Below are 144,179 nucleotides of genomic sequence, written 5' to 3' on the forward strand. Positions count from 1 at the left end.
CTCTGTCCCTGGGATTCTCCAGGTGAGAACTGATGAGCGCGTTGCCACTTCCTCCTCCAGGGGATCTTCCTGACCCAGAGTTCAAATGCAGATCTCCCGCACTGGAGGAAGATTCTTTACTGTTCCAACTACCTGGGGAGCCTGTTGGATTAGGGCCCACCCTAATGACCTCATTTTAACTGAATTATCTCTTTGAAGACTCTGTCTTTAAATATAGTCATATTATGAGATGCTGAGAGTCAGGTCTTCATGATATGATGCATTTTAGGGGAACACGTTTCAGTCCATTCCCCGTATAGCAGATTAACAAGTTGTCTGAAGGAATATTCTTGTAATACTTGAATATGATATATTTTACACATTGCTTGCTGAGTTAAAATTGACAACATTTTGTATAACAGTTAAAAAACTCTGTGGCCATACTGAAATTTGTCTTATACTTTATGACACCATCCCTGTCAGGTTTCAGTATCAGGGTTATAGTAGCTTTATAAAGTGAGATAGGTGATTTTTGCTTTTCATTCTGTTCTATAAAACAACTGCTGTAACCTCATTTTATGTGCGCCTTGAAGATTTGTGGAAACTGAACTGTAAAATTCCACTGCCTCAACAAAAAGCAAATCAAAGGTGGAAACAGAAGAGGGAAACTTGTCAGAGTGGATGATGAATACCATGAGCATATTTTCTGCATCCAAGGTGCAATTCCAGTTCCTCAGAAAATACAAAGAGAGAACAAATGGAAGTCAGATTGTCACTCTCCTGCTTAGATCCCTCGCTGACTCGCCATTGCCCTCAGGAAGGAGTGCACTCTTCAGCACAGCCTTCTAGGTTCTTGTGTTCTGGCTCTGTTGGCCTGTCCTTTCTCCTTCCTGAACGTGCAGCAGGTTCAGAGGCATCTTCCTTGGTCTTACTCCTGGGCTTTTTCCTTAGAATGTCGCCCTCCCTCTGCCCCTGTGTCACCTGTGGAACTCCTCCAGTTCCCAGCTCAGAAATCACCTCCTCCAGGAGGCCTCCCAGACCTCTCCCCTGCCAACATCCAGGATCAAGTGTATAACCCTCTTCTGTGCTCCTCCTGCCCTTTATGCTTCTCCCAACTTCAGCTCTTCCTACCCTGTCTCTCCTATTGCAGGGAGCCCTTCCATGACCTGAGTCTATAGTTGTGGGCACCAAGGCAGACTCTGCTGGATGGATGACAATAGGAGACCCACGGAGTCACATCATGAAACAGTCAATCCCTTAGCTAAACATGCATATAAATAGGAGTCAGCTTTTTAAAAATGATGGCTCTCAAATTTAATCTGAAGTTAAAACAGTACTCAGCTTCTTGTTTCAGAGTGAGATGGAGTTGGGTGGGTGGGAGAAACGCAGCCCCCTCTTTCTTTTCTCCAAGCACAAAGTCTGCTGGAGGCACTGTTTCCCCTTCCTAGTGTTGCTTCTAGGTAGGCTGAGTCAAGAGTCCCTTGCTTAGGGGAGGGTCTCAAGCCGCTGACCTTTGTATTATCCCCCAACCCTTATTTTTACCTTGAATGGGCCTATTTAAAGAATATCTGACTCTTCTTTGAGCCCTAGGGGCATTCACCCCTTGCATTGAGAGCCTGCTGGGAGACTAGCATCCCCTCCAGTACTGTAGACACAGGGAAACTGAGACCAGACAGGGAAAGGGGCTTGTCCAGTCCACCTCCAGTGTGGCCCAGTCAGGTCTGCACACAGGGTTTTGCTACCAGCTAAAGACTCTTAGTAGTGTGGTTTCTAGGCCCAGTGTGATGCCAGGACCCCCCCGCCGGCTGGGCTGCTGTCTTCCCTTTTCCATGTCCCCTCTGCCCTCTTAGAATAGACTGAATGGTACATGCTAAGTTGCTTCAGTCATCCCTGACTCTTTGTGACCCTATGGATTGTAGCCCACCAGGCTCCTCTGTCCCTGGGATTCTCCAGGCAAGAATACTGGCTCAGGTTGTCATTTCCCGCTCCAGGGAATCTTCCCAACCCAGGGATCAAAACTGCATCTCTTACATCTCCTGCATTGGCAGGTGGTTCTTTACTAGTGCCACCTGGGAAGCCCAGACTGAATGGTGTTCCCTCCTCAATTCATATGTTGAAGCCCCAGCTCCAGTATGAGTGCATCTGGAGATGGAACCTTTAAGGATGCACTTAAAGTTAAATGAAGGCATAGGGTGGGGCCCTGTTCCAATATGTTTAGTGCCCTTATAAGAAGAGATACTAGAGAACTAGTTCTCTTTCTCTACTCTGTGGGGACACAACCAGAAGATGTCTCTTCAAGCCTGGGAGAAAGTCCTTAGCAGAACCCAACCATGCTGGCACCCTGATCTCAGACTTCCAAGTTCTAGAATTGTGAGAAGATAAACTTCTATCATTTAAGCCTCCCAGGCTATGGTCTTTTGTTCTGGCAACCTGTGCTGACTAAGACAGCTCCCAACCCTGGCATGGATCTCTTTATCTCTGACAGCTTTATCTGTCTAATCCTTTAGCTCCTATTTTCCCTAAGATCCTAAATATTGGCATTCTCTGAGGCTTTGCCCTTTACTCCCTCTCCATCCCCTCCTTTCCTCCTGTTTCCTTTCTTCTTCTCCCCCCCCTCCCCCCCCACCCCCGCTCTTCTATCTGCAATTCTAGCCTTACTGTAGGTAGCATCTTCCTTTATTATTTATCTCCTGACCCCAACCTAGCATCTCCTGCCATCTCCTAGATTTTTCGGCTTGGATTTCCTGCTGTCAAGGATGGACATCCTTTCCTCTTTTCAGTTCAGTTCAGTCATTCAGTCGTGTCTGACTCTCTCTGACCCCATGGACTGTAGTACTCCAGGCTTCCCTGTCCATTACTAACTCCTGGAGCTTGCTCAAACTTACGTCCATTGAGTCGGTGATGCCATCCAACTGTCTTATCCTCTATCATCCCCTTCTCCTCCTGCCTTCAGTCTTTCCCAGCATCAGGGTCTTTTCCAGTGAGTCAGTTCTTTGCATCAGGTGGCCAAAGTATTGGAGTTTCAGCTTCAGCATCAGTCTCCTCCTTTACTGACCAGAAAATTCATGCCCTCTCCTGACTTCCTTATTTACATCCTAGCACCTGCCTCCCCAAAGAATCTCACAGCCTTGGGATAAATTTCCAAGTCACACTGGCCTTGCACTCCCTCCCTCTGGACAAGAGAGGAGTGGGTGTAGGTGAATAGTCAAAAAGCACAGCTCCTCTAGCCACAGAATTTGAATACCCAGCAGGAGTGGCCTCTGTGAGTCATGAAGGATGAAACCACACAGCCCCCACCTCTTGTATTTTTCTTGGAATCGGGTGTGTGGGTGTGAGCACCCTCTCACAAAGACCTTTGAAGACTTGTGTCTCAAAAGGGGGCTGACATCTCACCTGTACAGGATGCTCTGCAGGTAGCAAAGCACTTTCATATACCTTGATTCATTCCTACCTTATGACAACCCTTGGGATTGGGATGGTCATTCCCAGGCAAGAGCTGAAGCATCTGAGCACCCGGGTGTGGCTTTCCCAGAGTCATCACTGGTAGACAGCTCAAATGCCACTCAAAACTGGTCTTTCTGCTCACAGATGGAGGAAAGAGCATGCATTGGGGATCTCTCACTGCCAGGCCCTTGGCAGTTGTTACCTTGTTGCGTGAGAGAAGTTGAGGCTCAACTAAGTGGGTTTGCTCAGAGTCTCCAGCTAGTGAATGTTATCATGAGGGTGTGAAGCCACATGGCTCTGAATACAAAGTCAGTGGATGTGCAAATTCATTCGGTGCATGGCTTCCCAAATCCAGGTCTTCCCAGATCCTGATCCCAAAGGATCAGTCCCAGGCAAACCCAGAGGGGCTTTCTAATGGGCACTGATGGCTTGTCATCCTGTTGCAGTAGTTCCCAGTCAGGAGAGTGTCACCATTTCCATCATCACCCTCACCTTTGGCACCGCGTACTGAGTGCTTGTGTATACTAAGCACTGTGCCAGATGCGTGTATGTAACTCATGTGTTCATGTTCTAAGCCCTGGTACATCAGCTTATGACTGTATTTAAAGATAGTGTCTTTAAGAGATAATTAATTTAAATGAGGTTATCAGTGTGGGCTGTAATTCAGCATGACTGCTATCTTTATAAGAAGAGGACATTATGACATATCTACATAATATTTGCACATATTTACAGAAGAATGCATGCAGAGGGAAGATGATATGAAGACACAGGAAGAAGAAGACCCTCTGCAAGTCAAGCAGAGAGACCTCAGAAAAACCAGCTTACCACTTCTTGACCTTGGACTTATGGCTACTGGAACTGTAAGGAAATACATTTCTGCTGTTTTACCCAGTACCAGTCTCTGGTACTTTGTTATGGCAGTCCTGGTGAGCACCTGACCTTACTATGTTCTAACAGGCATTATTCGAAATAAGAAGCCTGAATAAGGCAGGAATGAAACGGGGACAGGTCTCATGGGATTGTCTGTGAGACCAGTTGACAGTTAGACTGGTGCCCACAAAGTGGTGGTTATCCTGGTGACGTCTCCATAGTGGGGACTGGTGGCCTTCAGCTCGGTGAGTTCAGACACCCCTGGGTCAGTCCACCCCTGAGGATGAAAGCCTCCCGCTTGTCCTTGCCTGGGCTCTGCTTCTGTGCTGGGCACATGCTTGGTGGACATAAGCCTGCTTGCTCCCTCCCAGCAGTAGTCCCCTGGGGCGAGTGTGGTATCTCTTTGTAGGTGGGACTTGAAGAAGAGAGAATGCAGCTTGTAGGGACTGGAAGTAGAATGTGAACCTAGTTTTGTCCCATACCAGAACTCAGAGTGACACCAGCTACCTCAGGAGGAATGATGCACTTATGTATACCTGATGCCAGACGCAGCCCCATGTGGTCTGGATGTCTCTGGGGGCCTGGGGCGGTGTTCCGTTCCCTGTGGCCTTGCTTGTCAGAGCATTCTCGGGGATGGTGGAATTGAAGTGAGGAGAAGGAGAAAACGTGCCTGTGCCTTTTCTTCTCTTGAGCCAGTAAGGCAGAGGCTGAGTGAAAACAACTTGGGCCAGCCTGTGTAGATTCAAACCTCAGCTCCTCACTTGCCTGGGTGTGACCCAGGACAAGTTGTGTGACCTTCTGGAGCCTTGGTCTCCTCCTCCAGGAAGCATAGAAAGTTGTGCTCACAAAGGCCCTCCTGGGGCTGCAGGGAGGACCAGTATATCTGTATGTGTAAAGCCTCCACAGGCTTCCCTTCCTGGTGGGGTGAGGAGCGGGCACACATTCATTGACAGTGGTCCATATCCATCGATACCGTTTTGTGTATTGTTATTTAGTTGCGAAGTCGTGTCAACTCTGCAACTGCCAGGCTCCCCTCTCCAAGGGATTTCCCAGACAAGAATACTGGAGTGGTTTACCTTCTCCAGGGGATCTTCCCAACCCAGGGATTGAACTAGAATCTCCTGCATTAGCAGGCAGATTCTTTACCACTGAGACACCAGGGAAGCTTGTTTTGTGTATTCAGTTCAGTTCAGGTCAGTCGCTCAGTCGTGTCCGACTCTGCGTTATTACTGTCCTCCAAACAGAACTCAGTTGACAGATGACAGCACAAGGCAGGTCATCTTTCCTTGTGCTTTGGAGAGCAAGTTCTTTACACACATATTCTTCTTATCCACACAGGCAGCTCATCTCTTCCTTCATGGGTGGATTTGGTTACATGAATATTCTGTCTCTTTTCTCTTGCTTCTGGGCCTTTGTATGTGCATCTCTCTTTGCTTGGAAACTTCTCCTCCTGCCTCTTTGTCTGATCACCTCCTACTTATTCTTCGGGTGTCAGCTTAAGTGCTACCTCCCCAGAGAAGCCCACCCTGATTTGATTCTGGCTTCTGGGCTCCCACAGATCCTACTATAGAAATGGCCACTGCAGTCGCTCCTTCCTCGTAGTGGTCTGTCCCTGCGCCTTCCCCAGCCCCACTGTGCTGTGAGTTCATCAAGGACAGAAGTAGGCCCTCCTGTCCACTGTTGGATCCACAGTGAGTGGCTGACACACAATATGTGCATCACGCATGGTAACTGACTTAGCGGTGATCATATCTGTGAGGACAAAAGTGATAAAAACCACACGGCTGGCCCTGGTTGCCCCTTGTCTGTTTTACAAGGAGCGCCCTTGGGTGGTGCCGCTCGTGGGGTGTGGAGAGGAGCAAGGCGGAAGTCCCCTGGGCCAGGCTGCTCTACTTGAGGGGCTGGCGAAGGGACAGGAGTGTGACTCTCCAGTTCTAGGCTTTGAGCAAAATGAGAATGAGTAGGAAAGAGGGCAGAGATCTAAGCAGGTTCACAAAGGACAGAGCTCTGCAGAGAGAGAAATGCTGAAGGAGGAGTTGGAGGAAGTTTTGTGTGTGAGAGGTGCTGTCTGACTCCCTCCTCGACACCCTCAAAAGGCCTTCGGAACAGAACCAGCAGTCCCATCACCCAGCAGTTGTCAAAAATGCAGATTCTCTGGCTCCGCCCTGGACCTGTTGAATCAGAAACCCTGTGGGTGGACTCAGCAATCTACGCTTTAATAAGCCCTCTGGGGGATTCTGACTCACAGTAAAGTTTGGGAACCGACTGCAGGACAACCCAGTACCACTGTCCACCTCTTTCTGTTGCTCTGTAGAGCTGCTCTGGGGCTCCGTCGGGGGGAGAGCCCCCGTGTGAAGAGCTAGGCTTCGGGTCGAGCAGCAGGGCCAAGTGCTGGTCCCACTTACTTGCAGGCTCTTGGTGGCATTTGCTTCCTTCTAACCTCGAGGTACTGCCAACAGCCTCTGTTTGACAGAGAAACTGAGGCTCGTGGAGGTAAGGAGCTTGCTCAGCGGACATCAGTGGACTGAACAAGTCAGGCTCTGGGGTTGAGGCCTGATTTTCAGCAACGCTTGTGCTTTTCTAAAGCGTTTGTCGCTCTGAGTCCAGGTATTTTGGTCTGGAAAATGGAAACATGGGTGCCTTGAGCCAGCAATGGGGTAACAGTTGTGGAAGGCAAGTGTAAAGAGCCTCATATAGAAGATGTAACAGTAGAAGAGCGCTGTCTTGTTGCATACTAGGAACATGGTGTCACTAATTTCTTACTTTAATAATTTGGGAATTGCTGAGTCTGAGAGGTACTGTGTAAGACTTGGGGGGGGGGGGAGGGAGGGAGAGAGAGAGAGAGAGAGAGAGAGAGAATGCCACAAAGCCTTTTTGCTCATTAATGTATTTTGGAGGAAGCCCTTGTTTGTGTCTGATTTCTGAGAATTCAGGATTGGAATGAAAGTCAGCTGTCTGTGTCTTGGATGATACTGCTGCAGACCTAGGGTTTGCAAACTTGGCTGCCAGTTAGAATCCCTGAGCAGTTTTTAAATGTTAATGTCGTGGTTGCACCCTAGACCAATGACTTTAGAATCTCTGTACATGGGCCTGGGCTGCTCAAGAAAGGCTTCCAAGTGAGGCTTCCAAGAAATGATTGCCAATGGAGATGACAAAGCATTAAAAAGAAAACTATAAAGATTATTATAAAGGGGGAGGGGAGATTCCATTTATTGAGCACCTTTTCTTCCATGGTCACATCTCTTTCTGACCTCATCTGGGAAAGATTCTTGGCCTTCAAGAGCCCGTGTGGTTAGACCAATTAACAGTTTAGACCCAGATTGTCCAGGATAATCTTCCCATATCAAGGTCCTTAACTTAAGCACATCTGCAAAGTCCCTTTTGCCAGGTAAGATGATATATATGCATAGGTTCTAGGGATTAAGGCAGGATGTCTCTGAGGGGTTATTAATCTGCATATCACAAGTGCTGAGCTCAGTAGGGGCTCGGTAGAGGTTGATAAAGTGAAGTGAAGTCTGACTCTTTGCAACCCCATGGACTGTAGCCTGCCAGGCTCCTCCAACCATGGGATTTTCCAGGCAAGAATACTGGAGTGGGTTGCCATTTCCTTCTCCAGGGGATCTTAACAACCCGGAACTGAACCCAGGTCTCCCACATTGCAGGTGGACTCTTTACTGTCTGAACCACCAGGTTAAGCTGGTTGGTAAAGGTTAGCTTTGTTAATCTCATTAATGACTTGGAGAGATGGACACTGGTATCCTGCCTACTTTCTGTCACATCCATGATGTGTGACCTTGGGCTGGTCACTTAACATCTCTGAACCTCAATCCCCTACTCTGTATAATGGGGGATAGTAGCATCTATCTTATAGTATTGTTTTTGATGATTAAGTGAATTATTTCTAATCAAGTGCTTAAATTAAGGGCTTCCCTGATAGCTCAGTTGGTAAAGAATCTGACTGCAATGCAGGAGACCACAGTTTGATCCCTGGGTGGGGAAGATCTGCTGGAGAAGGGATAGGCTACCCACTCCAGTATTCCTGGGTTTCCCTTGTGGCTCAGCTGGTAAAGAATCCTGCAATGTGAGAGACCTGGGTTCGATCCCTGGGTTAGGAAGATCCCCTGGAGAAGGGAAAGGCTACTCACTCCATTATTCTGGCCTGGAGAATTCCATGGACTATATAGCCCATGGGGTCACAAAGAGTTGGACACAACTGAGCAAGTTTCACTTTACTTTCAAGTGCTTAAAATGTTGTCTGGTATACAGTAAACTTCCAATAGTCGTGATCTGAAATAATAATGACAACAACATCATCTTCGTGTTACATGGCACAGAGAATTAGATCATTGAGGGTTTCGAGGTCTGTTGCAGATACAAGTTTGTGACCCCAGGTTCTATGCTTTCTTCCAGAGAAGTGAAGGGTTCTCTGGGGAAGAATAAAGGTCAAGGGTGGGTTTTCCAAGAAGCAGATTTCAACTCAGTGAAAGACCTTTCTGTCAGGCAAGGGGACTGGCGAAAGCATGCCTCCTTCTGTGGAGGCTTCAGGGAACCCCTGCTACAGTCTCCTCAGAAGTCTGTGAGTCTGGCAGAGGAGCAGGGGTGGGGGCCCAGGGAAGGACAGAGAGTCCTCAGAATGCACCGTGCTGGCTTCCTGGACTATAACAGAAACGGGACTGATGGGGTTCAGGAAGCTCCCTGCATAGCAGGTGGTGAGGGCTTCTGTTTCTCCTCTCTGCTCCTGTTCTCCCTTTTTCAGGAAACAATTGCCTGTGGAAACATTGGCAGGGGCCATGTGAGTGCGTCAACAGAGAAGCAGAATCATAGAGGTGGCTGCCTCTGCTAGATCGTGGGGCCCTTACCCCCATTTTGCAGATGAAGAAACTGAGTTTCCTCATCTATGATATGCCGTTGTTGTGGTAGGGGGAAGAGGCAGGGGATGGCCCCCAAAGCTCCTGCTCCTATGTCACTTACATCATTACTGCTCACACCCCAAGGTCACACCGATCACATGGCCAAGCCTGATTTCTGGGGTGGGGAGGGGACAGGAACTGTACCAGCCTCCTCCAAGGATGCACTACAGGCCACAGGGCAATGAGTGGGAAGGGTAATCTGCCTCCAGGGAAGGCGGCCAGTAACTGGGACTGATAATTCTCTGACCACCCTCTGATCTGAGAGCTTTAGTCATTTGGGGGGCATGTTCTGATGCATCCCTTCAGTTTGCTCACCCTGATTCTCTGCTCACAACACAGAAACATTGCTCTGGAAGACTTGGGGGGCTGTCAACTAAGAATAGATACAATGAGTCGTCTGAGAGTCTTTTGCTCTGCAGGTGGGTCCATAGACTGAAACCTTTTAAACTTCCTTACGGCAGTGTTATGTATGGTAACTGGGATCAGCCTAAGTGTCCAGCAAGAGGGTACTGGCAAAGGAACCGTAGCTAAATATTATATTGGAAGGCTCTCCAAAACGTAACAGTGAGTGAGACAAGTGAATGCAGGATGACACCAACATAAAAACATGTAGAGTTTTGGAAGCGGGCGATTCCTCAAAATGTTAAACATAGGCTTGTCATATGCAGTTTCACTCCTAGGTGTCTGCCAACAGAACTGAAAACAATTGTTCACACGATAACTAGCGTATGAATATTCAGAGCAGCATTATTCATAATAGCCAAAAAGCAGAAACAATCTAAATGCCCATCAGTAGATGAGTGGATAAACAATTACAACATATCCACAAATGGAATATTATTTGGCCATGAAAAGAATGAAGTACCAATACATCACGGACGGATGATCATTGAAAACATCATGCTAAGTGGGAGAAGCCAGACTCAAAAGAGCAAAGATCACACATTGTATGATTCCATTTGTAGGAAATGTCCAAAAGAGGCAAATCTGTAGAGGTAGGAGGGAGGTTCGTGTTTGCTAGGGGCTGGCAGAGGAGGGAGTGATTGCTTAAAAGCCGCAATGTGCCTTATGGGGTGATGAAAATGTTCTGAAATTAGATAATGTGATGGTTGTATAACATCGTGTCATACTGAATGGCACTGGGGGTTACTCTTTAAAAATGATTAAAATGGTAAATTTTACTATGAGTGTTTTATCACAATAAGACAAAACATACAGAACAGCGTACATGTAGTGTATACAAAAAATATGCATGGAACTGTCTATACCAGTATCAGGACAGTGATTAACTTGGGGATGGTTGAAGGGGGATGGGAGAGAAGGGGTCTCAATTGTGTCTAACATTTTATTGCCTTAAAATGGCCTGGAAGTGTATATGGCAAAATGTCAAATTTTATGAAAGTTGGGTTAGTATTTGAATATTATTTTGTAGTTCTCTGCATTTTTCTGAATGTTTGAAATATATCTTAGTCAAAAGAGGAAAAAGCCCAGAGGCTTGAAAACAGTTTCTGGGCAGCTGTAAATGCGAGTGCGTCTTTTGCCTCACTGCACTCTGAGAGCAGGTGACTTAGGGAACAGGGAATGTTAGATTTCACTGTATTTCTGCCTGGCTGCATTCCATTATTTTAGATTCTATTGAAATTAATGATGCAGGAACATTATTTTTTTCCATCTGGACCTGGAACTTTGACTCTGATCTATGAATTCCATCTTCCAGACGCATACTGATGGGCTGAGGGTTTCCATCTCAGATAATTGCTTTTTTCCCCTTTGTTTGGTGGAAGACACAATTTTCCTTTCACACCAAAACCATTCAAAGATAAGGCAGTAAACTTGTTTTTTCAGTTTGTGATGTTTTAAATGAGTTATTCCATCATCATTACAAGCAATTCTCCAATCTGTGGGACCTCTCAGAGATGATGAAGAGGGAGAGGGATGAAGCGAAGGTGCTAATTTCAGATGTTACCGATTATGTCGCTGAACAGACAAATTCAGAGTATCACTGGGGATAAGGCAAGAGATGGTTGGAGTTTGTTTTTCCTCCAAAAGATTTATACCTCTCTGGATCCTATTCTTTTTCTCTGTAAAATAAAGTGATCATCCTTGTTGTTTCAGAAGCACCTATGCAATAAAGTTAACTATAATTTCAACAAAACCTAGCTAAACTCATATATCCAGCAGCAAACATAATACCACTGGGGTTTCCATTACTCAAACTTTTCCTGAAGTTCCCTTCAAGGTCATGTTATCCAACAAGCTCACTTTATAGATGAGGAAACTGAGGCCTAGTTGGGCAACAAGTCTTGTCCAAGATCCCGAAATCTGTTTAGCTATTCCAAGGTCAGATTTCTACCTCACTTGTCAGTCTTGACCTCATATCTTATTATCTGTATCTAAAATAACTTTTCCTACCAATGGCAGTTGCTTTGTCTATTCAGAGTCTCTTTTTTTTTGGTACCATATGAATTTTAGGGTTGTTTTTTCTTTTTCTGTGAAATGTGCCATTGGGATTTTCTTGGCAAGAATACTGAATTTAAATACATTGCTTTGGGTAGAATGGACACTAACAGTGTTGTCTTCTGATCCATGAGCACAGTATGTCAGTGATTTGTGTAAAGACAGACAAATAGATCAACGGGACTAACTGACAAGAGTGCCAAGAATACATAATGGAGAAAGGATAGGCTCTTCAACAAATGTTGTTGGGAAGACTGGATATCTGCATACAAAAGGAGGAAATTAGACCTTTATTTTACAGCATGCACAAAAATCAGCTCAAAGTGAATTAAAGTCTTAGATCTGAAACTGTGAAACTCCTAAAAGCAGAAAATAAGGGAAAAGTTTCTTGATTTCTTGGCAATTTCTGGTCTTGGCAATGATTTCCTTAATGTGACAATAAAAGCACAGGCCACAAAAGCAAAAATAAACAGTGGGATTATATCAAACAAAACAGCCTCTGCAAAGGAAACAATAGACAGGCAGCCTATGGAATGAGAAACAATCAATGTTTTTGTTGTTGACAGTAAAAAGGCAGCCTATGTAATGAGAGAGTGTGTTTGCAAACCCTGTATCTGACAGTGGTTAATATCAAGAATATATAAGGAACTCCTCTGCATGCATGTTAAGTCACTTTAATTGTGTCTGACTCTTTGTGATTCCACAGACTGTAGCCCTCCAGGCTCCTCTGTCCATGGGATTCTCCAGGCAAGAATGCTGGATTGGTTTGCCATTTCCTCCTCCAGGGGATCTTCCTACCCAGGGATTGAACACACGTCTCTGACATCTCCTGCACTGGCAGGTGGATTCTTTCCCAGCCGCGCCACCTGGGAAGCCCAAGAACTCCTCTGACTCAATAGCAAGAAGACCAGAAATACACATAATTTAAAAATGGACAAAGGACTTGAATAGACGTTTATCCAAAGAAGACATACGAATGAAGAAATGGTGCATGAAAACATGTTCAAAATCACTAGTCATCAGGGAGGTGCAAGTCAATACCACGATGAGGCATCATTTCACACCGGCGAGGAAGGCGCTTATCAAAAGAAACCCCAAAACAAAGGATAAGTGTCGGCAAGAATATGGAAATGTTGGAATTCTTGTCCACTGTTGGTGGGAATGTATACTGGTGCAGTCATTATGGAAAACAGTATGAAAGTTCCTTAAAATTTTAAAAATAGAACTAGCATACGATTTACCAATACACTTCTTGGTATATGTCCAAAGGAATTGAAATCAGGACCTCAAAGAAATATCTGTACTCTGATGTTCACTGCAGCTTTGTGCACTATGACCAAGCTATGGGAAAAAACTCTGTGTTTATCTATGAATGAATAAATAAAGAAATGAGGAATATATACACACGGTGGACTATAACTCAACCTTGAAAAAGAAATCCTGACATACGTAATAATGAAGGTGGAGGATTCTTTACTAAATGAAATTAGTCAGTCAAAGAAGATTACATTTTGCATGATTCCACTTATATGAAGTGTCTAAAATAGTCAGTCACTAAAGCAGAGAGCAGAAAGGAGATTGCCAGGGGCAGGGGAAAGGAGTAAACATGGCGTTCAGTGGTATGCAGTTCAGTTATACAAGACGAATAAATTCTGGAGATCTGCTGTACAGACCTATTGTACACTTAAAATTTTGTTAAACAGGAAAACTACAGCAACAGGGAAAATAAGCTTGTGGAATTTCACTTTCTTGAGAAAAGGAGAGGCTGAGAGAAGTACATAGGAGAGCATGCATTTTGAAGGGATGGTTTGAAAAATCTGACCAAGATGAATGTTCCTGTTTTCCAAATTCCAGATCAGAACAACTTTCTCAGCACCATTTGCTTCTGGCCACTCCATCTGCACCAGAAAAAAAAAAATCACAGGTCAGTGATTTGTCCAACAGGGCTTCTGACCTCATGAATGGAGGCCCTGGAGTTCTTACTTCAGGAGGGATAAAGCCTCTGAGAAAGAATATGGGCCCTGTCGAGAACATTTTTTTGATGTTCAGCAGGGGTCCCCCTAACAGTCTTCGCACATGGTTTGTAGTGCATGTCCTCTGGATGCACTCTGGACTTCTTTATCTACTACTGTACAGCTTAGTTCAGTTGCTCAATCGTGTCGGACTCTGCAACCCCATGGACTGCAGCACACCAGGCTTCCCTGTCCATCGTTAACTCCTGGAATTTCCTCAAACTTATTTCCATTGAGTCAGTGATGCCGTCCAGCCATCTCATCCTCTGTTGTCCCCTTCTCCTCCTGCCTTCTATCTTTCCCAGCATCAGGGTCTTTTCCAGTGAGTCAGTTATTCCCATCAAGTGGCCAAAGTATTGGAGTTTCAGCTTCAACATCAGTCCTTCCAATGAATATTCAGGACTGATTTCCTTTAGGATGGACTGGTTGGATCTCCTTGCAGTCCAAGAAAGGGACTCTCAAGAGTCTTCTCCAATACCACAGTTCAAAAGCATCAATTCTTTGGCGTTCAGCTTTCTTTATAGTCCAATTCTAACTTCCATACGTGACTACTGGAAAACCATAGCTTTGACTAGATGGACCTTTGTTGGCAAAGTAATGTCTCTGCTTTTTAATATGCTGTCTAGGTTGATCAGGGCTTTTCTTCAGGAGCAAGCATCTTTTAATTTCATGGCTGTAGTCACCATCTGCAGTGATTTTGTATCCCCCCAAAATAAAGTCTGATGCTGTTTCCACTGTTTCCCCATCTATTTGCCATGAAGTGATGGGACCAGATGCCATGATCTTAGTTTCCTGAATATTGAGTTTTAGGCTAATTTTTCACTCTCCTCTTTCACTTTCATCAAGAGGCTCTTTAGTTCTTCTTCACTTTCTGCCATAAGGGTGGTGTCATCTGCATATCTGAGGTTATTGATATTTCTCCTTGAATCTTGATTCCAGCTGTGCTTCATCCAGTCCAGCATTTCGTATGATGTACTCTGCATATAAGTTAAATAAGCGGGGTGATAATATACAGCCTTGACATACTCCTTTTCCGATTTGGAACCAGTATGTTGTTCCATGTCCAGTTCTAACTGTTGCTTCTTGACCTGCGTACAGAGTTCTCAGGAGGCGGGTCAGGTGGTCTGTTATTCCCATCTCTTTCAGAATTTTCCACAGTTTGTTGTGATCCACACAGTCAAAGGCATTGGCATAATCAATAAAGCAGAAGTAGATTTTTTTCTGGAATTCTCTTGCTTTTTCGATGATCCAGTGGATGTTGGCAATTTGATCTCTGGTTCCTATGCCTTTTCTAAATCCAGCTTGAACATCTGGAAGTCCACGGTTCACATACTGTAGAAGCCTGGCTTGGAGAATTTTGAGCATTACTTTGCTAGCGTGTGAGATGAGTCTAATTGTGCGGTAGTTTGAGCATTCTTTGGCATTGCCTTTCTTTGGGATTGGAATGAAAACTGACCTTTTCCAGTCCTTTGGCCACTGCTGAGTTTTCCAAATTTGCTGGCATATTGAGTGCAGCACAATATGCTTTCACAGCATCATCTTTTAGAATATGAAATAGCTCAACTGGAATTTCATCACCTCCACTAGCTTTGTTTGTAGTGATGCTTCCTAAGGCCCACTTGACTTCGCATTCCTGGATGTCTGGCTGTAGGTGAGTGATCACACCATCGTGATTATTTGGGTCATGAAGATCGTTTTTGTATAGTTGTTCTATGTATTCTCAGAAATCTACGATGCTCCATAAACCAGAAATTCTTCTGCTGGGAAAATTCTTTTTCTTAACTGCATCTTAATTGGTCTGAGGCTCTCTGTATTCGTCATTTATTCCACTCAGGGTGACTATGCATCTGTTTTGCTACAGTGTTAGTGTGTTTGAGTGTGGGCTGCCCCATACTTGGCTGGGTGGGATATGCAATAGAGTAGAAGCAATGTATAGCTTTTCTAAAATTGGAACCATTTTATTTCCAAAATATATCAAGCTGTAAGGGCTTTGGGTAAGGGATTGTGCACCTGTACGATGTACCACAGGGACTGCATGGCTGTTTCCTTGTTGCTGAGTGTTTGAGATGTTTTTAACTCTATATACTGCCATGTATAGTGTCTCTCTTCACCAAGCCCTGCTCACTTTGGGATTATTTCCTTGGGAACACTCTTAGAGTGGAAATATTTTATCAGGAGGAAAGAGCAGTTTTACAGTTCTTGGGCCTGGCACCAAGCTGTGCCCCTTTCACTGTTAGGTTCTGAACCATTCATGGTCACCCCCTTGGTACTCCAGAGAGGAGGAACTTTCATGAAGATGCTGTCAGTTGGAAGGAGTCTGTGAGGGTGAGCAAAGAGCAGGGCTCTGTACAAATAATCAGTTACCCTGTGAATGGCTTCTGGGATGTCCTGGGTGCAACATGGTCTCCTCAATCCTGTTGGCTGGATTTCCAGGGGGCAGAGGATGACAGCATAGTTATGGAGATCTTTATTACTTCATAGGACTTAAAGCCTTCTCTTAGGAGGACAAAGCTCCATCTGTTCATTCATTGTCCATCCTTCATGGGATATTTATTGAGGATCTATCCCTTGTCTAAGAACTGGGGGTAAAAGCAGCGAGCAAGACAAACAGAATTCTTAATGTTATGAAGCCAAGACTACGGTGGGAATAGGGAGCAAGAAACGGCAATAAAAAAATCAAAAAACAAGATAGTGAAGTATCATGATAGAAAGAAAACTTCGCAATAGGATTGAGGGGGCTGCTAATCTGGATAGGGTGTTCAAGGAAGGTGACATTTGGTTTGAGGCCTGGTTGGCAAGAATGAGGTCATTGCACAAAGATTTTGGGGGGTTAAGCCTCAAGTAGAAGCCGTAGCAAGTGTAAAGATCTTCAGATGAGAAGGAGCTGGTGTTTTGCAGGATGCCCTGAGGGCTGCTAGATATTGGTAAGGGGACATACAACAAGCGTCTGGAACTAATGCTCTGCGGATGTCAAAGAAGAATTTGAATGAAGAGAAGAGAGAACACCAGATATGTCTGCCACAAGGATTCTCATGCTTCTCTCGGACCCTGGGCCAAATGTTGTTTCTCTCTGGGGTATAGGTCTCTGGGCAGTGGGTGGGTTGCCTAAATGGTCTCTTAAAAGCCTTTCTGATCTGATATTTTGATCTTTTCTAGCCTTTCAGATGTATGCCTCCCCTGCACTCATGCTTGGTCTAATTCTGAAAAGGTACAAAATGGTAGCTCTAGCCACACATGACAAGTAAAACTAAAATTAATGTTGATTAAAGTTAACACTGCAGATGGTGATTGCAGCCATGAAATTAAGACGCTTACTCCTTGGAAGGAAAGTTATGACCAACCTAGATAGCATATTAAAAAGCAGAGACTAAATTACTTTGCCAACAAAGGTCCGTCTAGTCAAGGCTGTGGTTTTTCCAGTGGTCATGGATGTGAGAGTTGGACTGTGAAGAAAGCTGAGTGCCGAAGAATTGATGCTTTTGAACTGTGGTGTTGGAGAAGACTCTTGAGAGTCCCTTGGAATGCAAGGAGATCCAACCAGTCCATTCTAAAGAAGATCACTCCTGGGTGTTCATTGGAAGGACTGATGCTGAAGCTGAAACTCCAATACTTTGGCCACTTCATGTGAAGAGTTGACTCATTGGAAAAAACTGATGCTGGGAGGGATTGGGGGCAGGAGGAGAAGGGGATGACAGAGGATGAGATGGCTGGATGGCATCACCAACTTGATGGACATGAGTTTGGGTGAACTCCGATAGTTGCTGATGGACAGGGAGGCCTGGCGTGCTGCGATTCATGGGGTTGCAAAGAGTCGGACATGACTGAGCGACTGAACTGAACTGAAAAGAATGTTTAGTTCCTCCGTAACACTTACCACACTTCAAGTGTTCAGGAGCAAACTACACAAATCTACCTTTCTGGACAGCACAGGGAAAAAGCATTTTCATCACTATGCAAAGTACTCCTGGACAACACTGGGCTAATTTGAAATATAATGAAGCCCATCATCAGGAGGAGAAGTGGGCGACAGAGGTTGAAATGGTTGGATGGCATCATCAACATGAGTTTGAGCAAACTCCAGGAGATGGTGAAAGACAGGGAAGCCTGGCGGGCTGCAGTGTAGGGGTCGTAAGGAGTCAAACACGACTTAGCGACTGAACAACAACAACAGTTTTCCAAAGAGCCCCTGGTGACTGTTATGGGCTGAATTGCATCCTCCCCAACTTTGTATATTGAAGTCCTAATTCTCACTACTTCAGAATGTGACCATATTTGCGTATAGGATATTTAAAGAGGTAATTAAAGTTAATTTAGGTCATTGAAGTGGGCCCTAATCCCATTAGGACTGGTTCCCTTATAAAAAGAGGAGATTAGAACACGTACATACAGAGGAAGGCTATGGAAATAGGGTAAAGATACCAATCTTCAAGCCATGCAGTGAGGCCTCAGAAGAAACCCCTCTGTCAACGGCTTCCTCTTGGACGCCTAGTCTCCAGGATTGTGAGAGAATAAACTTAGGTTGTTTAAGCTATCCAGTCTATGATGCATTTGTGGTAGTTTCTTTTTTTCAATGATAGCCTTGGCAAATGAATTCAGTGACTTTTCTTTGATCTGCATATAGCACAGGAGAGTGCATTAAACTCTTTGGGAATGCAGTTCTGTCCACTCGTGGCCAGTGGAAATAAACTAGTTTTGATAGCCCTGCATAGGCGTTAACTCAGATTCTCGTTCTGGGCGCTGATCTGTCATCCCTGGTCTCCAGTGCCATTTGGTTCTCCACCCTCTGTCACTTGACCTTTGAGGGATGGCTAGAGTCACCTTTGTGGATTGCTTTCTTCCTGTAATTTAGTTTATGGCCTTCCTCTTAGATCTCCAGTGGACATTTTTTTAAAGATGTAACTGAGTTGTACAATCTACTCATGGAATAGACATAAGAAAAAAAAATTCCTAAGGTGTCAACAATACAGGATCAGGGGCACAGGAATCAAATTCCTAGTCCAACATTGAATAGCATGGGTTTAAAAGTGTTATTATATAACATTATTACATCTAATATTATATATACAGGCATATATCTATAAATATAAACGTAGTTATATATGAAGTGAAGTGAAGTGAAGTTGCTCAGTTGTGTCTGACTCTTTGCGACCCCATGGACTATAGCCTACAGGCTCCTCCATCCATGGGATTTTCCAGGCAGGAGTACTGGAGTGGGGTGCCATTTCCTTCGCCAGGGTTTTCTTCCGACCCAGGGATTGAACCTGGGTCTCCCGCATTGTAGGCAGACTCTTTACTGTCTGAGCCACCAGGAAGTCCTAGTTATATATAATTATGAATTATAATTTATAATTATAAATTTATAAATGTCATATTCAAATGGGTGACCCCCACCCAGCAGGGAACTTTAAAACTATTGAATTGACCCACACATTTCTTCCTAATTCTATTCCTTCAACCTTCTCTCAGCAGTAATCAATACTATAAAATTAAAAAAAATTTTTTTAAAAATATGTTTTCACTACTTCTGTATATGTCCCTAAACATTAGGGTTGCTTGCTTTGAGTTTTATAAAGGTGGTCTTATGCTTACATGTATTGTTCCATATATTTTTCCATGAGTTGGCTCTTTTTCATTCCATATTATGCTTTGAGGATTCATCCATGTTGCTAACAGCTATAATTTCATTTTTTCTTCTATGTAGTATTTTTATTGTATAAAAACTCTTAAGTGTAATCCTTCTTGTTTGGTAGACACCTGAATTCTTTCAGTTTCTGTTACAGTGTTATTTTGAACATTCTTGTGCCTGTCTCTTGTTTATTGCAGGAGTCTCTCAGAGGTATGTATGCATAATGCTTTTATGGTATAAAAAACTTAAAGACTGTGTAGTGATGCTACACATTAAAATATGCTTGAAAATAACTCTACATTAGTTGATTAAAATTACAGTGCATTTTTTGGTTTGAAATAATCTAGATGTCTTAACTAACCCCCGAGTTTTAGGACATCCAGAGAGCTGATATTTTATTGTATTATTAGTATTTCTGAAAAATATCTCATTTCTTAAATAAAAGCAATTTAGAATATTTAGCTCAGTAACTTATGTCATCGAAGCACCTTTGAAAATTTTTATTCAAGATGCTCCAATCTTCCTTTTGTTTTTATGTCTGTTTCCTGGTTTCCTGACTGGATGGTAAGTATCCCGGGGACACATAATATATATAATGAGGATTTATTGCCTCTGTTTATAGTGAAGGAAGTGAGACTGAGCAAAATCAAGGCTAAAATGGCAGAACTGGGAATCAGTCTAAAGCCCATGCACATCTCATTGTGTAATGCCTCTTGGCCCTGGGGTGTGTCCCCTCCTATCCTGAGGTCCATCACCACCTCTATGGCTACTGGGGTTGGCAAAGGAAGAAAATAAGTATCTGCATTGGGCAGGCCAAGAAATTAAAAGACGCTTGCTCCTTGGAAGAAAAGCTATGACCAACCTAGACAGCATATTAAAAAGCAGAGACATCACTTTGCCTACAAAGGTCCAGCCTTTGTACTATATGCCTACTATATACCTGCCAGCCACTGGTAGGTACCACAGATAGGTTTGAACTAATTCTCATATCAGTAGTATAATGTTGATATTATTATTCATGTTTTCCAAGATGAGAAGAATGATACCCAGAGGGAATACAGTAGTCCCCACTTTATCTGTAGTTTTTCTTTCAGAAGTTTCAATTACCCATGGGTCAGCCATGATCCAAGAATGTTAAATGGAAAATTCCAGAAGTAAACAATCCATAAGTTTTAAACTGTAATGTGATAAAAACTCAGCTGTCAGCCCTGACCTACCCAGGAGGTAAATCCACCCAGAAGGTGATTCATCTTTTTGTCCAACCTTTTCCATTCCCACCCATTAGTCACTTAGTAGCCCTCTTGGTTATCAGATTGACTGTCACGATGTCACAATGCTTATTTCAAGGAACCCTTATTTTACTTAATAATGGCCCCAAAGTGTAAGAGGAGTGATGCCAGCCATTTGGATCTGCCAAAGAGAAGTGATTAAGTACTTGCTATAGGTGAAAGGAGAAAGTTCCTTGCTTAGTAAGGAAAAAAGAAATCATATGCTGACATTGCTGAGATCTATGGTAGGAAAGAACCTCCCATCTCTGAAACTGTGAAGAAGGAAAAAGAAATTTGTGCTAGTTTTGTTGTCCCACCTCAAACTGCAAAGGTTACAGCCAGAGTGTGTGGTGAGTGCTTAGTTAAGATTGAAAAGGCATTGAATTTGTGGGTAGAAGACCTGAGCAGAAAACAGGTTTCTGTCTGTGGTGTCAGGCATCCCCCCCATGGATACCGGGGGATTCCTGTAAATATCCAAGGACAAGCTGGTAGTAGAGATGGCAGAGTTGGGTCTCAAATCCTGGTCTGTCTGACTGCAAAACCTTCATTTTTCCTAAAAATACCATACTGCCTTCAGAAAGAGGAAACACTAAGTGTGCTCGCAGTGTGGTACCACTCTCTATCCGACGGTAATCACAGACACACACCTGTGCTGCTGGAAGGAAGCAGAGTGAGGACGAAAATGCTGGAAATGAGCCGGAAAATTCAGTCCAGAGGCACCTTTGGAGGACTGGGCTCAAACGCAAACAGAACTTTTGTGATTCTCACCTTCAATTTTGGATTGAGGTCCACTCCCTGCTATGAGTTAGCTAAGAGATGGTAAAGATTATCTTCCAAGTGGGGTTGGATTTAAAAGAATGGGCTATGAAATCAAGTGAATTTGAATTTGGCTTCAAATTCTGACCCTCATTTATTAGCTGTTTGATCTCAGATGAGTTAACTTCTGTGAGCCGCAGTTTTTCTATCTCTAAAATGGGGATAATTAATAGCACCTTCTGTATAGAGTTTTGGTGGGAGCTGGGTTGAGCCATGTAAACCTCTTAGAACATCATTACTGTAAACATTCAATACCAGATATTGCTATTGCTGAGTAAAAATAGAGGATTGAATCAGGTTAAACTTCAGGACCCTGACTAGGCATGGTAGGAGTACTCAGGCTGTTGCATTGTGGGGGATTAAGATGTGTGATCTGGGATGAAGTCCATCAATTCTCTCCCTAACCCTGAAAGACTGGCAGGACTTGCTGGCCAAGCTCCCTTGCTACCCATGAGACTGCTGTGGGGGTGGGTGAGTCATTCAAGGACCCACCTGCTCTCTCTGGAAACAGAACGCTGGGGGCTTATTTGAGCCCTGTCTTTAACAAAGTCTTCAGATCCCAAAGGGATTTAGAGGTTAAAAAACAGAGAGACTTCTAAGAATTGCCTTCAGTGGAATGCTTCTCCATGGCAAAGATCCAACACGACCCACATTTTTTTAGCATTTATTAAGATGGCTAACTGGGCACCATTAGAATGCCAGGAGAAATATCAATAACGTCAAATATGTAGATGACACCACCATTAAGGCAGAAAGTGAAGAGGTACTAAAGGGCATCTTGATGAAAGTGAAAGAGGAGAGTGAAAAAGTTGCCTTAGAACTCAACATTCAGAAAACTAAGATCATGGCATCCGGTCCCATCATTACATGGCAGATGGATGGGGAAACAGTGGAAACAATGGCTGACTTTATTTTTCTGGGCTCCAAAATCACTGCAGATGGTGATTGCAGCCATGAAATTAAAAGATGCTTACTTCTTGGAAGGAAAGTTATGACCAACCTAGACAGCATGTTAAAAAGCAGAGACATTACTTTGTCAACAAAGGTCCGTCTAGTCAAGGCTTGACTATGGTTTTTCCAGTGGTCATATATGGATGTGAGCGTTGGACTATAAAGAAAGCTGAGTGCTGAAGAATTGATGCTTTTGAACTGTGGTGTTGGAGTAGACTCTTGAGAGTCCCTTGGACTACAAGGAGATCCAACCAGTCCATCCTAAAGGAGATCAGTCCTGGGTGTTCATTGGAAGGACTGATGCTGAAGCTGAAAGTCCAGTACTTTGGCCACCTGATGCAAAGAGCTGACTGATTGGAAAAGACCCTGATGCTGGGAAAGATTGAGGGCAGGAGGAGAAGGGACGACAGAGAATGAGATAGTTGGATGGTATCATCGACTCAATGGGCATGGGTTTGGGTGGACTCTGGGAGTTGATGATGCACAGGGAGGCCTGGTGTGCTGCAGTTCATGGGGTCAGAAAGAGTCGGAAACGACTGAGCGACTGAACTGAACTGAAGAATGTGGGGTCTTATATGAGTCAGCGGAGAAGGCAATGGCACTCCACTCCAGTACTCTTGCTTGGAAAATCCCATGGACGGAGGAGCCTGTTAGGCTGCAATCCATGGGGTCGCTAAGAGTCGGACACGACTGAGTGACTTCACTTTCACTTTTCACTTTCATGCATTGGAGAAGGAAATGGCAGCCCACTCCAGTGTTCTTGCCTGGAGAATCCCAGGTACGGGGGAGGCTGGTGGGCTGCCGTCTATGGGGTCGCACAGAGTCGGACACGACTGAAGTGACTTAGCATATGAGTCAGACTTAGGGTGGCAGTTGTGTTAAGGTGAAGGTGATTGTGTTTGATTTCTTTGGACTGTTGTATTTTCATAGATAACCACCTGTGGGAGAGATTGGTCTAGAAAAAAAAAAAAGGTTTCTGTAGTTCCTGGAGAAGTTAGACATTCTGTTGTTCTTTTCTCTTAGAATTACGCAGTCATGCTTGAGAATATTTTCTAAGTTTCTAAGAAGTTGCCATAGCTATAGCTTGGTCTGTTTGTATTGAAATCAAAACATTGACATGGTAGGTTTTAAAAAGAAGTGACAACTTTTTGACAATAAAACTGGGTGGGGAAATTACCCAATCTTGGGCAGAGTTCAGCTAAAGTGCTACTTGCTGACAACATCGTTGAGCTGTGCTGAGAGTTCAAGGTCATGTGGACCCTGACCACTGAGGGTTTCGGTGTTTCTCGGTCAGAGAGAATGTTCTCGCTCTGAATGTGCATTAGGGGCTGGGGTCTGGCCCTGGCTCTGAGCTTTGTTCTTGGTAAGACCTCAGGAAAGTCATTTTTCTTCTCGGAATTTTATTATTGTCCCATATTTAAATGGGGATGTTAGATTAAACGGTCTCAAAGATCCCTTTCACTTCTGAAATTTTAGGATTCGGTGAGTTCTGTTTTTGTAGCTTTGTCGCCCATTTGAAAACCATACCCTTTCCATTTAAATCCACCAGAGGGCGATATGACCCGTGTTTTGGCCATGCAGCCCCTCCTCCCACCCCCGCCTCCCCCTCCCCCAGTCTGAGAGACCTGATCACGAAGATCCAGTGCCTGCCTTTCATGGGAGATTGATGGAAAAAGACACTATTTAAGTTGTTCCTTAGAGCTACAGTTGACAAGGGATCTTCATATCTACTGCTCTTTTGATCTCACATCAGTTCCCTGTGCCAGATGCTCTCCTCCCATTTCACAGGCTGGGGAACCCAGGCTCACAGTATTGAAAGGATGTGTCTCAGACTACATGGATTTCCAGTGGTGGAGTCGGGACCTTATCTCCTCATCCCCATTCATTCCTTTGGTCATCTTCCACTGGGCTTCAACAGACTGCCTCTGTCTCTAAGGGGTTTCTGAGAAGACAATTTGCACAGGTATTGACTAGGGCAGAGTTTGAATCTGTATTTGGTAGAATTGGGATAGGAGCTGAATGTAGACCATGTAGACCAGAGCTTCTTTTCAGTAAAGCTCTCCTTTGGAGATTTTGGGCTTCCCTGGTGACTCAGCTGGTAAAGAATCCACCTGCAATGAGGGAGACCTGGGTTCGATCCCTGGGTTGGGAAGATCCCCTGGAGAAGGGAAAGGCTACCCACTCCAGTGTTCTGGCCTAGAAAATTTCATGGACTGTATAGTCCATGGGGTTGCACAGAGTTGGACACAACTGAAGCGACTTAGCAGCACAGCAGCAGCAGCGGCCAACAGGAGCTCTAGTGGTCCTGGTTCTAAGTTGTAGAGGGCAGAATCTACTCAGGCTCGTTTAAGTAGCAAAGGAATTTTTGAAAGGGTTTTAGGAAACTCTCAGACTCTCCTGGAGGGCCAGAGAACACGAATCTGAAATGTATGAAGCCAGAATTGTGACCAATCCCACTGTGGGGGCTTTTCTAGGAAAAAACCAACTGCCACCACTGCTTGGCGTTATGGTGTTTGGTACTGGGTCCCACCACGGGGATTACCATTGACTGAGCTGCTTCTATGTGCAGGGCATATACCTTATCTCAACTGGTCCTGTGGGACTTGTATCGTTACCTCTCATGTACTCGTACTTGCCCAATTAAACCCAGGCTTCTCAAAGCCTGGACTCCAGCAGAATGAGATTAGGCTGGAGTTCGGGTCTACTCCCAGTCCTGAGAGGATTTCAGGAGAAGAGGGCTATTCCCGATGTTTCTTACTGCCTTTGTAATGCTTTTGTTTTCTACTACCATGGAAGAGTTAGACAAGGCTGTGGTCCGTGTGATCAGGGTGGCTAGTTTTCTGTGATTATGCTTTCAGTGTGTCTGCCCTCTGATGCCTTCTCACAACACCTACCGTCTTACTTGGGCTTCTCTTACCTTGGACGTGGGGTATCTCTTCACGGCTGCTCCAGCAAAGTGCAGCCGCTGCTTCTTACCTTGGGTGAGGCGTATCTCCTCACTGCCGCCCCTCCTGACCTTGATTGCGGAGTAGCTCCTCTCGGCCCTCCTGCGCCTGCGCAGCCACCTCTTCTTGGACGTGGGGTTGCTCCTAATAAATATTTCTTTGACCCCCTTTTTTTTGGTGGTGGGGAGGCAAGGATACTGGAGAGGGTTACCATTCCCTTCTCCAGGAGATCTTCCTGACCCAGGGATTGAACCCATGTATCCTTCATTGTAGGCAGACGTTTTACCGTCTGGGCCACCAGGAATTTATTTTTTTGGGCTCCAAAATCACTGCAGATGGTGATTGCAGCCATGAAATTAAAAGACGCTTACTCCTTGGAAGGAAAGTTATGACCAACCTAGATAGCATATTGAAAAGCAGAGACATTACTTTGCCAACAAAGGTCCATCTAGTCAAGGCTATGGTTTTTCCAGTAGTCATGTATGGATGTGAGAGTTGGACTGTGAAGAAAGCTGAGCACCAAAGAATTGATGCTTTTGAACTGTGGTGTTGGAGAAGACTCTTGAGAGTCCCTTGGACTGCAAGGAGATCCAACCTTGCAGTCATTCTAAAGTCATTGCAGATCTCATTCTAAAGGAGATCAGTCCTGAGTGTTCCTTGGAAGGAATGATGTTAAAGCTGAAACTCCAGTACTTTGGCCACCTCATGCGAAGAGTTGACTCATTGGAAAAGACTCTGATGCTGGGAGGGAGTGGGGGCAGGAGGAGAAGGGGACGACAGAGGATGAGATGGCTGGATGGCATCACTGACTTGATGGACATGAGTTTGAGTGGACTCCGGGAGTTGGTGATAGACAGGGAGGCCTAATGTGCTGCGATTCATGGGGTCTCAAAGAGTCGGACACGACTGAGTGACTGAACTGAACTGAACCATAGAAGAGGAACAAAAAAGAATGCGAATTCTTAGTTTCTATTTATTTTATCCCCTTGTGCCTCTGGGTCTTTCCAACAAATATAAATAGCCCTGAAGGAAGGGAGTATTTTCCACTTGACACGCTGTAGGCATTACTTGGATCTGACTTTCTTCGAATAAAAAATTGTTGGAAAAGACCATGACATAGACTCATCTAATCCCATTAGTTTATTAAACAGAAAACTGAGGCCCAGAGCAGAAAATTAACTGCTCAGAGTCATGGAGTAACAGGGCAGCTTTCATATATCCAGCGATTATTTAGTGAGTGCCTACTACATGCCAGGCACAGAGCACAGTACAAGACAGACAACTACTCTGTTGCCATGGAGCTTTATATAAACGGATACCTCAAAGGTAGCTTTACCTCTAGTTATCCAACTTTAACTTAATTTGGAGTAAAATAGTTTTAACTCTTTTTCTAAATTAAAAAGATAAAAGAGAATGTCATTAAGAAATGCCACTGGAAAAGAGCATAACTTTATTAGTTAACAAGTGGTACAAATAGACTTTTTCTTCTCTATCACTTTGCAATATTTAAGAGAAAAACTATCCAATGATAATGAAGTTGTGTGGAGTTCTTGTCATTTCATACACCATTGGTGTGGGTGTAAATTAACCTTTATGAAGAAAAAAATGCAGTATGTATCAAGACATTTTTGACCCAGAATTTACTTTTTGAGACTGTCTTCTAGAAAAATTACTATGTATGTGTCTGAAGATTTATCTAAGAAGGATCACAGTATGGTTTATAATAAATAGAAAAATCTGAAAAACCTGAATGTTTAATAATTGATTGATTATATGAAACATGCTGTAGCCCTTCTACCAGGCAGGACTGTATTTGGCTGTGTATAGCAGGAATCCCCAAATAATAGTGACTTAGACATGTATGGAATTTTCCTCCCTAAAAGAAACTTGGATGTAGGGAGTTTAGTGTTGGTAAAGAGGAGTGACGGTCATCTGGAACCCAGGTTCCTTCTGTCTTTCAGTACCGCAGTTCTTAGTGCATGGTCCAAAGTGGCTGCTGGAGCTCCAGCCATTGTATCCACACCTCATGTGGAAAGCAGGAATGGCAAAATTTAGTGTGTCGTTAGCTGGCATCTAGTCACTTGTCCATACATATTTGCCAGGAGAGTTGGAAGGGTGGATTTTCAGCCGGGCATATTGCCAGCAATTCTGGTATAAGGAATAAAAGGAAGAATGAGTGAATATGTGTTGGGCAGATGTAAGGTCTTCAGACATTTTTGCTCACATATCCTTTAAAAGAATTTTGAAAAATTATAGACTACTTTGTACAGTTTTAGATTGTCCCTGAAATTTTTAGCTTTTATTTTTTATCACAGTCATATAGGAATGTTAAGAATAAAATTTCTGGCTTATTGTAAATATTGGTGTAAAAAATAAAACTCTTGTGTTACCTATTAAGATAGGCCCAATGGAATGTAAATACCATTGCAAAATGATAGCTGCCATCCTCCATCTAAAATATAAACAAGTTTTTAAACAGCTGGAAATTTTCTGTCATTCCTTTTCTCATTCTGCTTCCTCTAAAGATTTTTTTCTAATATGTATTTTCCTGCTTCAGCATTTTTATTGATCACTTTATTGTGTCTCTATAAATAACATTTATAGAAATGGAAATTTTAATTTAAGTATTAAAATGTTTCTTTGAATTATCATTGTAGCTATTGGTGCTATACAATTAATTAAAATAGTAAAAGCATAGCATATATTTTGGCAAATATGAAACAAAAATGTGTCTTTTAACAAGAGGGATGAGGCTTTTAAAAAATTAATTTCTGTATCTGTGTATGACTATTAGTGATAGGAAGTGTAAGCATAACATCAATTATATTTCTGATTTTATTTTCATAGATTCAGGCAGTGAAAAGCCTTGTTCCATAAATCACTGGAAATGGAGGGAACTATTTTAGAGCTATGTTACTCAATTCCCTGGACTCTTTTGAGGGAATGTGAAAAATTACAGTCTACCATCACAACTTATGTTTAATCATCTCTCAGTTGACAACTCACTCTCAGTTTTGTTGAAAAGAATTGAAAACCACCTGACTTGTAAAGGAGTTTGTTATGCACTTATTAGCTCCATTGATCGCAAAGTTGACTCCAACATTTAGAATTTTCCCTTTTGACGACCTGCATCATCATCACCACCACCACCATTATCACCACCATACTCAGGATGGATGAAAAGTGTGTCTTTCTATTGACAGAGAGAGAAGAGTGATTTTGAAAGGGAAAGTGGGGACCCAAAAGATAAGCCCAAAGCCTTGCCTTGACTGAAGATGCATTCTCAAGCGAGTCCGTTTTAGGAAAGTATCCAAGTGGACATGGATTATCTAGTCACTGATTTCTTTAAAACTATTCCTGCTCAAGGGCCCCTTGAGATATCACTAACGAGGGAGCCAGCAGGTTTTGCCACGTATCTCTACAAGGTTATATGATAAAATTGTATTGTACAATGTTTGTATTCCAGGAGGTGCTGTGGTATTGAAGGAAAATTGTAAGCTATATGGTTAATTTAGAAAATGACTACAAACTAATATGAGCAATATGATCCCATTTTTGTTATGTTTGTGTCTGGAAGGTTAAAAACAAGTGCTTTTGTCTAAATGAATGAATTAAACACAATTTTTACACAATTTTAATTTTTCTTATAATGCAAATGTCCTAGGCTTCAAAAACATCTTTTCCCTCTCTCCGTTTTTTCCCCCCTCTCCCTCTCTCACTTTCTTTTTTCCTTCCTTCCACAATAGTTAAAATTGATTTTATATACTTAAAAATTTTAATTATGTTTATATATTTTAAATTATAATGTATTTTAAAATTGATTGAGTATACTTTAAATTTTAAAATGTTTTATATATTTTAAATTTATATTTTTATAAATTAAAATATTATATATCTATATTATATAGATATATAGTATATACTTACATAATTTATCTATATTATAGAATATATTATATAAATAATATATTTATTTATAACATATATTTTAAACTTATTTATAATGTATATTTAATATAGATTTTAAATTCAGATCTTAAGTGTCCCATTCAAGAAATTTTGATAAGTATACATCAAGACACCAAACATTTCCATCAACCCAGAAAATTTCCTCATGTCTCTGCCTAGTCAGTTCTTGCCTACATGGTATTCCCCAAACACCCACTGATTTCACACCTACTGCCATAGGCTGTTTTGCCTACACTAGAAGGCCTTGTAAATGGAATCATGCAGTTTGTAATTTTGGTGCGTTTTGCTTGTTTTACTTAGTACAATATCCTTAAGATACAGCTATGTTATAACAGCTATTATTAATTTGTTTCTTTTAATTGTTGAATAGTATTTAATTGCATGAATTTATCACAGTTTCTCTCTTTTCCTGTTCAATTTGAAAAATATCTTCTTTTGTTAAGATTAACAGAGAAGTTGCAAAGATAGTACAGTTTCCCTGATTTAGTATGGTACATTTATTGCAACTGTGAAATAATACTGAAACAATATTAAGTAAAGTCCTTTAAAATTTGAATTCCTCTGTTTTCCCCTAAGAACTTTTTGTTGTTATTCAAGGACCCCCATTCAGGATACCACATTACATTTAGTGGTTTTTTGTTTTTTGTGGGTTTTTTTTTGTCTGTTTGTTTGGTTTTGTTTTTTTAAGGCTCCTTTCTACTGTGACATTTTCTGACTTTCCTCGGTTTTGATGATCTAGATAGTTCTGAGGTCAGGTTTTTTTCATAGATATTCCTTCAGTTGGGATTTATCTGATGTTTTTCTGTAATTAGACTGGGGTTATAGGTTTTGAGAGAAAGACTGTAGAGGTGATACGCTGTTTTCATTATATCAAGGGTGCCTTTTATCATTGTGACTTATCACTGATGATCCTTGGCTGAGATAATGCTTGTCAGATTGCTTCCTATAAAGTTAACCATTTCCCCCCATTTCGATACTCTGCTGTCAGGAAGGAAGCTGCTTTGCTCAGCCCACACTCAAAGTGTTATGGAATTATGCTCCACTTCCTTGAGGGTACAGTATCCATGTGGGTCATCTGGAATTTCTTACTATGGGAGATTTGTCTATCTTCCTGCATTTGTTTATTTACTCATTCATATCAGTATAGACTCATATCTGTTAGCTTATACTTTGAGGTGACTCCAATACTAACTTTCCTATTTTGCTGCTGAATGTTCCAGCTTTGGCCTTGGGAGCTCTTTTAGTCAGCTGAGTGCCGAATAATTGATGCTTTTGAACTGTGGTGTTGGAGAAGACTATTGAGAGTCCCTTGGACTGCAGGTAGATCCAACTAGTCCATCCTAAAGGAGATCAGTCCTGGGTGTTCATTGGTAGGACTAATGCTGAAGCTGAAACTCCAGTACTTTGGCCACCTGATGGGACTCATTTGAAAAGACCCTGATGCTGGGAAAGACTGAGGGCAGGAGGAGAAGGGGACAACAGAGGATGAGATGGTTGGATGGCATCAGTGACTCAATGGACATGGGTTTGGGTGCACTCGGGGAGTTGGTGATGGACAGGGAGGCCTGGAGTGCTGCAGTTCATGGGGTCACAAAGAGTCTGACACAATTGAGCAACTGAACTGACTGACTATATTCCTTGGACATGCCTCCATTCTTTTGTTTCTTGAGCATTTTCTTACTTTTTGGCACTACATCATGCTGCAGGTTCATCCTCCCTATTTTCTGCCATTGGAAAATTGGTCATTCCTCCAAGAAGTCCTGTCTTTTTTTTTTATTGTTGTTGTTGTTTTCTTTAAGAATAGTATTACATACCAATATCTGGGTGCTGGGGTGTGATTAGTTTTTTATTTATAATTTTTTAATCATTCACAGCTCAGATCAGAGAAACCCTTTCTGATCACTTAGTTTAAAATAGCATCCCATTCCCAACCAATTGCTCTCTATGACATAATCTTTAATATATTTTATAGGACTTATTATGACTTGAGATACTTATTGCAATTTGTATATATATACACACTCTTGAAACCAAGCTATGCATTGTGTTTTGCAGCTTGCTTTTGTACTTACACAATTCCACAGTATATTTTGGATACCTTTCCAGATCAATATATATGATTTTTGTCCTATTTTAAAAAAATAAACGTTTGGTATTCTTTCTTCTGCTCTGGCTCTCTACACACACATGTGATAATTTTTACATTGATGGAGCAGTAAGGAATTTCAAAATTTCTGTTACAAACAGCACTATGAAGAATGTATATATGTTTGTGAATGCTTGAGTATTTAACAGTGACTGATAGTTTTTTAAAATAATTTACTAAGGGCTTTTACATGTATTAAATCATTTGTTGGTGTTCAGCTCTTTGCGACCCCATGGACTGCAGCACACCAGACTTCCCTGTCCATCACCAACTCCCAGGCATGCTCAAACCCATGTCCATAGAGTCAGTGATGCGATCCAACCATCTCATCCTCTGTCGTCCCCTTCTCCTCCTGCCTTCAATCTTTCCCAGCATCATGGTCTTTAACAATGAGTCAGCTCTTCATATTAGCTGGCCAAACTATTGGAGTTTGAGCTTCAGCATCTGTCCTTCCAATGGACATTCAGGACTGATTTCCTTTAGGATTGACTGGTTGGATCTCCTTGCAGTCCAAGGGACTCTCAAGAGTCTTCTCCAACACCACAGTTCAAAAGCATCAATTCTTCAGTGTTCAGCCTTCTTTATAGTCCAACTCTCACATCCATACATAACTCCTGGAAAACCATAGTTTTGACTAGATGGGCCTTTGTCAGCAAAGTAATGTCTCTGCTTTTTAATACGCTGTCTAGGTTGGTCATAGCTTTTCTTTCCAGGAGCAAGGGTCTTTGAATTTCATAACTGCAGTCACCGTCTGCAGTGATTTTGGAGCCCAAGAAAATAAAGTCCGTCACTGTTTCCATTGTTACCCTGTCTATTTGCCATGAAGTGCTGGGACTGGATGCCACTATCTTAGCTTTCTGAATGTTGAGTTTTAAGCCTTTTTTTTTCACTCTTCTCTTTCACTTTCATCCAGAGGGTCTTTAGTTCCTCTTCACTTTCTGCCATAAGAGTGGTATCATCTACATATCTGAGGTTATTGATATTTTTCCCAACAATCTTGATTCCAGCTTGTGCTTCATCCAGCCCAGCATTTGGCATGATGTTCTCTGCATAGAAGTTAAATAATCAGGGTGACAATATTCAGCCTTGACTTACTCCTTTCCCAACTTGAAACCAGTCCATTGTTCCATGTCCAGTTCTAACTGTTGCTTCCTGACCTGCATACAGATTTCTCAGGAGGCAAGTAAGTTGATCTGGTATTCCCATCTCTTGAAGAATTTTTCACAGCTTGTTGTGTTCTACACAGTCAGAGGCTTCAGTGTAATCAATAAAGCAGAGGTAGATTTTTTTTTTTCAGTTCTCTTGCTTTTTTGATGATCCAGTGTTTTTTGGCAATTTGATCTCTGGTTCCTCTGCCTCTTCTAAATCTAGCTTGAACATCTGGAAGTTCTCAGTTCACTACTGTTGAAGCTTGGCTTGGAGAATTTTGAGCATTATTTTGCTAGTGTGTAAGATGAGTGTAATTGTGTGGTAGTTTGAACATTCTTTGCCATTGCCCTTCTTTGGGATTGGAATGAAAACTGACCTTTTCCAGTCCTGTGACCACTGCTGAGTTTTCCAAATTTTCTGGCATATTGAGTGCAGCACTTTCACAGCATCATCTTTTAGGATTTGAAATAGATCAACTGGAATTCCATCACCTCCACTAGCTTTATTTGTAGTGATGCTTTCTAAGGCCCACTTGACTTCACATTCCAGGATGTCTGGCTTTAGGTGAGTGATCACACCATCGTGATTATCTGGGTCATGAAGCTCTTTTTGGTACAGTTCTTCTGTGTATTCTTGCCACCTCTTCTTAATACCTTCTGCTTCTGTTAGGTTCATACCATTTCTGTCCTTTACTGTGCCCATCTTTGGATGAAGTGTTCCCTTGGTATCTCTAATTTTCTTAAGGAGATCTCTAGTGTTTCCCATTCTATTGTTTTCCTCTGTTTCTTTGCATTGATCATTGAAGAAGGCTTTCTTATCTCTCCTTGCTATTCTTTGGAAGTCTGCAGCTTGTGCTAGAATGATATTTAACCTCAACAATTTATAAGATACCTGTTGCTATCGTTTTCCTCTTACAGATGAGAAAGGCTAACATAGGGCCAGACGACTTCTTCAATATGACATACTTCATGGGGACAGATTCTGAATTTGTTGGGAGCCAGAACCAAAGACTTAAATGTTATATAATTCTTGTAAAAAAAATGAAAAGGGTATATGTGCTGTGCTTCATCTCTCAGTCATGTCCAACTCTGCGACCCTATGGACTGTAGCCCACCAGGCTCCTCTGTCCATGGGATTCTCCAGGCAAGAGTACTGGGGTGGGTTGCCATGCCCTCCTCCAGGGGATCTTCCCAACCCAGGGATCAAACCCAGGTCTGTTGCACTGCAGGCATATTCTTTACCATCTGGGCACCACATTCCTAAAATTCCCAAAACACCCATATACAAACTACCTTTTCAAAAGTTCTCATCAGGGTTTCGGTCTATGTTTCTGCCCCATATCTGGTAAAAATAAAAACTCCTGCTTCTTAAAAGACTCAGATGTTTAATCCTCTAATAAAAATATTTCCCAAATGTGCATATATTTCTCTGCTTTGATATCCAGGACCTTCATATTTTCAAGGAGCTGTGAGCACTGTTTATCAGATATTTCCAGATCTTTGCTTTCTGGATATATGGTAGAATTATATTTCCTCTAACTTTGAGTTTAAATGTAGTGATATTACTTTCTTTGACTAAAGAAATATGACCAGAAGTGATGTATGTCAAACTACTGGGGATCCACACTGAACATGTAGTATGAACCAGAAATAAACTCTGGTGGTGTTAAGCCATCAACAAATTTTAGCTGCAGTAACGGGTAAACCTTAAACTTTTGTGTCTTCTGATAGTAGAATTTTACTTCTCAAAGTGCAATGAGACAGTACTCTATCTATAAGGTGATTCTAGAAATCATTTATTAACATGTCATCTTCAACCTGTGACTTCCAGGATTCCTCTGGCCAAGACATAGAGATGAGGTAAAATGAAGACTCACACAGGTTTTTTGTGGGCCAGGGCTTTTGCTAGCTAGGACTCATACTTCCAACCATACCTGCAAGCGAGTCCAGGAAAAGGAGTCTACATGTATGAACAGGAAGCAGAGAAATGAATTTCTTCAAGGTCTTTGGCGCTCTGAGTCTCTTCTCCCACTGTATGTACAACATGGAAAATAAGTTCTATTTTATGGCTTATTGTGAGGATTGATGAGATGCCATGTGAGAATCCTCATATAGTATCTGGCATATAGTGGGTGCTCAAAAATGTTTGGATTCCCCTTCTTTTGAATTTATGACTTTAATTTGGGTTCTGTACACAAAACTGCCCTGGATGTTAATGAGTCTTTATCTTTGAGCTTTCCATTGCTCCAGGCATGATGGCCAGCATATGGTAGGTGTTTGATATAGATCTGGCAGTTAATTGCATTTGCTGAGAAAGGAAGAATGTTGAGGCCTGCATACTGCAAAAATTCTGGAAGTTACAGATGTCAGAGAGCATGAGTTGACCTAAGCCCAGCTCTGAGCCGAGAGCAGTGGTTTAACAGTTGTGATGGCATGTTACTTCTTTTTGGCATGATTGCTAGAAGAAGCAAGGGGAGTGGATATTTCTATGACACTAAGACTTCAGCAGTGACCAAGAAGCCATGGGTGTGCAAGGTGAGTCTAGGGAGTAGGTGGGGATAATTCTCCCATAAGAGGAAGTGCTACCTTTTGCCTGATTTTCCTCCCTATGTACAGGGACTGTTTTAACTGTGGGTGAAAGGTTGGCAAATGGTGTGGTGGAGCTAAAGAAAGTCCAGGCCCCAACCCAGTCTGGTGGGGAATTTGAGATAGACAGAAATGACGCTGGGTGATCTCTCTTGGATTTTCTTCCTTTGTTCCCCTAAACAAGAAGTGTGAGCTTCCAGGGTGATATGAATGATAATCAACCTCCAGCTGGTCTTGGCAATTTGGCCTGTTGAGGATTCATTGTTCCTGGGGGCTCTTGCAGCCAAGAGGAGTTCTTCTTCCTGACTTTATGGCTTTTTGTTAATGTCTCCGTTTATGAGATGGGAAGAGTGTTATCTTACAGGGTGGTTATGAATGGTATATAAATAATGTACAGTATTAAATATACCACCTTGCTATTCCCTGAGCCATACTTGTTTTACCCCTGGGGTCATCTAGCTTTGAGAGTAACAGTTCAGTTCAGTTCAGTTTAGTCTCTCAGTCGTGTCCGACTGTTTGCGACCTCATGAATCACAGCACACCAGGCCTCCCTGTCCATTACCAACTCCCAGAGTTCACTCAAACTCATGTCCATTGAGTTTGTGATGCCATCCAGCCATCTCATCCTCTGTCGTCCCCTTATCCTCCTGCCCCCAATCCCTCCCAGCATCAGTCTTTTCTAATGAGTCAACTCTTCGTGTGAGGTGGCCAACGTATTGGAGTTTCAGCTTCAGCATCAGTCCTTCCAAAGAAATCCCAGGACTGATCCCCTTTAGAATGGACTAATTGGATCTCCTTGCAGTCCAAGGGACTCTCAAGAGTCTTCTCCAACACCACAGTTTAAAAGCATTAATTCTTCGGTGCTCAGCTTTTTTCACAGTCCAACTCTCACATCCATACATGACCACTGGAAAAACCATAGCCTTGACTAGACGAACCTTTGTTGGCAAAGTAATATGTCTGCTTTTCAATATGCTATCTAGGTTGGTCATAACTTTCCTTCCAAAGAGTAAGCGTCTTTTAATTTCATGGCTGCAGTCACCATCTGCAGTGATTTTGGAGCCCCCCAAAAATAAAGTCTGACACTGTTTCCACTGTTTCCGCATCTATTTCCCATGAAGTAATGGGAGCAGATGCCATGATCTTTGTTTTCTGAATGTTGAGCTTTAAGCCAACTTTTTCACTCTCCTCTTTCACTTTCATCAAGAGGCTCTTTAGTTCCTCTTCACTTTCTGCCATAAGGGTGGTGTCATCTGCATATCTGAGGTTATTGATATTTCTCCCAGCAGTCTTGATTCCAGCTTGTGCTTCTTCCAGCCCACCATTTCTCATGATGTACTCTGCATCTAAGTTAAATAAGCAGGGTGAGAATATATAGCCTTGACATACTCCTTTTCCTATTTGGAACCAGTCTGTTGTTCCATGTCCAGTTTTAACTGTTGCTTCCTGACCTGCATATAGGTTTCTCAAGAGGCGGGTCAGGTGGTCTGGTATTCCCATGTCCTTCAGAATTTTTCACAGTTTATTGTGATCCACACAGTCAAATGCTTTGGCGTAGTCAAAAGCAGCACTACTATGCATCAGTTGCTTCAACCAGAACCTGGACATCATACTTGCATGTTCTCCTCCAATCACTGTATTCTCTCAGTTGTCAAAGCCTGCTTCATATCTCTGGTCTTCATGCTCCTCTCTGTCACTCTGATAAAACTTTAACCCAGGCCACTAGCCTCCCAATAGATCTTCCTGACTCCACTTTTGGCTCCTAACCAATTCTTTCTCCTGAGTGTAGCCAGCATAATCTTGCCAAGCTTGAAATCATATTAAGTTCTTCCACTGTTTCAAGCCCATTCATGGCACCTCAGGACTCCTAGAGAAAGTCCACAGTCACCGACATGACCTGAAATACTTCTCGTCCCTGGCTCCGTCTACTTCTTCAGGCTCAGCTGTCTTTGCACCCCTTGGTCTCTGCCTCTCACCCACAGTGCTCTTCTCTTATTCAAACTGAACCCCCATCGGTTTCCCCAATGCATTAGTCTGCTTGGTAGCTCAGGCCTTTGGCTGTGCTCCCTCCTCTACTTGAAACTCTCTTTGCTAGGCTGACTCTTATTCAGCCTGGGAGGACCAGTTCAGTGGTCCCTTCTTCTGGGAGACTCACATGTGATGCTCCCTTCATCCTTTCCTGAATCATCTGGTTCCTTGTTCTCTTCTACACTAGGGCATGAGCTCCTTGAGGTCATGGCTAGCTGTGTATTTAGGGCACATTAAGTTTTTAGCTGATAATTGTTAGAGTGAATTGAAATGAATTTAACAACATGTAGTCTCTTTTCTCAAAGAGTCCCCAGTCAAGACAAGGACAATAAGTACAGTGTTAACCACCATATACTGACATTGCCGGGTACCTGTTTTCTTTTTCTGAATGAGGCAGGTTGGTCTGAAACAGCATATTTTCATGTCACTGGAAGTTAGAAGGCACACCTTGTTTGAGACAGTTTAGTCCTCAGTGAAGGAGTTCCTGTGTGTCTCCGGATGCTGATGGAGTCTGACGGCCTTCATCAGTGAGAAGTGAAGGGATGGGGCATGAGACTCAGGAGAGATAATGGGAGGGAAGTACTGCTTCTGTGTACTCTCAGCTTTTGCTCCTCTAACCCCTCCTCGTGGGAGGTCATTTGAGTTGTTCCTCTCCTTCCTAAAACACGGGGAAAGCCCAACATCTGTTCCCCTTGCCCTCATCTCCAAGTTGGGAGGGTAGTTCATTTCACTTCTGTAATCTCAGAACATCTGGACCTGTGTGGAACTTAGTGCTCTAAGGCCCATGGGGCTGGTTGTGGAGAAAGGGGTAGGTGAGAGTTGGTGGATCTGAGAGAGGAAGTGTGGGTGAGCTGCATTCCCACTGAGATATAGGGGATTCTCCTTTGGGCGCAGTGAACCTCCTGAAGGTGCCTGTGGCTTAAACCTTCCTGCTCATTCCTCTAAGGGGACCACTGAAGGGAGAGGGGCCTCTGAGGGAAGAGGAAGATGTCCAGCCTCAATGGGGCCTCCCAGCCAGGGGACTGGGGAGAGGGCAGTCCGCAGAGCACCAGCCCGCCCCGACCAAGAGCTAAAAACAGCCTGTACAGGAGAGCCTGCATTTGAAAACTGACCCTGAGAGAGAAAAGTCCAACACTTCCAGAGGCAGACGGCAAAAGAGGCAACCAAACAGAAGGGGCGCCTGCGCCTTTCAAGATCCTTGTGGATTCGCTCACGAGAGGGAAAGAGGCATGAGCAATGAAGACAAGAACAGCCACTTTCTCCACCAGTAGCTGGCTGAGAACAGTATCAACTCGTTTCTCCCTCCTTCCCACCCCGACAGAGGAAGACAACCAGGAAAGGAAGAAGGATGGAGTGTACCATATCCAGTTCCTTCTGTCCCACACTGCTGAAACCACAGACACAACCTGAGCTGGAGCACGAGGAAGAGAACTTTAATGAGATGGATTCAAAAATATTGGCTTGGCCAAAATGTTTGTTCGGTTTTTCCATATGATAGCTCTAGTAGTACTCAGTTGTCTGTAACTTCATTGGGAATAATTTCGTTAGATTGTATTGTGACAGCTGTCATATCAGTGTAAATTAAAAAAGAAAAACATCGAAATTGATGAATTTTTGTGTAGCCATTTTAGTATTGAATATGGAAGAAAAAGAGCAACATTTTCATCTTATTATGCTTTATCGTTTCCAGAAAGGTAAAAACACAACCGAAATGTGGGAAAAAAAAGAAAAGATTTGTATAGTGTATGGAAAAGGTTCTGTGACTGACTGAACGTGTCAAAAGTGGTTTGCAAAGTTTCATGCTGGAGATTTCTTCCTGAATGATGCTCCACAGTTGGGTAGACCAGTTGAAGTTGATAAAACCAAGACATTAATTGAGAATAATCAACAGTATACCACATGGGAGATAGCCAGCATACTCAGGGTATCCAGATCAAGCACTGAAAATCATTGGCACCAATTTGGTTATGGTAGTTGTTTTGATGTTTGGGCTCCACTTAAGTGAAAAAAAAAAAGGACAAAAACTTCTTGGCTGTATTTCTGCATATTATTCTCTACTTAAACACAATGAAAACATTCTGTTTTTAAAACAAATTGTCAGGAGTGGTGAAAAGTGGAAACTGTGCAATAACGTGGAATGGAAGAGATCGTGGGGCAAGTGAAATGAGCTGCCAACAACCACACCGAAGCCTGCAGGATTTTCCTGCAGTGAGAGCGCTGGAGTAAGGAAAGCAAGAGAGATCGAAGAAGTCCAGCAGAGTTCTGACGATAAGGAAGAGCAGTCTCTGTGTGTAGAGCAATGGTACATCTCATACAGCTGGATTTGAGGTAAGTATTGCTAAGTTTTCCTCCGTGCTTTCTCTGGCAATGTATAGAAGTGGATGCTCCCCCTGAACTGTGCCTATTTTGGGCATTCATATAAAAGCAGACCACCTGACCTGTCTCCTGAGAAATCTGTATGCAGGTCAGGAAGCAACAGTTAGAACTGGAACAACAGACTGGTTCCAGATCAGCAAAGGAGTACATCAAAGCTGTATATTGTCATCCTGATTATTTAACTTATATGCAGAGTACATCATGCCAAATGCCAGGCTGGATGAAGCACAAGCTGGAATCAAGATTTCCAGGAGAAATATCAATAACCTCATATACACACTTGACACCACCCTTATGGCAGAAAGTGAAGAACTAAAGAGCCTCTTGATGAAAGTGAAAGAGGAGAGTGAAAAAGTTGGCTTAAAACTCAACATTCAGAAAACTGAGATCATGGCATCCTGTCCCATCACTTCACAGCAAATAGATGGGGAAACCATGGAAACAGTGACAGACTTATTTTTTTGGATTCTAAAATCACTGCAGATAGTGACTACAGCCATGAAATTAAAAGATGCTTGCTCCTTGGAAGAAAAGCTATGACCAACCTAGCATATAACAACCAGCATGTTAAAAAGCAGAGACATTACTTTACTGACAAAGGTCCATCTAGTTCAAAGCTATGGTTTTTCTAGTAGTCCTGTATGGATGTGAGAGTTAGACTATAAAGAAAGCTGAGCACTGAAGAATTGATGCTTTTAAACTGTGAGGTTGAGAAAATTCTTGGACTCTTGGAGAGTCCCTTGGACTCCAAGGAGATCCAACCAGTCAATCCTAAAGGAAATCAGTCTTGAATGTTCATTGAAAGGACTGATGCTGAAGCTGAAACTCCAATACTTTGACTACCTGATGGGAAAAAGTGACTCATTAAAAAGACCCTGATGCTGGGAAAGATTGAAAGTGGAAGGAGAATGGGATGACAGAGGATGAGATGGTTGGATGGCATCACCAATGCAATGGACATGAGTTTGAGTAGGCTCCGAGAGTTGATGATGGACAGGGAAGCTTGGTGTGCTGCAGTCTATGGGGTTGCAAAGAGTTGGACACGACTGAGTGACTGAGCTGAACTGATTGATATTTTCAGAAAATACCGTCTCAACATTTTATTTTGCATTATTTGATTGCCAGTGAAATGTTTTATTATTCTGTTTATTGACTTTTATTTTCTTCTTTTGTGTATGTGTGTGTGTGTGTGTATATATATATATATATATATATGTACATACATGCACATATATATACACACATATGACCAATCTAGATAGCATATTCAAAAGCAGACACATTAATTTGCCAACAAAGGTTCGTCTAGTCAAGGCTATGGTTTTTCCTGTGGTCATGTATGGATGTGAGAGTTGGACTGTGAAGAAGGCTGAGCACCGAAGAATTGATGCTTTGAACTGTGGTGTTGGAGAAGACTCTTGAGAGTCCCTTGGACTGCAAGGAGATCCAACCAGTCCATTCTGAAGGAGATCAGCCCTGGGATTTCTTTGGAAGGAATGATGCTAAAGCTGAAACTCCAGTACTTTGGCCACCTCATGCGAAGAGTTGACTCATTGGAAAAGAGTCTGATGCTGGGAGGGATTGGGGGCAGGAGGAGAAGGGGACGACAGAGGATGAGATGGCTGGATGGCATCACTGACTCGATGAACGTGAGTCTGAGTGAACTCCGGGAGTTGGTGATGGACAGGGAGGCCTGGCGTGCTGCGATTCATGGGGTCGCAAAGAGTCGGACACGACTGAGAGACTGATCTGATCTGATCTGATATATACACACATTATATATATCCTATGTAAATCCTTTGCCTATATCTATTGGGCATTTGGTTTCTTCTTGATTTGTGAGAATTAAATAGTGATTTTACTAATTAGTTTTTAGTTTTTGGCCAATGTCTTAAATCCTAATAGAAATTTAAAATATTCATCTAATCAAAATGTCTTTCACTTTGTGACTTCTGTTATCAGAGTTTCTAGGAAGGTCCCCATCTTTATATTCATGATGACTTTATCATTGTTTTCTTCTAGTCCTTTTGCTCTTTTATCCCTTCATGCATGTGTGTTATGTTGCTTCAGTTGTTTCCAACTCTTTGTGACCCTGTGGACTGTAGCCTTATAGGGTCCTCTGTCCATGGGATTCTCCAGGCAAGAATACTGGAGTGGGTAGCCATGCCCTCCTCCAGGGGATCTTCCCAACCCAGAGATCAAACCTATGTCTCTTACGTCTCCTGCACTGGCAAGTAGGTTCTTTATCACTAGCACCATCTGGCAAGCCCCTGTTTTATCCCTAGGTTTATATTCCTTAGTTTTATAGGTTTGTAAAATTGGAAGTTAAACTTAGCAGAATTACTAGTAGCATCATAATGAAGGCCTTACTTTTTTTTTTTTCTTTTCTCTTTTTTTTTGGCCAATTTTGTCAACTTGAGTGCATGCGATTTTGAGTTGTTCGTGGGTTTCTCTCACCCCTTCCTTACCTCAAATTCTCCTCTCAACTCACTTCATCAGGTCACGGTCCTGTGGAAGATTAACGGTGGCCACAAATTCCTTGCTAACCTCTCACTGAAAGCTGAAGTCTGCTTTCCCTCCCCTTGATTTTAGGCTTACTTTGATCAGTAGGACATGGTAGAAGCAATGCTTCATGACTTCTGAAGCTAGCTCATCAGAATCCCTTCAGTTTCTGCCTGGGTGGGTCTCACGGTCTGATGCCTCTTGCGACACTCCTTCCCAGAACTGAGATGCCGTGAGAAGCCTAGGACATGGAAAGGCCACACGTAGTCACACTGGTCCATAGCCCAAGTGGGGCTTCCGGCTGACTGTCAGCATTAAATTCCATTCATGCTGGATGTTCCAGCTTGACTGATTCTGGATGACTGTAATCACCCCAGTTCATCACCAGGTACTCTGTGGAACAGAGGAACTGCCTGTCAAACCACAGAATCATGAGGAATAATAGTCAAATTCTAAGTACTTGATGATTTGTTATGTAGTGACATGTAACTGAAACAGAGTCCCGTCACCACAAGGAGTCATTACTTTTCAAGTGTGTTGATGATTTTCATGCTGTGAGATCCATGGTTTTGGGTCTTCCCTTGTGTGGTCTGTATCCCTTCTTGGCTTCTGTGACCTCTCACTCTCCTGGATTTTCCCCTACCTGACTGGCTGACACCTCTGAGTTTCCTTTACCTTCTCTTTCACTCGTCCTCTAACTCTTCAGTTCAGTTCAGTTCAGTTGCTCAGTCATGTCCGACTCTTTGCGACCCCATGAATCACAGCATGCCAGGCCTCCCTGTCCATCACCAACTCCCAGAGTTCACCCAAACTCACGTCCATTGAGTCGGTGACGCCATCCAGCCATCTCATCCTCTGTCGTCCCCTTCTCCTCCTGCCCCCAATCCCTCCCATCAGAGTCTTTTTTAGTGAGTCAGCTCTTCACATGAGGTGGCCAAAGTATTGGAATTTCAGCTTTAGCATCAGTCCTTCCAAAGAAATCCCAGGACTGATCTCCTTTAGAATGGAGTGGTTGGATCTCCTTGCAATTCAAGGGACTCTCAAGAGTCTTCTCCAGCACCACAGTTCAAAAGCATCAATTCTTTGGTGCTCAGCTTTCTTCACAGTCCAACTCTCACATCCATACATGACCACTGGAAAAACCATAGCCTCTAACTCTTAGTGTGTCTCAGAGTAGTCTTGGGCTTCCTTCTCCATCTAGAGCTATGCACATCTCTCCAGGTGACCTCATTAAGCCCCATGTGCTGTGCTGATGGTTCTCAGACACACAGACAGGTTGATTTCTCTCTGGGACTGTAGATTCATATTGCCCATTGCTTGTCTGCTGACTCCACCTGGCTGGTCAGTAAGCTTCCCCAAACTTACACAGTAAAAGTATAACCCTGGACTCTCCCTGTAGCCATGACCATCCCTCCATCTGTTGACTTTAGTAAAAAACAGTACAGCCATCCAGATGTTAAAGCCCAGAAAGCTAGGTGCTAAACCTTGACTTCTCTCTTCCTCAGCCCCCTACATCCAATCTAACGTTCAGTCATATGAAATCTGTTTGGAAAATGTCATCTAAAAGAATCCATCACTCCTCTTGAATCTACATCTATAGACTATGGTCCCATTTTCTCTTGTCTTGCATCATTCAAACAATTTCCTAATTGATTGTCTTTCTTTTTTCTACTCTTGCATCTCGATGACTTAGTCTCTAAATTTCAGACAGATTGTTCTTTGAAAATATAACTCAGATTGTATCACTACATTGCTTACTTACAATGGATTCCAGTTGCTTACAGATCAAAGCCCAACTCTTTGTCCTTATACTGAGCACTACGTGACTTGGTCCCTATCGTCCTCTTTGACCTTTTCTCCCACTGTATTGCTCCCTGCCCATGCCCCACCCATTGCTTGTCTTTCTGTTGGTTCCTTGAAACGCTTCAGGTTCATCACACTTTGAGCCTTTGCACTAGTTATTCTCTGTGCCTGGAGGTGTCTCTTCTTTGATCATCACTAGTTGGTTCCTTTCTGTCCACCCAATTGCTCCTGATTCCATCACCATATTTTAGTTTTCCTTGTAGAGGTTACTTTGTTACCAGTTTCCCCCACTAGAATATTATCTCCATGAGACCACAGATGTTACCCACCTGCTCACTGTGGTGTCTCTAGTACTTCCATTAATATCCAGCATATAGCAGGTACTCAATAAATATTCACTAAAATAACCGTTCTTTTTCATGTCCTCATTTGTCTCTGCTCCCCTTGAGCCAGAGATAAATAAAATGCTGTTAAAAAGGGAAAACATCAGTAAGTTGCCAGGGGAAGGAGCACTCTAGAAGAAGAGGATCTCTCAGAAGCATCATCTTGCCTGACACCATCCATGACTCTCATAACTCTTTCAACAAAGCCCGAAATCAAGGAGCACCACGCTCAGTGCCACCTGTCACTCCGATCTTATCCTCCATTGCTGCTCTAGAGTGCCACTCTTTCTCCCCAGTAAACTCATCTCTGTCTTACATATCCGATTCTTCTCCCTGTCTTCTCCCTGTTTCTGTACTTTTCCATTATTCCTACAACGGAAATGCCTGTTCTTTTATTTATTTTTAATTTTTTATTGGCGTGTAATTGCTTTACAATGTTGTGTTAGTTTCTGCTGTACAACAAAGTGAATCAGCTATATGTATACCTATAGAAAATGCCTGTTCTTTTTGTCTCAACATATCCTGCAAAATCCACCCTCAGCCCCACCTCAACAGGTTGGCACACCTTTATTGGGCTCTCACCACAGGTCAGGCCTGTTGAGTCATCAGTGTTGGGCAGCCTCACAGGCCAGGTACCATTCCTTACATGCCTTTGAGAGATGACCTTAGGCTTGGTCTCTAGAGGGGTAAAGAGAGTCAGGGGGAGCTGCTTGAGGGGAGGGGAGGCTCTTGGAAATTTTCCTAGGTCACTTAATCAGAGCAGCTCTGCTTAGTCTGTTGTATGGTAGAATCCCATTGTAACGAGGGTGAGATTTTTAAAGTCACCCTGTGCAAACCCCTTCAGAAGGCACGGCTCTGGCACGGCTCTGGAAAGTGACTCTCATTAGGTGTTGCACAGCCAGTTTTATCCCCAGTGGGACTACTGTCCCTTTAGTTGAGCAACACTGTCGTCCACTTACTGAACACGTTCTATGGACAGTGCGTATCTATACCTTTAAATGAAGGAGCTGCGTTCAGCTCATGCTCTTAAAGGAAGTGTGGACTCAGGCCCACGCATCAAGGGTCCAGCAGCATCACACCTGCTCACTTGGTGTGGAATGACTGGCAGAGCCCCACACAGTCAAACTTGCTGATTTTGTGTTTGCGGGCAGTAACCAAGGTAGCTTGGGATTTTGCCCACTGACTGCTTTGTTTACAGAGCATCTTACATTTTCATTTAAATACAGGGCTCTGCTATTAACATGTTGAAACCACAGCTTCACATATTGCTGTGTTTCAGCAATTTGCTGAATTTGCATTATGCAATATGCATATGTAATATGTCTTGGAGATGATCTGAGGCCCACAGCATATAATTATTACTTTCAAGCTCTAGGAGCAGGGAATTCATCACCGTGCACTATAAATACAACCATGAGAAATGTGGATACGTAGGATTAAATCAAGCTGTTTTGGCTAAAAAGAGTTATCAAAGTGCTTTTTTCCTCCTTTATATTCTAAATTCTCAGAAAGTAAGGTTATTAAATCAGCAAGGTGAAGATAAAAAAAGTTCCCAATCGAATAAGTTGAAAACAGAGTCACTGAGCATTGCATGAACTGAGTAATTAGGATTTCCAGTCCCTTATTAAAATACCCCAGTGGATTTCAGGAGGGGAATTTTCCTGAAATTTGCAATAGATCAACAGAAAGAACTTGATGATTAACTTGACTATGCATTTTAGGAGGCCAGTGCATTCAGTTTATGGTGCGTGCTCAGTCGCTTCAGTTGTGTCTGACTCTTTGTTAACCTATGGACTATAGCCCACCAGGTTCCTCTAGCCATAGGATTCTCCAAGCAAGAATATTGGAGTCGGTTGCCATGTCCTCCTCCAGGGGATCTTCCCAACCCAGGAATTGAACCTGTGTCTTCTGCATTGCAGGCAGATTCTTTATCACTGAGCCACTGGGAAAGCCCACATTCAGTCCATTCACCAATATTTGTTGAGTACTTACTTTTCCAGGCAGTGTTCTATGTGCATTAGGCTGTAACCATTTATAGTATAGGCAGGGCCTCAACTCTCAAGGAACTCTCATTCTAGTGTGGACTGAGAGACACAGGTGATAAAAAAAATATATAATTTTTAAAAAATTCAAACAGTTCATTCAATACATAGTTGATGTACACTATTATGTAAGTTACAGGTCTGCATATAGTGATTCTCTATATACTCCATTTATACTCCACTTATAGTTATTATAAAATAGTGACTATATTTCCTGTGTTGTACAATATATCTTTGTAACTTATTTTATACCTAATAGTTTGTACCTCTTAATCACCTACCCCTATGTTTCCCTTCCCCCTTCCTTCTCCCCACAGGTAGCTGCTAGTTTGTCGGCTATATCTGTGAGTATAGCCAGTGGAAGGTTTTCAGCATGAGAATGGGATCATTCATTATTTGCTTGTTGCATCAACTTATTCCCCTGCAGAAGAATTAGTCAGAGATTCTGAATCTCATCACATAGAAAGATTTGAAATAATACTGGTCCAGGCCCAATCTTAGGGATTCTGATTTATCAGACTGTTGAAAACTGGAGTATTGAGTGTTTCCTTATGTTTCTGCTGTGCAGCTCCTCTGCTGTGTTCCCCTTTTGCTGAAAGTGCCTACAATAGAGAAATTAAGATCATTGTTTATTAAGGATATGTCTTCCTGCTTGGATGGGAATGACGCTTACAGTTAATGCAGCAGGATGGTTACATTCAGAATGATAGCAGAGACTTCAAACCACTACCATTGTTTGTTTAAGTACCTGCTGTATCTCAGGTACTAGAATAGTACTTCATGCATCTTATCACATTTATACCTGGTAAGAAGCATGCAAGAAAGCAGATAAAGTCCCAGGTCTTGTGGCCAGAACATGTTTGGGTGAGCTTTGAGGTGAGAAGAAAATTGTTGCAAAGATGGGCCATCAGACAGGACTGGATGGTTCCTTACTCTTGTCCACGTGTGCATGCTGAGTCACTTCAGTCCTGTCCAGCTCTTTGTGACCCCTATGGACTGTAGCCTGTCAGACTCCTCTGTCCAAGGGATTCTCCAGGCAAGGGTACTGGAGTGGGTTACTGTTTCGTCCTCTAGGGGATCTTTCTGACCCAGGGATTGAACCCAAGTCTTGTGCGGCTCCTGCACTGCAGGTGATTTCTTTACCACTGAGCTGCTGAGGAAGCCCTACTGTTGTCCATAGAAGGACCCAAGATTTCCCCATTGGATTCAGTATCTATCTCATATATTCCTTAGCGATAATCAAATAGAAAAAAGCCTCTTCCTCTATTTTTAGTTGATCTGAATGGATATTAATTGGTGTATGGTTTTAGAATATCCATGTCCTAAACCTCGTAGACTCCATTTCCAAGGCTGAGCTGTCTTCATTAGTGCTAAGGGGAATTAGTGTATTCACCCCAAAATCCTATAAAATGTTCAGCTTTTGTAATACTCTTGGCCAGTTTCTTAACTTTTTCAATGGGGGTAGTTATCGAGCCCTGCTGGGCAGCAAAGAGTGAGGAACTGACCCAGCTGTCACTTGTGCAATTAGCAAAGGCTTCCTAGAAGATAAGACGTTTCATGTGGTTCCCACACAATGAGTTAGGAATGAGCCAGAATAGACTGAGGGAGAAGAGAGGTTTGAAGATGGGGAAAGTCTTCCCAGACCTTGGCATGAAGTCATCGAGGAGCTTTTGAGGGAGCTTGAAGTGGCTCAGCGGGCCCAGATGTTCTGGGGACAGAGTACAAAGGGCACTTTGGGAAGAAAGACTGCACTTTCATTCTAACCTTCAGTTCTATTATATCAGAATTGATATGACCGAGGATAATGATGCTGAGATCCAACTTTCAAATCAGTTCTTCTCCTTCCCTTGATTGGCACCTCCCAATAGCATCCTGTGAACCCCCAACAAGATTCATAAGGTGGGGCTTTTCTGCTCCCTCTCCACATGTAGAGACTGGTGAGGCCACTGGTGTGGGGGACAGTTTCTCTATGAGGAAGAGCAAAGTCTATGTGTGTGTGTTTGTGTGTGTGTGTACACATGTGCTGCAATGGGTGAATTTAACTCGATGACCATTGTATCTGCTACTGTGGGCAGGAATCCCTTAGAAGAAATGGAGTAGCCATCATGGTCAACAAAAGAGTCTGAAATGCAGTACTTGGATGCAATCTCAAAAACGACAGAATGATATCTGTTTGTTTCCAAGGCAAACCATTCAATATCATGTAATCCAAGCCTATACCCCAACCAGTAATGCTGAAGAAGCTGAAGTTGAACGGTTCTATGAAGACCTACAAGATCTTTTAGAACTAACACCCCAAAAAGATGTCTTTTTCATTATAGGGAACTGGAATGCAAAAGTAGGAAGTCAAGAAACACCTGGAGTAACAGGCAAATTTGGCCTTGGAGTACGGAATGAAGCAGGGCAAAGGCTAATAGAGTTTTGCCAAGAGAATGCACTGGTCATAGCAAACACCCTATTCCAACGACGCAAGAGAAGACTCTACACATGGACATCACCAGATGGTCAACACCGAAATCAGATTGATTATATTCTTTGCAGCCAAGATGGAGAAGCTCTATACAGTCAGCAAAAACAAGACCGGGAGCTGATTGTGGCTCAGATCATGAATTACTTATTGCTAAATTCAGACTGAAATTGAAGAAAGTGGGAAAACCACTAGATCATTCAGGTATGACCTAAATCAAATCCCTTATGATTATACAGTGGAAGTGAGAAATAGTGTAAGGGACTAGATCTGATAGAGTGCCTGATGAACTATGGACGGAGGTTTGTGACATGGTACAGGAGACAGGGATCAAGACCATCCCCATGGAAAAGAAATGCAAAAAAGCAAAATGGCTGTCTGGGGAGGCCTTACAAATAGCTGTGAAAAGAAGAGAAGCGAAAAGAAAAGGAGAACAGGAAAGATAAAGCATCTGAATGCAGAGTTCCAAAGAATAGTAAGGAGAGTTAAGAAAGCCTTCTTCAGCGATCAATGCAAAGAAATAAAGGAAAACAACAGAATAGGAAAGACTAGAGATCTCTCCAAGAAAATTAGAGATACCAAGGGAATATTTCATCCAAAGATGGGCTCAATAAAGGACAGAAATGGTATGGACCTAACAGAAGCAGAAGATATTAAGAAGAGATGGCAAGAATACACAGAAGCACTGCACAAAAAGAGCTTCATGACCCAGATAATCATGATGGTGTGATCACTCTCCTAGAGCCAGACATCCTGGAATGTGAAGTCAAGTGGGCCTTAGAAAGCATCACTACAAACAAAGCTAGTGGAGGTGATGGAATTACAGATGAGCTATTTCAAATCCTGAAAGATGATGCTGTGAAAGTGCTGCACTCAATATGCCAGCAAATTTGGTAAACTCAGCAGTGGCCAAAGGACTGGAAAAGGTCAGTTTTCATTCCAATCCCAAAGAAAGGCAATGCCAAAGAATGCTCATACTACCACACAATTGCACTGATCTCACACGCTAGTAAAGTAATGCTGAAAATTCTCCAAGCCAGGCTTCAGTAATACGTGAACCGTGAACTTCCAGATGTTCAAGCTGGTTTTAGAAAAGGCAGAGGAACCAGAGATCAAATTGCCAACATCTGCTGGATTATGGAAAAAGCAAAAGAGTTCCAGAAAAATATCTATTTCTGCTTTATTAACTATGCCAAAGCCTTTGACTGTGTGGATCACAATAAACTGTGGAAAATTCTGAAAGAGATGGGAATACCAGGCCACCTGACCTGCCTCTTGAGAAACCTGTGTGCAGATCAGGAAGCAACAGTTAGAACTGGACATGGAACAACAGACTGGTTCCAAATAGGAAAAGGAGCACATCAAGGCTGTATATTGTCACCCTGTTTATTTAACTTATATGCAGAGTACATCATGAGAAACGCTGAGTTGGATGAAGCACAAGCTGGAATCAAGATTGCCAGGAGAAATATCAATAACCTCAGATATGCAGATGACACCACCCTTATGGAAGAAAGTGAAGAGGAACTAAAATGCCTCTTGATGAAAGTGAAAGAGGAGAGTGAAAAAGTTGGCTTAAAGCTCAACATTCAGAAAACGAAGATCATGGCATCCGGTCCCATCACTTCATGGGAAACAGATGGGGAAACAGTGGAAACAGTGTCAGACTTTAATTTTGGGGGGCTCCAAAATTACTGCAGATGGTGACTGCAGCCATGAAATTAAAAGACGCTTACTCCTTGGAAGGAATGTTATGACCAACCTAGACACATATTAAAAAGCAGACACATTAATTTGCCAACAAAGGTCCATCTAGTTAAGGCTATGGTTTTTCCTGTGGTCATGTATGGATGTGAGAGTTGGACTGTGAAGAAAGCTGAGTGCCGAAGAATTGATGCTTTTGAACTGTGGTGTTGGAGAAGACTCTTGAGAGTCCCTTGGACTGCAAGGATATCCAACCAGTCCATCCTAAAGGAGATCAGTCCTGGGTGTTCATTGGAAGGACTGATGCTGAAGCTTAAACTCCAGTACTTTGGCCACCTCATGTGAAGAACTGACGCATTGGAAAAGACCCTGATGCTGGGAGGGATTGGGGCCAGGAGGAGAAGGGGATGACAGAGGATGAGATGGCTGGATGGCATCACTGACTCGTAGGACATGAGTTTGGGTGAACTCCAGGAGTTGGTGATGGACAGGGAGGCCTGGTGTGCTGTGATTCATGGGGTTGCAAAGAGTCAGACACGACTGAGCGACTGAACGGAACTGACTGACTGACACATGTGCAAGTGTAATTGTGTGTGAAAATATGTGTGTATGTGTGTGCAAGCATGGGGAACTAACGTGTGTGTGTGTTATATGTCTGCAATTGGAATGAGACTGAGAGAGGGCTGGGAGCCAACACAGTGAAACAATAATGAATATATTTCCTGAGGTCTCACTTTGTTTCAGAAGCTGAGGGGTTAATACTTATTTCACAAAATAGTACCTGTGTCTATAGAAACACCTGGCATCTTATGTCAATCTCTCCAGGATTCTTGCTTCACTCTTGTAGGAAACATTTAAATTAACTTGCTTTGGTAGTCTTGAGTCCACATGGTAGATGACACAAGATAGAAGGGAGCTCATAGTACCAGAAGAGGAAAAAACAAAGCTGCCGGCTTGCCCATAACTGCTGACTCAAGCCATTTGTGAGCTGATACCCCTCAAGAGATTTTTGACTTTCCTTGTTGAATATTTTGCAAAGATGCGAGAAGGGCGTGAAAATGTTAGATAGTGTTCAGCCGAAGGGAATAGAATTCTGATATAAAGATAATAGTAATGTATAAGATTCTCTGAGAACTTACAGGATGCTGAGTAGTTTAGGACAATGTTAAGATCTTTTTTTAAAAAAATTGAAGTCTAATTTACATACAGTGAAATGCACAGAACTTGTGTGCAGTTTCATGAGTTCTAACAAATACATACAGCTATGTAACTCACATCCATATCAAGATATATCAGTACCATTCCAGGAAATTCCCTGAAATAATTGGTACTATCACTGTTCTTTTTTTTTTTTTTTAATTTCATTTTGTTAACACCAAAAACATTTTGTATTGGGGAAGAGCTGATTAACAATGTTGTGATGGTTTCAGGTGAACAGTGAAGGGACTCAGCCAGACATTTACATGCATCCATTCTCCCCCAAACGCCCCTCCCATCCTGGCTGGCACATAACATTGAGCAGAGTTCCATGTGCTATACAATAGGTTTTTGTTGGTTACCCATTTTAAATATAGCAATGTGTACGTGACCTTCCCAAAGTCCTTAACTAACTATCCCTCCCCCTACCGCCCCGCCCACCCTGGCAACCATGAGCTGGTTTTCTAAGTCTGTGAGTCTTTTTCTATTTTGTAAGTAAGTTCATTTGTACCATTTCTTTTTAGATTCCACATGTAAGTGGTGTCATATGATGTTTTCCCTTCTGTCTGACTTACTTCACTCAGTATGCCACTCTCTAGGTCCATCCATGTGGCTGCAGATGGTCTTATTTCATTCTTTTTAGCGGCTGAGTAGTATTTCATTGATTGTCCAGGCAAGAACACTGGAGTGGGTTGCCGTTTCCTTCTCCAGTGCATGAAAGTGAAAAGTGAAAGTGAAGTCACTCAGTCGTGTCCGACTCTTAGTGACCCCATGAACTGCAGCCTACCAGGCTTCTTCTCCATTGATGGGGTTTTCCAGGCAAGAGCTCTGGAGTGGGTGCCGACGCCTTCTCCGATATGTACACCACATCTTCTTATCCACTCCTCTGTCAGTGGACATTTAGCTTGTTTCCATGTCTTGGCTCTTGTAAACAGTGCTGCAATGAACATTGGGGTGCATGGATCCTTTCAGGCCACGATTTTCCTCTGGATATGTGCCCAGGAGTGAGATTGCCGGGTCATATGGTAGCTCTATTTGTAATTTTTTAAGGAACCTCCCTCCTGTTCTCCATAGTGGCTATACCAATTACATTCCCACTAACTGTGAAGAAAGGTTCCCTTCTCTCCACACTCTCTCCAGCATTTGTTGTTTGTGGATTTTTTGATGATAGCCGTTCTGACCAGTGTGAGATGATATCTCATTGTAATTTTGATTTGCATTTCTCTAATAGCTGGGACTTCCCTGGTAGCTAAGCTGGAAAAGAATTTGCCTGCCATGCAGGAGACCCCGGTTTGATTCCTGGGTTGAGAAGATCCACTGGAGAAGGGATAGGCTACCCACTCCAGTATTCTTGGGCTTCCCTGGTGGTTCAACTGGTAAAGAATCTGCCTGCAATGTGGGAGACCTGGGTTCGATCCCTGGGTTGGGAAGATCCCCTGGAGAAGGGAACACTTTACTCACTCCAGTATTCTGGCCTGGAGAGTTCCATGGTCTGTGTAGTCCATAGGGTGGCAAAGAATTGGACTTTTCTCTAATAGCTAGCGATTTTGAGTATCTTTTCATGCACCTATTGGCCGATGGCACCCCACTCCAGTACTCTTGCCTGGAGAATCCCATGGACGGAAGAGCCTGGTGGGCTGCAGTCCATGGGGTCGCTAAGAGTTGGACACGACTAAGCGATTTCATTTTCACTTTCATGCATTGGAGAAGGAAATGGCAACCCACTCCAGTGTTTTTGCCTGAAGAATCCCAGGGACGGGGGAGCCTGGTGGGCTGCCATCTATGGGGTCACAGAGTCGGACACGACTGAACCGACTTAGCAGCAGCATGTCCTCTTTAGAGAGATGTCTATTCAGGTCTTCTGCCCATTTTTTTAAGTGGGTTGTTTGTTTTGATGCTGCTGCTGCTGCTAAGTTGCTTCAGTCATGCCCGACTCTGTGTGACCCCAGACAGCAGCCCACCAGGTTCGTCTGTCCACGGGATTCTCCAGGCAAGAATACTGGAGTGGGTTGCCATTTCCTTCTCCAATGCATGCATGCATGCTAAGTCGCTTCAGTCGTGCCTGACTCTGTGCTACCCTATGGACAGCAGCCCTCCAGGCCCCTCTGTCCATGGGATTCTCTAGGCAAGAATACTGGAGTGGGTTGCCATTTCCTTCTCCAGGTTTTGATGCTATTAAGTGTCAAAAACTGTTTGGTACTATCGCTGTTTTTAATTTTAACCATTCTAGTGGGTGTACTCTGGTTTCTCATTGTGGTTTTATTTGTGTTATACTAATGATAATGGTCTCAAGCTTTTTTTCAGTGTGCTTATTGGTTACTTAAATAACACCTTTGGTGATATATATGGTTCACGATTTAGCCTATTTTGATATTGGGTTTTTTTTTTTTTTTTTCAGTGAGTTGTAGAAATTCTTCATATATTCTGAAGTCTAACTTATTATTTTTTCTTTATGGTTAGTGTTTCTTGTGTCCTGTCTAATAGATCTTGCTTGCCCCAAGGTTGGAAAGATATGTTTCTTTACTTTCAGTTTTTATATTTAGGTCTGTGACTCATTTCAAATACTTTTTTGGTGGCTGGTGTGTGTTACTGTTTTTCATATGCACATCTGCATCATTTGCAGAAACACTGTCCTTTCCCCTTTGAATTATTTGGCCCTTCTAGTCAATATAAGGTATAAATGTAGGAATATTTTGGACCCTATTCCACTGATCTATCTTTGTGTCATTGTCTTGATTACCTTAACTTTATCATAAGTCTTGAAATCAGGCTAGATCCTCCAACTATTTTCTTTCACAAGATTGCACTGAATTTTCTAAGTCATTTGCAATTCCTTATGCATTAGAATCAATCTATCACTTTCTATAAAAAAGCCCATGGGATTTTAATTGGGATTATATTAGATTTATCAATCAATCCAGAGAGAAATGACATGTTAGCAATATTGAGTTTTATGATCCAAGAAGTGGTAAATTTCTCTGTTTTTTACGGTATTCAAGTTTTCTAAACGTTGTTTACTAGTTTTCAGTGTAGAGCAGAAATTGGCAAGCTCTTTTTTGGTAAAGGACCAGATACTAAGTATTTTAGACTCTGTGGGCCAACATGAAAAATCAGATATTATTTATGTTCTCATGTAAGAGGAAAGAAAATAAATTTCAACAATTTTTTATTGACAAATTATAAATATTGAGTACAGTGTTTTTTGTAATACTGGTCTACTAATGAGAAGAATAGAATTCTTTTTCTTTGAGGGATAACATTTTGCTTAACTGGAGTTCAGAGTCAGTATTCTCTGTCAGCAAGTTCAGTTGCAAACGTTCATCTGTGAGTGCTGATCGGTAATGAGATTTTATCTATTTTAATTCTGAAAAATGTTTTATCTCATAGGTGGTACTGGGAATACTAACACCAGGTTGCTGGCATGTGATTATAAGTAAACATATTTACCACTTGGAAGGTATTTAATATTTTTATTAGATTCTCCTCTTGATATTTCCCTTTTAGCATGTCATTACAATGCAGATTCAGTTCAGTTCAGTTCACTTGCTCAGTCATGTTCGACTCTTTGCAACACCATGGACTGCAGCACGCCAGGCTTCCCTGTCCATCACCAACTCCTGGAACTTACTCAAACTCATATCCATTGCACTGGTGATGCCATCCAACCATTTCATCCTCTGTTGTCCCCTTCTCCTCCTGCCTTCAGTCTTTCCCAACATCAGGGTCTTTTCCAGTGAGTCAATTCTTTGCATCAGGTGGCCTAAGTATTGGAGCTTCAGCTTCAGCATCAGTCCTTCCAATGAATATTCAGGACTGATTTCCTTTAGGATGGACTAGTTGGATCTGCTTGCAGTCCAAGGAACTCCCAAGAGTCTTCTCCAACACCACAGTTCAAAAGCATCAATTCTTCAGCACTCAGCTTTCTTTATATGTAGTCCAACTCTCATATCCATATGTGACTACTGGAAAAACCATAGCTTTGACTAGATGGGCCTTTGTTGGCAAAGTAATGTCTTTGCTTTTTAATATGCTGTCTAGGTTGATCAAAACTTTTCTTCCAAGGAGCAAGTATCTTTTAATTTCATGGCTGCAATCACCATCTGCAGTGATTTTGGAGCACAAAAAAATAAAGTCAGCCAGTGTTTCCACTGTTTCCCCATCTATTTGCCATGAAGTGATGGGACCGGATACCATGATCTTAGTTTTCTGAATGTTGAGTTTTAAGCCAACTTTTTCACTCTCCTCTTTCACTTTCATCATTAGGCTCTTTAGTTCTTCGCTTTCTGCCATAATGGTGGTATCATCTGCATATCTGAGGTTATTGATATTTCTCCCGGCAATCTTGATTCCAGCTTGTGCTTCATCCAGCCAGGAACTTCACATGATGTACTCTGCATATAAGTTAAATAAGCAGGGTGATAATATACAGCCTTGATGTATTCCTTTCCCAATTTGGAACCAGTTTGTTGTTCCATGTCCAGTTCTAGCTGTTGCTTCTTGACCTGCATACAGATTTCTCAGGAGGGAAGGTGGTCTGGTATTCCCATCTCTTTCAGAATTTTCCACAGTTTGTTGTGAGCCACACAGTCAATGGCTTTGGTATAGTCAATAAACCAGAAGTAGATGTTTTTCTGAAACTAGCCTGCTTTTTTGATGATCCAGTGGATGTTGGCAGTTTGATCTGGTTCCTCTGCTTTTTCTAAATCCACTTGAACATCTGGAAATTCACAGTTCACGTACTGTTGAAGCCTGGCTTAGAGAATTTTGAACATTATTTTGCTAGCGTGTGAGATGAGTACAATTGTATGGTAGTTTGAACATTCTATGGCATTGCCTTTCTTATTCACCACTTTCAATTGACATTTAGGGGGAATCTCCTCAACTGTCCACTTTAATGGATTTTGAAAACGGGCATTTTGTTTGCACTTGTGTTGGGGTTTGAGAAACACAGCTGGAATTGTACTTTGAGCTCAGAAAATATGTAAGCTGCAAATCTGTGTGAAATAGAGATTTTCCTTCTTAAGTTTTGAAAGCATGGGTAGTACACCAGGCAGCTTGACATTATTTGTGACTCAGATTTTGTTGCTTGTTGTCAGATGACTTTGTTGCAGTACACCATCCCCAAATACAAGCTATGCTGTCTTGTAATTTTAAGTTGAATTCACTAAGAAACATGATTGAATCTTCAGCAAAAGCTGATTTCCAGTCATTCAAATGTTGGATAACAGTAGTTTTGTTTGTTATTGTTTAGTCATTAAGTCATTTCTGACTCGTTTGGGATCCTGTGGACTGGTGGCTCAGATGGTAAAGACCGCCTGCAATTCGGGAGACCTTGGGTTCAGCCCAAGGTCTGAAGTTTCAGCCCAATTAGGTTCAGCCCCTGGGTTGAGAAGATTCCCTGGAAGAGGACATGGCAACCCATTCCAGTATTCTTGCCTGGAGAATCCCCATGGACAGAGGAGCCTGGAGATCTGCAGTCTGTGGAGTCGAAAAGAGTCAGATGTGAAATTGCAATAAATGTTTACCACTGTTAAGCCATCAAACTGCTATATGGTAGGGCAAGTGAAAATATTCCCTTTATTTTCACCAAAAATTCGTGAAACTGACATGGAACTTCATTCATATGGAAGTGAATGAAGTCTACCAGTAACACTAGTGGTTTAATAATACTTGGATGATTTAAGTAACTACTGATAAATAGCCAAGTAACTACTGATAAATAAACCATTGACCTCAAACATCTCACATTTTCTTAAGCTTTGTAAGTTTGTATGAGTAAGATATTTTCTTTTCTGCACACATTTTTACCACCATCGGTTGTAACCCATCTTATCAGATTCCACTTCAAATTATCCCAACTAGTGTTTTCTCAACCTCTTTGAAAATATTCTTACCTGTAGTTGTTGCACAAAAACTAGTCATAGAGGCCAGTTCTTTAGTCATTTCAAATTTGGCAGTGACTTCTTGAATAGACAACAATGGAGCCGTATTTGTAACATCTGTCAACTCATAGACGGCTAGGGAAAATAGCTGAAATCATTTGTCTTGTTTTTTAATTGACTATTGATGTTGCTCCTAGTGTCCTCAACAATTCAATTAATTCTTCTTGCCAAAAGGTTAATAGTCTTAAACAAGTTTATTTCCTCCAGACACATTTCTTTAGCTGCTGCAAACATAATTTAATTAACTCATCACTGGTGAATGATCTTCCCTGCTTGTGTAACAAATGAGCCACTTGGAACTTGGATTGTGGCTTCATTTCCATTTATTATTTTTGTGAAGAGGTGGTTCTGTGAGGAGATTTGTTATTTTAAATTTTCTAATTCTTCTGACTATTGCTAGTTTGTGAATAGGGACTATTGTGACAAATGTCAGTCTAGTAGTGTTGAAATATATTGTCTTCTTTCCATACAGTTATAGTGTCATTGTATAATAAACACACTGTATTGCCATCTATTTGACAAAAAAATAATCCACACTCCACTGCACCTTAAAGTGAGACACTGGAAGTCTACTTTTCTTTCTTTTTAACATTACAGATTTGCATTGTTAATATTAAAAAAATTGCATTGCAGATAGACTGGAAGTGCTGTTAAGTTATAACTGCATCACAGGTTTGCAGTTTACCACACGAATGTGAGAGGCGATGGGAGTGATAAGTACTGTTCTGTTGGTCCTCTCTGCCATTATTGTGCAAAGCAGAGCCATAGATGCTCCCTAAGCAAATGAGCAGAGCTGTGTTCCATGCAGTGTTTTTATGGTTGCTGAAATTTGAATTTCAGATAATTTGCCACACATTGTGAAATATTATTATTCTGTTGATATATTTTCAACCATGCAACATTTAAAAATATAAAAGCCATTCTGTCTTATGGGCTTTACCAGATTTGGCCTTCTGGTCTTCACTTAATGACCTCTATGTTAAATAACCAATTGTCTTTAAAAGAACAAATATGGGAAAATTATTTTATAATCTCTCTTATACTTTCCTTTTCTGGTGCTTTCATTCCTTTGTATAGATCTTTGTTTTCTGTGATTCCATTTCCCTCAAACCTTAAGAAATTCCTTTAGTGTTTCTTTCAGTCCAGATCTACTACTGATAAATTATCTTAGTTTTTATATATTTTAGGTGGTTTATTTTGCCTTCATTATTCCCTTTTAAGTATTTTTATTTTCATAAGGATGAAATAAAAGAGTAGTACACCAAATAATGACAATATTAATAATGTGTTTGTAGTTCTATTATGTAATTTGTAGTTCTATTATGTAATTACTCATTGATATTCAGTCTTGGCTGTCAAAATATCCAATACTGTTAATTTGCAATTAGCATTCACAGTGCTTATTAGATACTTTTATTTTCTTCTTTCTTTAGTTCTGACTTGATGCTGATACATTTGTTTGTGTGCACATCTCAAGAGGAGTGTGTGAAAGTGAAAGTGTTAGTTGCTCAGTTGTGTTTGACTCTTTGTGACCCTATGGTCACAAAGCCAGGCTCCTCTGTCCATGCAGTTCTCCGGGCAAGAATACTGGAGTGGGTAGCCATTCACTTCTTCAGGAGATCTTCCCAATCCAGGGATCAAACCCCGGCTTCCTGCATTGCAGATGGATTCTTTACTGACTGAGCCATGAGGGAGAAGAGGTGTGTGTAAACAAGTGTATGTGTGTATAAATAAGTGTATGTGTTTAGTGTGTGTGTGTTCATGTTTTGGTCCTCTGCCCAAAAGTTTACAAATGTCAAGAAAATTTGGAGTTCCTCTTTTCTGGATCTTCTGTTATACCTTCTCATTTGTCTCCATCTTCATCAAAGCTTTGTTAAAGCTATAGTTTTCTTTAATTCCAAAACATTATATTCCTCTGATCTTGATGTAACCCTTTTTAAAAGAACTATCAACCAATTGGAGTTATTTGGTTAGATAAAAATTCAAATTCTTAAGGTTACCAAAATAGAATTCACGTGTGCTTAAAATTCAGTATATGGAACTCTCCATTAAAGAGGAAAAAGTGCAGATATATTGTGGCTTAAAAAATTTCTTTTTGGTGATCAAGTTTGAGCTGCAGTATTTTCACGTTTCATAGCTTTCATGCATCTGAGGAATAGAATTAACACTCTTTGTGGAATGTTTGTGTGCTGTGCTGTGCTTAGTTGCTTCAGTCATGTCCAAATCTTCGTGACTCCATGGACTGTAGCCCACCAGGCTCCTCTGTCCACGGGGATTCTCCAGGCAAGAATACTAGAGTGGGTTGCCATGCCTTCCTCCAGGGGATCTTCCCAACTCAGGGATCAAAGCGAGGTCTCCCGCACTGTGGGCAGGTTCTTTACAAACTGAGCCACCAGGGAAGCCCAGAAAGTTTGTAGCTTTACGTTTAAATTTCAACTTAAAATTTTGCCTTACAGAGTTGCCATAATGAATAACTATAAAACTACTCTGTAAATATTTAAAGATAATATAACATCTGCATTTCTTCCTTTCAGTAAGCTATTTTCCAGCTGAATATTTCTTCATTAACATATTTTTTGTTGCATACTCACTATAGTTAGGGTGGGCTTCCCAGGTAGTAAAAAACCCACCTGTCAATGCAGGAGACATGAGATGTGGGTTCAGTCCCTGGGTTGGGAAGATTCCCTGGAGGAGAGCATGGGAACCCACTCCAATATTCTTGCCTGGAGAATCCCATGGACAGAGGAGCCTGGTGGGCTATAGTCCATGGGGTTGCAGAGTCAGACATGACTGAAGTGACTTAGCACACATACATAGTTAGGACACTGTGCTAGGCGCTGGGACTCTGCAGTGAAAAGGTAGATGTTCCTGCCTTGTAAACACTTAAAAATAGAGAACAGACCTATGGACAACAGGGAGTGGGGAGGAGGAAGAGGATGAGATGCATGGAGAGAGCAACATGGCAGTTTGCAACACCATATGTAAAAGAGATAGCCAATGGGAATTTTCTGTATGACTCAGGGAACTCAAACAGGGGCTCTGTGACAGTCTAGGAGTGTGGGAGATGGGTGTACCTGAAAGGTTGTTGTTGAATCAAGCAAATACACCGGGATTCTTGGCCCCCGGAGGAGAAGAATTCAATCCGGGGCCAGAGACGAGGCTTGATCGCTCAGAGCTTTTGTGTAATAAAGTTTTATTAAAGTATAAAGGAGATAGAGAAAGCTTCTGACATAGGCATCAGAAGGGGGTAGAAAGAGTACCCGCTTGCTAGTGTTAACAATGAAGTTATATATTCTCCAGTGAATCCAAAGAATGTCTGGAGGTTGTAAAGACCTCATCAGACCTACTCCCATAATTTACATTTTAAGATAACACTGTCCTCAGGCAAGATACATCCTTGTAAAGACCAGGTCTACTCCCATAATTAACATTTTAAGATAACAGAAGGTTTAATCCAAAGACTGTCCTTAGTCCAGAGACTGTCCTCAGGCAGGATACATTATTGTTATATAATCCTAAGGAATGTGGAGAAAGAAAAAAAGTTTGCCCTTTCTTCCTCCTTGAGAATTCCAGACCCCTCTCTCCTTGGGGACCCCTAGATTTCCTATCAACCTACCTAGGAAATGACTCTCTCATACCTATGGCTGATTCTTGTTGATGTATGTCAGAAAACCACAAAATTCTGTAAAGCAATTATCCTTCAATTAAAAACAATAAACTATGTGAGGTATTATGAAGGAAACAGCAGAGATGCAGGGCTGTACATCTCTACATCTTTCCCTGATGTAGAATGACCAGGGAAATCTTCACAAAGAAGCCAATCAGTGAATTGAACAACTTTGAATAACGACTGATAAAAACATGGATGAAGTGGATGGTTTCACCAGACTACCCAAGACAAGAGTAGATTCATTTCAAGTTGTTTGTGGCCACATGGGATCTGGTTTCCTTTCATTCAGTCTTAGAAGAGTTCCTATGTGTGGCTGCAGAAGAGGAGCTACTGCTTATTGCTGGAGCTGAGCTGCATTGACTGCTGAAATGTTAGTGCATCTGTCCCCTGAAAGAGCTGCCACTGGGAATTGGGGTCCAAAAGGCCCAGGGTGACTTCTGAGGAATCACCTGGTACCTGAATACCAGGATTGTCAACTGGAACAAGTCCAGACCAACTTGTTATAGGTATTTGGATTCTGCATTTCAGCATTTGAAAATTCTTCTTCAACTTGGGGTTTATTACCTGTTGAATTAGGAAGAGGTCACAATTAAATGGGGGGATTCATACAGAGCCCCAGATACTCAACTACTTCAGCTGAGAGACTTGATGATTCTAGGAGTACACTTAAAGCTTTGAAATCAACATCCATTTCACTTGAAAAAAATTTTAAATGTATTTCAGAATTATCATCATCTCCTTGTTTAAGATCTTGGCCCCAGCCCCATCACTCTTGACATGGAAAATAATTTGAGAAGCTTTTCCACTTCGACCCGACGAGAATATTAGCTTCTTGAGAGCAGAGACCCTGTTTATGTTGTTAAAGGTTAAATAGTCAGTGCGTATAGAACACTAAGACTCAACAAACATTAGGTTAAGGAATGAACTCAATGCATTGGCCTCCTACAGTGGTATCAAGCCCACAGGTCCCTTCTGTTGATAATGTCAGTCACAGGAAAATTCCCCTAGTGAGATTCTCTGGAGTGTTTTACAAAGGGAATCCTAGATACTTCACAGAATGCCTTCTGATCGTATGTACTATATGGTTTCCATGAAAACCCTGTCCAGATTTTCTCTGTACTATAAGCTGGAGCATTGAGTGAAGAGAAGTCTCTCAGGCAGTCTCTCTTCATTCACTGTCCCCCAAGAAATGTGCCTTTTTGTCTCTTTTGTTGAGGTTCCAAGAGAAACTTTTTCCATAGAAAAGTTTTCAAAAATTTTTGGTAGTCAAAAGCTATTTCTGGGTGAACAGCTAGAAGAAATTGCCCTTCTGATGGTGAGTCAGTAAAGTTATCATCATCTCTTTCATTCCCTGAGATTTTAATGTAAGGGCTTGAGAGCCATAATTCATGTCATTCGTAGACAGCCCTAGACTACAGCGATTCTCTCCTGTTTCGCATGCTGCAATCTAACCTCTATTTTGCTTTCATTTTTGAAGGAGAGTTTGACTGAATACAGAATTGTGTGTTGATACATACTTTTTTTCCTTTGGCAATTTAAAGACGTTATTCCACTGACTTGTTACTGTTGAGAAATTAGATGTCATCCCTCTCATTGTTTCCCTGAATGTAATGTGTATTTTTCTCTGATTACTTTAAGACTTTTCTGCATTCATTTGAACGTGGTAAACCTTTGTTTGGTGTTCTTTCTCTCTTTTTAAAAAATGTATCCTGTCGGTGGTTTTGAGTTTCTTGGGTTCATGAGTTGTTCTTTTTCATCAAATTTGGAAAATTTTTGCTATTATTTCTTTATGTACATTTTCTGCTTCAACTAGTTTTCTTCTCTCTTTTTGGGACTCTCATTAAACATATATTGGACCTGATTTTGTCCCTCAAGTTAATATTTTCAAGTATTTTTTTCTCTTTATGTCTTAATTTGATTAATTTCTATTGACCTGTCTTCGAGTTAACAATTTTTTTTTTTCTGAAATGTCCATAAACTGTTAAGCCCACCCCCCAAATTTTAAAATTTATGATGTGGTGTTTTACATTGCTAGAATTCTCTTTTGATTGTTTTTATAGCTTTCATTTACTGAGAGTTCCTAGATGTTCACTTGTTATATCCATTTTTTCATTTAAAATTATGACCAGGTATATAATATCTGTTTAAAAGTTCTTGTCCCTTAATTCCAACAACTCTGCCATTTCTGGCATGTTTCAATGGTCTTTTTCTTACTGGCTGTGTGTCACGTTTTCCCTGACTTTTTCCCATATCTGATAATTTTTATTGTATGCTGGATATTGTGGATGCTAAGTTGTTAAAGCTCAATATTCAGAAAACGAAGATCATAGCATCTGGTCCCATCACTTCATGGGAAATAGATGGGGAAACAGTGGAAACAGTGTCAGACTTTATTTTTGGGGGGCTCCAAAATCACTGCAGATGGTGACTGCAGCCATGAAATTAAAAGATGCTTATTCCTTGGAAGAAAAGTTATGACCAACCTAGACAGCATATTGAAAAGCAGAGACATTACTTTGCCAACAAAGGTCCGTCTAGTCAAGGCTATGGTTTTTCCAGTGGTCATGTATGGATGTGAGAGTTGGACTGTGAAGAAAGCTGAGTGCCGAAGAATTAATGCTTTTGAACTGTGGTGTTGGAGAAGACTCTTGAGAGTCCCTTGGACTGCAAGGAGATCCAACCAGTCCATCTGAAGGAGATCAGCCCTGGGATTTCTTTGGAGGGAATGATGCTAAAGCTGAAACTCCAGTACGTTGGCCACTTGATGCGAAGAGTTGACTCATTGGAAAAGACTCTGATGCTGGGAGGGATTGGGGGCAGGAGGATAAGGGGACGACAGAGGATGAGATGGCTGGATGGCATCACTGACTCGATGGACGTGAGTCTGAGTGAACTCCAGGAGTTGGTGATGGACAGGGAGGCCTGGCGTGCTGCAATTCATGGGGTCGCAAAGAGTCGGACACGACTGAACTGAAGTTGTTGAAATCCAGGATTTTTGTTGTCTTCTTTTGAAAAATGTTGAGTGTTTTTTTTTGTTGTTGTTTGCATGTGTGTTTTTTTCTCGGAGCTTTTGATCCTGTCAAGGCATGTTCAAAGGGCTTGATAGGATGAGACAGATGTCTACCTAAATGTGGTCTTTCTAGGCTCTCAACTGAATACCTGGGCTTACAGTCATCTGTCTCCACTCCAGTTTGTCAGAATTCCATGATATCCCAATAGTGTGTGACTTCTGTAACCCCCATTCAGCTTGTCAGTTCCCTGTAGCTGTTTCCTGATGCTTCTGCATCAGTTTAATATTTAACCAAAGGAACCTACACAAAAATTTCTGCTGCTTCTCTGCACAGCTTCCTTCTTTCTCGTATCCTTCCGCACCAATTCTAGCTGCCTCAGCAGCCCCCCAAAGCTGATGCTGTTTCCTTTCCTTGTAAGACTGCTGCTTTCTCTTTGGGCACCACTTTCCTGTCTCCATTTGAAAATTGTGCAGGCAGGAAGCTGAGATGAATGGGGAGCTCATGTCTCGTATTTCCTTTCTCTCAAGATCACAGAACTAAGTTATCTGTTGCCCAATCCCCAAAAGTAGTTGCTTCATAAACTTGGTCTGGTTTTACAGCTGTTATGACAGGAAGTTGTCTTTTAGTCATTACTCTGCATGGCTAGAACTGGAGGGCTCAGTCTCTTCCTAATCTTTGTTTTCTCGGAGCTTAGAGCAGTGTTTCGAGCCAGGTGCTGGTGCTGGCTGAAGGAGTGCACAGTAATTTTGTTAAGTGACCAGGATAAGGGATTGTGGTGGACTACTGTACGAACCCCATGTCTCTGGCCTCCTGCTCTTGCTTTTCTATGCTGTATTGTATGGGGCTTCATTTTCTTCTCTCTCTGGTTATGAACTGGCAGGTCCAGTGTTCATTTTTGTAAAAAGAAGGCTTAAGTTCCCCATGAATGACTTCTTCTTCCCTGCTTTATGAAACTGACAACCACATTTGTGATGAAACCACTTTAACCTTTCAGGATTTGCTTTGGGGGACTACGGGGGAAGCACAGGGAAATGTCCAGTGTTTTTCAGTGCTATCTTTGTAGCTTCCTTCTTCACGTACCAAAGCCACGGGACACTGCTTAGAGCATCTCTCTGATGCAGTCAGAGGCTACTTCTCTGTCTCCCTGAGTACTCTGAATGTTTATCCTGGTCCTTCTGGAGTGATATTGATTGCTTTACATTCTTTCAAGTTGATGCTGAGCTGTCAAATTTCTATTTAAGCCATTTCCTGGGAGTGACTGTGCAGGAAGTTGGGTTAGAAGATTGCATCAGGTCAGACATGTAAACCTTGGAAGAAAGAAGGGCTCTTAAAGCTGAGTTCCAGTGCTTATGATATGTGCAGCAGTTGTCAGTTTTCTTAAGCTCTCTAAGCCTCAGTTTCTTCATGTGTAAAATGGGAATATGAATGCCTATCTTCTAGGTAGCGTTAAATGAATTAACAAGGGTAAATCACTTCTGTCATGCTTGCCTCAGGGGAGGTTCTCACTGATGGTAGACACCCTTTCCCTCCCTGCCTCTTTCTCTCCCATGTCCTTCCTTCTTTCTTCTTTTGGACACTTGGTGGAAGATGGTGGTGCCTCTGAAGGGCTAGTGCTTGTGAATATATGGACAGGGAAAATGTCTTTGGGGATTATGGGTATTTTTGCTGGGAGGTTCTTTGCTGTAAACATATTTGCCACAGCATTTTTGCTAAAACTGTTTTTGCTACATAACTAATTGATTGGAAGACAGCTTTGCCCTGAAAGACAAAATAACTAGCTGACAGTTTGGTTTGACAGGTTGGTTTCAAATGGTTGGAATGAATAGTGTTTTTCTAAGTTAGCCTCGTTAATGATGGCTTTATCAAGCCGACAGAGCATGGAGGTTTGCCCCAAGAACTGGTTTCTTGTTTTGAAACACACTACATTGGAGTGAAACAGGTCAAGGGGGTTCAAGGCTCAGAGTTGAACCCACCTTTCCCATGGAATGTCTATCAACAGACATATGACAGTACTCCAAGAATAAGCAATAGGCATTCACCGGGCAATACAGAGCTCAGTGACAAATATGCATCCCAGTATTTGGAAATCTCTCTTAATGAAGGAAAAAATTTTAGCCAAAAAGAAAAAATATGACGCTGAACAAGGGGACGAGTCAATAAGCCAAAAAATGTATAATACATGAACAAAGGCTTGGAAGACAAGCCACAAAATAAAATTGATTCCCTGTGCAGTATTGCCATAAGTCTGCAGAAATTTTAAACATATTTGAATATTTTATAGTTTGCAATAAAGTCTTTAATTTTTAATTCATTTTTCATGTTTTAATGTTTCATTATGTCATTTAAAAATTTTATTCATTCATTTTCACATTCTGACATTTTAATTTTTTAATTTTTTTTAAATTAATTTTTTTATTGGAATATAGTTGTTTTACAATATTGGGTTAGTTTCTACTATCAGTTCAGTTCAGTTCAGTCTCTCAGTTGTGTCTGACTCTTTGCAACCCCATGAATCGCCAGGCCTCCCTGTCCATCACCAACTCCTGGAGTTCACCCAAACTCATGTCCATCGAGTTGATGATGCCATCCAGCCATTTCATCCTCTGTCGTTCCCTTCTCCTCCTATTCCCAATCCCTCCCAGCATCAGGGTCTTTTCCAATGAGTCAGCTCTTTGCATGAGGTAGCCAAAGTATTGGAGTTTCAGCCTCAACATCAGTCCTTCCAATGAACACCCAGGACTGATCTCCTTTAGGATGGACTGGTTGAATCTCCTTGCAGTCCAAGGGACTCTCAAGAGTCTTCTCCAACATCACAGTTCAAAAACATCAATTCTTCAGCGCTCAGCTTTCTTTACAGTCCAACTCCAGCATCCATGACCACTGGAAAAACCATAGCCTTAACTAGATGGACCTTTGTTGGCAAAGTAATATCTCTGCTTTTGAATATGCTATCTAGGTTGGTCATAACTTTTCTTCCAAAAAGTAAGCGTCTTTTAATTTCATGGCTGCAATCACCATGTGCAGTGATTTTGGAGCCCAAACAAATAAAGTCTGACACTGTTTCCACTGTTTCCCCATCTATTTCCCATGAAGTGTTGGGACCGGATGCCATGATCTTCGTTTTCTGAATGTTGAGCTTTAAGCCAACTTTTTCACTCTCCTCTTTTACTTTCATCAGGAGGCTTTTTAGTTCCTCTTCACTTTCTGCCATAAGGGTGGTGTCATCTGCATATCTGAGGTTATTGATATTTCTCCCAACAATCTTGATTCCAGCTTGTGCTTCTTCCAGCCCAGCATTTCTCATGATGTACTCTGCATAGAAGTTAAATAAGCAGGGTGACGATATGCATCCTTGACGTACTCCTTTTCCTATTTGGAACCAGTCTGTTGTTCCATGTCCAGTTCTAACTGTTGCTTCCTGACCTACATACAGATTTCTCAAGAGTCAGGTCAGGTGGTCTGGTATTCCTCTCTCTTTCAGAATTGTCCACAGTTTATTGTGATCCACACAGTCAAAGGCTTTGGCATAGTCATTAAAGCAGAAACAGATGTTTTTCTGGAACTCTCTTGCTTTTTCGATGATCCAGTGGATGTTGGCAATTTGATCTCTGGTTCCTCTGCCTTTTCTAAAACCACTTGAACATCTGGAAGTTCACGGTTCAGGTATTGCTGAAGCCTGGCTTGGAGAATTTTGAGCATTACTTTACTAGCGTGTGAGATGAGTACAATTGTGCGGTGGTTTGAGCGTTCTTTGGCATTGCCTTTCTTTGGCATTGGAATGTATAGTTTCTACCATACAGCAAAATAAATCAAGTATATATATATATATATATATATATATATGTATGTATGTATATATATACCCTGTCCGTTTTGGACTTCCTTGCCATTCAGGTCACCACAGTGCACTAAGTAGAGTTCCCCCTGCTGTACAGTAGATTCTCATTAGTTATCTATTTTGTGCATAGTATCAATAGAGTATATGTGGATCTTCCCTGGTGGTCCAGTGGCTGAGAGTTCCTGCTCCCAATGCAAGGGCGTGTCAGGGAGTCACACACTCCCATAGTGTGTATGTGTCAATCTCAGTCTCCTAATTTCTTGCACTGCCCGCCCCCCCGCCCCATTAAGTCCTTTTGTAGATTTGAATTTTTAAAATTTTATATTGGAGCATAGTTGATTAACAATGTTGTCCAAGTTTTAGGTGTTCGGCAGAGTGATTCAGTTATACATACACATGTGGCTGCTCTTTTTCAAGTTCTTTTCCCATTTAGGTTATTACAGAGTACTGAGCAGCATTTCCTGTGCTATACAGTAAGTTCTTGTTGGTTATCTATTTTTAAATACAGCAGTGTGTTCATGTCAGTTCCTAACTCCCAATCTACCGCTGACCCTTCCCCTTGGTAACCACAAGTTCTTTAAAGTCTGTAGTTTGTTTCTGTTTTGTAAATAAGTCATCATATCCCTCTTTTTTGTTATTTTATCTTTTATGGCAAAATTGCCTTACAACCTGTTAGTAGTTATACGGTAAAAATGCTTGCAGCGAAGATGTCAATGGCGAAGATGCTCATGGTGAAAAGACCAGACAAGGTCTTGGAGACATGGAAAGGTCCCAGTGCATTGGCCCTTACTCCTGTGTTCCTGTCTGTATCACACCCACAAGCACTTACAGGGGTTTAATTTGGCTGTGTAGACTTCCAGAGTGGGACATCTCTGACCCGTTTGCCCAGGGGCCATCCCCTCTAGGGAGGCACTACAGGAGCTGGGAACAGTGTACTGAGGTTGTTCAGGCTCCATTGGGCCTGACAGTTTCCTCTCTAGGCCTGTTTGCTTCTCTATAAAATTGTTATTGTCCTCTGGACCCAATTCTCCTCCACATGGAACTCTTGAGAGAAGAGATACATGCCAGTGCTTTTTCTTGTGGTTTCGAATTGTGTTTCCCAGTGCCAGGACACTAGGGAAAGGTCCCTGGTGCAGGAAGCAAACTCCAGTTGGTATCATCCCTAAAAAAAAATTGGGAATTCCCCAGGTGATCCAGTGGTGAAGACTCCGCACTCTCAATACTAGGGGCCTAGATTCCATCCCTGCTCAGGGAACTAGATCCCACGTGTCACAACGAAGACCCAGCACAGCCAAATACGTCAATGAATATTTTTTTAAAAATGGCAAGAAGGGCAAAGAAGGGTTCTGGATCCCCATGCGTGGTGCAGGAGAAATGTTTCCCGTCTGAAAGCATGGAATGGAGTGCTAGGGATTGGTGGGGTGGTTGTGACCAGCCATACCAGAAGAGTCCAAGGTGAAACTCATTTGCTTTTGGCTCAGGGACAGCTGGCAGCTGGCCAGTGCTCAGTTATCTTATTCTTTGCCCCTGCAGGTCCTAGTAATTGGCAGTACTCGCTGGATTAGTCATACTTGCTATCAATCAGTAATTGTGTTGTATAGTCATCAGTCCAGATGTTAACTAAATCAAACACACTGAATCAACCTCTGTGGTTGGATCCCTCTTCTTGGTTCTCTGTCTTCACACCCTGTTTGTTTCCTTTCTGTGATGACTTATCAGGATGTAATGTCATTATTTTATTCCTTTATGGTTCCCCCTTCATAATTTCAATTCAGTAGCTTGGAAGCTTGGTGAGCTCAATAGCCATGTCAGTTTCACTCACAGCTCCCAACAGGAGCCTAATATATTGAAGGTGCTTATTAAGCATCAGTTGAATGAATGAATAACCCAATCTGTAGCTCATCATTTACTCTACCCCATTTCATTATAATTCCTATAACTTGGTTTTGCTTCCTTAAAGGCGGAAGAGGAGAAATACAGAGAGCATAATCTCTAGGTTATGACAGAAGGGTGACTGTCGTTTACTGAGCTCTGATCAGAGGCCATGCACTTTGATGGGCAAAGTCTCATATTATCTTCAGGAGGGCACCTAAGGCAGGTACTGCCCTCCTTCTCATTTTGCAAATGAAGAAAGCCAGGCTCAGCTAGACTACCTCAGCTGTCTGAGGTCTCACAGCTGGAGCGTGGTGGAATTGAGAATGCAACACAGGTCCGTCCAGCTTCAGGACCCTGCTCTTTGCTTCCTGTGTTGGTGTTTCAACAATTTTGGTTCACTATTGCAAAGTAGAAATAGAGACACAGATGTAAAGAGGAAGCATATAGACACCAATTGGGGGAAAAAGGGAATGGGATGGATTAGGAGATTGGGATTGATATATATGCACTGCTACGTATAAAACAGATAACTAATGAGAACCGACTGTGCAGCACAGGGGACTCTACTCAGTGCTCTGTGGTGTCCTGAGTGGGAAGGGACTCCAAAAAAGCAGGGTTTTTGTATATGTATAACTGATTCACTTTTCTTTATAGCAAAAACTAACACAACATTGTAAAGCAACTATACTCCAATAAAAATAAATTTCTGGTTCAACTCTGGCTCCACATTGGAGTTAAAAAAAAATACGTTTGATTGTCTTCCATTCTGTGTGTGTGTGTGCTCAGTCTTGTCCAACTCTTTGCAACTGTATGGACTGTAGCCCTCCGGGCTCCTCCGTTCATAGGATTATCCCAGCAAGAATACTGGAGTGGGTTGCCATTTCCTCCTCCAGGGGATCTTCCAGACCCAGGAATCGAACCCATGTCTCCTGTGGCTCCTGCATTGGCAGGTGGATTCTTTACTGCTAGCACCACCTGGGAAACCTCACCTTCTATTATTCTAATTTAATTAGTCTGTGATATTGCCTGGACATCAGGTGCTTTTTTTTTTTTTTTTAATCTAGCCCCATCTCCCACTTCTGCCAATGTGTAGTCAAAATTGAGATCTATTGCCCTGAAAAGCACAAGATAAACATAGAGCCGGTCAAGCAGTTTTGCTTGAGGGCAGAACTTCCTGGGAAATGCTTTAATGATAGTGCATCATGGTCCCCTGGGATAAATGCACAACCTGGAGAGGAGAGGGCTCTGGGTAGGATTTCCCTTCAAAAGCAAGACCTGACTTTACTCATCTGTATTATGACGATGATGACAATTCTGGCTTGTTTAGCTGTGAACCTAGAATCTTAGGCTGGAGGTGAACTTAGAAACCCAAGCTGGTGAAAGGGCTGCCAAGCCCAGTGGAAAGTCCGGGGGTGGGTGGTGGTGGTTGAGGGGGAGCAGAGGGGCAGGAAGAGTGCTGTCAGGATGGCACAGCACTCACTGACCCTGGAGTATATGTCTCAGTCCCAGCCACCTTTCCATTTTCTGCCCTGGGTGAGTGAAAAGTCCCCATTTGCCAAGTGTAACGTACTCGAAATATATGGTACACGGGGAATTTTGCTTTCTCTTGAAGAAACCCTCTTGTCTCCCCCAATACACTGAAAAAGGGAAGCTCACTTGAAAGTCAAGCATTATGAGCATAGAATTATTGAGACTTGTTTCTAAATTACAAATGGAAGGGGCTTTAGCTCACTTGATCCTTCTGTACTCAAGATTCTCGGGCCTCCCTAGTGGCTTAGACAGTAAAGAATCCCCCTGCATTGCAGGGTTTGATCCCTGGGTTGGGAAGATCCCCTGGAGGAGGGCATGGCAACCCACTCCAGTACTCTTGTCTGGACAGAGTAGCCTGGTGGGTTACAGTACATGAGATCGCAGAGTCAGACACGACTGAAGCGACATAGCATGCACTCACTCATGATTCTCACAGGAAGACATTGAGATTCATAGAAATAAAGTGGTTTGCCCAAGGTGGCAGAATTTGCCGGGTGACAAACCGGGGCCTGGAACAAAGTTCATTGACTCTAATCCACTGTGTTTTCTACAATTCCACCCTGAAGCATTATTATTATTGTCATTTTCATTATTATTATTTTGGTGTGTATGGGGGGAGTGGATAGAAGCAATGTAAACAGGGATGGCAGTCAAAATATATAACACTTGGTTAGTTTTGCTCTTTGTTCTGAAGTTCCTAGGGATTAGAGTCCTTTTGAGAACAAAAATTGTGTTTGGGAAGCTGGATTTGGTTCTCCAGTATTTTTCATCTGGAGAACTTGGTATTATGACTTTTGTGGACGTTTGACTTTTAATACATTTAGGGCAAATATTTCATTTTTTTCCATAAGTATAAAAAATGGTTTATCACTCCCAGGAGTTGAAAGTGAAAGTTGCTCAGTCATGTCCAACTCTTTGCGACCTCATGGACTCATGAGTCCATGGGATTCTCCAGGCAAGAATACTGTAGTGGGTTGCCATGCCATCCTCCAGGGGATCTTCCCAACCCAGGGATTGAACCCAGGTCTTCCACAAAGCAGGCAAATTCTTTTACCATCTGAGCCACCAGGGAGAGGGAAATTTTTGAGACTGAGTTGTTGGAGGAGGATTTATTGTCTTCTCCCTCAATCCATGTTTCATTTTACCTACAACCACTAGCTGGAAACAAATGAAATTTCAATGTGACCATTTTTTGACCCACAGAAATGGCAATTTAATATGGTCCAACCTAATATTGGCTGAGCATCAGTGGTGACTCCAGATACTGCTCTGGAAATGGAAAGAGATGAATGAGTTTAACCCCTTCAGTTCTGGCTGATTGCTGTTGTCATGAGTGACAGAATGTGTGGTTTCAAAGATCTGGGTCCAAGTTCTGGCTCTATCAAATACTAATATGACTTTCTCTGGCCTTTTTTTCCTCCTTTTTTAGGGATGTTTAGTGTGAGCTTAAACCGCTTAACTACAGAATCTCCTAATTCATGAAAGGAACTCATCATATTCTGGGCTTCTCTTCCTTTCCTCCATCTGACCAGAGTGGTACAATCTTTTAGGCTTAACAATCAATTGGTCATAAGGTTTATAATAACCTGTGAAAAATCAGTTGCCATTTTGGATTCAAATACATGGAGAACTAGATGCATTTTAAAACTTCAAGAGATTATCTTTGGACCTTAATCTAGAAAGAAAAATAAATGCACAGATGGACAAAAGAATTGGTCTAATTATTAAAATTCTGTGGCTTTCAATGCCAGTTTATTAAGTTACATCTATTAAATACTTTAACGTACAACATTTCATTCACAGTGATTGAATACATACAGTAGTGCCAGAAGACATGGGATTAGTTAAGAACATATCCAACAGCATACAATATGCAGTTTACCTTGGGTTTGTGATGTTTTAACATAAAACATAAAATCAGTAAAAGCACATGGGGCTTATCATTAAAACCAGATAAACATTTGTTTAATCTTTTCACCCCTGAAACAAAAGGGGGGAGATTACATATTTCATGACTTTACAAATAAAGTCATCTGATGAAGTTCAGCTTCTTTAGTTACTCAGCATTGTTTGTCTCCTTCCACCTGAACACGACACGAGCGTGGGACTCGCCCTTCATATTCTTTGTTGTCTCGACTCTCTAGCATCTAGGGAAGTGCTGTCATATGACAGATGCTCAAGAAAGTAAGTGAGTCGTGGATGACATGGAAAGATGACTAGTCTGGGTGTCAGGAGATATGCCTTCTAGCCTCACACTGCTACTTGTTACTGCCTGGCATTGGGCCATTCACATCACCTTTCTGAGTCTGGGTTCCTTCATCCTTAAAATGATATAACTTGGAGCAAATAAACTGTACAGTTCTCTAAAATTCCATGACATGCTCTGTTGGTCACGATCTCAGAGTCCCTTGTGTTGGACAGTCTCTGAGAAAGTAGGAAATGGCAACCACTTCTAGGCTAGAAGCCCTGAACCCTTGACAAGACCTTCCAGGTTCTTAATAATCAAATAGAACAGTAATCAATTTAAGGAAAGGAAAGGAAAGTGAAGTCTCTCAGTCATGTCAGACTCTTTGTGACCCCATGGACTGTGTAGCCTACCAGGCTCCTCTGTCCATGGGATTTTCCAGGCAATATTACTGGAGTGGATTGCCATTTCCTTCTCCAGTGGATCTTCCCGACTCAGGGATGGAACCCAGGTCTCCCGCATTGTAGACAGACGTGTTACCGTCTGAGCCACCAGGGAAGTCCATTTAAAAATGGACTTAAAAAATCAATTTAAAAATGGCCACAAAGATTTGGAAAAGACCTCAAAAATCCTTTGACTCAATTCTTATTCTCACCTCAATGAAAGTATGGTTTCTACAAAAACCTTAAGATGAGTCCTTTACTTGAATATCTTCTGGGACTAAATATTCACTATCTGGGAACATTCTCTTCAGGGATAGAAAGTTCATTTGGATATCAAGGCAGAAATGGTGACCCTGTAACTTCAACTTCTTAGCCTTAGTTCTTTCTTCTAGGGAAATAAGAAAAATCTCTTCCCCTTTCTACATCACCCCGTTGATACTTGATATTTCTCACGTCTTCCTCTAATTTCTCCTCCAGTTATTAAGAGGAGTACTATTTAATAAGAGCAGAGGGTAATTGGTGAGCCTAGGATTATGATTCAGGAAGCTAGTATCCCAGCTCCAGATCTGCCATTAGCTCATTGTGTGGTCCTGAAAAAGTTCTGAATGGGCTGGTATGGTACTTTTTTCTTAAAATGGGATGATGGAAGGAGAGATGGCAGGCGGCAAATGTGTATCAGAGCTTGGAAAGTTGTAAATATGGTTGTCAGAGTGGGGCAGGGCATAGATGTGACTGTTCTGACCCTCATTCTCTCACTGTTGGAGCAAAAGCATTCAGGGGTTAATAGTTCACTGAATTCTTCCCAGGCCCAGCTGCCAGCAGGATGCAATTGCTCTTAATATCCAGGATAGTGGTGCATCCTTTAAAAAATTTCTTCTAAAAATGGCAGAATCCTTCCGGGCTCTGGGTCCTGGGAGAGCAAGAAATCTTGAGGAAAGTGACTTCTGCATGTGTTTGGCAAGGTGCAGCGTATAAACAGTCCTGACCTAAAGAATTAATCCCCAATGTCACAATCATGAAAATACGACTGGGAAAGGACTTGGGAAAATACCTTGCAAGAGAAACTTGGCAACAAGACATGCCTTGTGCAGTGAGCTAGTTGAACTTTTACAATCCAGAGGGGTTACTGACAATCAGGGGGGTGGCATTTCCTCTGGGGTTGTGTAGCTTTGATTGAAATGGAGCCCAGGGCTCTGGCATGCCCTGTTATTGAACTGAACCAGACGCTTTTCAGGATGTGAAAGTGTACCTTTTCATGTCCTACTGTACCTTAGCCAAACAATTTAGGAAGTGTAGTAGCTTAAGCAATTTTGTTGGGCCAAATAGACCAAACCACGTCAAAATGCTAGTGACCTCATGCATTTTGATCATGGTTCCTGTACTGGCTGAGAAACACAGGCTTTTCAAAACATCTGAGTTATCCCCAAAGTTACAATAGTATCATTGGTGTTGATGGATTATCTTCTCTAGTCCAGGAGATAATAAAAACCTTTTTGTATATGTGGCTTAGCTAGTGGATTTTACCACAGAAAGTATCTTTGTTTTCTCCCCTTTTATTTATAGAGAACTGTCCTTGAATAGCTGTTTAAAAAACCACTTAGGGTAAGCACAAGTCATTTTGTTAATGATTATCCTTCATCAAATGGCACCCATTTTCATAATGAGAAAATACCCACATGCCTAAAGCTAGCAAATTAATTAGTTAATACAACCAAAATAAATTAAAAGATCTACAGACAGTGGGGGCGCTAAGCAGTTAGAATGAACACATCAGAAGAGAAAATAATTTTTCTTTGTATCCCCAGGGCAAGTAGGTACTCAGTAAATGTTTGTGGAATTGATTTGAGTTCAGCCTTCTCATAGACTTAGAACCAGTAAAACATTTTCTCCCTAAATTAACTATTTTCCAAAGCATGTGAGCATGTTCCTTTTCCCCTTCTAAATCTTTGAATGCACTCTATTTACTCCTTAAAAAGCATTCCCTCACTTCATTTTCACAACTAGTGTACTAATTTTTGTCATGGAAATAATGCCAAGGAAACAGAAGTTCTGACTTGAGTCCCACTAGCAATGTTTGGCCTACTTAAGCAATAAAAGGAATATCAAAGAGGATTTAACAAATTCAGCATTAACAGAGAAGTTAACATTTCATTTCAGCAATGAAAACTTGAGCAAAATACAATCTTCAGTAATCAAGAGCAAAACAAATATGTGGTGGGGATTTTTCCAAAGCCTCAAGTCTTTTAGGAGAGTAGGAAATTCCTATTTTTTGGATAAACTTCCAAATTCACCAGATTCCCTATGGAACAGAGGGAAGATTTGAAGGCCCTTGCTAAGGGGTTCTTTTCAGAGGAGGGCAAAGTGAGCAGGCCACTCTGGGCACCTCTGTGAAAATCCTTTTCCACATCCCAAGATGCTTGGTGCTCACATGCAGATGCAGACAGAGCATTTTATTTCCTTAACAGGGTTAGTTCTGACCTAGAGCCAGGCTGGAGTCATTGATAAAAACATTCCTGAATTGCAAATAACTATTCTTCTAGGAGTTGGTGGAGGGAACATTCTCTTATCAAGCTGGTTTTGTAGTTACTGAGAAACCTTTCCTTTCTGCTTTAAGTAAAGGGTAATTCCTCTGACTGAGGTGCCCTTTCCCCAGGCCCTCTGCTGCCCGCCCACCTCCTTTCAGGATGCAAGCTTTACTTCCCTTGTAAAGACACTTTTGAACCAGGTGGAAGGGACCACGCCCTGCTCTTTGCTCGTGCTGAGCCCTTTGCTGACTGTTGGTAGAAACTGAGGGCTTCAGAGCCTTAACCTCCCAACTAAGAAATTAATTTTTATTTACTTATAGCTCAACAAGTGTTGGTCAAGTACTGCTCCACTAGTCATTGTGTTCAGGAACCCCATCACACACGTCTCTGCCTCTGCGGTAACGAGTAAGAGTGAGGTGAAGTGAAAGCTGCTCAGTCATGTCCGACTCTTTGTGACCCTGTGGAATAGTCCATGGAATTCTCCAGGCCAGAACACCAGAGTGGGTAGCCGTTCCCTTCTCCAAGGGACCTTACCAACCAGGCATTGAACCCAGATCTCCTGCATTGCAGGCGGATTCTTCATCAGCTTAGCCACCAGGGAAGCCCAGGAAAGAGTGATGTCGTTGCCAGGCTTGCTTTCAGACCCATCTGTGAGGTCTCCCACAATAGGGGATATCTATAACAAAGGCCAAGGTGCTGGAGACCACTCCCCAAGTCACACTGACACACTCGCGGGCTTCACAGAATGCTCAAAGCTAACATGTTTCATCCCTATGAGCGCATTTGATCCTGGGAAACAAATTGATGGATTCCTCCTTTACAGACAAATCAACAGAGGCTAAGAGAACAAGAATGTCCCTCCAACCTTTGACATATGGTTGCAGGAAAATCATACAGATTTGAGGATCATAGAGGATATGAACTCATAGAAGCACAGGAGAGTGTTCTGCCTCTTCTTCAGGAAAGACGCCTTGGCTGGGCTGATGAGCCAATTCCACATTTAAATCCCTTTGAATATTTTCAAAGTACCCATATAACACTCTGCACATAAAGTGAGTCAAACCTCAAAGCAGATCTCAGTTAACATCTCCAGATTTGGTGATTGGCATTTTCCCTCCAGGGAATAAGTCCATCATCTCTTGGGATCAATCAACTTTGTTATATGGTTGGTCTGTTTTCTAGAACTCTTGTCTTCAAGTTTCTTGAGTGGCCTAATCAGCTGGTTGTCTAACATAGTGAGGAGAGCTCCAGAAATCTTCTGTTTAACAGTATCCAGTGATACTTGTTAGGAGTTGGAATTAGACCTTGAAATACGTTGAGCGGCATTTGACCAGGAGCCAGGTATTCATATACATTTGGGTAGAGTCTGTCTCATTCTTCATAGTGTGTTTTGGTTTAGCACACACACAAAAGGTGCTCAAGAACACTGTGCTGAGCAGGTGCTGTTGTGTTTTCAATATGCATGTGGAACTCACAGTTGCTTGTTTTGATGCATGTGTACATAAGAAATAGAAAGGTAGTTTTTCTCATTGGGCATAGATGGCATGAAAATTAATTCCTTTTCTTGAAGAACATTTATAAGAAATATCAGTTCTTTTTTCTTTTTTTTTTCTGGTAAGGCATTGAAGTATGTGTTTGGGGGAACTGATGCAGGATTTTGCGTCTGAAGTGTTTGGACTATTTCTGGGGCTTTGAATTTTGTTTTTAAGTTTCCTAAACTGAAGCAAATGCTGCATAATAAAATTGAACAGTACCTAGGCCCTCTTCTTGACAAATGCATAGGAGCCAGGCATGGAAATGTTCCATTCATTTGGTGATCAGTGTTTTAATGTTTAGAAACTCACCACTCTTCCAAGCAGTTCTGATAATAGGTCTGCTCTCTTCTGCCTTTTTCTGATTAGTATTCTCATCAGTCAGGTACATAAAGTATGAACTTTTGGCCCCTAAATTTCTTAACTGCCGTCTCTATCCTCCGACAAAGCCTCCTGGTTATAATTACAAGTGAGGAAAATTAGGACCTAAGAAGCAGAGGACCTCCATACAATGACATCTGTCTTACCACTAAAGCAAGAAGGCTCCGAAGAAGGTTTTATCTTCTTTTGTGTAATCTACCAAAGAGATATCGCTGACATTCACCATCAGCTTGTCCCCTTCATTCAAGGAGAACATGGCCCCTAGGTAGATGGGTTGGAACCAGTTGCTGCCTATTTCGCACACTGACTTGGTCCCCATTAGGAGCTGGGTTGGTTCGGGGTAGCTGTCTGTTACCTTGGTGATGACCACGATGATGGAGTCTGGCTTGTTTGGCCGCCTCCCTTGGCTGATTTCACCACACTCGGATGTGGTCCCTCGGAATGTCACCTGGGAGTAAACAAAGTAGTCTCCCGACTCTGGGATCACCAGGAATTTGTTGGTGTAATTCATCCGGTTCTTGGTGAAGGCTAAGCCGAGTTCATGTTCCCAGTGTAGAGCTGGGAACTGATTTTTCAAGGGCTGCATGGGAGTCTGTCTCACAACTGCAAAGACAAGAGGATAGTTTCATTGCTTGTGTCAGAACCTAAGGAATTTGCTTAGAAAAATCTTACATTATTTTCAAAGAGTAAAGAGATTGGATAAAACCAACGCTAACAGTCTCCTTGAGAAGGAATGAGTAGAGGATGTGTGAATGGACATAGACTTCTGTTCAGAGAGTAGCATCTTAGGCAGGGGACCTCAAGCAAATCACTTGGCCTCTCTGGACTTGAATTTTCCTGTTTGATAAATTTGAATTTTTTCTGAGCCCTCTGATCTTAGAAACCAAAGAAGGTTAAAAAAAATCTCCTACTCTCCTTGCTCCAGGCACCTGAAATTCTGTCCACCCTCAACCTGATCCTAAACCTGAGCCAGCCTCCTGAAAATATGCTGGCCTCAGGATAAAGCATTCACTGAGCTGATCAAGCCAAACTTCCATCCCACTTCCCCATACATGGTTCTTTTTAGCTGTATGTACTCCCTTCTATAAAAGCAAAACCCTTCAGCCTATCTCTTGAGAAACTTGCAGACTTTATGGTCTGAGATCCTTCTGTTTGCAAGCCTCTTCCCTTTCCTACCTCTCCACTTTGCAATAATCCTTTTGCATAAAGTATTAAAGAGGATTTGTTTTTTGCTGTACTTTTCCTTAAAAAACAACAAAAAAAGAACAACATTAAAAAAAAAACAAACGTAAAAAGAAAAGGAGATAATACCAGTGGAAAGGATTAAGAGATGATGTATGTTAGGAACGTCCTCTAAACTACATTCACTTTTACTAGCCTTTTGGTTTCGGAAATGCTGTGCTACTGAGAGAGATGTCAGAGAGAGTCATGTTCCCTATCACTTCCTTCCAATGCCTATTCCAAAGCCACATGAAACACAGGCAGTAATTAATAAAAAATTAGCATGCAGAACGCCAGAGATCCAGAAGATTTTGCAGTGCTTCTCCCACATCAAAAGGGACAAAATGTAAGCCAAAATACCACAGACTTGAGGAGTGAAAGGAGACGGGGACTCTGGACCACCCAGGCCCTGTTCTAATCCTGACTCTATAACATGGAGGCTCTTCTGTCTGAAACTCAGTCTCCTGTCTGTGAACTGGAGACAAAGGTCTTGTTCTAAAGAGCAGATGAATGAGACGTGGACATTTTCATCATGATGGCTGGATACAGTGTTACTTCTATATATATTTATTCTCTTTCCCCAAATAAGCTAACATCTTTCATTTTGACATTAAAAAATAAACCTTTTTCATGTTATATATACTTTATATGTTTTTATGTTTGCATTATTTAAAATGGTGGCTCAGACAGTAAAGTATCTGCCTGCAATTCAGAAGACCTGGGTTTGATCCCTGGGTCGGGAGGATGCCCTGGAGAAGGGACTGGCTACCCACTACAGCTTTCTTGCCTGGAGAATCCTATGGACAGAAGAGCCTGGCGGGCTACAGTCCATGGGCTTGCAAAGAGTTGAACACAACTGAGCAACTAACATTTTCATTTTCACATACATTATATAGAATATATGAATGAATGCTTTTTATGAGCTTTTGTCTATAGCAGAAAAAAATTGAATCAAACCATTGATTCAAACCATTGATTTTGAATAAGATAACCTGCAATAAAACTGGTACTTTTCAGAAAAAAGAAAAACACATTTTAATTTCCTACAACTGCTTTTGAAATTCATAGCAATAACCATTATGTACTGTTGGCCACAGTTTGGGGATAGGTTATATTTAAAGAAGTGTTCAGCAAACTTCTCACCTGGTAAGTGACCAAAACCTGGTTCCCGGATTTTCTGAAGTGTCTTTCCCTTTGCTGACTATGTTGTGACTTCTTCTGCGATTATGACACACGTTTAGAATGTGTGTGGTCTTTCCTCATCCCTGCACTGAGTGGCCCCTGACAGCTCTGTTGTTTCTCTGCAAAATCTGTAAAAACCATTTTTACCAGTGACCTCTGATAGTCTCTACTCCCTCTTTGTGGGTGATGCAGTAGATTTAAAAAAGTCATCTCCTGGAACATCCCTGGCAGTCCAGTGGTTAAGACACCACGTTTCCACTTCAGGGGACACGGGTTCCATTCCTGGTCAGTGAATTAAGATCCCGTGTGCCGAGTGCAGTCAAAAATTAGAAAAAAACAAAAACAAAAAACAAACCCCAAAACTTAATTTCAGATGATTAGAAGCAAAAGCATGTATTTTCTAGACAAAGTCAGTTCTGTTAAATTGGTATGCAGTTAGCTAGGTCAACACAGCAGCAAGCAGGACTTTGAGTAGCAAGTATGTTGTAGTGGAAATAGTTGGAGTCAGTCTCAAATCTCAACTGTTCCTCATCCTGTGACTTGGGAAAGTGAACTTAGTTGTCTGAGCCTCAGTTTCCCCATCTTATTGGGCTGATACACAGGTTGAAAGAGATTGTGAATGTAAAATGTCTACCATAGTGTTTAGTGTTTCAAAGTGTTACTCACTTAGCTGTGTCTGACTCTCTGAGACCCCATGGACTGTTGCTTGCCCGGCTCCTCTGTTCATGGAATTCTCCATGCAAGAATATTAAGAGTGGGTTGCCATTCACTTCTCCAGGGAATCTTCATGACCCAGGGATCGAACCCAGGTCTCCTGCATTGCAGGCAGCTTTGTTACCACCTGAGCCACCAGGGAAAACAGTGGTGCTTGAGACATATTAAAAGCTCAGTAAACCTGGGATAGATTCCTGTCCCAATTTCCATTCCCCCCATTCAATAGGAAAAGGAGTGGCATCTCCATACTTGGTGTCTAGGATTTTCCTGCCAAGCCTGTTCATTATCTCCCATTTTCATAGGTAAGTGGTGAGTGATAGCAACTGACATCTCCCTGGCCCTCATCCTCACTTAGGACTCACCACAGTTCCCACTTGGTCAAACATTAAGGCAAATATGGGCCACAGGGATATCCCTTTGTGAGTTGCAGACTTTGTTATAGGTCAGAAGAATATGCTTCTTTTAACGCTCTAGTATTTCAGTGGGTTTTTAACACATCCTTCTGCACTGTCTTGCTCTCGTCTCTGGAGTCTTAGAAGTATGTGTGACTCCAGACACAAGGTGTCAGGAATGTCAACACTAAACTTGGGAATCTGACTAATTGGTGATGCTAAGAGATTGCTCTTAATCTTTTACATCAATGAAAATTCTTTAGAAATACCTAGCTGAGTGTAAATGTCCAATAAATTCATCTTGAATAGAGCACAGATGGACTCAGTAAATTGGCAACTCAGGTGAACATTCATCTTTGACTAGATTTGTAATTATGTGACTCTCTGCATCTGAGAAAAGTCATTTCTGAATGAGCAAGTGTGAGAATGAAGGGAGAAATGATAGAGAAGGAGGAGAGCTGATAGAATCTGAAAGAAAATGCCCAAGAAACAAAGGGGCTTTGGACCCTTCAAGGGAAGAAGAAATCTGAAAACCCTTGACTGAGAGGAGTCTTTTTACCAAGGGGTGTGGTTTCCATTTTAAAGCTACACACTTGAGTTTTGGCAAGCACTGAAAGAAGCCTCAGGTCCATGGCCCTTAGCCTCTTCAAAAACACACTCAGAAGAATTACCTGTCAGGTGTGCCCTTGGCTTCTCCCTGTCAGCTCCAGGAGGTGCGTCTGTAAGGAAAGGAGAAAAATGCTTGTATGAATGGGAGGGTGACTGGAGTGAAGATGGCGTTTGGGGAGTTGCATGGTGCCTGCAACCGGAGAGAAGCATTCCTCTCCTCCAGCTTGCTTCAGGGTTTTTGGTTTTTTTTCCCCCAGGGGCAGGGCAGCCTCAGAAGAAATAATCTTGAACACAAGTGAACCTTGACCCCATGACTTTCGCCAAGTCATTCAACCTGAAACTCTGTTTTCTCATACCTAAGGTGGGCACATCAGTTCCTGCCATGGGTGATGAGTGCTCAAAGTGACTCCGGCACGTGGTTGGGTTCAGCAAGGCTCATCTTGCCTTCCCTTTGCTTCTGTCTGTTCTGTGGGAGCTGATTGGCCTTCTTCGTTGTCCCTTCAGCTGTATCCTCTGAGCCATCTGAATGTGCTAACAGAACTAGCTGGGCACTGCTCTGTGGCTATGTGACCGTGGCAAATCCCCTTCCCTCTCTGACCTCTGTTTCCCTGTCAGTTCTCAGAGATGATGATATTGGATAACTGTGTTCTAACTGTAGTAATAAAGATGTTATTGATGATAAAAAGAAGAATTGTTGCATACATTTGGTGTGCTAGGTATTGCAAAAATACCTTTCCAGAAGTTAATCCACACTAACCTTGGGAGGTTGGTACCATTATCACCATTTTTATAGGTGAGTAAACTGAGACCGAGGAAGGTGAAATTATTTGTTTAAAGACTGTCAACTCCACAGGCCATACACTTGGCCATGGCACCATTCTGCCTTCCTAGTGACTGAGGAGGAGCCTCACTTTGCCTCTCAGTCTACATCTGAACTTCCCACATATCAGAACCGCAAGAAACGTTCTTGCACCCCACAAGAAATGGCATAAAATATGAACACACTTACAAGCTCGCTGATGCGAAGGTCCAATCTCCTGCTCTTTTGGAGTCTGTTGGGAAAGAAAGACATGGTTCAGGTCATCTGTGGTCCTTTTGACCCACTGCTTATATCATGAGCACAGTTAAGATGCTGCTGCTACGCAGCCTTGGTCCTCAGAGAGAAGGGAGATGGGCGTGAGAATATGGGTTGACGGCAGTCTCGCACCCAAGCTCTCTCCTTTCCTCTTCCAGCTCCCCAGTGACCTTTCTCTCTCCTAGGCTTGTCTCTGAAGCTCAGCTTTAACATTTTGTCCTCAGAGCTTTTCCTGCTCCATTCTAGGGCACTCTGACATCTTATCGTTGCTTCTGTTATTTGAACAAATAGCCACACTTGCTTTATTTTCTTTTCTTCAGCACAATTTAAAAATTGGAACTGTTGCAAAAAATGAGACTGAAAAAGAAATGACTGTACTTTCTCATCATCACCCTCCACAATTCTGCCTTATTGCTTTGTACTATATGAAGACTTTTTCATTCTTGCAACCCTAGTTTGTGAGCCATTTCAGATACCAAAGGGTAGTTAAAGAATAACTGCTTTGGGGGGTAGACAGACTGGATTTGAGTCCTGTTTCCACCATTTATTAACAGTATAATCTTGAGCAAGATACTTCCACTCCAAGCTTTGGCATTTTCATTTGAAAAATGGGAATAATAACATCCCCAGCAACAGATAACTCCTGGGTCAGAGATGAAGAAAATGTATGAGTCAGTGTGGAGAAGGCCTAGGAAATGAAGAACCACCACTCATAAGACTTGCATACGAACTCAGGAGCAAAACTAAGTTCTTAGTTTAGGAATAAGATCACTGTCTTACATTATCCAATGTTGTCTTCTCTGCTGTAATTTGACTCAACTCTGAGTCTTCTGATTTGGTTCTTGTAACTACATAGTCCACGTGACCACTGATCATAGTGTCACCATGAACACTTGGTTAATTTTACATTTTAAAATTCATGTGTGTATGTGTGTGTGTGTGCTTGTGAACGAGAAACTGTGTGAGTAAGAGAGAAGGCAGTTTTATCAGTGGGAGAGGGTGTAAGTCAATGTGTTTTTGCATCTGTGTGTCTACACATGTTGTATGTATGGATTCTCTGCATGTGCATATGTGGTCTTATGGATGTAACTGGGTTGTTGGTGGGTCTAGGTCTGAGCAGTTCTGTGATAACAGTGATCTTGTTAGAGCCCAGACCACCAGGCTTGTGTTACTCCCAAGACACGTTACCCAACTTCTACTAGAAGCCGCCCGCCCAAATTGTCTAGTGGCTTTCTCGCTTTCCCAGCACCCTTTTCTCCACTTGCGAGTTCTGTGGATGGCGCCACTACTGCTTCTCTTCAGTTACCAAGCCTGACGTTTGCTTGCTGCTTTCTTCTTCCACAAAGCCAAGTAGTATTTTTATTTTGAAAATTTTGTCATTCATGCCTCCACTCCAGGTTTCAGCACACTGCTCTCCTGGATCCTTCCCACAGCCTCCTAACAGGTCTTCCTCCACCTGGTTCCTCCTTTTCTTTAACCCATCTCTTAAGCTGCCTTCAAAGGGCTTTCTCTAAAGCATCACTTTGAGACACAACTCTGTTCCTAAACCTTTGGTGCCCCCTATAACCTTTCAGACACAGTGCTAAATGCTTATGTTGGAATTAAAGTCCCAGCTGCCATCCCAGCCTTGTTATCCACTATTTATCCCTTTCCACGTCTTCTTTGGCTTCCGTGGTGGCTCAGCAGTAAAGAATCCGCCAGCAGTGCAGGAGACACATGAGACAAAGGTTTGATCCCTGGGTCAGGAAGATCCCCTGGAGGAGGGCATGGAAACCCACTCCACTATTCTTGCCTGGAGAATCTCATGGACAGAGGAGCCTGGTGGGCTACAGTCCCCGGGGTCACAAAGAGTTGGACACAACTGAAGCGACTGAGCAAGAGAAGCAGCAAGTTCTCTCTACTCCAGTCATTAGAGGCAACTAAGTGAATGATTCAAGAGACCTGAAAAAGGCAGTAAATGTAGCCTTATTTATTCCCTGAGTAGCGGCACTGTGCTGTGCTAAGCCCTTCATATGCGTTACCTCCTTCATCCTGGCAGTGAGTCTCTGCAGTGGATGCTCTTTATATCCTCATATTGAAAACTAGGCCTAGGGACACTAAGAAACTTGCCCAGTGTCTTATACCTGGTAAGTGGAGGAGCAGGGCTTTAGCCCAGGCCAACTGACTCCAGAATCCTAAGTCCTCAGCCATTATTCCTTCTAATCCCGGGCAAGTTCCTCATGTGCTGAGGTGGATGGATAAGTGCTAGAGGTTCCATGCACTGTGGCAGTTGGGGAAACACAGAGTCCAGAAAACAGGAACTTGGCCCAGAAGTAGGGGAATCAGGGGGGATTACCCTTGCACTGAGTCGTACAGGTATTAGCCATGTAATAAAGATAATGACCATTTTAGACAAGGCCAGAAGCTTGTGCAAGAGTCAAGAGGCTCAACAGAGCACAGGAGCAGTTGGGAAACTGGGATTTCCGCTGCCAAATGAACACATTATATGCTTTTAGCATAGCGCCATGAGCAGTCATCTTTGAACACTTAAGCCCAATCAACATGATGACTTATCCAGCATGGATAACTTGGATGAGCTTGGTAGGTAGCGAAGCAGCCTAGAAATGAGCTCACTCTGCAGCCTGTTTCCTTACTTGTTATTGACACAGCTGATAAAGGACTTGCTCCTTTGGCAAGGTAGAAAACTGAAGGTGAATTTTCAGAGAGAACTGGGTAGCCTGGGTGCATCCCCTGGTGTAGGAAATGGTACCTTCCCCGGTTGGCCTTCTACTTCATTTAGTTCTTCGCTGAGAGATCTTTGTGAACATCCTGCTTATTTTTGTCTAAGCAGACTTTCAGCTAAGAGTCTGGAGCATTTCTCGTGGCTCAGAGTTCGATTGTCTTTAGCAAGAATTTGGGAATGAACACATTTCCCTGTTTGCTCTGCTGGATGTCTGTAACTTGGGCACACATTTTATTTTCATATATGGGTGGATGTGTGTGGGTTTGAAGTGGCCCACCCAGTATGCTACGAAACATCTGGAGGCTGTGACAGTGCCTGCCAGTTGGCAGGTTTGAAGAACAAAGCATTCCAAGAGTCTCCAAGAAGAAGGTCAGCTGGGACTCTCTTTCCAAGAACAGCATCTAAAGCCTTCCATTGCGATTTCTCTCTCTTTCTTTAAAAAATGATTTATCTATTTTTATTTTTGGTTGTACTGAGTCTTCGTTGCTGCACGCAGGCTTTCTCTAGTTGTGGAAGGCGGGGGCTTCTCTGTGTCGTGCTGCGTGGGCTTCTCATTGTGGTGGCCTCTCTTGCTGAGGAGCACAGGCTCTAGGGCACGCAGGCTCAGTCGCTGCAACGCATGGGCTCTAGAGCGCATGCTCAGTGGTTGTGGCCCGTGAACCCAGTTGCTCCATGACATGTGGAGTCTTCCTGCATCAGGGATTGAACTCATGTCCCTGGCATTGGCAGGAGGATTCTTAGGCACAGTAACACCAGGAAAGTCCACTTTTTCTCTTAATAATCACTCTATCAAGGAAGGAAGATGACTGTGATGAGAAGCAAGAATGAATAAACAGGAGATTTGAGAGGATGAAACAGAAAGTTTTCAAGGCAAGGTTTACGCATGTGTCCTGGCTCAATGCCTGTTGCTCTCAAGGTGGTTGCTTAGAAAAAATGTCAGTAAGTGGCTTACTGTCTTCCAACCCTGACACCTCTTTATCACTTTTGGTTATTCTGGGGTACCAAGGAGATGATGGCTCCTGAGAAATGCTGGTTACTGCAACATTAGCTCACAAATCTGAATAGATACGGAATCCAAGAGCACCCCTGAGAAATATACGTTATCTATTTCCCATTAAATGCCTTCTCAAATCACTGGCTGAGAATAAGGATCCAACTTTTATTCCCCCCTAAGAGCATTTATCACTCCCTCAAGTGTTGTTGCTTATTTGTGGGCTTATTGCTTTTCTCTCTCTAGCAAGACTTGGTCTGGCTTGCTCACCCCCACATTCCTAGCACCTCAAGACAGTGCCTGGCTCCCCCACTGGATTGTCCAATTGATGCTCAGGCACCAGAATGACAGACAGAAGAGAGAGCAGAAGATGGAGTAAGATTCAGTTTCAGTGACTTTAGCCAGAATTTTACAACTTAGAAATCCAAAACTTTGCACGTATTCTAAATACATGCAAAGTTTTGAGATTTTGTTTAAAAAAAAAAAAAATGATTAGGCAGAAGTGGATAGACATAATCGTTTAGTACAGAGGCCTTAAAGGTTGTTTTCATCAGGCTCTGCTTGGAGCATAGTCACAGCTCTAGAAATATTTGTTGAAAGCTGCCCAGGATCAGAATCAGAAAATGCAAATGTGTCTGCACACCAGCATATATGTTGATGGGAGAGTAGGACGCTTGCTACTTTGGTATTTATTAGCCCAAGCAAAGCAAACTCATGCTTTTTCCCCTTTAGTTCTTATGAAGTTAGTTAATAAAGGTAGAAGTGAAAGTGTTAGTTGCTCAGTCACTTGCGATTCTCTGGGAACCCGTGGACCATAGCCCATCAGGCTCCTCTGTCTATGGAATTTTCCAGGAAAGAATACTAGAGTCAGTTGCCATTTTTTCCTCCAGGGGATCTTCCCAACCCAGGGATTGATCCTGGGTCTCCTGCATTGCACGAAGATTCTTTACCATTTGAGTCAGCAGGGAAGATATTTCTTTTAGATCAGGGAATTTTCACTTGCATTTGATTTTTTTTTTCCCCTTATTGCTTTTTTTTTTTTTTTTGAGGGGATGGTGCAAATAGATTCTATAGCGTGTGTGTGCTCAGTCATGGTCCACTCTTTGCGATTCCGTGGACCGTAGCCTGCCAGGCTCCTCTGTCCATGGGGTTTTCCAGCCAAGAATACTGGAGTGGATTGCCATGCCCCTCCTCCAGGGGATCTTCCCAACCCACAGATTGAACCAGCGTCTCTTGTCTTACCTGCATTGGCAGGCAGACTGTTTACCACTGCACCACCTGGGAAACCGACTGGTAAAGAACCTGCCTGCCGAAGCAGGTGAGACATGAGAGACCCGGGTTCAACCCCTGGGTCGGGAAGATCCCCTGGAGACTGGTAAAGAACCTGCCTGCCGAAGCAGGTAAGACATGAGAGTCCCGGGTTCAGTCCCTGGGTTGGGAAGATCCCCTGGAGAAGGAAATGGCAACCCACTCCAGTATTCTTGCCTGGAAAACCCCATGGACAGAGGAACCTGGCAGGCTGCAGTTCATAGGTTGGCACAAAGTCGGACATGACTGAAGTGACTTAGCAGCAGCAGCAACTCAAACTAACCATGACCTATTACTTCAGACATTTTGGAAATTCTGTAATACGTCCAACAAGGAAAAAGGAAGGATGGAGGGAAGGAGGAGACTGCAATCTAGTTGAGGGCTCCTTGGTGCCAGGTACTATTAGTGCTTTTGTGCTTGCCTCATCTAGTACTCCAGTTGCCCTCAGGAGAGGTTGTCACCTGTTTATCGTCTTTATAAGTCAAAGGCAAAGAGAGGGAGGGATCTGAACCTTTAGACCAAGTACAGACTGGTACATGTCAGGAGCCCTATAAACATTAGCTGACTACATGGTGGATGAGCCTGAAGTGATATGGTCTTTGAGATTCTCTTATTGGCATTTCTCCAGAAAAATCCCTTGAGCATGTTTTAACTAATGACCCACTTATCCTTTTTCCCATAGTCTGTACTATGGGAAATACCATAAATACCACATAAATAAATAAATACCACATAAATACCACAGTTGCAAAGGCATAAATGCTTTATGACCCATAACATTCTCCCAGCACTTCGAGGAGAAATACACAGGTGCTTGTTGCCTTGCCTTTTCCTTTTGCAATTTCCTGTTGGTACTTGCACAAGGATATACCCAACCAGGAAATGTTTGATGCCAAGGCCATTTCATTTCATCCTCCTCCAAGGTGTGCTGGATGGAGCTTTACATGGAACACTCCAAGTGGTGCAAGGCAAAGAATGTGGTGTTTGCAGCCCAACAAAAGGTGGAAATCTCAGCTGTATTATTTCCTAGTGGTTACAGTGGTAAAGAGTCCACCTGCAGTGCAGGAGTTGAAGGAGACGCAGGTTCAGTCACTGAATCAGGAAGATCCCATGGAGGAGGAACTGGCAACCCATCCCAGTATTCTTGCCTGGAGAATCCCATAGACAGAGGAGCCTGATGGGCTACAGTCCATAGGGTTGCAGAGAGTTGGACATGACTAAGCACATAAACATGATAACCTCAATGAGACAGTCTCATCAGTAAAAGCAAACTGATTCTTTCCTCCCAAGACTGTTGTGATGGCTAAGAAAGACCATGTGCATAGAGTAGGAAGCCGATTCATTTTCCTTCTTTGTTTGGGCTCAGTCAATCCTTATGGTATGTGTTGTTGGTTCTGAAGGAGGAAACAGAACAGGCTCTATCTTGAAAGCAGGACTCCATCTTGGGCCGGACTAATGGACTTTGAGCTATATGCCCAGTATCTATGGAAACGACACACCAACTGGAAAACCAGGCCCTCGGCAAGGAAGAGCCCCAGGGCTCTCCATCGCCTAAAAGAATACCCTAATTATCTGTGCAACTGAATAGAATCATGCATTCTATTATGCTTATTGGGATATGACCACAAGCCTATTGATAATTGTCCACTGTTAACTATCTGGAGAAGGCAACAGCAACCCACTCCAGTACTCAGGCTTAAGGCATATGAATCATGGGTTAACTTTGATTGTATCTTTCTTTTTCCTTTGTTCAGACTAGTTTCAGGGAATTTGGGGAGGTGGGTTTGGGCATGTACACTTAGGCTATATAAGGTTTTCACAAAAACTGGCCGGGGTCCTTGGCTAAGAGGAGACTGCCTTGGGCCTGCCGGTGTAATAAACTGCACTCTATTGTCTGCATTGTCCTTCTGAGTGAGTTTGTTTCCCAGCACGTGTGGCTACAACAGTTCCACATACCTTCCCTTCATCCCCACCGCTGCAGTGGTAAACAGAAGCCACCCTTGGGTCTCTTTATGATGAGTGGCACATTTGGATCCCTTTGACCCTCTGGATGGCTCTCTCCTCCCAACAGGAGGCCTCCTTAGTCCACAGTTTGCTTCTAGACTCCTGCCCTTGCTGAGTCTACAGGAGTTGAAGGATTGGGATATAGCCTCACCCATTCAAAGCCCATACTTGTTGCTGCTTTCAGCTGCAGGGCCTTGTTAAGGACACCAGGCTGGGGGATGACCTCTGAGAGGCACGGTGCTGCTGCCGCTGGGCTGCCTCTGCTCTGTTAGAAGAGGACGCTGGCCTTGAGTGATGTGTGTTTATTTTAAAGAGGGAATGGATGGATCATGGAGTCAGTAGCCAGGAGCTCCAGCGGAAGTGTGCAATTCATATACCTGCTCAGTTGCCCTCCCTTCCTTTCATTTCTGCAGTGCACCCTCACCTCCTCTGGATTCTCTGCACTTTGCCTCTGGTTTGACCTTGGGAGTGGGCTGGGCTTCTCCAGTTGTGCCCAGACTCCTTGAGGCTACAGCAGAGGCAGCCACTGAGTGCTCAGGGTTCTGCAATTTACAAAAAGCACTTCTCTCAACTGTGTTTCCTCTAGACAAGCAAAGGGGCTTAATCCTTACATCCAACAGAGGGAACAGCTTCAGTGAAATAAAGCACTTAAAGGTGGCCTCAGCAGAGAAATGATGTCTGTGGAGCATCTATCATATGGCAATAGCTTTCTGGACATCGTGCAGAATTCTCAATGCAATGCCATGAAGAAAATGTGTTACTCTCTCTGTTTTATAGATGGGGAGTTTAAGGCTTAGGGAGGTCAGGTACCTTGTGCATTCTTCCATTCTCCTGTCCATCCAGGAAACACTTATGAGTGCCTTCTGTGTGCTAGGGACTGCCTGGTGTCTCCGGAGGAGAAAGGGAAGTCGCATTTTTGAGCACTTATTATGTGAAAGGCATTTTCTAGGGTATCATTTTTAAATCCTCTCTGACTACCCCCAGAAAGTGAATAATTTGTTGGCTTTATACTCAAAGGCAGACTAGCCTCACGGTTAAGAGGAACGAACATGCACAGGGGTTCTGATCCCAATATCGCTCTGTGTATGGTTTAGACTTTCTAAGCCTCAGATTCATCTTCTCTAAAACAGAGATAATAGCAGTACTTTCTTCATTGTGTGATTTCAAGGATTAACTGAGATGATGCACTAAGCATCAACAGTAAGCATTCACTGCACGTGTGACATGCCGGATCCCACATTAAGAACTTTATAGGCGTGACCTCATGTGCTTGTCTCAAAACTCTGAATATGAAAAAGCTTAGAATGGAGTCTGGTATATAATAAATTATAATGTGCTTAGTCGCTCAGTCATGTCCAACTCTTTGTGACCCAAGGTACCCACCAGGTACCTCTGTCCATGGGGATTCTCCAGACAAGAATACTGGAGTGGATTGCCATGCCCTCCTCCATGGGATCTTCCCAGCCCAGGGATTGAACCCAGGTCTCCCACATTGCAGGCGGGTTCTTTGCCGTTGAGTCTCCAGGGAAGCCCACAGATTATAATAAGGTCACAGTTGTGGCCTGGAAGGGCCATGGCTCTCCCTGTAGTGTGTACCATGTTGAAGCCTGAGCTGGCATCACTGTTGGGTCCCGCTGATCTGGAGCAAAACCAGGATGTCTCAGGGGCCATGTGTAGGAGAAAGAGGGGTGCAGGGAATAAGAACCAGGAGCCTTGCAGGGATTTTCAGGAAAGGCTGGAACTGAGATTGGAGGGGACGGAGGAGAGGTGAGGAGAGTACATGCAGATGATTCTAGAGGTAGGACCTGGAGGAAAGGACTGAAACTGACGGTGGTGCAGCCCTGGGAAGCCATGCCTCCCGTGGCATTCCTGACTATTCATCACACAGCACTGAGTGCCTGACCTGTGGATCTGTGCTGGGTTCGGGCTGAGCCAGTGCGGTGCATTCAGCTATGCCTGGAATGCAGACTCTGTGCTGGAGGGAAGATGAAGGCCTAGACTCCAGGTACCTGTGGGCCTGAGTCAGAAATGTAGACCACCACTAAAGGCCAAAAGAATGCCTGAGCCATGTTCAAGAGCAGCTGGGAAAAGATGCACTGGAGTGTGGGTGAAGGGGGCAAGACCAGGGTGGAGAAGGAGGTATGAAGACAGCTCACAAATATCAGAGACCAAGAAAAACCTTCCAGTGCCAGAACCTGCTCTCTGGACTGCTGATGGCAGATTCCAGGAAGGCTGCGGAAATCGTCCTCTTGTGACGTAATTTCCATGAGCAGGGAAGTTCCCGGAGCCTAGCTCCTACAACTGCTAATACTCCACACCCTGCCAGATACTTTAAGTGTTTTATTTCTAATTATCCCTATTTCATACATTAAAAAGCTGAGGCCCAGGAAGATTAGGTAACATGGCTAAGAAGTGGCTAAGCCAGAATTCAAATTGGGTTTGAATTTTTGACTCACGGTTTTTCCACAATGCAAATCTATGTAGCATGCTTCAAGAGTCTCAAATGCTTCACTGTGTCTATTTTTCTTTTTTTTTTTTTTTTCTGTATAGGTAACAAATATATTTTGTCCAAAATGTTATGGGTTCAAGAATATCTCCCTATTTCCTTTGTTACCCAGCCTCCCCAGTTTCCCTACTTGGATACTAACAGAGTTATCAGTCTATTTAATCGTCTTCCTTGAGATAGTCTATGCATTTATAGACACATCCATATATATTAATATACATTGTTTTTTCAGAAAATGAAGTATTTCGCATTCTATATGCTGTTATGTACTTTGGTTTTTTTCACCTAACATACATCTTCCAGAAAGTCCCACCCGTTCATACGAGATGCTTCATTTTTAGTTTCCCATTGCATGAAAGGACCATGATATATTTAATTGATGCTATATTTATGATCGCTTCATCTAAAGGCAACTAGCCCAACCTTCTCAAATCTAATTTTTATTTCTTCTCTGCAACTTACTGGATAATATGTCACATTGAATCTTTCCTAACACATTTCCTGAAGGAAGAGTCCCGTTTAAAGTATTTTCTTTTTTTAACAGTGCTGGTGACCGTTTTTGTTGCTGCTAAGAAAAACCTGGAAGACTACACACAAGTCGCTGTTGCTTTTCCAAAGTCTAGCCTAGGGACCCAGCAAGAAAGGAACTGGTCCTGTTTTCTGGTAGCGTGGGGCCAAGCAAACACAGACGTAGGATCTAGCTCTAGGCCTGCCCCTGACCTGCTCTGTGACCCTGGACTTTTCCTTCGCTCCTCTGATTCTTGGCTTCCTGAACTGTAAAACGAGGACATTCTACTAGATCAAAGGTCAGCAAACACTTCCTGGGAAGGGCCATGTAGTAAATATTAACTCCGTGGACCACAGGGCCTGTCACAAATACTTTACTGTTTGTATGAAAATGTCCAGTGTGTAATGTGTCCAGTGTGAACATGTTCACTGTGTAAGCGAATGGGTGTGGCTGTGTTTCCACCACACACACTGGCTGAGATTTGGCCCATGGATCATAGCTGTTGACCCTTGAACTAAGGGCATTGCCATCTTTTAATTTCTATAAATCTCTGAAGAGCCCTGCTACTAAGGGAAAGGAAGGGACAGACACCCAGCAGTGCCTAGATTGCCAAGTACTTTCGAGGGGCTTTACGAAGTTTCCTTAGCATCCTCAGGGCTCTTCTGTGGGGTGGGTATGATGGGAAAACGGAAACTTGGGGAGCTTCTGCGTGTTGCTCACTCTCTTCCTTTCAAGCCCCTTTGAGCCTCCTCTTCTCAAGCCTCAGCTCTCTTCTGAGGTAGATTAGAAAAGATCCTCAGGGATGCTGGCCTCCTACGGTTGTTCCATGGGTGGAATGAGGAGGTCTCTCAGTGCAACCCTCACAGGGGGAAGAGGCCAGGTGAGGACCTGGCACGCAAGAGCACTGGAGCCCTGAGGGGACCTCGGGGAGCCAGAGGGGCTGAGGAGCCAGAGGCAGGGAAGAAGGGTGAGGGGTGAAAGATGAAGCCACCGTGGTGGGGCCAGTACACAGTGCAGTGAAGAGGTTCCCAAGAATCACTGCGGCTCCCATGGGGAGAGTCAGGATCAGGCCCCTCTTTACAGGATCTCTCATTTTGCAGAGTTCTATTCCCTATGCTCCACAACTCCCCAGTACACGAGGGTGATCCCCTCTCTCATCCATGCAAAGGGGCAAATGTGCTTTTGTTGGCTGAAAGCTTGATTGTGGATGGGGCGGTGGAGGAGGGGAGGTAACAAAGAAACCAAGGCACCCTGGATTTGTCAACTCTGAGGCTTCGCTCCAACCCCCTACTCTGCGACCTTGGGTGCTCCGCTGAGCTCTCGCTCCAAGTTCCCCGTCTGCCAAATGCCTCTGTTCCCCCTCTCACTGCCTCTCTAGGTAGGGATGAACGTCCAGTGGGATCACATTTGTGAGCTCACGCTACATGTGTGAGATGGGAGCTCATAGCATATCTTCAATATTGTCTTTAACGTGTTATCATCAGCTTATCCTCTGCTGCTCAGCCAGCTCTTCAGGCCCATGAATATATTGGAAGGTCTGGGTGACCCTCCTCTCTTAATTTTTCTTGTGTTAGCATTGATTTGCCTGGGCCTGAAAAATCATTCCGTGAACAAGCTCAGATCCTGTGGATCTCACTGCAGGCTGTCGGCAGATGGTGGTTGTGGGGCTGGGTGGGGGTGGTGAAGAGGAGGAGGAGGCGAGGACGGGGACACAGAGGGGAAGCCCATGGAAGGGAGGATGGGGAAGGTGGCGATTTGCCCCTAGGTGCCTCTGGGCAGTCCCCACAGGCAGATCACAGCGGGGCTTTGTATCTGCAGGGCTTGTGGAATGTTTCAGGCTCTGAGGGAGACAGATCTGGGTTTGAGATGTGGATCTAGGTCTTACTAACTGTGGCATCTACGTCATAAGGACAAGTGCAAATGAAAAATAAGAAGCTTTGTTCAAAATAAGAGAAATTTCTTTCCCTTCCTCTTTCCTTGAACATTTATGTTAGAAAACTCATAAGTGGTTTCTCTCTGCTTTGGAATGTATAGAAACTCTTTCAAAGACCACATAGGTCTCTTCTTGCCACCCTCTCCCTGGACCTGGGAACATCTCTCTGAAATGTGAACATCAGGAAAGATAATACCCCCACCTCCCAGTTACAGTGCAAAGGTAGGTACCTAATTCAGGTGGGCACCTTGCTCCGAGTTGCAAGACTACCTTCTATCATAGAGAAATTAGAAGTTGGCTTGCTCTCTGGAGAAAGCCAATCAGCTACCACAGCTGTCACTCCAATTACAGGAAGTTTGGATGGACCCCGTGTGACAGCCGGTGCCGGCAAGTCCTCTGAACGCGTTCCTGCGGCTCTCCCCACATTTCCAGCATGTAAACGGCACCTGCACGTGCTTTATTAGTGCTGTCAGAGCACAGATACTAGAATCCTTTTTGTTAGAAAGAGGAACAGGCAAACACACACACACAGAAGCCTCATACTTATGCACACAACCGGAAGCTCCTGAGCTGGGCTTCAAAGTCGGGCGGCTAAGAACCCTGACATTTCATTGTGATGTCTACCCAAGCTGTACTGGTAAATTGATTTTCCTTCTTGAATCCCACTGTCTTCCATCCCCTCTGAGCTAGTTATTGTCTGCTAGCCTCTCTGGGTCCACTCTCTGTCCTGTGCCTGGCGAGTCTTCCCTCCTGGCAGGCTGCCTCCCTGGCTCTTTTGAATCCAGCTTCCAGCTGAGTTCTGCCCAATGGGGTGAGAGGCTGGGACCAGACACTGGTCAGAGTTTCCCTTGCCCGCTTTCTGTTGCCTCTCTGCTGCCCCTCCAGGCAGGCCCTCTCCTACAAGTTAGGTCTCCTTGGGTTCTTTTAAAGCGCCTCCCTCTGTTTGCCTCTTCGGGTCAAGAGGCGGTGACCAACTCTATACCGTTGGTAGCACCAGGATGCTGCCAGCCCTGTGGTTCCCATTAATCCATCTGCATTTTAGCAAACTGACCTTTCTTTGAACCTCTTTTAAATTCTTTAAACATTCGTATTTAAGTCTCTTCTTTAAATAGGGCTGGTGTTTCTTTCCAGGACTCCAATTCCTGCATGCTCCCCAGCCTTAACCTCATTTCCCTTTCTCTTTCTTCTGACCAAGAACTTGTATAACCTGACCAAACCACAGCTCCAAAAGTCCCCGCATGTTCACTCTCCAGGGAGATTGATTTAGCAATGACAGAATGGAATATTAACTTCTGCATCTCTTGAGTGCCTACAACAGGGCAGGCACGTGGTTCCTTCACTCACAGGGCTTCCTGTCTAGTGCCAGCTTGTGCCTGGACTCTCTTCCCGACTGGATACATCACTGCCCCCTGAGGGACCACAGCATCCAACCCAATGGACTTTTAGATCAACACCCCCTGGGCAGAGACAGGGTTTTCCATCAGAACCAAGGAGAGCTCAGGTTGGAAAGCACTCAGTGCCTCATTCAAGAGCACCCGACTCTTTCTGGCTAAAGAGGGACAGAGTCCAGAATGTTGACTGGACTCTACTGTTTGACTTTGTAGGAACCAGCCCCACAGTGGTCTAGGGTCACAGCCCAGACCCGCATGCCCTCCTGTTCTCCTGTAATTATGAGCAGCAATTCTGGTTGTCTGCCTGTTTCTACATTTCCTGAATGGTGGTGGCACGTGGCCATGGATGCTGGTGTCCGAATCTCAGCCGGTGTCAGTCTCAGGGTCCTAATCTCTGCTGACCCTGATGGGTGGTGAGAGTTACACACTCACCACGACTGGTTCAGCATGTCTCTGCTTTCAAGTACCAGCAGTGCTTAGAGAACAGGTTTCCAGTTAAACTAACTGAAGAACCTGTTTTCCCCTCTGAAATGTAATACTTTGGACTGAAGTTAAATAACTTATCACAGATTATGCAGGAGAGTTTTTTTAAAAAGGGTATTGCTTGAATGACACATTCTTCAGGCTCTGAGGTTTTTGGAGTTCCTAGTCTGGAACTGTTTTCCCCCATCACCTGTCAGCACTCTCCAACCATTGCATCACTGTTTTCCTAGACCCAATATTCTTTGACTAAGCTCCCTGACACCCCACCCCGACCAAGACCGGAGAGATAAATAATCAGGTAGGAGGTTCTCTTTTGAGCTTTGATAAAGAATATTTCCAAACCCAAGAAAGGGGGTTGATTAAATAAATTATAACACATACATATACAGCAATACAATACAACCATCTATGTCATCATGCTGCTGTGAATTTAGTAACAATAAAATCACAATATATTAGGAGACTCAAAATAAACCTATCTTATTGAAAAGTACCCCAAAATGTTAATTATAGTCACCTTCATGCATTATGGGTAATGATAATTATCTTTTTCCCTTTATCTGTATTTTCTTTTTTCGACAACTATGTATTAGTTTTGCACTTCCTCCCCCCATAATTTAGCTTTTTTTTAAAGAAAAGGAATACCCCCAAATTATCAGTACATTATAAGTATCTAAATATGTGGCTTGAAGTTCTTTCCAAAATAAACATCCAAAGGCACAATTCATACCCTGGCAATGTTAAGAGTAAAAACCAGTTTGGACTTCTCCACCCCTCACATTCTACCTCTCCTCTGCATGTGGAAGCAAGCACTGTGATGGATCCCGGAGCTCTGTCCAGAGCTGCAGTAGTGGCCAGGTGGCCTCTGGAGGTCTGCGGACCCCCAGGTCACTGAGAAGTCTCACTTACCCGGAGCTCACAGGCCTCTCCTTGGGCCCGGAGCTGGCCGACGAGCAGGTAGGTGGTGAGTGCGGCCAGGATGGGGATCGACAGCAGGCAGCAGGTCAGAGGCCAGTGTGCACTGCTCCTCCTGGACGCCAGCCCAGCCCTGGCCTTGGGCCTGCAGCCGCCATCCTCCGGCAGCATTTCCACGCTGGCCGTTTCCCTGAAGCCCAGTGTCAGGCTCTCTGCCATGCTCCTGCTGCTCCTAGAGTTGCCTCCAACTCCTTCTGGGCCGAGAGACCCCCCATTAAATAGAAGCCCAGCTCTCGCAGTGGATGAATTAATCACTGCCTACTCCTCCCCTTGCCCGCCCCCCCCCTCCCCTTTCCACAACACACTTGGCCCCACCCCACCCTACTAGGGAATGCACCGCCTACAACAGAAACCAAGTTTGGTTTAAGAAAAAAAAAAAAAGAGAAGGAGAAGAAGAAAGCTTTCCCAAGCATATTTATATACAGTGTGCTCATGTGCTCCTTCCTTCATCTACAGAAGGAAGTCAGGAAAGTCCCTGGAGGAGGAGAAAAAGAATTCAAGTCAGTGGGTGGAGCCAATGAAAACATACCTGCTCCCTGGGCTGCTGGAGGCCTGCCCGCATGCCAGTCTGGGAGTGTGCGTCTTCCGGAAGTGAAAGTGAGGATGGGGAGGTGTGCCCTGTGGCTTGCGGACTGGCAGATGGAAATCATGTTTGCATCACCACTTTGCAAAGTGCTGCCAAGCCCTCTGCTTTTTTAGGTCTCCTAGGAGCTTATTCCCATTGCACAGATGGGATGACTGATGTCCTGAAACGAAAATGCACCGGCCCTAGGTCAGCCAGGGATTAAGACACAGGAGCTAGGAAGACGATCTGGTTCTTCCAAATCATGTTTTAAGCTTCTTTCACACGGTTGCTTATGAAAGGAAAGTGTATTTTTAGCTTGTGTTGACCAACCTGTGTTTGTCTGAGGCAAGAGTATGAGGTAATAAGAGGTGACTGTCTATACGGAGAGGACACCCTCTGATGAGTCCAAAGTTGACTGAGCCCAAGCTGGGCGTGCCTGGGGGCCATCACATGTAACAAAGGGCTAACACTGATTAAATGCTGGCTTTGTGCCGGTCACTCTTCTGAGTGAGTGAAATGTATCAATGAAATTATTCCATCCTGAGATGACCTTTTGGTGTAGAAATGTTGCTCTTCCCACCTGACAGATAAGGAAATGAAAGTACAGAGAATAAGCGAGAGAAGCAGGCTTGGCACTGGGGCAGGCTGGTTCCAGAGACTCCCAACCATTACGTTACACGGCACGTCCACGGACACCCGCACCGTTCCACCCAGACTGCCATCCCTTCCACGTGCAGGTTGCAGAGGCTTCCTGGAGAAAGAGGTGGTGTTGGACAAGACCTTGAAACTTAGGGAGGGTGATACTGGAGAAGAAGAGAGGGCCTTACAAAAAGACGGGTTACAGAAAGAGGAAAACTTAAGGGTGTCCTGTGGCATATGGTGGAAACCAGTCTGACTTGTGCCTCCATTCAGCGGCTACTTCTGCTTCTATCACAGCTGGAACCCTATAGGCTACTTGGAAAAACCGTGCATGACCTACCCACCGTCACTTCTCCGCAATGTCCAGCTTTTCTCTTGTTATTTTCCAAGCTGTGGTTCCCTCAAGTGCACTGTGGACTAGCTGCTCTGTTGTATTTGCTGTTCCTCCACTGTTTCCCCTGTCATTGAGTATTTCATACTAGACTGTGACTGTTTCATCATCCTCAGTAAAATATCAAATCTAAGACGGCAGACATGTCCCTTCCTGTTGCTTCTAACGTAGTAACTGTCACACCATAGAATCTTAACCAACACCTGTTGAAATAAGCATCTAAAATATTCTCAAAGAATCCCAGCCAAGGGTGTGTTCCTTGGTTACCTATTCTTGGTTTAACAAATCAATAAGAAACTTTTCCTTGAGATTAACCTAAATCTTTGCTATTGTAACTTTTAAACATGTAATCACACTTAGTATCGAATCATCCTGAAGGAGTTTATAAACGTGTACTTACCCTTGTAGTTCTTTTTTAGAGAGTTGGTGTGCTTGATCAAGCCACGGTCTTGTAAGTGTATGGGTTCAAATGAAGAGGTATGTATTATCATCTTCAATATAAGAAGGTCTTGAAAAACGGTGAATACTAAGAACACCAAACTGGGTATCTGGAGACCTCAGTTTTAGTCTCGTGGGTGTGCGACCTTCAGAACTCCAGGAGACGCTCCTCTTTCTGATGTATCTGATTATCTGCAAAATCTGGTAAATAAGCTTGTTATGGGCTTCCCAGGTGGCACTGGTGGTAAAGAACCCACTTGCCAATGCAGGAGACATAAGAGACACAGGTTCAATCCCTGGGTCGGGAAGATCCCCTGCAGGAGGAAATAGCAACTCACTCCAGTACTCTTGCCTGGAGAATTCCATGGACAAAGGAGCTTGGTGGGCTATTTCCATGGGATCGCAGAGTTGGACACGACTGAAGCAACTTAGAACGCAGCACACAGCCTCGTTATAATTCTGTTTAAAGTAAGGGTCACTGGATTCTGAATTTGTGCCTGGGGAACTTCCTGTGGGAAGAGGATAAGAGTGTTGGGCATAGATCTACTAGACAGCTATTTGAGATAATTGTAGACGTGCATTTACGTAGTGCTGTAAGACAGGGCTTCCCTGGTGGCTCAGTCTGTAAAAAATCTGCCTGCAATGCGGGAGACCTGGGTTGGGAAGATCCCCTGAAGGGGGGCATGGCGACCTACTCCAGTAATCTTGCCTGGAGGGTCCTCCGGAACAGAGGGAAAAATACAGGGAGATTCTTCATACCCTTTACTCAGCTTTTCCCAAAGACAGCATCTTGCATAAGTATGATAATACCATTATCAGGAAGTTGACATTGATATTCAGATTCGACCAGCTTTATATGCACTCTTTGTGTATATGTGTTTAGCCCTGTGATATTTATCACATATATAGATTCCTGGGGCCATCACTACAGTTAAGATACAGAAAAATCTCTACCACAAAGATCTGGCTCGGATCTTTATGTAGTCACAGCTGCCATCCTCCCCCCTTCTCCCTTCAGTTCAGTTCAGTTCCATCGCTCAGTCGTGTCTGACTCTTTGCGACCCCATGAATCACAGCACGCCAGGCCTCCCTGTCCATCACCAACTCCCGGAGTTCACTCAAACTCATGTCCATCGAGTCGATGATGCCATCCAGCCATCTCATCCTCTGTCGTCCCCTTCTCCTCCTGCCCCCAATCCCTCCCAGCATCAGAGTCTTTTCCATTGAGTCAACTCTTTACATGAGGTGACCAAAGTTTCAGCTTTAGCATCATTCCTTCCAAAGAACACCCAGGACTGATCTCCTTTAGAATGGACTGGTTGAATCTCCTTGCAGTCCAAGGGACTCTCAAGAGTCTTTCTTCCTTAACCCCTGACAATCACAAATTTTCTCTTCAACTTGGTAATTATGCTGTTTGCCAAACATCGTATAAATGAATCATGTGGTCTGTATCCTTTAAGGGTTGGCTTTTTTTTTTTTTTGCTCAGCAGCATTTCCTTGAGGTTTGTCCAAATTATTACATAAATAATACTTCATTTCTTTTAATTGTTGAATGGAGTTCCATGGTATGGATGGACCACAGTTTGTTTGACCAGTTAAACATTTGGGTTATTTCCTGTTTAGAGTTTTTAGAGCAGAATAAAGCTGCTATGAATGTACGGGTGTACAGGTTCTTGTGTGAACATGTTTTCATTTCTCTAGAGTAAATGCCCAAGAGTGAAATTGCTGAGTCATGCAGCTGGCACATATTTAGTTTATAGGCAACTGCCAGACTCTGTTCCAGAGTGGTTGTATCATTTTACTTCCCACAGCAATGTGTGAAAGAGCCAACATCCTTTCTGCATCCTTTCCAGAACTTAGAGTTACTGCAGTTTTTAACTTTAGCTCTTATGTTAAGTGTATAGGGTTGTCTCATTGTGGTTTTAATTTTCATTTCCCTAAAGGCTAACAACATTGAACATCTTTTCATGCACTTTATTGCTATCTGTATAACCTCTTTGGTGAGACAAACATCTATTTTGGCTGTTACAATGTACTTCTCCCTTCCTCCTTGATTCTCAGTGCAGAAGGAGATTCTCAATTCCAAGGCAGAGGTAAGTAGCTTACAGAGAAATAATGAGTTACTGTACTTGAGTCCAAGATAGTGTTCTAAGTGATGGGCTAAAGCAGTGATGAAAACACATAAAAATCCCTGGTTTCATGAAGCTTATAGTCTAGTGTATGGAGATGGCCAGTAGACCACAAAAAATAAGTTGAATTTATGGTATAGTAGATGGCCTTAGTGGTTTAGAAAACAAATTAAAAAAACAGAAAAGAGAGCTAGGGAGTTACCCTAGTTGTAACTTAAAATAAGGTGGTCAGAAAAAGCAACTTTTCCTGAGACTGGACATTTGATTGAAGACCTGGAATGAGGAGAAGCCCTGTGGGTGTCTGGTATCATAGAAGATTGCTCCTGACCTTGAAGCAGGTGTGTTTAAGGAGCATCAAGGTGGTCATGAAGACTGGAACAGTGTCACAGGAGCCTGACCACACAGGGCCTCTGGGGTGGGACTCAGGTAGGACTTGGCTTCTCCTTCTAGGAGATGGGAAGTCTTAGAAGATGTGTTGCAGAAAGTTGGCAGGTTCTGATTTCAACTTGAAAAGGATAATCCTGTTTGCTATGTTGAGAATAGCCTGAAAGGAGAAGGGTGGAATCAGAGAGACTAAGTTGGAAACTATTGAAGTAAACTAGGTGAGGAGTAATGGTAAATCGGATAGGGTGGTGGCAGGAGGGTCACAAGAAATGGCAGATTCCAGATGTATTTTGAAATAGAGAAGACATAATTTCTTACTGAGCTGAATGTGAGTGAGAGAGAAGACAAAAATCTGGGTCCAAGTTCTTGCCTAGAGCATCAGAAGAATGGAGATGCTCTTCATGGAGACAAGGAAGACTGTGGGAGTTCCACATCTCAGATCAAGATGTGCATCCTGTAAGGTGATTTTAGACCCAAGCAGAGAGGACATGACAAGGAGGCAGTTGGATGACAAGTCTGGGGTCCCTGGGAAAGACTTGGGAGGAGACATTCATTTTTGAGTCAGTCTTGGGTTAGAATCCATCACATCACTTCAGTTCAGTTCAGTCGCTCAGTTGTGTCCGACTCTTTGCAACCCCATGAATTGCAGCACGCCAGGCCTCCCTGTCCATCACCAACTCCCGGAGTTCACTCAAACTCATGTCCATCGAGTCAGTGATGCCATCCAGCCATCTCATCCTCTGTGGTCCCCTTCTCCTCCTGCCCCTGATCCCCCCCCCAGCATCAGAGTCTTTTCCAATATGTCAACTCTTCGCATGAGGTGGCCAAAGTACTGGAGTTTCAGCTTTAGCATCATTCCTTCCAAAGAAATCCCAGGGCTGATCTCCTTCAGAATGGACTGGTTGGATCTCCTTGCAGTCCAAGGGACTCTCAAGAGTCTTCTCCAACACCACAGTTCAAAAGCATCAATTCTTCAGTGCTCAGCCCTCTTCACAGTCCAACTCTCACATCCATACATGACCACAGGAAAAACCATAGCCTTGACTACTGCTGCTGCTGCTGCTAAGTCGCTTCAGTCGTGTCCAACTCTGTGTGACCCCACAGACGGCAGCCCACCAGGCTCCTCTGTCCCTGGGATTCTCCAGGCAAGAATACTGGAGTGGGTTGCCATTTCCTTCTCCAATACATAAAAGTGAGAAGTGAAAGTGAAGTCGCTCAGTCGTGCCCGACTCTTAGCGACCCCATGAACTGCAGCCTACCAGGCTCCTCTGTCCATGGGATTTTCCAGGCAAGACTACTGGAGTGGGGTGCCATTGCCTTCTCCTTAGCCTTGACTAGATGGACCTTTGTTAGCAAAGGAATGTCTCTGCTTTTGAATATGCTATCTAGGTTGGTCATAACTTTCCTTCCAAGGAGTAAGCGTCTTTTAATTTCATGGCTGCAGTCACCATCTGCAGTGATTTTGGAGCCCAGAAAAATAAAGTCTGATACTGTTTCCACTGTTTCCCCATCTATTTCCCATGAAGTGATGGGACCGGATGCCATGATCTTCATTTTCTGAATGTTGAGCTTTAAGCCAACTTTTTCACTCTCCACTTTCACTTTCATCAAGAGGCTTTTGAGTTCCTCTTCACTTTCTGCCATAAGGGTGGTGTCATCTGCATATCTGAGGTTATTGATATTTCTCCCGCAATCTTGATTCCAGCTTGTGTTTCTTCCAGCCCAGCATTTCTCATGATGTACTCTGCATAGAAGTTAAATAAGCAGGGTGAGAATATATAGCCTTGACATACTCCTTTTCCTATTTGGAACCATTCTGTTGTTCCATGTCCAGTTCTAACTGCTGCTTCCTGACGTCCATCACATAACTAGTGCCTAAAAGTGGAGGCTCCTCTTTGGATTACAGATTGTCAGTGCAAAGTCCTTAGGACCAGATTTTAGAAAAGCGTTAAGCTGAACCATAAGAATTTGCCAATATCAGGCCATTCTTGACCCATATTAATAGTATATATGCTTCCTCATAACTGTCCATTCCAGATGTCTTACATTATGTAACACTTTTCTGGTGGGTCTGGAACAGTGCTCTAATCAAACACAGAGATATTTCTGAAGCCCAACTCAAACTGAGTGAGATTTATCTACACACCACACCCACACACTTATGTTTTCAAGTTAGGTTTGGTGCCAAATGCATCATATCAGCATCTTACATTTGCGTCTCACATTGTTAGGGTTTTGTTTTGTTTTTTTTTTTCCTCACATTTTTGGATTGTATTATTAAGCCTTCCCAGACGGCGCAGTGGTAAAGAATCCACTTGCCAATGCAGGAGACACAAGAGATGTGGGTTTGATCACTGGGTTGGGAGGATCCAGTTCCATGGACAGAGAAGCCTGGCGGGCTAGTCCATGGGTTCCCACAGAGCCAGACACAGCTAGGTAACTGAGTGTGCACACACACATTATTATCATTGTGCTGTTATTATTTGGCCATTCTGTGTAGCACCCACAGAGTTGAAAGAGCGGAAGGTACTGAGAGGCATATTTCAGCTCAATTTTAAGCCTATATCAATGCTCTTCAAAGATAAACCATGCTGCTTGCAAAGGCAGCAGCTCTCTGCCCAATGACTAAATACAAGACCTGAATAACCACTTATTGGGGGATATTTTAGGAGAAATTAAATTATTAGATGCTTGAAGTCGATGTCTGTTATAGTTCTTGGTCTCACTGAGACAGGATGAGCCTAAATCATTTCTCCTCTTCAGGCCTCTGTCTCTGCATCTGTAAAATGGGGACAAGGAGTTGAGCTTTGTGATTATTGCTGAGGGTGCTTCCAGCATCAATGTTTTCAGGGTCTCTCTGTGTCTTTTCACTGGTTGTTCCCCTTACCCGTCTCTACCCACCCTTGTTTGCTGAGTAGCCCTTTCCCACACTGTACCATGCAACTTCCCCACAATGTGCAATGAGGAATTAGCATAGGGAGCTGGGATAGGGAGGAGGAGGTTTTCTTGCTGCTTCCCAAATTGGGAAAACCAGTCATTTTTTCAGTAATTACTTCTTGACATCTTAGTATGTCTTGACTTGTGCAATACCCACAGTCTTCCCAGGAGATTGCTAATCCAGGGTGCATCTCCACCTTCCTGGAATGGTGTTCTTGGCTGCAGAGCTTCCCCTTTCTGGTTCTGCTGGGAAATAAGCTATTTGATAAAAGAATTTTTCTTCTTTTAAAAAATTTGTTTATTTATTTTTATTTATATTGAAGTGGCTCAGCGGTAAAGAATCCTCCTGCCAAGCAGGAGACTTGGGTTCAATCCTTGGGTTGGGAAAATCTCCTGGAGAAGGAAGTGGCAACCCAATCCGGTATTCTTGCCTGGGAAATCCATGGATGCAGGGCAGGCTACAGTCCATGGGGTCACAATGGTCGAACACAATTGACAGCTAAAGCACCACCAGCACAGAGTTGTGTATAATATTATACAAGTCTACAATGTAGTGAGTCACAATTTTTAAAGGTGTATAGTCATTACAAAATAGTGGCTGTCTTCCCTGAGTTGGACAATACATCCTTGTAGATTATGCTTAATAGTTTGTACCTCTTAATTTCTCATCACCTCTCCCTTCTTCCCTCTCCCCCTCTGTAACCACTTAGTTTGTTCTCCGCATCGAGTCTGCTTATTTTTTGTTATATTCACTAGTTGGTTATATTTTTAAGGTTCCACATATAAATGATATCATGCAGTATTTGTCTTTCTCTGACTGACTTATGTCACTTAGCATAACACCCTGCAAGCCTATCTATGTTGTTACAAGTGGTAAAACTCCATTCTCTTTTTTTGAGTGAGTAGTATTCCATTGTAATAAAATACTGTATCTACTTTACATGTGGTATGTTTATACCACATCTTCTTCTGTTGATGGATACTTAGGTTGATTTCATATCTTGGCAATTGTAAATAATGCTGCTATGAATGGGGTTCATGGATCTTTTCAAATTAGTGTTTTTATTTTTTTCAGATATATACCCAGAAGTATGTATCATACATGTCATATGGTAGTTCTATTTTTAGGTTTTTAGAAACTCTCCATAATGTTTTCCACAGTGGCTGTAGCAATTTACATTCCGCCAACAGTGAACAGTGTATGAGGGCTCCCTTTTATTTACATCTTTGATGACACTTATTTATTTATTTATTTATTTTGCAGTATAGTTGTTTTCTGCTCAGTAGTAAAGAATTTGCCTGCCAATGCAGGAGACCTGGGTTTGATCCATGGGTCAGGAAGATCCCCTGGAGAATGAAATGGCAATCTACTGCAATTATTCTTGCCTGAGAAATTCCATAGACAGAGGAGCCTGGCCGGTTACAGTCCATGGGGCCGCAAAGAGTTCGACATGACTCAGCAACTGAGCACACACGCATAGTTGCCTTACAAGGCTGTGTTAGTTTCTGCTGTGTGGCAGAGTGAATCAGCTACATAAATACACACATCCCCTCTTTTCTGAGTTTCCTTCTCATCTAGGTCACCATAGAGAGCTGAGTGGAGTTCCCTGTGCTGTGCAGTAGATTCTCATTAGTTACCTGTTATATTTTATACATAGTAGTGTATGTGTCTCAATCCCAGTCTCCCAGTTCATCCTGTCTCTCCTTTCCCCACGTGGTATCCGTACATTTATTCTCTATGTCTGCTCCTCTATTTCACTTTGCAAATAGGTTCATCGGTACCATTTTTCTAGACTCCATATATATGTATTAATATATGATATTTGATTTTCTAACTTGATTCACTCCATGTGACAGTCTGTAGGTCCATCCACATCTTGATAAATGTCCCAGTTCTGTTCCTTTATATGACTGAATAATATTGCATTGTATATGTGTGCCACATCTGCTTTATCTATTCCTCTGCTGATGAACATTTAGGTTGCTTCCATGTCCTGGCTATTATAAATAGTGCTGCAATAAACATTGGGGCATATGCCCAGGAGTGGGATTGCTGGATAGTAGTAGTTCTGTTTTTAGTTTTTTAGAAAACCTCCATACTGTTCTCCATAGTGGCTGTGCCAGTTTCCATTCCTACCAACAGTGAAGAGGGGTCCCTTCCTCCATACCCTTTAGAGCATTTATTGTTTGTAGATTTTTTGATGATGGCCATTCTGACCAATGTGAGATGATACCTCATTATTGTTTTGATTTGCATTTCTATAATAATTAATGACATGACTGAGTGACTAAGCACACACACAATAATTAACGATAGTGAGCACCTTGTCATGTATGTGTCCATTGGCCATCTGTATGTCTTCTTTGGAGAAATGTATATTTAGGTCTGCAGAAGGAAATGGCAACCCACTCCAGTATTCTTGCCTGGAGAATCCCATTGACAGAGGAGCCTGGCAGGTTATAGTTCATGGCGTTGCAAGAGTTGGACACAACTTAGCGTCTAAACCAGCACCAACCGGCATATTTATGTCTTCCACTTATTTTTTGATGGGATTGTTTGTTTGTTTAATATTGAGCTGCATGTGATTTTTGGATCTTTTGGAGATTAATCCCTTATCAGTTGCTTCATTTGCAAATATTTTCTCCCATTCTGAAAGTTGCATTTTCATCTTGTTGATGGTTTCCTTTGCTCTGCAAAAGCTTTTACATTTAATTAGGTCCCATTTGTCTATTTTTGTGTTTATTTTTCATTACTCTAGGAGGTGAATGGAAAACTTGCTGCAATTTATGTCAAAGAGTGCTCTGCCTATGTTTTCCTCTAAGAATTTTATAGTGTCCAGTCTTACATTTAGGTCTTCAGTCCATTTTGAGGTGGTTTTTGTGTATGGTAGTAGGAAGTGCTCCACTTTTATTGTTTTGCATGTAGTTGTCAGGTTTCCCCGGCACCATTTATTGAAGACGTTGTCTTTTCTCCTTAGTGTACTCCGATCTCCTTTGTCATAGTTTAGATGCCCATAGGTGCTTGGGTTTATCTGTGGACTTTCTATCCTTTGCCACTGATTTCCATTGATTCCTGTTTTCATGCCAATGCTATATTTATTGATTAGTGTAGCTTGTAATACAGTTCGAAGTCAGGAAGCCTGATTTCTCCAGCTCCGTTGTTCTTTCTCAAGATTGTTTTGGCTATCTGCAATCTTTCCCCTACATCCTCCCCGACATTCGTTGTCTGTGCTCTTTTTGATGCCACTCATTATGGCAGGCAAGCAGCGCTCCCTTGCTGTGATTTTGAATTGCATTTCCCTGATGATTTTTGATGTGGAGCATCTTTTCTTGTGCCTGTTGGCCATCTGCTTGTCTTCTTTGGAGAAGAGGTCTTCAATTCATTTAGGTCTTCTGCCTATTTTTAAATTGAGTTGTTTCTATTTATGATGTGGAGTCATATGAACTATTTATTTTGGATATTAACCCTTTATCAATCATACCATTTGCAAATATTTTCTCCCATTTAGTAGACTTTTTCTCATTTCATTGATGGTCTTCTGCTGTGCAAAACATTTAAGTCTAATTAGGTCCTATTAATTTGTTTTTCCTTTTATTTTCTTTGCTTTAAGTGGTGGTGGTGGTTTAGTCACTAAGTCGTGCATGGACTGTAGCCTGCCAGGTTCCTCTGTTCATGGGATTCTCCAGGCATGAATACTGGGGTGGGTGGTCATTTCCTTCTCCAGGGAATCTTCCTGACCCAGGAATTGAACCCGGGTCTCCTGCACTGCAGGCAGATTCTTTACCAACTGAGTTACTAGGGAAGCCCCTTTAGGAGACAGATTTGCTTTAGGAGGCAGATTCAAAAAAAATATTCCTATAATTTTATGTCAAAGAGTGTTCTGCCAGTTTTTCCTCTAGGAGTTTTCTGGTTTATAGTCTTGCATTTATGCCCTTTGAAGTGATGAAGTGAAGTCGCTCAGTCGTTTCCAACTCTTTGCGACCCCGCGGACTGTAGCCCGCCAGGCTCCTCTGTCCATGGGATTCTCCAGGCAAGAATACTGGAGTGGGTTGCCGTTTCCTTCTCCAGGGGATCTTCCCGACCCAGGGATTGAACCCAGGTCTCCCGCATTGCAGGCAGATGCTTTATCATAATTCTAAAGCAGGTTAGAGCCAACTAGTCTACTCCTAAGCACATGCCCAAGAGAAACTCTCACACATGTTCAACAGGAGATACATATGAGAACCTCTGCCACAGCAGTCACCATGGAGGCCAAAACTTGGATGTCACCAGGAAAGGTGGTGAACAGAGTGTGTTGAAGTCACCGAATAAGGCATTATACAGCCGTTCAAAGGAAGGAACAACACAGCATACCTTGATACGGATGAATCTTAGCAAAATGTTTTAAGCGGAAAGGTAAATTCCCAGAGGTTATATATAGCAAGGTTATATGAAGTTAAAAACAATGGGTGTGAGCGCACACACACCACACACAAATACATATGATACAGCTAGTTATAAAGGAGAATAAAACAATGATGAACACAGGACTTAGGATGAGGAATACCCTGAGCTGGAACAGTAAATGGGTGGTGGCAAGAGGCTTCATATGATACCCCTCAAGGTCCTGGCTTTCCTTTTATGTCATGCGTTAACTGGTATTTACAATGTTATTACTAATTAATTAGCTGACTAATTAGAAGGCAGTCCAAGCATAGACTATGACGTGTGTAACATGATCCAGGGATTATGACAATTCCAATTCTGTCTTTATGAGATCCAAAAACAGACAAAAAATAAGAATCAGTGGATGCCGTGTGTGTTCCTGAAAGACTTTCCAACAAATCATGTGCATGAGCCTCAACACATAGATTTCAGAGTGACTGCTTTGGTCTTACAAAGGGATGTTTTGATTTCTTCTTAGTTCTTAATTATGGTCCAGCAACTGATGTTGCTAGAAAATGAAGTCTGTTTGAACCTGGTCCCATTGTTAAGCCTTCCCTTAAATCAGCATTCCCTTAAATGGCCTGATTGTGTATTTGTTGACAATTCGATTACAGAAAAAAAAAAAAGAGGAGACCTCTTTGGATACAAGAAATGTTCTGGTTGGGAGGAGAGTGCTTGGGTGAAGACAGTGTTGGAACAAATTTGGAGCAGGGAAGATGGAATCTGAGTTGTCCTGGCCAAACAACTAGACTATTTACTTGAAGTCTTTCTTTCTTCTCTGACCTTTCTGGAATTACTCAGTTTCAACCAAGAATGTGGCTATGTTGTGAAGCCTGGCTGTGGGTGTGGGCATTCCCTGATTCCTCAGACACCTACCCCCGTGGCCCAGACTCAACCAGAAGCTGGATATGCATATTTGACCCAGATCTGAGGTTGAAGACTGGTAATATTTTGTCCTTGGCTTATTTTCTCTCAACATGGGCAATATTGGCTCCTCGTGCAGTATTGCATCAAGTGGATCTTGCAGTAGAGGAGCAGAAGACTCATCTGTAGAGCCACATCCACAGTGGCAGCCCCAGGCAGAGCTGGAGCTCCCTCCTCTCAGTATGTCCAGCCCACACCTCAGTTACTGAAGTCATATCACATTGTATCATCCTGGTTTATTTACAGAGCTCCCCCGCCCACCAGCCTGTGAACATCTCAAGGGCAGAGAGTCTGCCTTTTTCATTGCCAAGTCTCCCAAGTTCAGGGAAGACTGGAGATGCTACTTGAAAGTTGGGGGAACACCATGCATTTCACCTTGTTGTCAGCGCCCAGTGACTGGGACCTCAAAGTAATGACAGATTATTACTGCCTGGATGGGGTTCAGGGAAGATCACAGATAAGGGAGGATGGTTTACTTTGGTGTTTGAAGTGGGTTCCCTGCGTAGAGAGTGGGTTCCCTTCCTCTCTAGGCAGGGGATAGAGAGTGGGGAGGAGTGGTGGTAATGATGGGATGGGGATAGTCAAGGTAAGTAACAGCCGGAGCTGCATGCCTGCTCACCCATCAGAGCAGACTCTGAAAGCAGATTGTCGATATTGCTGTCTTGGTGTCGTGGGGCCTGGGGTTTGGGTGGTGAAGAAGTAGAACAGGAATAAATGTTTCACCATCAGCTCGGCATCAGGAACTTCCTATGCACGATCTTACTTGATTATCACACAACATTGGCAGATAGGCACCATGACTCCAATTTTTAAGAGTAAGAAAGAGACAATGGAGGGGTGAGAAACTTGCTCAGAATTACCCAAAAAGTGAGTTGTGGAGCTGGAATGGAAGTTTAAATTGGACCCCGCCCCAAGTTCCTACGCCTGTGCTCTGTTCCTGACATCCCGTCACACTGCCATGCACAGAAGGTGTGGCCATTGGAGGTCAGGCTCAAAGCCAAGGCATGGGGTGGGAGCCATTAGACACATGCAGAGGACTGTGTGGAGGAGGAGCAGGAATGAGGCTGCAGTAGAAGGCTGGGCAGCTCCTGAGGTCAGGGTGGGTGTCCGTGGTCAGGGACATTCTGTTTAGAGCCTGTAAACCTCCACCCTTCACGCCCAAGAAAGTCCACAGTGGCCACACCCTTGTCATGGGCTTTCTGGGGAATATTTCTGGACAGAGAGCTCAGGCAGTGAAGGAGGGCAAGGCACTGACTGCCATGGAACCAGGGCCAGAGATGATTTTGGAATTTAGGATGGAGAGATTGAGCACAAGGTTTCCAGCCTTTGGGGCTAGAGATGAGTAATGTTGCGGGAGGAGCTCTACTCTAGGGATGAAAAAGAAGTGATAAAAAAGAATCAAGAGATGGAAGGTGTGGCTGAACAAGCAGATGGTTTTAGTCCCAGTTTTGGTGAGAGAAGCCCAAGGACTGGTTTCATGGGGATCATCAAAAAACGTTGGAGTGGTATAAACATCCCAGTGTATGGGAGGGAGAGACAAAGTGAAGACTGAGAGGGAGGAGAAGAGACACTGAAGCAGAGAGACAGACTGAGATGGGGACAGAAATACACAAAAGAAAAGAAAAACCCAAAGACACAGCCACACGGAGAGAATGCTGTGGAGATCCAAAGGTGCACAGAAACCAGGGCAATGAGAGGAAATCAGAGAGGCCCAGAGATGGGAACAGAGAATAAGAAAAGACAGTGATGCAAATTCCCAATGGGTAGCTGTGTTTCATGGAGAAAAAAACATATAAACTTCCTGAGGACTGTCTTCTGGCCCTGTGGGCCTCCGGGGAAGAGAGATTCTTTGGCTTACCTGAGGTGCTGGGGAGTCCTAAGTTTCTGGGCTTTCCTCACTGACAGGTGGAAAGCCCGGGGTAAAAGGTCGCCTATGACATAGGTTTTCCCTGTAACCACAGTCCCAGAAGAGGCCTTCATGCCATCTCCCGTCCTCCCATCTCACTCCTCTGTTTATGGCCCTCCAGGGAACTCCAAAGACCAGCCACTTAGTACTAACTCCCAGAATATTATTGCTCAGGCAGCCACCTCTGCAACTTTTAGTTTGGGAACTTCACACGAGCAAATTCGGTGCTGCCTTTCCACTTGACTCTTCAGGCTGTTGCTGACAATGGCCATGTTCCCATAGAGTCTCTCTTCTTCAGGACCACCATCTGCAGTTCCTCCCCTGGTGTAACCAGTCAGGACAGGCTAAGTTATGCTACGGTAACAAACAATCTCAACATCTCAGGAGCTCTCAGGAACAAATGTTTATTCCTTGTAGTAAAGAAAAAAATCATTCATTACACTTGTTAACGAATGGCAAGGAGACTTCATTCAAGGGGTATTTCAATGGGTGTAGGACCACCACAAGGCCCTGCAGAGACTGGAATCCGCTCTTAATATAGCACGGGTAGGTGGAAATGGGGATCAGTGGATGGAAAATAGCTAAGAAGAAATATCAGAAGTAAGGCGATTCTGGCTAATAAGATCTAACAGGCTTCTCACTGAAGGCAGGCCAGGGTGATTACACATCACCTGGGAAGTGGTGGAGGATAAAGACCTGACCAAATGTTGAGAGCCATCAGACATGGAGGATGGAGGAGTCTAGCTAAACTGACTTGGCGGTATTCCTGTTAAAACAGGGCAATGCAAAGATGAACACTGAAGCTCAAAACTCAAAGCCTGCTTGAGAGGACAGTTCATAGGAGCCTGAATAGAGGTGGCTGAGGAGGGAATCTTTGTCATTTGCTCATGCTGTACGTTCACTTTGTGAGCCAGATCCACTGCTTGGGTTCATCTTCGTTCTGGGATCCCATCTGGCCAAGCCTCGCCTCTCTCTGAGTGCTAGCTGGTCCACCAAGGTGGGGGCGCTGGGCGGGGAGGACTGCAGAGCGTGTGCTTTGGTGCCTGCGATGTGATGCAGCATGTAGATGGCCTTGGATGGGCCCCCGCGCTGCGCCGGGCACTGCGTCTGCACCGCGTGCTGACCGCCTGGAGCCCGTCTACCTGGTGGAGGCCCACTGTCCACGAACAAGATGGACCATGTCCCGGGGGTCTCCCAGGTGGTCGTCACCACCGTGTTGGTCATGAAAGCTTTGCTGGCTGTCATGAGTCCTCTAGCTTCTCCACTGACCTGAGGTCCATATGGGTGGCCAGGCCTTACCCCGCAGTCCACCGGACACTGTCACACCCTGGCCGCACACCCCTCAGACACCGCCAGGTGCCTGAGCCAGCTCGCAGTGGAAACACACAAATGCAAAGCCTGAAGGAGGGCGTCCCAGCTCCTGAGAGCTTCCTGGATGGATTGCAGGCGGCCTTCCATCCAGGCTGAACTCCGTGCAGCACTCACGTCTTGCCGGTGACCAAGCGCAGCCAGGACCCCTGCGCCCTTTTCACGACACCTGACGGAACTGTCCAGACCCAGTGATGGTCCGTCTGCCAGGTGTCTAGGGCCCATTCTGTGCCATCACAACCTGAACACTTGATGATATCTAGTTCAGGGTTTCAGAGGCAGCGCAAATGACCTCCTAGCAGGTACTTACTTGGCCGGTAGAGGTGAGGGAGGGGATGGGACACCCAACATGTTTTTGTCATTTCTTCAGAGGGAAGTTCAAGTTTACTGCCCTCTTCTCCCTGCCCCCACATTTAAAATGAATGCATTAAAAGGTTTACAAAGCAGAGCCAACAACAACAACAACAACAAAAATAAAGCATTGCCAACTGTGTTCGTTGAAGAAAATGAGAACACAGGCCTCCGTACCCTGATCCTGAAAGCTTCTACTGGAATTGACACATCTCACCCTCAATCCTGCTGCTTTAGTCAGAGCCTCCTGTCAGTGAGGAGGAAAATTCTGGAGTCAGGAAGGGGCTGCAGATATTTGTGAACGAAGATACTGTTCTCCACGGTCGCTTCTCCCACACTACAGTCTCAGGCTCTTGAAGCTAGTCCCTTGATTAAGGTCTCCCAAGTTTGTTGATGTTCCTTTTGATATTTAGGAGCTGGTACTGGACAAGAAGCTTGCAGGGAGGTGATGTTTATGGAACACTTGGTGAACATAGCTATGAATGGTCTTCTTCCATCTTGTAGTTAGAACATGTGTCCACTAGGTTTACCAAAGGCCACAGGAGAGAGAGAGAGAGAGGAAACACACCTTTAATTTGATTTTTCTACCTAGGTTTTACTGGGCTTTATCGTTCAATGCCTTTTAAAAATCTCATCTTTTATCACTTGGGGTCTTGAAGCAGTTGGCTCTTCTGTAGCTCTGAGATGGAAAAGGACATCTTATCTTCATTGGGCTTTGAATGAATGAGAAATAAACCCCTATTCTTTTAAGCCACTGAAACTGTAGGACTTATCTGTTTTGACAGCTACTGTTTATTATTTTAATGCAGAAATTGCTATAAGAAGTGAAGTGCTCCATTATAAAAACATAAAATATATGATATCTTAGTGATTGGGACAGGTAATGGGAAAGTGTGTTGGAGACTGGAAAGATGGAGGTATGAGTATTCAGTGGCAAGATATTTGTAAAGTTGTTCCTTGTGATGACTTGAAAATGTGGATCCTGAGCTTAGTGTACTTGTCTTTCCAGGGAAGATGTAGTAAAATAGAATGATGGTGGCCTGGCTGCATTTGATAAGGTATTATAAGTATGAGAAAAGCACAGGAAATTCTTAGGTGGATGGCAAGCAGAAATTAAGAAGAAAGAGTCCAGAAATTCGAGGCTTTGAAATTGGATTGCATACTACTTAAGACATCACACAATAAGAGAGGAGATTCTATAAGGATTTAGGCGGCAAAGGTCTAGTAAGACCTCTCAATTGTAAAAATGACTTGGGGGATGGATCAAATGAAAAGAGCAGATTTCTCATTGATTTTTTCCATATAGTCTCAAGTTAGCTGGCATTAGCTTAAGAGGGAGAGAAGCAAGGGAGTGAGAAAGCGAAGGAAAAGGACAGATTTGAGAACTATGTTTTCAAAAGAGCTTTGGCTGTGGTCAGTGGAAATAGATCAGAAACCTATTATATTACTGAGTGAAATGCAATACTAAAGAAACCATAAGCCTGGTCTAGAAAATCTTTCAGGCTTAAAACAACTCTTGGGATTCCAACCTTTTCACCAAAGAAAAAAATACAATGTCCAGCAGAACATAATCCCTAATACTCACTCTAAGAAAGGTCACGCACGGCTCCCAAAGGTGGACGCTGGGGTTATGAGAACAATAGACACTCACTGATGGCTCTGAGAGGACATCATTCCCTCTTACCCAGAGCAGGAGGCTTCCTGAAGTCTGCCTAGCAAGATTTCAGAACCACTCCAGCCTTATGACTCGTATGTTTCCCTTTCTTTCCAAGCAGGTATGTTGATCATGGTTATCCTGCCCCTCTTTGTTTATCATGTTTTGGATAAGTGGTATGGGGATGGCTGGGAGGGAGGGATATATAATTTGTCCTTTTGGATCCTTTTTGTAGGGTAGTGATCTCAACTGGGCAACATTTGGCAATACCTGCAGGCATTTAAAAAATTTTAAGTATAGTTAATTTACAGTATTGTATTAGTTAGCCTGGAGGCATTTTTGATTGTCACACCTAGGGGAGGGATGCTATTGGCATTTTGTGAATAGAGACCAGAGGTGCTGCTAAATCTCATACAACAGTGCACAGGACAGCTTCCCTTGCCCACCCCCAACAAAGAATTATCTAGTCTAAAATATCAATATTGGGCTTCCCTGGTGGCTCAGTGGTAAGAGACATGGGTTTGATCCTTGGGTCCCTAGTGAAGGAAATGGCAACCCGTTCTAGTATTCTTGCCTGGAAAATCCCATGGACAGAGAAGCCTGGTTGGCTACAGTCCCTGGGGTCACAAAGCCTTGGACGTGACTTAAACTGAGCATGCACGCAAAATGTCAATCAGGTCTAGGGAATATGCTCTGGTTTAGCTTAAAGCTCAACATTCAGAAAATGAAGATCATGGCATCCGGTCCCACCACTTCATGGGAAATAGATGGGTAAACAGTGGAAAGTGTCAGACTTTATTTTTTGGGGCTCCAAAATCACCGCAGATGGTGACTGCAGCCATGAAATTAAAAGACGCTTACTCCTTGGAAGGAAAGTTATGACCAACCTAGATAGCATATTCAAAAGCAGAGACATTCCTTTGCCAACAAAGGTCCATCTAGTCAAGGCTATGGTTTTTCCTGTGGTCGTGTATGGATGTGAGAGTTGGACTGTGAAGAAGGCTGAGCACCAAAGAATTGATGCTTTTGAATTGTGGTGTTGGAGAAGACTCTTGAGAGTCCCTTGGACTGCAAGGAGATCCAACCAGTCCATTTTGAAGGAGATCAGTCCTGGGAGTTCTTTGGAAGGACTGATGCTAAAGCTGAAACTCCAGTACTTTGGCCACCTCATGTGAAGAGCTGACTCATTGGAAAAGACTCTGATGCTGGGGGGGATTGGGGGCAGGAGGAGAAGGGGACGACAGAGGATGAGATGGCTGGATGGCATCACTGACTCGATGGACGTGAGTCTGAGTGAACTCCAGGAGTTGGTGATGGACAGGGAGGCCTGGCATGCTACGATTCATGGGGTCGCAAAGAGTCGGACACGACTGAGCGACTGAACTGAACTGAACTGAGGGAATAAAAGTTGTAGCATCCTGACCTAATAGCGAGATTAGGGAACATCACCTGCCAATCAGAAAGCCTGAAATGGCTTCATTCAGTCCTTCATTCAGCACTTAACTGATTGCTTTCGAGAGGGCGGAGGTGGAAAGGGTAGCATGGGGATTTGTCAGGTATTAACGCTAGTTGCTGCATTAGCCAGCCTCCGAGAACCTCAGTGTCTCAACAGGAAAAGTTTGTTTTTCACATCATGTTAAGGAAAAAAAAAATCTGTTTTTCACCTAAATGACTAATGTATATTTTTTCTTATGGGCATTGTGAGCCTGGTAATAGATTGATTTTCCTCATTGAGTTGGCTTCCAGGAAGCTCTTTATAACAACTTTTTATTGCTGTTGAATGATGTTCTCTGGCCCATCTTCCTATTTGACACTCATTTGCCCAAGACTTTTGATTTTTTTCCACCCCTCCCCAATATTGCACGTACTTTTGCTTGTTGCTTCAAAATACCAAAATACTTTCGGGGATGAGGTGAGCTATAGAATAAATGAATGAATCAAAAGCATTCTTGCTGGAAGATGGCTCCTATTAAAGGGAAACTGGACAACAGTATCTCTTTCCTTGTTTAAAAAGGAAAGTGAAGCTTTGGGTTCTGGCTTGAAAATTTATAGAATTGAAACTGTTGTTTGGGCTGGACATCTGCAAATAGCTTTTCTTTTTCATTCTGCAGTTTTACTTACCCCTTTTAAGTTGCTATTTTAGCAATCCAGACTCCCATTTGCTTTTGTGGGCGAATGGAGACAAGAAAACCTTTTCTTCACAATCTTTTGGGGAATCACTTCATGCAAATATCTTTGTCTCAGAAGGAAACTGTCCCAAGGTTAAGTCTCTGGCCATCTCTGAGTAAGAGGCATTAAGAGCTAGTGTTTTTCCCTTTTGCTTTTCTGTTCCAAATGGTCAAGGAGTCAGGAGACCAGTCACAAACTTGTTATTTCTGATTTCTGGAAAAAAAAAAAGTGGGCTGAGAACCCCACCAGATCCACAGAGAACCCCACCAGATCCACAGTTCTTATCTGTGTGCCCAGAGAGAGGGCTAATCCAGTGAAACATGTTTTCTGATGATTTTGGTTGAAAGTAGTTTTAATGACACCTAAACCATGTTTTCTGAAGAAGCTAGCTCTGCTTCTTGTAAACATGGAAGAAATGTTGGGTTTGGAGACCGAGGCCAGGGTCTCTCTGGGGAGTTCTGAGAGGTGGGTCAGTGTAAACTTAGGAGCCCCGCTGCCTGGCTCCCAGTCCTGGCTGCCTCCCTCAGTTGTGTAAACTTGGGCAGACCATGTTGCCTTCTTAGCCACAGAGGTATGACAACAATAGAACGATGTGTCCTAAAGAATAAATGACATGTTGCTCATAAAGTGCTGGACACATTATACAACATGTATTCCTGACTGCTTCCCTGACAGCCAGGATGGATTGGAGCGCGGCCACTAGAAGATTGAGACCGCATGCCCTCACGCTGGACCCCTGTACCTTCCTTTCTCATCTTCAGAGAGGCCAGGAAAGCAGTGCCCTGGCCACTCTCCCCAGATGGGGTGTTGGGAAGGATGTAGAAACCTCCCCACCAGAAGCTTCTGGAGGTAGGCTCCTCTTGACTCCATGTGATCTCTCCTTGGGACACGAATCCCTTTCCCTTTTTGATCTCTGTCTTCCCTTCTGTGAAATGAATAGGTTAAGTTATATCATCTTTAACAGATTTCATTCCCCCTGGTTTAGATAGTTTATATTACATTGAAGCAGGATTTCTCAACCTTGGCATTACTGGCATTGCATGGCAGATAGTTCTTTGCTGTGCTGTGTATTGTAGAATGTTTAGCGGCAACTTTGGCCTCCAGCCACAAATGTCAGAAGCGGCTCTCCCCCAAGTCGTAACAACTAAAAATGCCCTCAGACATTGCCAAACATCCCAGGGAGCGGGGTGAGGGGAGCACAGTTGCCCTGGTTGAGATACTGACCATCTTTGTTGAGTTCTTTATGCCAGCCCCAGTGCTGGGATTTCCATGCTGGAATTTTATTCAGTCCTCACAATATCCTGGTGAGGTAGGTGTTAATAGCCTCTGTTTTGCAAATGAGGATGTTGAGCTACTAATAAATGATAAAGCTGGGATTTGAATCCATGTGTTCCCAACATTAGCACTTGTGATGCTTCATCACATTAAATGTTTAGAAACACAAGGGCGTTCTTGAATGTATAGCAGTGGTGTTTATTTGGCAAGAACACAGAATTGGGAAACAGACAGATCTCATCTAGAATATCAACTTCAAACTGATGAGCTGATCATCAGCCCCTTATTGAGCTCCATTTCTTCCATTGTTGAATCAAGGGTAATACCAGCCTTGTGGATCCTTGGAGGAAAGAGACACACCAGGTCCTTCCCCAGCTAGACGATGTGCTCAACGACAGTGGAAAAAACTTGCTGTTGCTTTCATTCCTTCCCTGAAGCCCTGGGTGTGTGAGCCCTGCGGCCCTCACGCCATAGTGTATCACCCCATTACTGGGCCCACCCTCTCTTGGGTGTCTAGGCCTTCCTTCTGAGCTCCGGACCAACATCGCGGTTTTCAGAAAATCTGTACTCAGTATGACCAGAACTGAAATTGTTGTACTGCCCCTAATGTACTTCTCTGCTGTGTTCCCTTTGTCAGTGACCTCAGTCACCTAAGCCAGGATTCTGGGAGTCATTCTTGACTTCTCCCAACTCCTCACCCCCCATCGTCAAGCAGTAACTGGGCACTGTTCGGCATACCTGCGAGACCTGCCCACATTTATCTGTATCTCTCAGCCTCCCCGGCTCCCACCCCGGCCCCAGAGTCGGGTTGCCATACCTAGCATCAGGGTGCCGAGAGTGCTGCCAAACCAGCACCTCCGCCCTCCGTCCACCCCTCTCTTCTTTTCCTCTTAGAGCATGGTTGCTTTACCATGTTGTGTTAGTTTCTGCTGTTCAGCAAAGGGAATCAGCCATACGTATACATATTATCCCCTCTTCCTTGGCGTTCCTTCCCACTTAGGTCACCACAGAGCACTGAGTAGAGTTCCCTGTGCTGTGCAGTAATTTCTCATTAGTTAGCTGTTTTATACATGGTAGTGTATGTGTGTCAATCCCAAGCTCTCAAATCCATCCTACCCCCCACGCCACCACCGCTTCCCGCCTTGGTATCCATGCATTTGTTCTCTATTTGTTGTCTGTTTCTGCTTTGCAGATGAATTCATAAAACCAGTCTTGCTGCCTCCACACTTGCCCTTAAAATCCATCCCGAAAGTACAGCCAGAATAATCCTTGGCTGCGTTCTTATTCTCAGGATAAAGCTTACTTCGTCAATTGGCATGGACGCATTTCTCATTCTGGCTCCATCTTTTCTTCATCCTCACTTCTGGCCTGTCTCACCGTCTTTTTATCGGTTTCAGCCATATGGAACCACTAACTTTCTCACAGAGCCATGCTCACCCTTCCCTTCAGCTATCTGCGTCTGCTTTCGCCTAGTAGAGAACACTTGGCTGCCACCTTTGCTCTGACCTAGATAATTCCATAAGCCTCAGCTCAGAGCAGTCGCAACCCATTCCAGTGCTTTTGCCGGGAAAATCCCATGGATGGAGGAGCCTGGCAGGCTGTAGTCCAGGGGGTCGCGAAGAGTCGGGCATGACTGAGCGACTTCACTTTCACTTTTCACTTTCATGCAGTGGAGAAGGAAATGGCAACCCACTCCACTGTTCTTGCCTGGAGAATCCCAGGGACAGGGGAGCCTGGTGGGCTGCCATCTATGGGGTCGCACAGAGTCGGACACGGCTGAAGCGACTTAGCAGCAGCAGCAGCAGCTCAGAGCTCCTGTCCCCTTTAGCCTTCTCTGATCCCTAGGCTGTCAGGCTTCTCCTGGGGCTTCCTCACTAAGGCAGTTACTATGCTGTGTTGCCACCACCTGTGGACAGGTCTGTCTCTCCCTACTAGACTGCGATTTTTATGGGTGGCCAGTGTGCCTTTTGCTGTAATCTCTAGTATCCAGCACAGGCCTTGTTGTAATAAATGTTTGTAGCACAAATGAATGGTACTCAGTGTTGCCCAAGTTAGAGTGGCTGTCCAAAAGAGGAAGGAAACAAGACAGTGAGGTAATAGAAACTGATAGAAACTGGTCCAGAAATTGGCTCAGAGACCCCTCTTTCCATCTTGAAATCTCCAGGGATTCAACAGGAAGATTATCTTGTTTGGTGGAAATGTGACTCAAGTAGCTTTATCTTTGACATTTAGATGGACAATAAATCATCTTCATTCCTGACAAGGAATTTCTGTTTCTTTCTGTGTTATAAATGTCAGATGGAGAGGATCAAAGAACCAGGAGTTATGTGACCCTAGGATTCACTTTCAACTTAGCTGTCAAAAAGTATATGAAGGAGTCTTTCAGATGCTGTAACTTGAAAAACTGGGTGAGCTTTTGGTATGTTTTAGAGCAGAATTTCTCAATGTTATTGACATTTTGGGCCAGATAATTCTTTTTTTGTGGGAGCTGCTCTGTGCCTTGTGGGATCCTTGGCAGCATGCCCTCACCAGATGCCAGTAGCTCTTTGTGGCACTGTGGCAAGCAGGGATGTCTTTGGACATTGCCAGATGGCCCCTGTGGAGACACAGTTGACCCTGGTTGGGAATCATGGCCCTGGAGGAATTAGCATAGGAGTCCATCTGACAGAGCCAAGGGAGCACTGGACGAGAGTTGGGTTTAAAGTTCATTGCTAACTTTGCCACTTAAAGAAGATGTTTTTAAATAAGTTCTATATGAATCCAAAAGTAGGATGTTTGAGGGATCAGCTTGACCTCCATGGATTACAGCCTCCTCATCTGAAGTAATAAATAATGCAAGGCCAGAAGGTTTTGGATCCTTCCAAGTTCAGTTTTGGTGTTAAGAGTGATCAGGGAGATGGAGTGAGCTCAGAACTGGGGATGAGGATCTGTGGTCTGGCAGCTACAATCAGCCAATGAGCTTTGGGCTTCTGCTTGCTCAAGATGGCCTATCCTCAACTTGGGCCTCTCCCTAAAAACTCCTCAAGATGCCTTGGGAAGGACTGTCTCTTCAGTCACTTTTGGCCATTCTCCCCTCCCCAGAAGCAGAGACTGTCAGAATTGGAAAGTGCTTAGGAACATTTGGTCTGAGTCCTTTTTTAGAGAGGGGAAGTGGAGACTCAGAAGAGGGAAGAGGCTTAGCTGAGGTCACACAGCTAGAGTAGGGCTTCTTATTGACCAAATCTCTTTCTTTCTTATTTCTTGAACTGCTTTGTTGAGGTATGATGACATGTGAAAAGGTATACATATTTTGTTATTATTGTTGTTTAGTCACTAAGTTGTGTCCAACTTTTCTACAACCCCATGGACTATAGCCTGCCAGGCTCCTCTGTCCATGGAATTTCCCAGGCAAGAATACTGGAGTGGGTAACCATTTCCTTCTCCAGGAGATCTTCCCGACCCAGGGACTGAATCTGTGTCTCCTCTTTGGCAGGCAGATTCTCTACCACTGAGCCAGCAGGGATGCATATAACTCAGTGGGCTTGGGGTTAAGTCTACACCTGTGAAACCATTACTACTGTCAAGGGCAGAGCCACATCCATCACCTCCCGGAGTTTACTCCTGCTCCATTTATCATGATGATGATGATTATTTGGTGATAACAACACGTAACATCATATCCACCCTCTTGGCAGATTCTGAGTATACAATACAGCTTTGTTAGCCATAGGCACTCTCCTATACAGTAGAGTTCTAGAACTTACTTATCAACGTCAGTTATTATTTCTCCCACTCTGTCCTGCCTATAACTCTGGGAGCCTACCCATGTCTGTTCAACTCCTGATGGGAGTCTATTTCATTGAACCTTGACATGTCTTTGGTTTTACACTTCCTATATCCTGATTCCTGCTTGCTGATAGCCATCTAATGCAAACATAAGACCGTAACACTTCAGCAAGAAATAATGTGTTCACCTCCCAGCAGAAACATTTGGCTTTTAGTTGAGCTTTAACCTAATGAAATGAAACTAATAGAAGGAATTTGAAGCAGGGGCTGGGTTTAGAAAGACTTCTGGACCAGCTGGATTCTTTTGGGAAATTCCCCATCTTTGGAGGTCATGTCATCTACCATTGAAGATAGAATTGCACACTGGGGTTGTTTCCCAGCATGTGATACAGAGGAAGGAACCTCGGCTTTGGACATAGGTCCAGATTCCAGCTCCACCTCTTCAAAGCTGTGTGAATTTACCACAAGGATAACACCATTTATGAATGGTCTGTGTGGGCTGGTCATGTTACCTACGTTATCTTATTAATTCTTATGACAGCTCTGGGCAGAAGGGTTCACAGTTTATGGGTGAGAAAACTGAGGATCAGAGAATTTATAAGCGTTGATTAACAAAGTTAGAAGCGGCGGGGTGAGGAGTTTAACCCATGGCAGCTGGGCTCTAGATGATGAGCAACCTAACTGAGATCAAAACCAAATGATTAGGGCTTCCCTGGTGGCTCAGTGGTAAAGACTCTGCCTGCCAATGAAGGAGACATGGGTTCGATCCTTAGCCTCGGAGGATCCCACATGCTGTGGAGCAGTTAAGCCCGTGTGCCACGCTGAGTCTGTGCTCTGGAGCCCGGGGGCCACAACTTCTGAAGCCCACTGCTCTGGAGCCCGTACTCTGCACCTTGAGAAGTCAGGGCAGTGAGAAGCCCTCGCACCACAACTGCAGAGTAGCCCCCACTCACTACAACTAGAGAAAAGCCCGCTCAGCAACAAAGACCCGGTACAGCCAAAATAAATAAAATGATTAAAAAAAAACGATCAGGCATAACTGCCTGGAACTTCAGTTTCTTAATATGCTAACTTGTGATGGCAACATCTCTGCAGAAGTATTGCTGGGAGGATTAAATATTAATAAAATAACGCCTATATAGCACCTGGTAACCACTAAGTGACAAATGGTTAGTTTGCCTGTTAGCTCACATTCGTTTAGTATCAGTTATGATTTGTTGTTAACTTCGTGTAAGCAAAGTGCTAGGTAAGTTTACATATATAATTTCACTAAAGTTTGCAAAAGCTGTGTGAAGGAGGCCAGTGTTGTTTCCCCCTTTGCCGTGGAACAGTAGAGGCATAGAGACGTGTAGGAAGCTGCAGGGTCAAACAGCGAGGAGACGGCAGAGTCAAGATTTGTTCGTGCCTGGCTGACTCTAAAGCGGCGTTCTCGCACCCTCAGCTATGCTCACCCCTCTAACTTCTCAAAACCGCAAATGAGCTTCAGGAAATTGCAGATGCTCCAAGCCTTCCTCTTGGCATGCCATTCACCTTATGAGACTAAAATAAACAAAAATTCTATCTTAATTAGTAGAAACCTCTTACTGTTGATACCTGGAAGACCATCTGAGTACTATAAAGCCTTGGTTTATCTTTGGTGAATGTCTAGTTCAGACTCATATCCATCCCTCTTCCATCCTGCCCAGTATGGCCTCAGGGACTTCAGACTAATCTTCAGCCAAATTGCTGAATTTGATGAGATCTAATTAAAGCTGCTCGTGATCTGTACCCAGCTCACCTGGACAGCCTCATTTCCTAGCATGCCATTCCCTCCTGGAGCCCCTCGAGAAGCGTAGCTCCTTCTGTGCCTTTTAACCTGTCAGATCCCTGTTCCTCTGCTGGGTGCAAACCTGTCTTCGTCTGATTCAAATTCTTTCCAAACCCATGCCGGCAAGTGTGAAAAAGTTGGGTAGGGTCAGAGCCACATCTTTTTTCAGACCAAAATGATGACACTGGAAACCAAATTTCTCTTTGTTCTTTCTTCGTAAGAGCTCCCCATGGTGCTAAAACCTGTAGGCCCTAGTGAGTGTCTGGTGCTGAAAGAGGGGACTTCATATGGCACACCAGCAAGGGCTATGGACATGGACAGACCTGGATGTGGGTCCCAGCACTTCTTAGCAATCTGGTCTGAAACAAGTCATACGAACCTCCTTGTGCCTGAAGTCTCTTATCAGTAAAGTAGGGACTGCACTGTGGCTGTGGCGAAGGTCTGAAAAGGCCACATCTGTGAAAGCACTTAGCACTGCTGAATTGGATCTGAGCAGATGTTTGCTAGGTCATAGAGGGCCCATATGTTTCTCTTCTCTAATCTGATCTTGTGGCATTTCACTGTACCTCTTTAAGCCACTGTACACTTTCCACTTTGGTTGGGATAAATGGGATGTATGTATATGTTCTCCTGCTGCTTGGAGCTCCTTGAAGAGAGATCTCACAACAGACTTGACTTTGAGTTTCTGCTCCACCAGGGCCATACCTTGTATAGAGATAGTCTTAAGAAACAGAATGGGAGAAAGAGAAATTTGCTCCAAAGAGACACTGGTAAGAATCAGTCTGTGAAGGTTGGGATCAAGTCCGTCTTGGTCACAGCTGTGTCCTTATCACTTGGCACAGTGACAAGTGATAGTGTTTAACAGATGCCTACTGAATACATGAATATGAGGTCCAGGAAAATTTAACTTCTCAAAGTCCATAGCCATCACTGGGACTGGTGCCTACCTAGTCTCATATGGAGAAATAGAGGCCCAGGGAAGGGGAAGAACTTTCTAGTTTCACACAGGAACTCAGAGCAGGTATTTTAGATCACCTGATATATAAGATTATCTATAATCTGGTACAAGCATAGCTCTTGGTTGGCAGAGACTGGCTTCATGTACCAACCAGAACTGAACCTAGTTTCATTCTTGTGCCCTTCAGTGACTGGCAGGAGCTGAACCAACCAGAGGATAAAAAGGGACTAAAGCATTCAAGGGGTTCTTTTTCGATTGAGATTCAGTACATTCCTAAATCAAACTGTGTGTTTTGGGAGCAAAAAAGAGTTTTGGTTATTTTTTAAATTGTATGCCTTGACTTTTACCATGTGGGGTTCTACAACCAGATTCTGCCTCCCCCTCCCCCCCCCCCAAGTTGTGCTAAACCATCCAGTTATGCTAGTTGGAGGCATTCTCCTTGGGAGCCGGAGTCTTGCTTTACAAAGCATCAAGGTATGATGCGTGGTCCAACGCAATAGTCAGAATTGAATTCTCTTTTGATTTTCTGTGACTTCTCTGAAAAAAATAAATATTTCCTGTGACTCAGATGAGTCCATAAAAAATTACATAAACTAGAACGCAAGCTTCATGAGGGCAGAAACTTTGTTTTGTTGCTAATGTCCCCAGTACCTAGAACGTTGGTAGAAACTCAGAGCAAGTATGTGAGGAGCCAAAAGAAAGAAAGAAAAAGAAGAAAGAAGGAAAATGAATGGCTGTTCCTTGCAGATGGAACAGAACCTTAAAAATCTGGTGTGGGGAGACCCTGAAGACATCTGTATTTTTGCTTGTAACCAACAGTGCTACCTTGGGCAAAAGCCCTTGCCTCTCTGGATTGTTGGTTGGTCTGTAAAGTGAAGTGGGTAAGATAAGTGGTTGTGAAGAGGATTGAGTTCAGTAATGGGTATGAAAATATTTTGGGGAAAATACTTGGCTTTCGTCACTTTCCTTTCTTTAAAGTTTCTCTATAGGACAGTCTCCAAACATGTTTGTTTTTGGACTGTTGTGGACAGCCAGCTTTACACCAGGGTGGATTGTGAAGGTGTTGCTGGAAGGTTTATGATGGGTGGGTTATAACCAGATCCAGCACGTGTAAGTGGCAAAGACCGAGGTGTATTCTGGAAGCTTGTACTGGGAGTAGCATTGTGTGCCTTCTTGATGATCTGAGCAGAATCCAGAAACCACTGAGGTAGATGGAGGTGCAGAGAGAGGAGCATGGATGTTCACTGCACTGCTTTGGAAGAGCACCTAAGTAAAACCGAAAGTTGGAGCTTCAGACTGTTCAGGTCAGATTTTTATCCACAAAAGGGTGGAAGGAAGAAATTAAGAAAGGTGAAAACATTAGGGCTGAGAGATTGAATGAAAGCAGGTGAGGAAGTGAGCTTATCAAGAGCTGGTTCACATGTGACCTCTTCTACTTGTATGACCTGGGACAAGCCGTTCTGAGACGAACCGGGTGTTGTTTCCAGCCCTCCGGGGGAATTTTTTGTTTAGTTGCTAAGTTGTGTCTGACTCTTTTATGACCCCATGGACTGTAGCCCAGTAGGCTCCTCTGTCCATGGAATTTCCCAGGCAAGAGTACTGGAGTGGGCTGCATTTCCTTCTCCAGGGGATCTTCCCAACCCAGGGATCGAACCTGCGTCTCCTGCATTGCAGGAAGATTCTTTACTGCTGAGCCACCAGGGAGCTCTTAGAGATGAGTGTAACACAGTCTCAGCGCTCACAACCCTGGGAGATGCAGATAGGTCAGACTGAAATTGAAGAAAGTAGGGAAAACCACTAGACCATTCAGGTACAACCTAAATCAAATCCCTTATGATTATACAGTGGAAGTGAGAAATAGATATAAGGGCCTAGATCTGATAGATAGAGTGCCTGATGAACTATGGAATGAGGTTCGTGACATTGTACAGGAGACAGGGATCAAGACCATCTCCATGGAAAAGAAATGCAAAAAAGCAAAATGGCTGTCTGGGGTGGCCTTACAAATAGCTGTGAAAAGAAGAGAAGCAAAAAGCAAAGGAGAAAAGGAAAGATATAAACATCTGAATGCAGAGTTCCAAAGAATAGCAAGAAGAGATAAGAGAGCCTTCTTCAGCGATCAATGCAAAGAAGTAGAGGAAAACAACAGAACGGGAAAGACTAGAGATCTCTTCAAGAAAATCAGAGATACCAAGGGAACATTTCATGCAAAGATGGGCTCAATAAAGGACAGAAATGGTATGGACCTAACAGAAGCAGAAGATGTTAAGAAGAGATGGCAAGAATACACACAGAACTGTACAAACAAGATCTTCATGACCCAGATAATCATGATGGTGTGATCACTGACCTAGAGCCAGACATCCTGGAATGTGAAGTCAAGTGGGCCTTAGAAAGCATCACTATGAACAAAGCTAGTGGAGGTGATAGAATTCCAGTTGAGCTATTCCAAATCCTGAAAGATGATGCTGTGAAAGTGCTGCACTCAATATGCCAGCAAATTTGGAAAACTCATCAGGGGCCACAGGACTGGAAAAGGTCAGTTTTCATTCCAATCCCAAAGAAAGGCAATGCCAAAGAATGCTCAAACTACCACACAATTGCACTCATCTCACACGCTAGTAAAGTAATGCTCAAAATTCTCCAAGCCAGGCTTCAGCAATATGTGAACCGTGAACTTCCTGATGTTCAAGCTGGTTGTAGAAAAGGCAGAGGAACCAGAGATCAAATTGCCAACATCCTCTGGATCATGGAAAAAGCAAGAGAGTTCCAGAAAAACATCTATTTCTGCTTTATTGAGTATGCCAAAGCCTTTGACTATGTGGATCACAATAAACTGTGGAAAATTCTGAAAGAGATGGGAATACCAGACCACCTGATCTGCCTCTTGAGAAATTTGTATGCAGGTCAGGAAGCAACAGTTAGAACTGGACATGGAACAACAGACTGGTTCCAAATAGGAAAAGGAGTACGTCAAGGCTGTATATTGTCACCCTGCTTATTTAACTTCTATGCAGAGTACATCATGAGAAACGCTGGACTGGAGGAAACACAAGCTGGAATCAAGATTGCTGGGAGAAATATCAATAACCTCAGATATGCAGATGACACCACCCTTATGGCAGAAAGTGAAGAGGAACTCAAAAGCCTCTTGATGAAAGTGAAAGTGGAGAGTGAAAAAGTTGGCTTAAAGCTCAACATTCAGAAAACGAAGATCATGGCATCCGGTCCCACCACTTCATGGGAAATAGATGCAGAAACAGTGGAAACAGTGTCAGACTTTATTTTTCTGGGCTCCAAAATCACTGCAGATGGTGACTGCAGCCATGAAATTAAAAGACGCTTACTCCTTGGAAGGAAAGTTATGACCAACCTAGATAGCATATTCAAAAGCAGAGACATTACTTTGCCAACAAAGGTCCGTGTAGTCAAGGCTATGGTTTTTCCTGTGGTCATGTATGGATGTGAGAGTTGGACTGTGAAGAAGGCTGAGCACCAAAGAACTGATGCTTTTGAACTGTGGTGTTGGAGAAGACTCTTGAGAGTCCCTTGGACTGCAAGGAGATCCAACCAGTCCATTCTGAAGGAGATCAGCCCTGGGATTTCTTTGGAAGGAATGATGCTAAAGCTGAAACTCCAGTACTTTGGCCACCTCATGCGAAGAGTTGACTCATTGGAAAAGACTCTGATGCTGGGAGGGATTGGGGGCGGGAGGAGAAGGGGACGACAGAGGATGAGATGGCTGGATGGCATCACTGACTCGATGGACATGAGTCTGAGTGAACTCTGGGAGTTGGTGATGGACAGGGAGGCCTGGCATGCTGCAATTAATGGGGTCGCAAAGGGTCAGACACGACTGAGCGACTGATCTGATCTGATCTGATCTGAAGGCAGAGATGAGTGATGCCTGCAGAACTAGAGTCTGTATCAATACAAGATTCTGTGGAAATAGGAAAGCGGGAGGGAATTGAACCTGCTTGAGTGGTTCTGGGAGGATATTAAAGGAGAGGTGGTATTTGAGATAGGCATTAAGAGAAGCAGAGACCTTTACCAGGTGAGTAGGGGTAATGGTGGGCTAGATGGAACTGTTCTCAAAGGAGAGAGTAACTTCCTGAAAGCGTGAAGGCAGGAAGGAGCGTGGTGTCTTTGGACAGTCAATTGCGAGGGGGTGCAGCTCCAGCACAGGCTGTATGGGGAAGAAAGCAGGGCAGAAGGAGGGCACAGATCATACAGATGCAGTGAAACCAGGTTCACTGGGACTTCTGTTCCTGTGTACAGAAGCTCCTAGTGATGAGATATGGAAAAATTGTAGGCAGAGGAGGAACACAGTTACATTTGCATTTCAAAATAATCATTCCCATGCAGAGGATGAGTTGGAGTGAGAGAGGTGGGTGGGAAGGCCACTGGTGGAAGCCAGTGGCACTTGTCCAGGTGAGAGATGATTAAGGCAGAGGCCAGGGAGATGGATTGGGGGGCCTGGGATTCCCCGTCTATAAAGTCAAATCAAGTTAAATATTTCTGGACCCAAGTTTCTTATGGTGGCCTCAAAGGCAAAAATAAAGTGTAACTATGGTTGAGATTGGAGATATCCTGGGAAATGAGTGTCCTCAGGAGGAATGCCATTTTGTTTACTCCTCGTAATTGGCTGAGTCTGTGGTGGGGAGGGAATGTCCTAGTTTTCATAACAGCCCTGCCAAAGGGTGAAGAAACTACACTGTAAAGCCTGAAGGATGGGAGCCAAGGCTGGTGTATTTGAATGACTGTAGCAGAGTCTCAGGTTTGGAAGAATCTTGAGAAGCCAACCTGACATGCTGAAAATGATATCTCCTCTTCGCCCTTCCTGTAATGAGAAGACACTCATCTCCTGAATTGCCTGTTCTGTTGCTGAAAAGCCTCAGCGCTGAACATCAACCCATCTGTCCCATTTCTACCCCTACCTTGGCCAGAGATTGCAGTATTTTTGAAAGAGACGGGTCTTAAGAATCCTTGTATGAAAATGCCTGCTTAACAAAGGCACCCCTAAAGCAAACCACTGCCTTGATTTGAAATTGATTTTCATTTTTTTCTCATTCAAGGCCCAACACTATTTCCAGCTTCATGTATGACAGAGACAGTAACACGGTTGAGCTCAAGAAGGATTTTTGTCAAAATAGAGCTCCGGGCATCAGATAATGCTAATGCCAACTGTAGTTAAGATGGTTCTACCCATGATGAGGAAGGAATACATGTGGGTCAGGAAGGCCACAGGTTACAGGCTAAGAAAGCCATAACCCAGTCTTGGTGTTCGGGATGGTGTAAAAGTGTCCTAGATGAGCATGAAAACTATTAAGAAATAAGGTAGAACCTGCTGCAGTGAATGTGGCCAGAGGGCTGGAAAAGCACTGAGGAATCACTCCAGATGCAATGGGCTGCTTTCTGCCCTCTCTCACCCCCACTTCCCTTATCTTCCTCCCACTCCCAGCCTCTGCTTCCCGGTTTCTTCCATTGTCCCCTGTCTAAATTGGCTACCTTCTTCCTTCTTCCCACCCAGCTCTTCCTCACTCTGGTTTCTGTCTCATCCCCCACATAGAAGAAATGCCTTACGTGTTTATGATGCTTTGCAGTTCACAGAGTCAGTTGGAATATATGAGCTCATCAGCCACACAGCCACACTTATAAGTAGGTACTGTCCCCATTCTGCAGATGATGAAATTGAGGCTGTGGGAGATGAAGTCACTTGCCTGAAGATACATAGCCACGTGGCAGCAGAGGCAGGTGGTGACCCACGCTTCTTTTCTACCTCACCCCAGCTTTACAGATCCAGTCTCTGGTATTCCAGTGTACTGACTTATGCTGGATTTTCCCTGAACCTAGGAAGTCAATTAATCTCCTCATTCAAAGACCCCAAAGATTGACTACTTTCTCCTGGAGGCATTTTTAGAGAAAGTCAAGTTTGTCTCCCTAAAACTTGCCTTGAATTCTGGCGACGTCTTGTTGGTCTTTGAAGTCTTTTGATGTTCAGGCCTGCTGAATTTGCCCACACTCCATTCTGGTGATAGTGCTCCTGTGGGCAGAAGCAGACCAGAGTCAGCCCTGTGCTGGAGTCAGTTCACACTGGCCCATTTGTTAAAAGTTTCAGGAATTTTGCAAGCTGGTTGTGAAACACAGCCACTATTGAAAACTATATAAACTTCTAATCGAATGAATTATAATGAAAATAGAGATAAGGGAATATTCAAGACACCACTTCTTAATCATTTTGTTACATTTTACTGTTACTATGATTACTTACTCTTTAGGTTGTTTGCGTCTGTTGTATCTGAATGGTGAAAATACAATATAATCATATGTATTAGTCATCTCTTACCAACTTTGTGCTCCATATCTTCAGCAGTTTGACATTGGACATGGGGGAAATATTTACACCATGGAAACGCAAAAGCTACAAATCAAGGCCCCTTTTTCTCCCTTGCTGCTGCCGCTGCTAAGTCACATCAGTCGTGTCCGACTCTGTGCGACCCCATAGACGGCAGCCCACCAGGCTCCCCCTTCCCTGGGATTCTCCAGGCAAGAACACTGGAGTGGGTTGCCATTTCCTTCTCCAATGCATGAAAGTGAAAAGTGAAAGCGAAGTCAGTCAGTCGTGTCTGACTCCTAGCAACCCCATGGACTGCAGCCTTCCAGGCTCCTCCATCCATGGGATTCTCCAGGCAAGAGTACTGGAGTGGGGTGCCATTGCCTTCTCTGTCTTCTCCCTTAGAGAACCAGTTATTAAACCTTTTCTAGCCCAGCACTGGCGAAGATAGGTGAAGGTTTGTGGTAAGTGGCTCTGAAATCCTGAATGCACAGCTTGGTCTTCACCCTGCCAGCAGGAACTTGGGCAGAAGGGTAATGATGTCTGGAGAGGAATGCAGAAGAATGGAGGCAGTAGACATTAGGAGGGGGGCCACTCTCTGGTCGCCCTCCCTTCCTCTGCCTTGGTGGTGATATAACACCGGCAGTGGCATATAACATTTAACACCTGCTGTGGGCCAGGTACTGTGAGTCATTTGATATACCCCATTTTGTTTAATTCTCACAAAGACCCTATGAGGTCAGTGTTACTGTTTCCATTTTACTGATGGAAACCCACAGTTCAGGGAAGTGGAATAATTTGCCCAAGTTTGCCCAGAGAGAAAGAGGTAGGGCCAGGCTTTGAGGCCAGGTCCATCTGACCCCTAATCAGTACTTTTCCTGACATGCTGGTGGGAGGAAAGTTGTGGACACCCTATGGACCACCCTGCACAGCTGCACCCCCAGATGAGATGGATATATATGGGTCAGTGATATATCAGGTGTCTTTCACTAAAATTAATCACTAATGCCAAATGGAAACCAAAATTGGGGCATATTCATCCACCCAAATTTTCAAGTGCATGTTGAGCCCAAGGCACTATCTTAGGTGTTTGGGATCCAGCAGTGGACAAGAGCGGCAAGATCCCTGCTTTTGAGGTGTTGGTCAGCCAAGAGTCAGCTTTAGGCCTGGTGACACACAGGTCTTGCTCTGAGGTTATGATGTTCAGAAAACTTGGTGGCGACTCTGTGCTCTCCCACAGTTACCAGGCCTTGCCCAGGTCTGGCGGTATCCTCCTCTAGGGTTATCAGAACTCCCTTTCTCTCCCCTCTTTCAGAAGAAGCTGGGTCACCAATTGTCAAATTCGATACTGCTACCCAATAGGAGAAGTGGCCCTGGACACAGGCCTCAGATTGTTTCTGCTTCCAGGGCTAGGCGATTGGAGACCAGCGTGTATGTGGTTTCCTCAAATCATGGTTTCCTGTTTGGGTTTGTGGTTTAAATCCCTATGTTTGGGAGTTATCTCAGCTACAGATCAACCGCTCACACAGGTAATTCTGTTCTACACCTGTGGACAGCTTTTAATGTTTGAGGGGAGGTGTATGATTTATTATGATTTCATTCTTCTTTGGAGCGAGGAGAGGCACAGCTACTTGTTGGGGAAATTTTTGTTTTTCTTCTTCAAAGGAAAGGTCAGACCATTCTAGAGTGCTTTACTGCAGCCACATTGAAGTTGCTAATGAGATATTTCCTGAAGCCTATATTTTGGCTCAGACAATAGAACTCTTGTGGTAGGTAGAAGGGATCAATCATTTTGATCTATGCAATGTTGATTTCCTTAGGCTAGCTGGGGTTATTTCCCCTGTTGTGATGGTGGGAGAAACATCTTGCAAAGCCTGGAAACCTACAGAGGAAAGTCCCTCAGGAAGCTTGCTTGTTGAATGAGTCTGACCACAGCTTTATCTGACTGTGATTGGTTTTCAGTGATCAGAAGATTTGGGCTTTCCATGTCTGCCTTCTCTTCCCCTCTTGCCATTTGTAAAGAGAAGTGAGTATTGATTCTACTTGAAAAGTATGCCCAGAAGATGGCATTCATTCCAGTGGAATGATGAGAGTGGCACTTTGGTACTAGCAAACATCAGGCTGGGAGTCTAGAAATGAAAGAGAGGAAAACGCCCTGCAGAGCTGGTGAGGCGTGAGCTTGGAGAGTCCCCAGCCTGGCAGGGAGGGGCTGCAGAAGCAGGCATGGTCTCAGTAACCTGGCTTCCTTCCTCAGGCTGCCTTCCTTGCCCTTCTATCAAGGACATGTCCTAAATCCTCTTTGATAGACCCCCTCCCCCTCCCCCAGTGGGGTTCTGTTTCAGTAATCCAGGCCAATGGAGTGGCTTCCCCAAGCTGGAGGCATACACACAGGCAGGAGCAGTGCTTCTGTCCTCTGGAGTTCTGACCATTTCATTGCCTTTGGCGGCATCCACCCCTTCTCCTCTGAAATCCCTGCCCATGACCAGCTGCCTGTAGTTCTGCTGCCAAACAAAACTATATGTCTTGAAAGATGTTTTCCATTAGTAATTTATTTCCCTAGTATATATGAATCAAAGAGCTCAGAAGGGATGATTAGAGCTTCAGAACTGCCTGAGATAATCAGAGAGACCAATAGCTATAAGATCTTGGAGATCTCGTCTTGCATAAACTGCTGTTATTTAGGTGAGCATAATAATAGCACGACAACATACCCCTCAAAGAGTTGTTGAGTGGATTTTAAAAGACAGGAATATAAAATGTTTAGCCTTGAGCCTGGACTTGTCATGGTCTCTCTGATTATCCCATGTGTGATGGATTGTGCTTAGTCTCTCAATCATGTCCAACTCTTTGCGACACCCTGGACTGTAGTCCTCCAGGCTCCTCTGTCCATGGGGATTCTCCAGGCAAGAATACTGGAGTGGGTTGCCATGTCCTCCTCCAGGTGTGTGATGGATTAGAAGAACAATATTCGAGGAAAGCCTGCTCCATGCCCAACCCTGAACTTGGCTTTGGAGATACATTGATAAGCATCCCTGCTCACAGTCTTCTGTTCTGGAATTTTGAGTTGAGAAGGAAAGAAAATCAGAGCAGAATAAAGCCAGTGGGTAAGAAAGTCTGTCGCATCAACTCCACGTGCTCCAGATGTCCCACTTTGTGGAGAGTTCTGTTTCCACCATCTTAATTCTTACTTCAATGGAAGATGTTCCAGAGCCTCTTTTCCTCCCTGTGACTTATCTCCCAAGAGTTTCATGTTTCCAACTTTCTAGTAAACATTTCCTTGGCTTTACCACCATGACTTTAAACCCACTGTGTCTAGAAGCAAGTTTATCCTCTTCTTCTCCCTATCCTGACCTTCCCTCTGAATAGCACTGAGGTTTCCTTGTTAAGCTGTTTAGCTGGGCTCTCTGGGTCATCTGTAGTGCTTTTCTCTCCCCTCCTCTAACCCCCCTGTCCCGACACTCCTGGAGGCACTGATGTTCTCTCAGTAGCTGAGCAGCTGGGGCTCGGCTATCAGGGTCCTCCTTAGTCTTGCCTGTATCTTGGCCCCTCTGTCCTCTTTATCCCCAAACCTTGCAGGATTCCAAACCATCCTCCCAACTTTCCTGTAAGCCACAGTGATCTCTCTGCCTCTAATCCCTCATGCATACACCCTCTGGTAGATTAATTTTCCCCAAACATGACTTCATGATATGATTTGACAGTCACCATTTATCGAGCACCTATTTTATGCCAGGTGCTATGCTAAGCATTTTATGGTCATTGTCTTTTAAAATCCTTCCACCAACTCTTTGCTGCTGCTGCTGCTGCTAAGTCGCTTCAGTCGTGTCTGACTCTGTGCAACCCCATAGATGGCAGTCCACCAGGCTTCCCCGTCCCTGGGATTCTCCAGGCAAGAACACTGGAGTGGGTTGCCATATCCTTCTCCAATGCATGAAAGTGAAAAGTAAAAGTGAAGTCGCTCAGTCGTGTCTGACTCTAGCAACCCCATGGACTGCAGGCTACCAGGCTCCTCTGTCCATGGGATTTTCTAGGCAAGAGTACTGGAGTGGGGTGCCATTGCCTTCTCCCCAACTCTTTGAGGTCTATATAATTATGTTCGCTTAAATAGCAGAAGCTTATGGGAAGTGAGCAGTCTAAGATCTTATCATTAAATGACGAGATATGAATACATTCTTTTCTGGGATCCCAAAGGCCATGTTATACTAAATGGCCTGTGGATTTTTTTTTTTTAATGTCTGTTGTCAGCTAAAAAAATATTTGGTGGCTCCCCATTGCCTGAAAGGTAGGGTTCAAATAGCTAGCCAGTTTCTCTTGTTGCCTATTCTTTGTCACCGTTTTTCTAGCATGAACTTGTTGCTTGGACCAGGGCCTGGTCCTAAATTCCCCTTCAGTGCTTGGTTCATTCCAGCCTTTCTATTTTTGATCATACTGAGAGCTATCTGAAAAGTCAAGAGACTGATAAAGGAACCTATCTAAGCACTATTCAGAGAACAGGAAAAATTACTCAACTCTACTTGAATTAGAACAAGAAAAAATCATACGTAAGTTTAGTGAAAATGTCAAATGTTATGAAATAAATTTGTATCCCATGCTGTTAAGTCATGGCAACATAAGGTCAGTCTTTCTTCTGACGTTCATGAGCTAAGGCACTTGATGAGTTCCATGAATGAATGAAGGAATTTCAGAGTGGTGAATAAGAAAGCAAAAAGACAAGAGAGATGGACATCTTTATATTTGGGGAGAATGAATGATGTAGGCATGTTTTATTTACAATGGTGAGGGCCTTACAGTTTAAGCAAATATTAAAAAGCAAAAATACAGAATTTATATGTTATATTAATTGTAAAAATTTAACAAGCTTGAACTTGTACTGCAAAAAAATGTAATACATTTGTGCTATTTGTAAGATGAAACAGACTTCATAAAAAATATTACTCTGTGTGCCCAAATACAACCTGATGTAGTCATTTAGAATGATAAGCAAATAAATCTAACCATATTCAATCATTTTTCTTGGGTTCTGCCTTCCTAGAATGTAAGTGATGGGTGAAAATTAAACATATGGTTTTATTAAACAATAGAATTAGTGTGATTATGCTTTGAGTATACAATTATGCACCAGAAGATAAAGAAAAACAAAGTCTTCCAGTATTCTGAAAATGGAACTTGTTGCCTTGGATTGCATCTGAAGTGTGAGTATGATTTGTGGATCAGCACATAGTTCTGAAGCAGAATTATAGATGATACACTCTGAAGAACTGAGTTTGATGATTCCAAAAAAATGGCTCTATTGATGACAAAGACAGTGATGTTGAAGATGAGCATGAAGATTTTGATTAAAGTTATTATAATATACATGAGGATGGGAGATTTTTATTGATATTTTGTCAGGGATTGTAAGCTTCTCCCTATATATGGACTTGCTTTATAGTTGGTCATATATGGCACTTACTGAGCTCCCTGGAAAGCATGCTTTTTGGTTATTGGCACAAGTTAAAAGTCGCAAGATGAGTGCCATCTTTAATCCTGATAGTACTGGTCTGTGATAAAAACTACAATTGAAATTAAGGTAAAAAAGTCTTTCAGGAATCTTGAGACCTGCCGTGAATCTGAGGTCCTTCACGTTGGGACCTTGATGTGATTTTTCCTGAGAGAAGATGAACCATAGGAGATGCTTAGGTGAGGAGATCATAGGGAATTTCAAGTATTTAAAGTTTTAGATCATTCTTTTCCTCCCAGGCCTAAAATATCTAAGAAACTCTGCTTCTCATATCATATGTCTAGAAATCCACCTCCTTAGTCCTGCCTCCTTCCATCCCAGCCTTTCTCAACTGGGAGCCTCATCTGTGCCACTAACACAGAACATGATTTGAGCAACCAACCATATTCTCATTTCTTCCAAGGGTGGTTTGTAACTAGTACAATTCTGGATGCATAAGAGAGAGATAAGAGAATACCATAGGACCTCTATTCTATCTCTTGGGGTGTCTTTCTTTCCTGGGATTCCTAGGTATGAAGACTCATCTTCCCATTAGATGAGAGAAACTATTTTTGCACACTTACTAGGGGCTAGGACTGTGCGGGTGGAGAAGGCAGTGGCAACCCACTCCAGTACTCTTGCCTGGAAAATCCCATGGGCGGAGGAGCCTGGTAGGCTGCAGTCCATGGGGTCGCTAAGAGTCGGACACGACTGAGCGACTTCACTTTCACTTTCATACATTGGAGAAGGAAATGGCAACCCACTCCACTGTTCTTGCCTGGAGAATCCCAGGGAAGGGGGAGCCTGGTGGGCTGCCGTCTATGGGGTCGCACAGAATCGGACACGACTGAAGCGACTTAGCAGCAGCAGCAGCAGCAGCAGGACTGTGTGGGACGTTTTGCTTACTTCTCATTTATTCTTTCTAACAAGGCCGTGGCCTGTGTGCCATTATTTGCATTTTATGGCTAAGGATATTGGAGCTCAGAGAAGCTAATTACTTGGTGATGAAGATGGTTATTTAGAAAACTAGAATTTGATTTCAGGTCATCTGGACTCCAAAGACCTTGCTTTTAATGCCTGCTCTCCATTGCATGTAGCTTGGTATCAGTTAGATTTCATCCCTTTGGATGATGAAAAATTTCATAAGACTCAGGTTTATAAGAATCATGAGCAAACCTCTCAGTCTGTTGTTTGGACTTTGTTTCCTTTCTCGTAAGTCTTACATGAGTCCATTCTTACCTGAGTCTGTCTGGATGTTTTCTGAAAATCGGACTTAAATTGATAGGGTGCCTACCATGAACTCGATGCTGTTCTGGGTAGCAGTGTAAGAAGAGAATTAGAAACTAACCCAAGAATCGCTCTTGGGGATAAGTGGCACCTGGGGTTGTGAGTGAGCCCTCCCTAAGGGGTCTGTGTGCTGTTGTTGCTCAGTTGCTAAGTTGTGTCTGACTCTTTGTGACCCAGTGGACTGCAGCACGCCAGGCTCCTCTGTCCTCCATTGTCTCCAGGAGTTTGCTCAGATTTATGTCTTTTGAGTCGATGACGCTATCTAACCATCTCATCTTCTGCTGCCCCCTCCTCCTTTTGCCTGAAATCTTTCCCAGCATCAGGGCCTTTTCCAGTGAGTCGGCTCTTCACTTCAAGATGAAGGGGTCTAGTTAGAGATAAGGAAAAAGAAGGAGCTGAATGAGTAACAGACCAGCAGGAATTTGGGTATAGAGGGTGAGGAGAGAAGAGAGGCATGAGGGTTGATGTTGGCAGGCAGCTGAGGAACTTTTTGAAGCCCGGGGTTGTCTACCATGGAATTTTAACGTGCTTGGGCTATTGTCACGCGGCACCATCTTCACTCCCGTCATCTCTGTAAACCTCTTGCAGAGTCCGCTGCACGTGTTAAGGTCCTGTGAGCTAATATACAGCAAGTGAGGAAATGAGTCAATTCCAGACCTGCGTCGACTTTTAAGGAAGTGAGGGAGTGCCTCCAATAAGCAGGACAAGGTGTAAATGAACTGATTCTGTTGGTAGGAGCTGGGGCTCAGAGGGGTCATGGAAGTGTCAGGTCCCTGGGAATTGTCAGAAAACTCGAGGAGGTGCCCCAGCTTGCCTCAAGATGAGTGACGGGGATTCAAGACAATCTCATCCAGGTCTTAAGAGGCATAGTGTCTGTAGCTCTGAACATGTTTGCCTTACTCAGTGAACAATGAGGTATAGTCTCTGTCCTCAAGAAATTTGCAGTCTGGGCAGAAAGGCAGTTATTAGTACATAGAGATTGTTTGAAAATCAAATCATGTCCCAAGCTTCAGGGGAAGGTTGGAATACTGAGCTCTATGAGTTCAAAGGAAGAGTGCAAGGCTAGGTTGTGCCAGGGCCAAGCATGGCTTTTTGGAGGCGATGGCAAGAGGCTTAAAATAGGATTAGAAATTGCCCAGGTGAAAAAGAGTGGAAAGAACTTCCTGGGTAGACAGTCTGAGAATTCTGCTGCTGTTGCTACTACCACAAGCACTAGTTAACATTTGTTGAGTATCTACTGTACATACCGGATACTCTTAGCAATTTAGATCTACCGAAATTTGAGCCTCACAACTCTTACGAGATACATACTGTCATTGTCAGTATTTTACACACGAAGGAGCTGTACATCGAGTATAAGGATAAATGCCGGAAGTGGTTAGAGATGAAGCTAGGATTGGTAATTAAAGGCCTGGTCATGGGATGCCATTGCTCTCTTCTTCTGGGGGAAGGAGTTCCTGGAATTTCCCTCTATCTGTCTTTGCTACCAAGGAATCTCTTTCCAGTTGAAATGGACCGATATTTGCATGTTAGTTGGTGTTGCATCAGCTGTGTATTGCCACAAAAATCTGTGACAACCAACCACAAAATATTTATTTAGCCCAGGAGTCAGTGCGATTCAGATGGTCTGGGTTGGACTTGACCGTCGCTGGGTTTGCTCAGGCGTTTGTGGACAGTGGTGAGTCAGTTCCGTAGCTCTGCTGGTCTTGGGGGCGCATGCTCACATGTCTGGGAGTAGGCTGGCTGATCTGGGATGGCGTGCCTCTGCTCTGCTCCACATGACTCTCATCCTCCAGCAGCCTTCTAGCTCAGGCCAGGTCACATGGCAGGGGCAGAAATAGAAGAATCAAGTTGAAATGCTCAAACCCTTTTTCAAGTCTCTGATTGCTTCCTGTTTGCTAACATCTCATTAGCCAAAGCATGTCAATAGGCCAGCCCAGATTCAAGGAGTGGAGAAATAAACTAAGAAGCTCATGACAAAGGACGTGATACATGAGCACGTTAATCCAATCAGCCTACCATCTATACTCACCTGCCCTCAGTCTGTTGCTGCCAGCCATTTATAGGAGCACTTGGGGGAGTTGCTGGAGGCCTGTGCTTATTAAAACTGGGAAGGAAAAGAAGAGAGGAGAGAAGCAAAACAGGATAGCAATCATTTTGGAATGGGAAGAAAAAGGAGACATGGAAAAATGTTATAATTCTACATTGAGTTTCTTTAAAAAAAAAAAAAAAACTTATTCTAGAAATTTTAGAATAATTTTAGATTTACAGAAAAATTACAAAGTACAAAGAGTTCCCATATACCTATAACCAATTTTCCCCTCTTACTAACATCTTATATTAGTATGGTACATTTGCCATAATTAATGAACCATTATTGGTGTAAGATTATTAACAAAATTTCATATTTTATTCATGTTTCCTCAGTTTTTACCTAATGATTTTTTTTCTTTTCTGTTCCAGGATCTTATTCAGGGTATTACATTATGTTTTAGTCATCATATCTCCTCAGACGCCTCTTGGTGCTGACCGTTTTGCAGACTTCTCTTGTTTTTGATGGTGCTGGCAGTTTTGAGGTGAATTGGTCAGGTGTTTTATAGAGTACCCTTCACTGGACTGTGATGTTTTTCTTATGATTAGACTAGAGTTATAGGTTTTGAGGAGGAAAACCACAGAGATAGTGTCATTTTCACCACATCATATCACGGGTTCATGCTTTCAACATAACTTACCACTGTTGATATTAACCTACGTTGAGTTTGAAAAATGACTCATATATAGTAATTTATTTTAATTACATAAACTAAAGAAGAACAAACTTGCAAATGTTTTTCCTAATTCCAAGAGAACTTGGGCTGTTTAAACTACCATTTGGATTAAATATGATGAGATGGGTTATAACAGTTAACAGTGGGTTAACTGTTACAAGCATGGAGTGTGAGTGCGTGCTAAGTTGCTTCAGTTGTGTCCAGCTCTTTGCAACTTTATGAACTGTAGCCTGCTAGGCTCCTCTGTCCATGGGATTCTCCAGGCAAGAATACTGGAGTGAGTTGCCATGCTCTTCTCCAGGGGATCTTTCTGACCCAGGGATCGAACCCAGGTCTTCTACACTGTAGGCAGATTCTTTACCATCTGAGCCACTAGGGAAGCCCTACAAAAATATTAAATAAGTTTAATTTCGCATGACAAATACAAGGTGAGTAAATACAATTCCCCAAAGCAAACAAACAAAGAAAGCATCTTAATGTCAAGGTAAAATTATATCACCATGAACCATTGCTGTTGAAGGAGTATCTCTTATATGAAATATATTAAATATGCAAATACATATATGTGAGGATATCTCATATTTCCTGGAAATAAGCTTCTTTTCTTGATTATTGGATATATAATAGCAGCTTTAATTTTCAGTAAGATCTTTCTTCCTCTTGACTATTGCTCTCCACCTTCCCCCATCCAGGTTGCTTCTAGTCTTTGGAAAAATGATATTGTCTACCCCAGAGTGTTTAATTCTCAAAAGAAGTCCTGGGAAGAATTTCAGGATTCTTCATTTCCTACCATAAAAGCGTGGGATCTGTGGTTTCAATGACAACTCAACCAAGTGGAAGCACAATATTGGGACACATAATTCTCTGTTTCCGTAGTTTAGGGGCACAAACAAGAAGAAGCAGATAGAGGGAGCATTCACTTATTCCAGTAACATTTATTAAACACCTGTTACGTGCCTGACTCTTACCCAAGGATGGTGAGACGGTCACTGACTTGAAGGAGTTCAGTTGTTATGTAGAAACGATGACAAACCGGTATGGATGGTGTGATAGCAAAGAAGTCCCATGTGTGCGGCTGTGGGCATGGCTCAGGGAAGATTTCTCAGAGCGCTGGACTTGCAGGATACCTGAAGGAGAAGTAGGATTAGGAAAAGAGGCATTTCTGTGCGTGCATATGAGCACACATGTACATGTATTCGTCTGTGCATGTAAATAAAGACTGTTTTGGTGGAGGGAAAATCATATCTATGAAACCTAGAGATAAGCATGGTTGTGGCATGCCCAGAGGTCAAGAATGATTTAATCTGAGAGTTTGGTTTAGGAGGGTTTCGTAGATGCAGAGCTGTCAACCTGCTCTTACATGATGGGTGGGAGTCAGCCAGCCAAACAAGGGAGTGGGAGGCCAGGACTCTCTGAACAGGGACCACAGCTTCAGCAAAGGTGCAGAAGACATGAAATGCCTGGTGCCTTCAGGTGAACCACAACCAGCTCAGCCAGACCAGAAAATAGATCAGAGAGAGGAGGGTACAGAGAGAGGGGAGGTGGGAAGGTGACAAGTCTCAGGTCCACCACTCAGTAGCCTTGAGATCTGGGATGAATTATTTGAGATCTCTGAGCCTCAGTTTTTTTTCTGCCTTAAAACAGGGA

The 144,179-nt window shown here is 43.4% G+C and overlaps 1 protein-coding gene and 2 long non-coding RNA genes across 3 annotated transcripts in view; 2 read left to right on the forward strand and 1 right to left on the reverse strand.

Moving 5' to 3' along the window:
• The first annotated feature begins 7,144 nt into the window (after nt 1-7,144).
• Nucleotides 7,145-98,544, forward strand: LOC132346013 (uncharacterized). The gene is made up of 3 exons (XR_009495692.1): nt 7,145-20,919; nt 93,833-94,094; nt 95,831-98,544. It is a non-coding gene; the product is annotated as an uncharacterized lncRNA (long non-coding RNA).
• Nucleotides 78,269-98,737, reverse strand: TNFSF15 (TNF superfamily member 15). Its single transcript, NM_001205782.1, has 4 exons — nt 98,513-98,737; nt 83,692-83,734; nt 82,745-82,792; nt 78,269-79,167 (listed from the first exon to the last, which is right to left on the reverse strand). The coding sequence occupies exons 1-4, from the start codon at nt 98,735-98,737 to the stop codon at nt 78,713-78,715; spliced, it is 771 nt and encodes a 256-aa protein (NP_001192711.1). The 3' UTR covers nt 78,269-78,712.
• A 40,642-nt stretch (nt 98,738-139,379) lies between these two features.
• LOC132346014 (uncharacterized) overlaps nt 139,380-144,179 on the forward strand; it is a 5,289-nt gene continuing 489 nt past the window's right edge. Inside the window, exons 1-2 of the long non-coding RNA XR_009495693.1 lie at nt 139,380-142,340; nt 143,225-144,179. The exon at nt 143,225-144,179 is cut by the window's right edge and continues 489 nt beyond it. This is a non-coding gene — a long non-coding RNA (uncharacterized lncRNA). The remainder of the gene's footprint in view (nt 142,341-143,224) is intronic.

Source organism: Bos taurus, chromosome 8 (genome assembly GCF_002263795.3).
Source record: "Bos taurus isolate L1 Dominette 01449 registration number 42190680 breed Hereford chromosome 8, ARS-UCD2.0, whole genome shotgun sequence".
Lineage (NCBI taxonomy): Eukaryota > Metazoa > Chordata > Mammalia > Artiodactyla > Bovidae > Bos > Bos taurus.

Bases quoted from the DNA above. Each gene is read 5' to 3' on its own strand.
- TNFSF15 (NM_001205782.1), bottom strand. From the start codon at position 98,737: ATGGCAGAGAGCCTGACACTGGGCTTCAGGGAAACGGCCAGCGTGGAA. The intron at 83,735-98,512 runs GTAAGTGAGACT...CTTTCCCAACAG, and splicing joins GAGAGGCCTGTGAGCTCCGG to ACTCCAAAAGAGCAGGAGAT. The intron at 82,793-83,691 runs GTAAGTGTGTTC...CTTTCCTTACAG, and splicing joins ACCTTCGCATCAGCGAGCTT to ACGCACCTCCTGGAGCTGAC.